At 39.4% G+C, this 144,179-nt stretch overlaps 1 protein-coding gene and 1 long non-coding RNA gene across 3 annotated transcripts; one reads left to right on the top strand and one right to left on the bottom strand.

Moving 5' to 3' along the window:
• Positions 1 to 326: 326 nt before the first annotated feature.
• On the bottom strand, positions 327 to 94,256 carry SLC9A2 (solute carrier family 9 member A2). Of its 2 annotated transcripts, none has more exons than XM_055241367.2 (12): positions 93,414 to 94,256; positions 55,827 to 56,290; positions 48,296 to 48,546; positions 29,088 to 29,305; positions 28,239 to 28,441; positions 18,036 to 18,125; positions 17,424 to 17,494; positions 10,396 to 10,557; positions 9,125 to 9,221; positions 6,945 to 7,076; positions 5,676 to 5,766; positions 327 to 3,533 (listed from the first exon to the last, which is right to left on the bottom strand). In XM_055241367.2, exons 1-12 carry the CDS (start codon positions 93,700 to 93,702, stop codon positions 3,163 to 3,165), a joined length of 2,439 nt encoding a protein of 812 aa, XP_055097342.1. In that variant the 5' UTR covers positions 93,703 to 94,256; the 3' UTR covers positions 327 to 3,162. The 2 variants fall into 2 exon arrangements, with proteins under 2 accessions (XP_055097342.1, XP_063472759.1); XM_063616689.1 differs by lacking the exon at positions 93,414 to 94,256 and adding an exon at positions 93,193 to 93,259.
• LOC134732359 (uncharacterized) lies at positions 56,218 to 81,208 on the top strand. Its single transcript, XR_010115427.1, has 4 exons — positions 56,218 to 56,293; positions 58,832 to 58,861; positions 62,255 to 62,429; positions 80,993 to 81,208. It is a non-coding gene; the product is annotated as an uncharacterized lncRNA (long non-coding RNA).
• Positions 94,257 to 144,179: the final 49,923 nt, after the last annotated feature.

The raw sequence follows: 144,179 nt of genomic DNA on the forward strand, positions 1-144,179 counted from the left end.
CTGAAGTGGTCTGCAAAGTCCCTATCTGCATATTTGACCTGCACACCCCCAGGGCAGCTGATCCCTGTCTGAGGGTGTCAGCTAGGCGCAGAGTGGATGATGCTGGGGGATTCTAAAGGAAGGTGTCATCTGTCAGGGACAAGGAGCCATGGTTATGCCACACAGCTGGTACCCAAAGGGGACTTCTGCTTTCCTTAGAAGGGGGTTGAAGAAAGGGTTGGTTAAAAAGTGAGATAAAAAGTAGCGGTGAGCCACACACTTTAACCTCGTGTGTTCTGAGCCACGAGGGTTATTTTTCAGATTGATGAGAGAATCAGCACATGGTGTTCAAGCCTCAGCGGATAATGCCAACAGCTGCTTTATCCGGACAAAGTGATCTCTTTAATCAAGTTTTTAAGAAGAAAGTACAGTGTGCACTTTGACAAAAATATTGCAGATTATGAAACGTGACTTTTAACATAAACACAATTTGGGCAGTACAATAAATGCAAAACGTGCTGAGACTTGTACTGTGTTTGTCTACAGTTTTTATATAAATCAATACCCTCACCGCCCAGGTAAAACACTACACCCCACCATAAAGCTGAGCAAAAGCTGAAAGAAATCTCTTCACAGACATTTTGTGAGCATATACACAAAACACATGCTTTTAAAAGTATCAGACTTTGAAGCCAATTTCTAGTTTGCTCGTTGACGTAACTGTTCCCAACAGTCTCCCCTTAGCATTATGTATTAAAGTAATAAACCCCGACTTTTCACTTACAGGTAGTTCAAATCAAATTTTGTTACAACCAACACCAAAGACCTATCAAAAATCCACAGTCACATTGGAACTTTGGTTAGATCAAGTGTTGTTTGGACGAAGGAAAGCCTTTACAAAGGGCTAGGGCTCTCTCTACTACTGAAATTTAGATTGTGAAAATATTTAGTCAATACTCTCCTTCATAATGACTAGTGACTAGAATTTAAGAATTACAAAAAGAAGAAAGTATAGAGAAAAAGCCAAATAAAGTCAAATTTATTTTTATTGCCTTTGTCATTCAACAAACAAAAAATTTAAACTGATAATAATTAAGATTTAAGTTTTCCTTTATACATAGTCATCCAAATTCTATAAGGATGAATTACTGAAAGCTGAATGTGGTCTACCTGCTTAACAAGAAGTAATATAAACATTTTCATGTTTTCTCCTTCAGTTCCAGAAAGTTAAACTCTTTATAATGGTTATAAACATAGGAAACCTGGAAAAATTAGGAAATTTATTCTTTAAGGTCACTTTCAATTTCTATGTTTCTTTTCAGATTTCATACCGTAGCTTTTCTGAAAACTGATTTTTGGCATTCTCAAAAATTACATCATATTTCTTGAAACATGTTATCATAAAATTTTATGTCAGTTTTAATTTGTGTTAAGCAGAATAAATATTTTATATAAATATTTTCATTTAAAATAGAGATTTTGGCACAGAGTCCTAAGGCTGTAGTTTTCAAATTGCATTCTATGCTACTTTCCCTAGATCAAGGAATTGTGCTCCTATGAACTTGTACCTTGTGTATCTAACCTTTGCTCTGTCTCATGCTCAACAACCCAGCAGTATTCTAAGACTTTAGAACGTGAGAAAAAAGTGTAGATTGACTTCTCCTTGCTGGTGGAGGTGGAAAAGGGGTGGAGAACCACTGCTGAGGATTTTTGTCTTAATATTTTCATGTTCTCCTCCTGATAATACTGTAGGCACTTGCATCCTTTGGGGTATCTTCAGCGGGAAATCAAAGGACTGTGAGTGGCTTCATTTAATCTCTACACTCAGAAATGCAGAGGCGTGTTCCAGTCAAGTTTTAAAGAATTATTTAGAAAAAAAAAGGCCAATAAAATCTACAGTCAAGAGATAGAGAATCAAATATTAATCTTGAATGCTTAGGTTCCTCTTCTTTTCTTTCTGCTGTACTTTTAAAAAGTAATGAGTAGAATTCAATTTTATATGAAAATTCTGAGTTAGTATATTATCGAATGGGAAGAGGTAACAAATTACAGACTAGTGCAAAACAGTAGGACTCCCACATTCTCCAAAGTGCTTCCTGAATAAAATTCAAAACTTGATATCTCATCAACTTGTGAAACGTTAGAATACTGTGTCTACAAACTTTCTTCTTTGTCTGCTTGGAGCCTCTAACCTGGAGGCTCAAAATTCAAACAACACTACAGAAAAATTCTACTGAAGCAGATGATCATAGATCAGCTTAGATCACCTGCCTCCTCCTCCTAGTATTGCACAACATAAAACCCACCAGCAAGTTGTAACCAGGTGCTGCCCTGTGGCCCCACTTGCCACATGGACCCTCATGGGTGGGAACTTCATCAAAAGCTGCTCCCAAATCTGTCAACACAATAAGCTGGTGGATGCCTGGGCATCCTTTCTCTCTGCACCATTTAAACAAGAAGAAGAAATAGAATTTAGATGTCACCCCCAAACACACGGTAGACAGAGGAACAAGTTAAAAACCAGTAGACTCTCAGTACATAGGAGTCCTGGGGCCTCCAATCTGTGCTCTGGGAGTCAGGCCATTCCTTCTGCATGACGTTCCGATTGTTTGCCCGGTTTGAGTCATAAGGTGTCTGCTTCCAGCTGTGCTCTTCACTTACCGCCTGCTCCATCAGGTCAGGACAGGGAAAAGCTTCCACCCTGAGCTTAGGAGTCACCCCTGAGCGCCATCCTTCACCCCTGGGAAAGAAAGCTGTTCTCGATAATTTTAGTGCCATTCACTTAACAACTGATTACAGATATACATATTTTTTCATAAATAAAATTTGAAGCATATATGTAATATATTAAAATCTTCACCAACAAGGGTGTGTTAAAAAATTCAAGTTCTGTCATTCATTCAAGTTCAATAAAGACACACATGACCATTTTTTTTTTCTTCAGGCCTGCAAATAATACGATTGCTCCCCATAAGTCACAAAAGGCATTTTGTGGGACTATTTTTTATTTGATTTTCCTTTTCTTCGGATTTGCCTCATTTATCCGTGGCATGAATCTATCGCCTCCAGAAGTATTTAGATGCACAGAGAGTTTTACACAGATTCCACTGTTGTGTCAGGTTTCAGAGTGACAAACCACAGCTGTCCTGGGTCAGACACTCAGATCTGCTTTCGCTGCTTCTCTTAAGGCTTCTCACTCCCAAATCGGGCTTTCCGGCTTCCAGATTCCGATGCCCTCCAGACCAGCCGTGGTGGCGGCTTGGGCAGGATGCCTTCAGTCAAACTGTCTTCCCTCTCTGAGCCAGACTGGTCTTTAGAGAGAAGGGGCTGCTGTAGTAAGCCTGGCGTCTGGGTGCCCTTTTCTCTGCTGTGGGGTGTTGGGGGGGTGCTGGGCATCTCTCGGCCAGAATCAACATCTACCTCGTTCTTCCATTCCATTTTATAGGACTGGGGGGATTTCTCGGATAACTGTTCTGGCAAGAAGCGCCTGGCTCTGGGCTGCAAATTGAGCACGGTGGTCCCGGCATCTGCGTCTGAGTCGCTGCTATTGCCATCTATCATGGAGTGAAAGACAAGGTGGGCAAGCATTTTAGAGAGAAGGCATTGCAAGTAACTTCACTACCTTAGTGAGTCAGGCAACTGATACGTCCTGGGGCTCTGGGGAGAGGGGAGGCTAGCGGGCTCATGCTAATTTTAGGTGAGTGGCCTTGTGCATCTTACATAACCCCCAAGAGCACCCATGCCCACAAGTATATATTCATGCTAACTTTGAAGAGCTTACTGTGTGCCAGGCACTGTCCCAAGCCCTTTCAAATGCATTAGCCCATTTTGTCTTCACAATCACCTACTTTACAGATGGGGTAACTAGGTTCAAGAGGTATGTGTAGGTGGTGGAGCTGGGTTTCCAACCGAGCCCCTCTGGCAGTAGCAGCTGTGCTCATCTGCCCCACAGGAATGATCCCAGGAGGGCTCAGCCTGGCATCTGGCACACACTAGGCAGTCTGATAATCACCTGCTATGGAGAAGATTCTTGCCTTGATCTGGAACCTCAAACATGGCTTTGCTGATTTCCTTTACATTTCCACAAAAGGTCGAAAACCCTTTGCAAACAAAGGGAGGGGACAGCTTTGGAACCAGATTCAGGTGCTAGAGTGCTATGGGTAGAGCAGTGAACGAAATGCTTGTCCAGGAGTTGAGATTCTTGGGAACTGAGAGCATGTTTGCTGGTGGGACCATGGGCCACTGTTCTAAGTATTCAGTGCTGCCTTGTCTTCCCCCTATTATTCTCAGCTCACCCTCCTTTATCACCAGCCATCATTTAGGCTTCCCTCTTCTCAGTTAATTAAACAAGCAAAAAAAAAAAAAAAAAAAAAAAAAAGAGGGGTAATGAATGATTGTTCCATCCCACATTTTTTTTTTTTTTTTTGAGACGGAGTCTCACTCTGTCACCCAGACTGGAGTGCAGTGGCGCGATCTCGGCTCACTGCAAGCTCCGCCTCCTGGGTTCACGCCATTCTCCTGCCTCAGCCTCTCCGAGTAGCTGGGACTACAGGCACCCGCCACCACGCCTGGCTAATTTTTTTGTATTTTTGGTAGAGACAGGGTTTCACCGTGGTCTCGATCTCCTGACCTCGTGATCCGCCCGCCTCGGCCTCCCAAAGTGCTGGGATTACAAGCGTGAGCCACCGCGCCCGGCCCCCATCCCACATTTTATTTTAGATTCTAGGGGTACACATGCAGATTTGTTACATGGGTATATTGCATGGTGCTGAGGTTTGGGCTTCTAATAATCCCATCACCCAAGTAATGAACATAGTACCAATAGGTAATTTTTCATTCAACCCTTGCCCCTTGCCCGGCTCCCTACCTCTCCCCTTTTGAAACCCATAGTGTTTATTGTTCCTGCCTTTGTGTCCTGTGTATCTAATGTTTAGCTCCCACTTGTAAGTGAAAATATATGGTATTTGGTTTTCTATTTCTGCATTAATTCCCTGAGACATCCTACATTTCAATAACATGAAATCCTAATATAGTTCTTCTGGGGTTCACAGACAATGGCTTCGGTGTCTACATAAAGATAACCATCACATTAAAAATATTAGACATTATAACAAAGCTTTATAGTTATAGCCAGAATAAATATATGGCTGCTTTCACGGAAATATATTAGAATTACTGTAAAAATTTAATTACTTAAACATTTGCAGACTTACAACTTTCTGTTTACCTGCCCTTGAACCCCATGATGACAATATTTTCTGGAAAATGACTGATTGGATTCTTTAGAATCTGCCCAGAATGCCATTCCAAAAGGTTGCAATGCAAATTAAAATTCACCCCGTTATTATTTTAGATTTGCAAACTCTTGAACTCATTCTGTTTTTTTAATTATTATTATACTTTAAGTTTTAGGGTACATGTGCACAATGTGCAGGTTCGTTACATATGTATACATGTGCCATGTTGGTGTGCCGCACCCATTAACTCGTCATTTACATTAGGTATATCTCCTAATGCTATCCCTCCCCTCTCCCCCCACCCCACGACAGGCCCTGGTGTGTGATGTTCCCCTTCCTGTGTCTAAGTGTTCTCATCTGAACTCATTCTTAATGAAGAAAAATAATAGGAAAATTTGTCTAGATTATAAACATTGGCAAATAAATTTAAAATTTTTCTGCTCCAACTATATTCATTACCTGCATTAGAAATAGTCCTCCTCTTTTGTAGCTTTTCTGGAAGCTTTGTATTTTTAGGTAAAGATAAATATCGGGAGGTTGAAGTGGAAGCCTGTAAAAAAAATATAAAATCTTACTTAAACTATACAAATGGCACTTATTGTACATTAAAGATTAAACATTGTACAGCAAAACTTCATGTTAAAAATCAGAATTTTAATTCCTGATTCCAAAATTACTTTGTGAGGGGCTGTAACTATTATAACTTGAAATAATTAAATCTCTTCCAAATAGAATGGAGATCCCTACAAAGGGAAATAGAAATAAGTGGGAAATAAATTAGAAACAAATATGAAAACCACTGGGTCTTCTCAAAGAAAAGCTACTGAAACATCTATGTATAAAAGTACTGCCAGAAAGACTTAGAACCTACATGTGTGGGGAAGAAGATATGTTTACAAATATATATATATGTAAGGTGTTTTCTTTTTACTTTAATAAATCTTAAAAATGATATCAGTAGAACAAAAAGTATTACTACAGCTAATTTACTGGCATTTCAAATACCACTCGCTAGTGTTTTAAATTAACTTTTAATTAACACTGCTACATTTTACACATAAAATAACTCCTTGTTCACATATAACCATTTTGATTTCTGACAACACAATATAGGATATTATTAAAAATAAGCCTCAATTCTTGCTATGTGAAAACAATATATCACAGTATTATTATTATTATTATTATTATTATTATTATTGAGAAGGAGTCTCGCTCTGTCATCCAGGCTGGAGTGCAATGGCCCAATCTCAGCTCACTGCAATCTCCACCTCCCAGGTTCAAGCGATTCTTCTGTCTCAGTCTCCCAAGAAGCTGGGATTACAAGTGCACACCACCATATCCGGCTTATTTTTTTTTATATTTTAGTAGAGACGGGTTTCACCGTGTTGCCCAGGCTGGTCTCGAACTCTTGAGCTCAGGCAATCCACCTGCCTTGGCTTTGGCTTCCCAAAGTGCTGGCATTACAGGCATGAGCCACCACGCCTGGCCCACAATATTGTTTTTAAATGGCTTTCCTTATCTATTGACAATTCCTTGAACCAACTGCAATGCTGGCCACACTACCTGTGAACACTCACTTCCCCCAGCCACCCTGACCTTCCTGCAGCTCCTCAGAGAACCCTCAACAGCCACTTGATCGGCAGAGCTGATGATACCATCAGCTGAGCAATGGAATGGCTAGGGGCTCCACCCCTGGAAGTCTCCCAGAGGCGCACACTCAATTACCCTGTGTTCTCGATTCAAGCTGCTGTCTTTCCTAATGCTTTCTCGCAAACTGTGTCGCCGGCGAATCAGAATCTCCTTGGCTTGTCTCTCACTTGTGTCGGCTGTCAGACTGTGTCTGTTGTAGGATAAAGTCTGAAATGAAAACATACAGAGGACATTAAAAAAACAAAAACAAAAACCTGATCATTTCCCCAGAAATTCCAAGACTTTACCACATTTCTTTGGATCTGCACCTCAGCTAAGCACTTATAACTTCTGTGCAGAGCAAAAAATTAAATTGAGAGTATAAAAGTTAACAGTCTTCAGATCCTCAAAGAATTTATATTTTCTTTTCATTTTGTGTATTTTTCTTTTTCCTATTTTTAGAGTTGGGGTCTTGATCTGTCACTCAGGCTGGAATGCAGTGGCACTCATAACTCACTGCAGCCTCCAACTCCTGGGCTCAAGCAACTCTCCCACCTCAGCCTTCCAAGTTGGTATTACAGGTATGTGCCACATAGTTCATCCTTTAATAAAAGTCAGATCATAAGGTTTGTTTTTCATTAAAAAGTGTGATTTTCATCAATGAGAAAAATGATTGATTTCATCAAGTGCCATGTCTACCTTGAAGTCTCTTGTAGGTAATTAGCCATCATGAATATCTGGAAATAAAATACAAGTCACCATCCTGCAGTCTCTTTTGAACAGGAATTACTGACATTAAAAACAAACCACTTTGAGCCACTTGGTGGTGCCATGCCCTTCTGATTAACTTCAGAATGTTCCCTTTTTTCAACTGAGTTGTCACATGAAGAGAGCTGGTGACACTCCCCACAATGATTACATCCCAGTGTTTGAAAAGTAAAATTTCTAAACTAGGGCTGTACATGGCATCCACTTTTAGTTTTATAGGCTATATAGAAATGTGCTTCCTAAAATAAATCATAAATAATAATTAAATTCATTTCTGATAGAATAAATATGTACTTCTTGGGAATATCCCTGTGTCCAGAAATATATTAGGTTCTATTGAGAGATGCAAACGTAACACAGAACAAGGCTTCATTCCTGCCTTGAGGAGTTTACCATCTCATTGAGCATCTAAGGCTAACAAAATTATGCAAAACCATGGAAATAAGTGCTGCAACTACATGGTACAGTATATGCTCCAAGTGCTATTCCATTTAACCACAAGGATGGGAATAATATGGTGGCTGTTGGGGGAGCCTTAAAACCTGGAGGCTTTGGACCAGCTGATGGGAAGGGGTGAGATGCTCCCAGGGGACAGCGAGAAGGCCACCTGGGCCAAAGAACAAAAACAGAACCTCTCACTCCCTGGGTGTTTCAGGGAGCAGATGGGTGAGGGAGATGTGGAAATATGGTTGGATAAAGTGGAACTTGGAAATAGAGTCCAAATTTTCAACGAATAGTTTAGCTTGGGAGCCACAAATATTGTTTTGTTTCATTTTAAATTAAAAGGTACTGTAGGAAAAAGGGTCAGGCAAGAGTCATGTGGATGGAATGGGGACACCTTATGGGGAGACCAGCTAAGAAGCTACTGAAACAGCCCCCACATGAGCAAGGAGGACTCCTGACAAGCTGTGTGGCCCATGTGCCACTTCACTTCGCTGTGCCTCAATTTCTTTATCTGTGAAATGGCGACAGCAGTAACACCTACCACTCGTTGGAGGATTAAATGAGTTAATGCATGCAACACACTAAAATGGGGCTTGGAAAATTGAGGACACTCTCTACTCCTTAGCTGTTTTGTTAGCAAATTACTAGACTAACGTGCTAACAATGGAAACAAAGTGAAAGAAGTGGCTCAGAAGAGAAGAAACTATAGCACTTTATAAATAACAAGTAGGGTGAGACCCATTTTAAGAGTCTAAGCTATAAAACTATTTCTTTAAAACAAACAGCAATCAATTCATTTCTTTAAAATTAGTCAACATGTGTATTTCTTTATATCCAAGCCCACAGCAGCAGAACTCCCTGGGGACCCCAAGGCTTCAGCCATGGTGTCCAGGAGGATAGTAGGACCCTGAAGAGGGGTGGAGAGAAACAGAAGGAGAGAAGATGCCCAGCATGGGACCTGCTGAGCCCAGTGTCATGGTGCAGCCTCCAATTACAGCACAAAACCAGAAGGCATCCTGTTAGCCAAAGGTAAGTAAATATTTTGCTACATAAATTATTCTTACTCGCTGACGGATTTGATAGAGATTTCTTGATAAGAGTTCTCGAATTTCATCAGTTTCACTGGATGTGACCTTTCTTATTTTTTCTTCATGACAATCACTGTGAAAGTTTAGAAAAAGAGTATTTTACCTTTCAACAAATATTAGAATCATTGATTTTCTTCCTTAGGGATATAAGTATTTAAGACGAGTCTTAATTTTTAAAAATAGCACTTAGGGATTATTCAATAACTTAAAATAATTCCAAATTCTGTAACTCTTATTTCAGTTTCAAAATCATTCATGGCAAGTTTAACAATTCACAAGTTTTCAGAGTCTATTCATGTCATTATGTTTTCAAGGAAGAAAAACTACAATGGCTTATAATGCTACCTCACTTTATTATTTCTAACACTCCATAAATAAAGTAAAATAGAATAGTTTTCTCCAACAGAAACCTAGTTGACTTCAATTTACCATTAAGTTTTCATATTTTAAAAACCTCATCGTAAGTATTTGCAAACACACCATTTATAACATGTATGTATATCCAGTCAATCCTCATTTGTGGGTTCCATAATCATGAACTCACCTCACCTACTTGCTAATATTGATTTATAAACCCAATATCAGAATTTCAGTATTTTTGCAGTTATTCACAGACATATGCAGAGTGACAAAAAATTTGAGTCACTTGACACACTTTTCCTGAAGATGTTGAACAAGGAGACATTTGCTTTCTTGCTTCCACTCTCACACTATAAATAATGTCCTTCTCACAGTCTATTTAGTGACATGATTTTTTTATATTTTTATGTTATTTATTGGTAATTCTGCTGCTTTAAATGGCCCCCAGGCATTGCTGAAGTGCTGCCTAGAGTTCCCAAGCACAAGAAGCCTGTGATGTGCCTTATGGAGAAAATGTGTTAAGTAAGCTTAATCATAGATGAGTTTATAGTGTTCTTGACCATGAATTCAATGTTAATGAATTAGTGATATATATTAAATAAGGTGTCTGTAAACATAAACATACATCAAATAGGTTACATATTGATTGGCTGATGAAAATTTTGTGACCAGAGGCTCAAAGGAACCTAACCTTGTACGTGCCCCTAGAAAAATGACTCAGTATTTGTTGCTGGGCATGGTGGCTCATGCCTGTATCCCAGCACTTTGGAAGGCCGAGGGGGGCGGATCAATTAATAATAATTTTTTAAAAATTATTATTACTAGTTTCAAAATACTATCAATGCATATTTAACAATACTAACTTTTATTTGCAAGACCATACTTACTTTAGAGATGCAAATGTAGGGACAGTACTTATCATCCCAGTCTCTGCCATCTCAATGGCATGTTTTATTTCAAGCTTTTTATATAAAGATACAATGCTTGACTTAGGTTGGTTTTCCCGAATCAAAAGCTTCCGCAGATATTTATCATCAAACTTCTTAAACCTGTAAATAAAGAAACTTTCAATAAATTAATACTGGATTGACTAAGAAAATAGTTGTTGTTTTTACCGATAAAATCATTTCCACCATTCCCAGCAAAATACTTAGTAGCAGCATTTAGCTAATCTGATCATTTTATATATTTAGTATGTGCCTACCGGTATATATGTTTATGTGTATGTATGTATATATGTGTATGTGTGTATATATGTATAGGTATATATATACATGTATACATATATGTCTATGTGTATATATGTATATATACATAGATACATATATATACATGTATCTACGTATATATACATAGATACATATATACATGTATATATGTATATATACATAGATACATATATACATGTATATAAACATATATACATGTATATATGTATCTATACATAGATACATATATACATGTATATATACATATATACATGTATATATGTATCTATGTATATGTATATATATACACATATGCATATATGTATACATGTATACATATACCTATACATATATACACACATACACATATATACATACATACACATACACATATATACCGGTAGGCACATACTAAATATATAAAATGACCAGATTAGCTAAATGCTGCTAATGTATATACACATACGCATATATGTATATATGACATATACTGCTACATTTTTGCATATGTCCCTGACACACATAAATCTAGTATTCATTAATTACAGATTAAATACATATGTTTCTCTCTTTACCATGTCTCTACTTCTGCTTTTAGCAAAATTGCTCAGAAATGTTATCACTGTTTGTTTTCCCCAATTCCTCTCCTCTGATTCTCTCTTGAACATTCACATTGCCTCAATACTCCATTAAAGCTACTCTTATCAAAGTGGTCTGTGAACTGCATGATATAATTGCAATGGGCATTTATGAATCCTCATCTTTCCTGCCCTCACTTGTTTAAGCTATTGTCTTTGTTTGGCTTCCAGGACACCACCCTGGGGTACCCCAACCTCTTTCTCACCCTCTCTCTCAGTTTTGTTTTCTTCTTTTAACCTCCTAATGTAGGACTGCTCTGGGCCTCAGTTCTTGGTCCTCTTTCATACTGCCACTCACTCCCACCACCATCTTGCCCAGTCTCCTAGCTTTTAATAGCATCTCTATGCCAATGACCCCCACATTTGTATGTACAGCTCCAACCTCTCGGCCAAACCCCAAATATGAGCTTTTGGCTACTTACTCAACATCTGCAGTTGGATATCTATGGGGCATCTTAAATTTAACATATTCAAACTGAAATGATATTCTGCCAGAGTCCTCCCATATCAGCGAACGATGACTCCACCAGGTCAAAAATTCTGGTGTCATCCTGGATTCTTCTACTTTTCTCATGTTCTATGTTATGGGCTGAATTGCGTCCCGCCGAAAATTCATATGTTAAAGTCTAATCCCCAGTAGCTCAGAGTGTGACCACATTTGAAGATCTAGTGTTTACAGAAGTGATTAAGTTGAGGCCATCAAAATGGGCCCAAATCCAAAATGACTGGTGTACTTATAAAATGAAGAGATTTGGGTTCCAACACATACAGAGAGAGGGAAGATGTGAAGAGGCAGGGAGAAAACAGCCATCTACAAGCCAAGCAGAGGGGCGTAGAACAGAACCTTCCCTCATGGCCCTCAGAAGAAATGAGCCCTGCTGACACTTTGCTGTCTAACTTCTAGCCCCCAGGATTATGAGACAACTCATTTCTGTTGAGCCACTCAATCTGTGGTACTTTGGTTATGGCAGCCCTAGCAGACTAGTACTCCAAATCTTTGCTCCATCAGCAATTTCTGTTGGCTCCACATCAAAATATATATAAAATCCAGCCATCTCCCACCACATCTAATGCTATCACCCAGGTCCAAGACATCATTCTCTCTCGGATTCTTGTAGTGAGCATCTAATTGGTGTTCCTGCTTCCACCATTGCATTCCTACAGAAGCCCAAGTGCTCCTGTTAAAATATGTCTAATGATGTAACTGTTCTGCATCTTCATTGGGTACAAGTACAATGCCCTGTGACTTCCTACACAATCTGGATCTGCCCCTCTTGGTACTGTGCTCCTCTTCCTTAGCTGCAGCCTCACTGGTGTCCTTCCTATCTTAAAGACTTACCAGCAGTGTTCCCATCTCTGAGTCTTTATACTTACTATTCCTTCTACTAGGAATCCTTTTCCCACAGATACCTGCAGGGCTTACTTTTTACAGTTCTTTTAAGTCTTTCCTTGACAATCATTTTCTCAAAAGTACCCTTCCTATCCATCCTGTTAGAATTGCACACAACTTTCCTCCCCCAGCAGTCCCCATCTCGCTGCCCAGATGTATTTTTCTCCATAGTAGTTATCACTTTCTAGCATGACATACAATTTACTTGTCTTACTTTCTGTCTCTTAGCACAGAATGTAAGGTCTACATGGGCAGAGATTTTTTTTTTCTGTGTCACCAGTACCTGGCACACTATAAGCACGTGTGGTAGAATGAGTCATTTGGTCCCAAGTCCTCCCTGTATCCACACCCTCTGCCATATTACTTGGCAATGGCCTTCCACCATGGCGTAGATTACTTGCTTTGCCCTGTTCCTTGCTAGAGTGCTCAGTAATGTTCCTTGCTTTGGTCAGTGGGCTATTAGCAGACACAATGAAAGAAACAGTGGCTTAACCTGGGTTTGCACATGGAGGCTTAAATCTTGTGCTTCAACAATCACTATTAGAAGGATATGCAGAGTGGCTCCTTAGTCTGAGGACAAAGGTGACTGTCACAGGGAGCAGAGTCACCTCACCCCAATCACACCAGATAGGTCTAGCCAGAATCAGCTGGCAGCCAGCCAACCCACTGGAGCACATGAACAAGCCTGGCCCCAACTGGCCAAGCCCAACCCCAATCAGCCTCTTGACTCATGCACTTTAATAGTAATGACGTGTTCTGAGCAGCTGAGTTTTGGGGATGGTTTGTTACACAACATTATTATGCCAATATGTAAGTGAAGCAGTATGCAATAAATATTTGTTGAGAAAGAAATAAGTGTACTACGTGATCACCATAAGCCCAAGGAGGTTTATAGACACAACTGTGCCGTGAAAGGAATCAATGTTAACCTACATTCTTGTTGATAGTTCTTTGTTCTAAATACTAGAGGGCTCTGAATAATTAAAGAAGAGCCATCCTGAATGTGCTTTATTTTTGGCTGGCCACTACACTAAAGACTGGGTCTACTTTTTCCTACTTTTTATTGGAGTTTTATGTTAGGCCCATTGGACCAGGACTCCTGACAGCAACACATCTTTTAAAACTTCTTTTATTATTATTGTTGTTTTAGCTTTTCACTAGAAAGAAGTAAAAGGAAGAACAAGCACCAGGAACAATGGCATCTGCTCTATTTCATGTAGGGATAGTGCATTCTCCTTGCTTCATTTCCACACCTTTCATTTCTCTGCTAAGCTACACGTAGGCATTCTATTTCACAATCATTAGACTGCTTGTGCCAAGACTGAGAAGGGTCCCTACTGTATCACCCTTCATTTCATTCTCAAAGGATCAAATGCCTCAAGAATTCTCTGGCAGAACCACTGGAAATCCACAGCATAAGGATTCCAGAGAAAAGGGAAAGATACCCAACATGCCTGAAACAATCGCTTCTTTTTGATGCTGATTTTTAGTAACATTAACAATCACTAAGGATGTGATCTCAGCAGAACACATTTTTTTTTTTTTTTTTTTTTTTTTTTTGAGACAGAGTCTTGCTCTGTTGCCCGGGCTGGAGTGCAGTGGCGCAATCTCGGCTCACTGCAACCTCCGCCTCCCGGGTTCACGCCGTTCTCCTGCCTCAGCCTCCCAAGTAGCTGGGACTACAGGTGCCCGCCTCTGCGCCCGGCTCATTTTTTGTATTTTTAGTAGAAACGGGGTTTCACCATGTTAGCCAAGATGATCTCGATCTCCTGACCTCGTGATCCACCCGCCTCGGCCTCCCAAAGTGCTGGGATTACATGCGTGAGCCACCGCGCCCAGCCACATTTTTAAGATGTCTTGTGTCAGCACCACAACCCCCGCACTCACTTCCCTGCCTTACCTATGATATACAGCATCTATGATGTCTATGACACTCTATATCATAGGTAGAGCAGGGAAGTAGGTGCAGGGGGATGTGGTGCTGAAACTTTGAAATTTTCCTGGAAAAAAAGTTGTGCATGGAAATATATCAATGCTTACAAAATTATTAAAAGAAGTGTATCCACTGCAGTGGCAAATGCTAGCCATGTAACATTACCTTTCAGGCACGGAGCAAGGTTGGCTCTCCCATCTTTAGGACTTACAGCCAATTAGTCTGGCAGCCTTTGCATGTGTGCCTGGGGCAGACTCATGGACCCCAGAGATAATGTCTCTGCCTGAAAGACAGACGTAGCCAGACTTTCTCTGACATTTCTTCTCCCGAGTTCCAGACCAAACCCAAGTGACCACAGCATATACCTCTTCTGACAGTGCCCCAGGACCAGGTGGCCTCATTACTCTGTGAGGCCAATATATATTCCCCCATTTGGGAGGCAGAGGAGCAGTAGATATCTTGAACCTAACACTCACTTTGGAAAGGGAACCAGCTGTTCTGGGTTACGCCTCTCATATGTCATTTCAGAAAAGTACTGAGGGGATGCTAGGGAAAGGGAGGAAAGCGATTGAGTTGAAAGGAACAAGGTAGGCAGAAAATAGGCATTGCTATGAAAACAGTGGAGAAGAGAGGCAAAAAGGTCTGTTCTACTGGCTTAGCACAGTCGAGGACTCCCCCATGCTAAGAAGGTCCAGAGTCATAGAGCAGATGTATAGTATCTCTGGTCTACCACCTGCCTCCAGAAAAGGGAATACTTCCCACGAGAAATAGCCATTTAAAAAATAGTTTTACAATGGAGAATATAATTTGCTTAATTTTATTACCTTGTGTTCCCGTGTAGCTAATTGGGCATGCTCTCCATACAAACAAAATCTTTCTCCTTTCATTATATAGTAAGGCTGAGTCCCAGGGCCCTGTCTACGTTAGTAAACAGTGCTGTAAAGCTTGTAAAGGTTGTTCTAGCACTGAAAGTCTTTGTCACTCATTATATTACCTAATGGTCTCTCTCTCACACACACATATATACACACACACAGGAGTCTGCTTGCTGTGTGACTGTTTTGTTGTGTCTATAATATTACAGAATTTCAGAGGCCTGAGTCCATGACTTATACTTCTTATGTAGCCCAATATTATGCCAGCATATATGAGCAAACAGGAAACACTAAAAAATTCCCTTGTGTTAAGTTGCAGACATTGGTAGGTTGGTCAATTTCATGTAAATTAGCAGTGGAGGGAAAAAAAAATCTGTTAGCAAGTTAGGAAAAATAAAACAAGAGGGATCTACCAAATGTAGTTTAAAACGTGTTCTTCTGTCTCCAGGGATTAGCTTAAATGCTGCCTTCAAAAGTCTTGCCTAGCCAGTGATGTGCTAATAAATGTTTAACAAATTGCTCTATTAAAAAAAAGGGCCTTGATTTGTAGCATTTGTCAGTTCCATGATATAAGCCCTGATTCAAGCAAGCACTCTGGACGGTGCCAAATGTGCAGTCAGGAAGAGAGGTACCTGATGAACTCCCACTAGCAAGTGGGGGCTGGCTCCTGTACGCCACTGCTCCTAGCTCTGCTGTCAGAGTTGAACCAAACTTCTTGACCCATAATGCTGTTTCTCGGTTTATATTAAAGCATGCATCTAATTCTGCCTGTCTAGTCTACCTTTTCCATTTCAACTTTAAGATCCTTGAAGACCAGTATTGAATTGTATTTATCCAACACAGAGTCTTTTACAGAATGGTAAACTCTCTCTGTGTGTGTGTGTGTGTGTGTGCCTGTATGTATGTGCATTTATATAAATGTATGTATTTTTTCAGATAATTTTAGCCTTTTATATATATTATATAATATATATAATTTTATATATAATATAAATGTATATATAATTTTATATATAATATATTTATATAACATATAAATATATTATATATTATATACAATATATAAATATATTATATATTATATACAATATATAAATATATATAATTTATATATAATATAATTTAAAATTATATTATATAATATATATTATATATAATATAAATAATATATATTAATATTTATTATTTATATTATATATGTTATATAATTTTTTATATATATATATATAAGTTATTTCTGCTCATCTGTTTACATCCCTAGATGGTCTGAATCTCTGCATTTGACAAAGTCTCCCACCGTGTGTGGCAAAATGGATAGTAATGGAAGCCTAGTTTTCAGCCAAATAGATCACATTCCTCAGCCCGCTTTGCAGAGAGAAATGGCCACATGACTGAGTCCAAGCCAATGATCAGAAGAATCATATGACAGCTTCTGATGGTTTTGGTTAGAAGGCAGCTGTTAATAGCAAATATGCTTTGTCTCCTCATCATCTTTCATCCTTCTTGCTGCCTCTAATGGCTAACATTGATGCAGCCATTGTGGTTCAAGAGGCAACTTTGGAAATGAAGGCTACTCTTAGTGGATCAACTAGACAGAGGGTCCTTGGACCCTGGGGAGGCTTGGAATAAACCTCATCTATTAAATCTAAAATTGCCTATCTCTGGCTATTTACAGAAGAGGGAAATAAGCTTTTACCTTGTTTAAGCTACTATTATTCCACATCTCTGTTATAGCTGAACTTTATCTTAGAGGACATACTATGATACAACACAGGAAAGATTTCCAATTAAAAAATAATACAAATCAGTAAGTCCTGCTTTCAGAGTGACCCTGGGCCACTTCATAACCCAATGGCATAAGACCTTCTTACTTGTCTCTCCAAAAGTTGTGACCCCAATGTCCACAAACATCTTCAATTCCAGTCTTCACATGGTCAAAAAACTGAAACAGAAAAAGCAGGCAAATTAATTAGTCTTTACCTGAAATCAATAATTTTCACTCTACTTATATCATTTCTAAACTCCAAAGACCTTCATGGCTTTTGCTTCTTATTTGTTTATTATTTATTACCAAAAGCAATTAAACAGTTCATTTTCAAAGAAATTGATGAAATGTTTGTCACGTCAATATTAGGTAAGTCTCCAATTATTTTGCTCACCTATAACAGTTTGTTAATAATTCTGAAAAGTATGGAATATGGTAATAATTTCGCAGTAGGAACATGTCCAGGCTGAAGGAAGTAAAAAGAGGGGACTTCTTGACTCTGTACTCATGCAGGAGTTTAGCAAGCTAACCTGGAGAAGTTACCGTGGGGCCATATCTATTCTATACTGCCCCAGCAAATACCTTCTTCAGGCCCTCCTCCCTCTCACCCTGCCATTCCCTTCTTCTTCAGGAAATGGACAACGTGGTACCAAGCTGTTTGACTGATTCAAATATTTTTCCTTTATCATTAAAATTATTGCACTCTCTTAACACCTACCCGACAATAGATTTCTTCACTGACAGCTTGTTGTTTCTTATTGGACCTCTTGACATCAAGAAACTCCACTAGTGGTCGAATAGTTATTCCCTGAACAGGAAACACAATTTAAGCATTTCATATATATTTATACAATTTATAAATTGTTTAATATAAAATTTTTAATGTGAATTTTTTATAAACTACATTTTGATATTCAAGGGTAACTTCTCCTAAGCTTTGATAAGCAATGACAAAAGATATTTGGCGACCAAGATTTAACACAGTAAATGTAACTTTTTGTTAATTTTTCCTTCTTTTCAAAGAGCTGGCATATTTTAAAAGGACCATGTCCTAACAAAAACAAAGACAAAATGGAAGAAGCAGAGAAAGTCATTACACAAAATAATAAAGTAGGCCAGGTGCAGTGGCTCATGTCTGTAATCCCAGCACTTTGGGAGGCTGAGGTGGACAGATCACTTGGGGCCAGGAGTTCAAGATCAGCCTGGGCAACATAGTGAAACTCCCTTTCTATCAAAATAATAATAATAGTAATAATAATAAAGTATTATCCAGTTCAGAGGAATCACCTACTTGTTGTATTATCCATAGAAAACTTATCAATGACTCCTTCATTTGTTCATGTATTAAAACAATTTTCACTAAGTTTCTACTGCACACGTATCAGGGTCTTGGGCGTTTGGAACCCAGTGATAAATAGTTAAGGACCCAGGCTCTAGGAGTGTGTAGTCTTATACAAAGTCAGATACCTCAGAAAACAGTTACAAAGTAAGCAGAAGAGGGATGACAGGGCTAGCACAGGAAGCAGGTCAAGGAAAGCCTGGGGCAGAGGAGACACTGGCGGGCAGTGGTGGAGATGCTAGAAGCATATCCCAGTGGAGATCACAGCACAGCAAAGCACCACAGTGAGAGGGGACTTGCGGCCAGTCTGGGCATGTTCATGAGTGAACTCGGGAAAGGTGGAGAACTATCAGCTCTTCAGTAAACTAGGAGGAGAAAAATTCCGTAATGTGACAAAGACATATGCCAGAAATCAATAGTGGACATATCACTTAAAAATGAAACATTACAAGCATTTTTATTAGGGCCAGAAACAACACAAGGATGCTCTATCTCTGTCTCTCTTCAGCTCTCTGTCTCTCTTCAGCACAGTTCTGCATGTCCCAGTCAACTGAGAAGAATAGACAGACAAAGAGCTAGATGTATAAGTACTGAAAATGAAGTGACAAAGTTTTTGTTGCTCCTGGATGATTGAGTTTTTGTCCTAAAAACCTGAAATAATATATTTTCATTTAAAAATAACAAGAAAATTCGGTACAGTGACTAACACAAATTCAAAATGCCCAATCCATCCCAGATGTTAATTTTTAAATGTAACAGAATAAACACCTACACAATAGCAAAGAAAAAAACATATAAAAAGTGTGTATATATATATATATATATAATACTAGTATATACTAGTATCTAATAAGTATATACTAGTATCTAATAATATGTTATATAAAACACTAGTATTCTATATAGATACTAAATATGCATAGATATACTCTCCATTATCTCTATATATGTATGAAACCCTATCATAAGTGCATAAAACCTTTACAAGGAGAACTATACAATTTAACTGAAGAAGATTAAGGATATTTTGAGATATCAGGAAATAAAACACAATTCCTAGACAGGATAACAATATTGTAATGACAGTTTTCTCTCAACTAACATGTATTGGCAATACAATTCCAGTGTCATATTCCTGAAGACTTTTAACATAACTTGAGAGGCTGATTTTAAATCAACCTAGAAAAGTAAATGTAACCAGAAGATTTTAGAAAAAGGAGACTGAAAGGGAACTTACAGACATGAAAACGAACTGTCAGTGAATATACTTAAAAGTAATGCAATACTGGCACAAAACAGGGCAGGTAAGGAGGGTGTGAGAGTCAAGATTCCCAAGTTTCTTGCTTGGTGGGCAGATGGCCACTACTTCCTGGCAGGAAGGATACATGGGTAGGAAGGGTAGTTAGGATTTCGGGGACAGAGGGTGACTATATAGGGGGATGTTCCCTGCCATGCATTTGACTTTCATCTCATCTCTCCTCATGTCTTTCAGACTTTAAGAATGCTTTTGATAATGCAAACTGACTGAGACACACACACACATCCATTTTTTTAAAGGAGGTGATTGGTTTTTTTCCATCAGTCTAGCTCTGGGCATTTTTCAGCTTAACTTTCATTTTAACTTTCTGAAGTGTGAACTGATTTTGACCAAATTTGGTATAAAACACATCTTGTGTTCTATTTGTATTTCAGTCTGCTGCTTTGAGATAACATAAAAGGTAATAGCAGTTTTCCAATCAACACATGTTCTGTAATTTCTAACTTATGTAAATGAAAACGGGTGTAAACATGTGGTTTGCAGAGATGGGAGATTTCACTAAGTTCCAGATTCCATGAAGCCAGTAGTTTAATAATAGCTCAAGAAAAAGTTGACAAAATCAATGTAAATTTTAAAACTCTATAATGTGTTCTAAAGACACAAGCTGCTGTTTCACATGCTCTTTTCCTATCAGTGTTCATTTAGTAAGTAATAAGTGAGTCACGAGTCTTTGTAAATACAGGACATAAAATAAAGATAGGACACAGGGCTTACCCCAGTCCATATGTTGATTCCTTCCACCCTACAGATGATCTAGAAGTGAATGCACTACCATAAATAAAACACAACTCATCAACTCCAGGAAGCAAGTGTGGCCTACCACCCCATCAACTCAAGTTTTTGAAAGCACTATATATTTATGTTTATAATCGTAAAGCTTATAACAATATGTGTTCGTATATACAGTCCCTTTTAATAGTCGCCCTTTTTCTCTTTGAATTGCCTGCAATAGTCATGTCATGCCCAATAAGAATTATTCGATGAAGGCTGCCTTACATCTCCTCCCTCCCTTCTTACTTTCCTTCCTTCTTCAATCCATCTATTTTGCAGGCAGAGTATGTGACATCTGTGTATGCCATATTAAGCCCCCAACATTGGATGTTATATTCTAGGAGCCTGGGTGTCTGGTTGGGAGGGAGAAAGAAACAACAGAGACCAAGAAAGCACCTTATTTTAACCACATTAGAAAATTTCTAATTTAGATCACCCAGGGAGTAACCCGATAAGGCTTAGAAAAATAAAATAGCTTGCTACCATCCATACAGGATTAAAAAAAAATAAAATCCTTAGTTTTTCATCAAACTACCAATAGAAATATTTGCTATTACAAGTTAAATTTTCACCCGTCCATTCACTTTGGCATACAAACTAAACACCACCTCTGAGGGTCAGGGCCTTCCTGGGAGAATCACGTAACAGCAGAAGCAGGGAGAGGAACGGGAAGAATGATTTGTTTTGCATCTTGTTCCATCACTACTTTCCTCCCACCCGGCATCCCCCAGCTCCCATTTATATCAGAGGGAAAAACAAACAAACAAAAATAATACAACTGCGATGTGAGTGTCATGAGCATTCTTTTCGTCTTTTTTTTTCCTTTTTTTTGAAGAAAGCGAGTTCTTGTTTTGTGTTTTTTTTTGGAATTACTATTTGCAAAATAAAAGGGATGGGGGGAGAGAGAAACTGCCTTATATTTCCTTGCTGATTTAGCAGGTAATTTCCAGAAAAACTTGCAGAAACGATTTTCATGTATTAAAAAATATCACTATTGCTGCTATGCTATCTTATAGAAGGTCTTTCTCACATCACACACTTGGTCACAGAGATCATAAATGCAGTTGTGCAAACAGTGTTTATCTTAGAATGGGATAGGTGGAGTGAGAAGCATTAAAGCGTCGCAGTAGCTGTTCACAGTCCCCATCCGTGTGTCTCTCTTTTAGCACTTTCCATGCCACACATTGATTTCCCCTTCTATGTCTGTCCGTCTCTCCCCTAAACTCCAGCTTTCTCTTTGCTGATCAGGGTTTCCCTCTCTCCTGTACCATCAGTCTCCCATCTTTGAAAATCAGAAACAAAAGCCATCCTATGACAGACATCCACCTCTGGCCACCATCTCCTTTCTCTAAGAAACCTCAACAGAGTTGCCCATATCTCCTGCCCTGCATTTCTCTCTTCCCCTCCCCTCTCGAATCCAGCCAGTCGGGGTTTTGTTCTCCTGACTGACCCAAAGTGCTCTTGTGCAGAGGCTACTCATCACGGCGTCACTACATCCAAGCCTGCGCTCTCTCCACTCACACTTTGTGTGACCTTGCAGCTGCATTTGTCACAGTTGCTAGAGGCCTCTCCCCTCCTTCCTGCATAACACCTTCTGATATTTGCCCTCCTTTAGTGTTCACCCTTTCTGGTCTCCTGGGCTGATTCCTCAACCTTTTCTTGATTTCTAAATATTACCATGTTTCAGGGTTCAGTTGTCAGATGCCTTCTTTTCTATATTCTTTCTATGCTTATGCCCTCAGTAATTTATTCCAGACTTACGTGTGTTAAAAACTGTATATTGAGGAATCCCAAATTTACATCTCCCACTCTGGCTTCTCCCCCAAATTCCTGACTCATATATATATATATATATATATATGTATATATATAAAACTGCCTATCCAACATCTCTGCTTTGATGTCTAATAGGCAAATATATATGTCCAAAATGGACACATCCAAAACTGAGCACATAATGTCCCATCCTTCAAACCTAATACCCTCCAGGTAGTCTCCACCAAATTAAATGTCACCTTCATTCACCTGGCTGCACAGTCAAAAACACATGGAACTGTCTTTTACTGCTCTTCCTCTCATACCCTAAACTTTTCACCTACACTGTTCCATCTTAAAAAGCCTGATCATCTTGCTCGTTTTATTGTAGGATTGTTGTAAAGTATTCTAAATTCTATGGAACCCCACCTAATAATGGCATATGTTAATTAAATATAAAGATGGTGTCCTTATTAAACAGTATATATGTAAAAATATGACCATTTATTTGACAAATGAAGGCACATTTGAGGGCCTTCACAAGGTCTATAAAATAGTGAACATCATCATTCCAGTTGGAGAGGCTAAATCAGCAAAGATTCATGTAATTGCTGGGAGAGGCTACCCCACCATGGGCCCTAAGCACACCCACATGTTCTTGCGGGGGATGCCAAGAATGTCAGGCCTTCATTACTTTTTCACCTGGGCCATTTCTTAGGGTTGCAAGCAATGAGCACTCTTGAGAAATGAAGTAAGATCACCCTTCTGAGAGAGCAATATATCCCCAAACTCAGTGTCCCCCTCCTGCAATACAGCCCATGACATGTACAGACATCCATCGCGGGTCCCTTGTGTCACCCCCATGGGACAAGGAGGTGTGGAAAACTGACACAAACCAACACAAGGCTGTGGCTACAGCTTTTGTTATGGACAATAAAGTCCTTTGTCTCTGACTCAGGAGTCTTCTGTAGCATTCAGGAAATAGTAACATGTGAACCCGTTAGCTTACAAGTATAATAAAACCCCACATACTTCACAGTTCTGCACAGTGACTTAACGTAAGTTACATCACTGTTGTGCAAAAGAGGCTGCTATCTCTTGAATTTTGGTTAACCTTCGCACTTGATGGACTTCTAGATAACCACTTAGTACGTTTACAGAATTCTTGAGATCTGCCCCTTTTTATTATAGGGATTAACTACATAATAATTATTGTATTCTAATCATTTTTCCTTCCAAAGAAAAGTATATTGAAAGAACTTACCCTTTTTCTTTCTTTTGTTACAAGTTTTCTTTCTTTTTTTTTTTTTTTTTTTTTTTTTTTTGCTTGTTTGTTTGTTTTGAAATGGAGTCTTGCTCTGTTGCCAGGCTGGAGTGCAGTGGCAAAATCTCGGCTCACTGCAACCTCTGACTCCCTGGTTCAAGCGATTCTCCTGCCTCAGCCTCCCGAGTAGCTGGGATTATAGGCACGTGCCACCATGCCCAGCTAATTTTTGTATTTTTAGTAGAGACAGGGTTTCACCATGTTGGCCAGGATGGTCTTGATCTCCTGACCTCGTGATCCACCCACCTTGGCCTCCCAAAGTGCTGGAATTACAGGCGCGAGCCACTGCACCTGGCCTCGTTATAATTTTTCTTAATGTACTATATTAAACATGGCAACTCGTGAGGCAAAAACCCTGTGTCAGGTGTCATACTCTATACACATATTTCCCCTGAGCTGCCTGGATCATTGTCTAGATTTTACAGCTAAGTAAACTGAGGCCCACAGAGGCTGCAAAAAGCAGGCCTAGAATATCAACCCACAATAGTCTTACTCTAAAACTGCACTTTATATAACTGTACTCCACCCTCCCCAATTTTGAATATAATTTACATATATGAGAAATGGCTTATATTTGATATAAATAACATTACCAGTCATATTGGGAAAAAACGAACTCATATGTCCAAGGAATCAGAATTGTTTCCTCATTCAATATTCCATGGCCGGGCAGGGTGGTGCTCACGCTTGTAATCCCAGCACTTTGGGAGGCCAAGGTGGGTGCATTAATTGAGGCCAGGAATTCAAGACCAGCCTGGCGAACATGGCGAAACCCCATCTCTACTAAAAATATATAAATTAGCTGGGTGTGATGGTGCATTTCTGTAATCCCAGTACTCAGGGAGGCTGAGGCAGGAGAATCGCTGGAACCCAGGAGACAGAGGTTGCAGTGAGCCAAGATCGTGCCACTGCACTCCAGCCTAGGTGACAGAGTGAGACTCTGTCTCAAAAAAAAAAAAAAAAAAAAAAAAAAAAAAATTCCCCAAACAGCACCATATTCTGATAACATGATAGTGAGCCTCATAAAGGGACTACATCGCTTGCTAAGAAGCAACATGATTCAAACAATGTGAAAATTCTCATGGTAAACTATGGTATCAAATAATGCATCATACATCATGTGAAATCTCATTTTTGAAGATAGTTATAACTCAGTAGTACCAGGTTGGAAGAGCTTATCATATAAAATATTGAAATAAGGGGAGAAAAACATATTTAAAGTTTAGTAATCGGTCCATCAACATAAAAGTCGTCTTTTGAAAAAGAATACATAATTCTTACTTTAAAGGCAACATTTTATGCATGGATTTATAATTAGTTAGTCCTGCTATATTTATATCTCATCAAGTATTTCCCTCCAGGCTTCCTTCACTGAATTCCTTAATTATTGATGTATTCTGGAAAAGAGTTCTTTTCTGAAGGGAGTATGTGTGTATTCGTGTGTGTGTGCATGCACGCTTGTGCACGTGCGTGTGTTCAAAGTCTCTTAAGAACCAGTAGGAGAATAGGAGGAAGAGGAAGTGGTCAGAGTCATGGAACCAAGCAATATGCATGCAGTCTCCAATCTGTGCACACAGAAGGGTAGGCAGAGAACAGGAAAAGGAAGATATCAACACAAGTGGAACCGCAGCAATTTCTCTTCTCTGTGGATATCCAAGTGAACTTGGCCAGACTCTCCTTAAACCTAATAAGAGGAAAGACTGACATCTCTACACCTGCAGGCTCTAAACAATGATCCCCAGATGTCTCCCTTAGTGGAGGATTAGCTTGATGTGTTCGCAATACCAAATTTGGCTAATACATCTCAACTGTGCTGTTTGTTGCTTCAGGCTTTCTCCTTTTCTATCACGGCCTTTTAACCACCTTCATCCCTCTCCTCCTATCTATCCTCCTCCTGTCCTCTTCACACTCAGGGAAAGCCATGCTCCTACATCACTGAGAACAGGTGACCCATCTCACATGAACTTCCCTGACTTCCTGCATCCCCTGCCCTCACAAGCTCTCTGACATTCCACACAACACAAGAGTTGGCAGTCATCCTTCGACTGATCCTCTGCCCTGCTTTGGCTCACTTCTCACACAAAGTCTCACTGAAGAGTCTTCCAAAATAAGAGGGCTGCATCTGCTTTTTCTCAGCTCTGCCACTACTTCCCAAGGACAAGTCATCACCATTTCTGGCCCATATTACTGAGCGAAAGCAGAAAGGTGTTGATAATAAAGACAGTAACAGAAGGTGGTCATCTTAACTCAAGAAAGGGTCTTCTTCAGGATTCCAGAGAACTCACTGTCCTCAGTGTTGGAAGGCATGAATGAATGAAGGATGAATTGTCTTTTGAAGAAATGACTAGAAGGAAGGAGGAAAATCATGATGCATTACAATACTGAGCACTCGCTACACACCAGGCTCTCTCCTGGACACCTTATTCAGGGTCAAAAGCAAATAGGTTTTGACTCTGCTCTACATTTTAATATCTGTGCAAATTTGGTAAACTTACTTAGCCTCAGTTTCAGTGCCCCACTTTCCTCATCCACAAAATAGGGATAATAAAACATGATTCCTAGAGTTATGTGCCATGGAATTGTTATGAGGGTTAAATGAATTAACATGTAAGATGCTTAGATTTGCATCAGGCACCTAGAAAGCATTCTGTGACTAACTGTTAAATAAATATGAATAAATTTTTAAAACACACACACATCTCCTGATCTTCCTCCTTTTTTACCGATCACTCGTTCTCAGTTCTTCTTGGCTGCTCCTTTCTTCCCACGATGTCTTAATGTGGGGCTGCCCTAAGGCTCAATCCTTACTCCTCTGTTGCAGCCTCTTCAATGTATATTTTCACTCCCTTCACAATCACATCCAGCTCATGGCTTCTAATACCAATTCTCTGCTAGTGGCCAGAGAGCCTCTTTCCTGAGCTCCAGACTCATAATATCTGCCTCATCCGTATCTCCACGGTAGGTCTAATGGACACCCCTAATGCAGCATGCCCATCATTGAGCTGACAGTCTCCCCACCCCCACCTCTGCCATGCACAGACTTCCCCTTCTCACTTGAGGGCAAGTCCATCCTTCTAGCTGCTCAGGCCAAAACCCCTGGAGTCGTGAGTGATGCCTCTTTCCCTCACAACATGTCTAATCCATCAGGGAATCCCATAGGTTGCTCCAACAGAATGTATTCTAGGATCTTACTACTTCTCACCAACTGAACTTCCACCAACCTGGTCCTCCCTGATGACTGCAAGGCTTCCATGCTGGATTCCCACATCCACCCTTTCCTCGCAACAGTCTATTCTCAACACAGTGGCCAGTATGATCCTTTTACAAAGGAAGTCTGAACATATCAGGGATCTGCATGACACTCTCTAATGGCTTCCATTTCACTTGAAGAAGAGCCAAGCTTCATACACTGGCCTGCATGGCCCTGCATGATGTAGGACTCCAGACCCTGCCTCGCCTCATTCTCCTACACTCCACACCACACTCTGTGCCACTCCAGCCACACTGGCCAAGAGCACACTGCCTTCAGAACACACTTGACCCCTCAGCCCATTTGCCTAGGATGTTCTTGGGCTTAGCTAATTCCTCCACCTCCTGCATGTCTTTGCTCAAATCTCATTTTTCTTGCCGTTCCCTTTCATGACCATTTGATGTTGGAATTGTAACGTTTCCCCCAAGACTTTACCCTTACCATGCTTGACTCCTTACTCTATCCTTATTGCATAACATTTTTCACCTTCTAACATGCTCTATGACTTACTTGTGTTTCTTGTTTAGTGCTACCAACCCCTCTGAAATGTAAGCTCTGCAGCAGGGACAGGGATCTTTTTATGTTCTGGTTCCTAGAGCACTGCCTGGCACTTAGCAGGAGTCCAGTAAATATTTGATAAATGAATATCTGCAAAATATAATCTTCTAAGAGTTGGCATCTTAACTTAAAGATATTGATTAACTTGCAAAGTAGGGATCTGGACACAGGTCCACCACACTTTCTGCCTCCCAATATTAAATGCACATTCATCCGTTCCTCATTTAGGGGAGTCACCACTAGGCAGTCAACTCATGTCCTATAGCTGTTGGAAGGTCATATGCACAACTAGCATTTAACAAGTGCATTCACTAAGTCAGAAAAATAATAAGCATTAGCAAGTGCAGTTCCTAAGTTTCCAGTCATAAGATTAGAGCACTTAGTTTCCTTAAATAATAATTTCTCTGTGTAGGCCAAGTGACCAAACTGGACTCTCTGAGGCCCCTCAATAATCTAGTGACATGAACCCATACAGGAAATATAATTTTCCCTAGTAATTAGCTACCAAAGTTTCAAGACACCTTTGCTACTTTGCATCCTGTAAACAGTATCCAATATTCTGAACGATATTTTATATCCTCCTGGTAAAGGGATCACTCTACTCACCAGAATGAAGACAGTAAAGAATATGACAACAATGGCAGCCGTAATAAACAATTTTTTCCGAGGAAACACAGCAGCAGGAAGGAGAAACACTAGTGCAAAACAGATGGCACCTCGAAGTCCTCCATAGGCAATGATGAACTGGTCCTTAAAGGTCAGGGGAATGGTCCGGAACCTATTAATGACCTGAGTCAGGACAAAAACACCTGCAAAGAAAGAAAACCCAAGAGGAAACAGACTGGGTGAGGCCAAAATATGAAAATACATAGACTCATTTTCTGTGCTTCTGCCACAGGGACAAAGGATTTAAGAATAGGCCCCAAATTCTTTCCCCTTTTTCTCTGTCTTGCTAGTAATACCAGGTTCTGGGCCTTTGATGTTGTTTCAGGACTGTGGGTGAAAATATGAAATCAGAGACCACAGGACAAACTAATCTGACTTATAACAAAGGCATGAAGATACTCAGAGAAGAAAAGAATATATCAGGAAGGGGCGGGAAGAGCAAGAGAGAGAGAAGATGAAGAGGCCGATGAGGAAGGAAAGGGGAAGAGGAAGAGGCAGAGGAATTTGAGAAGGAAGAGGAGGAAAAAGAGAAACAGGAGGACGAGGAGGAAGATAATAGGGAAGAGGAGGAAGGAAATGAGAAAAGGAGAAGAAAATGAGGAAGAGGAGGATATAGGAGAGAAAAAAGTAAAGGAGGAAAAGGAAGAAGAGGAGGAAGATGTAGGTAAGAAAGAAGAAATTAAGCAGACATAAAAGAAGCCACAACAGCAGAAAGGGAATGACAAAAGGAAAGCCCCATTCAATTAGTGAGTGTCACATATGACCAGTTAGCAAATAAGCACTCATTACCCAGGGCTCGCCAGATGAGGCAGAAGGCCAGGGTGAAGCAGACGAAGGCCCAGTTCCACTCGTGGTTCTTGCCCACGGTAGACACACCCATGAAGATGAAGATCAAGGTTTCGCTGACACTGCTCAGCATCTTCATGAAGTACTTGATGGTCGTGTAGGATTTCTGAGATACATTTTCTTCTACATACTTATTCATAGTCATTGCACAAGCAGTGATTCTGAAAGAGAAGATTCAGCTTCTATTGAAACCTAACAATGATCCTAATCAGAATGCAAGAGATAGCACTTAAGAGCTAAATTATGGCTCTACTCTAGCACTTAAGAGCTAAATTATGGCTCTACTCTCCTGCCCAAGACTACAACATCATCAAATGATTTTATAGGTGAATTTTTATAGGTGAATGTGATTTGCATGTAAACCTTGGAAATCCTACAATCTCCGGAGGTCTTCTTTAGCAACCCTGGCTGAACTACCCGGCTCTGCCCAGCGTTCTGGTCCCTCAATTCCCTTACCCCAGATTCACGCTTAAAGGTCTAAGGACATCGACACCGTCAGCTCTCCTTTCTGTATCTCAAATAAAACAAGTCCAAAATAAATTTGAAACTCATTATCTTTCTGTAAACTGATTTATTTTCCCACATATGCTCTGTTCCTCTATTATCGAAAAGGATTCTATTGTATAAAATCCTAAACTTGAAAATGGGCTTGCATTAGACTTCTCTCCCTATCACATCTTAGTAGGCCCCCGCCATATAATCGGTCAACAACTGTTTTCAATTCTTCATCCTGAAAATCTCTTCGACCCACTCACTTCTTTTTATCCTTAGTTCTGAGTCTCATATCTATGTATCTATTGTATCCACTTCTGGGAAATTCAAAAGGTTTTAACAGGCTCTGAGAATTCCTAAAGCAAAGAAACTCTTTTGCTTATTCTTCCAAGTATTTCCAAAACGTTGTCCTTTATTCCCACTCTCGTGATATCTACTGGAATATGGCATCTGTAGAAAAGGAAGGGCTCCAGGGTCAAGTTCACACTTCTGAAGCTCTTCACACACTTCCCTCAGTGGAGAATTCCAGTTTCACATCTGCCCTCTCTCCACCTGGGCGCACACTATGTGCCTCTGCTGTATGGAATTGCTCAGCCTGAACTTGTTCTTTACTGTCTTCTTGCCTTACTGCACACATGGGTTCCTCTCTGTCTAGGATGCTACCCCTCATCAACTCAGATGACACCCACAGAGGAGAATTTAGGATGAGCTTGGTGACAGCTCATGGTAGGTCCGGTCTAAGGAGACACAGTTACTATAAAGTACCAAAAGAATTTCATTACGAAGGTCCTGTAGAATGAAACAGGAGGATGGGATTAGAGGGAGCCACCCTGCCTTCCACTAAGTGGTAACCATGCCATAAACTGAATACTGGTCATGATCTGCAAAGTTTCCAGCATTCTCATAACTTCAGCACTACAATGACCCTAGCTCAGCTCCCTCTACTCCCATCATGTGGTCCTCGTCACTCAGAGAAGACTTCTGCTGTCTTAAGGAAATCCTCTCACTGTGAGCATAAGAATAGGTAGAAGAATGCAAACCTAAGCGTCCTCTAAAACCTAAACATGTCACCATGAACACGTCTCGTTGCAAGTAACACATCTGTTGTTCACATAGAAAACAAATGCAAGTATGTTATTTTTGCGCCCCTTATTAAAACAAAATGAAGACTCCATCAATCTAAGGACCACACACTGAGCCACCATGTCACTGTCCCCAGAATAAGTGTGTATTTCTTTTAGATTTCTATAAGTGAAGAATGCATAATTTATTGGTTTTCCAAAAGAAGGAATGGCCTTATTAAATGTGCTAATAAAATTCATCAGCTATAAAACAGCTATAAACACATGGCAAAGCCTTTGAATAGTTGAGGACTCATATAAAAACAGTCAATCTTCATAGCACCTTTACTTTGTGCCAGGTATGAATGGATTATGTCAGTTAAACCTTATAACAAGTTTATGAGCAAGTTCTATTATCATTCCTATGCTTATAAATGGGAGAACAAAGGCAGACAGAGGTTCAATTATGTAAGATTCCAATGCTAATAAATGGTGATGCCAAGGTGTGAATCTGGGCAGTCTGATTTAAAGACAGTACTGGGCCGGGCATGGTGGCTCACACCTGTCATTCCAGCACTTTGGGAGGCCAAGGCAGGAGGATTGCTTGGGCCCAGGAGTTTAAGTCCAGCTATGCAAAATGAGACCTCATCTCTACAAAAACAAAGCCAGCACTGTGGAAGACTTAATCCTCACCCTTTCCAAGTGCTCAGTGAGCCCTACGATCTCTGATGGAAGGAGGTCTTCCCTGTTCACCAAGCTGTGGCTTTTCCTTTCTCAAGCACAAGCCTGTTTGTATCCATCTCCTATGGCTGCTGTAAGAAATAACCACAGACTGAGTGGCTTCAAACAATGCAAATTTCCATCTTGCACTTCCAGAGGTCAGAAGTCCAAAATCACATTAGTGGGCTAACATCAAGGTGGTGACAAAGCTTTTTCCTTCTGGAGACTCTAGGGGAGAATCTGTCCCTTGCCTTCACTAGTTTCTAGAGGCCCCTTGCATTCCTTGGCTCATGCCACATCCCTCTGACCTCTGCTTCCCTAACCACATCTTCTCTGAGTCTGACTCTCCTACTCCCTCTCATAAGGGCTCTTATGATTATATCAAGGCCACCCAGATATTCCAATGGAATCTCCCCATCTCAGGATTTTCACCTAATCACATCCATAAAGTCTCTTTGACCATAGAAGGTAACATATTAGCAGGGTCTAGGGATTAGGATGGGGACATCTTTGAGGCCATTATTCAACCCTTCCAGGTTGCATTCTCCTCCCCTAAACTGTATCTTGAACCAAGTGCATGGCCCAGATGAGCATGGCCTCTGCTGCTTGCATGCAATTGGGTGATAGAAGCTAGCAGGAGCTCTGTCACGCTGACTTGACGTTAAATCCTGGAACCTCCTCCAGCAGGCAATAGGAACTGGGAGAACAGGCTAGAAAGTGGCATCTGTCTCAGTAAGCCAATATCGGGCATCTTGCCAGCACTGCCCCACATATAAATCACTGGTTACCCACATTTCTGAAAATCTTCATCTTTCATATTTTGGCTTAATTTTTCTTTAGACTTTAAAAAGTAAGATTTCTCCAATACAAAATAATGAGGACAATAGATTAGATTAAGAATCTGAATTATAACATGTTTTATATATATAAAGAAAGACATGTGTATAGAAACACATACTAATGAGCCTTTCAAAAATGTTGCTTTTTTAGGTACTTCATGTAGTGGAAAAAAAATGTTGCCAAGTAGAAAATTTGTAATAAATGTAATTTATAATGGACATATTTTTTTTTAAATTCTCTAATCCTATCCAAAAGATACTTCAAAAGGGTTTTATTATAAAGTACTTTAGCTTATAGACAAATATGGAAAGAAATGAACACCAAAGTACCCACTACCCAGCTTTCTCCAGTCACTTCTATTTTTAAAAACAAAATGTCAGCTGTATAGTGGAAACGTCCGTGATAGAGTTGATTCCTTATATTAACCCCATTCCCTTCTCTCCCTCTTGAGTTGATTTTTTTGAATCATTCAAAAATGTAACTTTAAAAGGCTGATGAATAGTGTTTTTCTAAATGTTCTAAACATTTCCCTCTGAAATTATGTTCATATCATTCACTGGGCAAAAAGTAAACCATACAGGCAAAGGTAATCTCCAGTTTATTACATGAGCAATTTAACAATTTCTATTTAGAAACAATTAAAATATAACTTTGGTGGCTGGGCACAGTGGCTCACGCCTGTATTCCCAGCACATTGGGAGGCCGAGGTGGGCAGATCACGAGGTCGGGAGATCGAGACCATCCTGGCTAACATGGTGAAACCCCGTCTCTACTAAAAATAAAAAAATTAGCCGGGTGTGGTGGCAGGCGCCTGTAGTCCCAGCTACTTGGGAGGCTGAGGCAGAAGAATGGCATGAACTCGGGAGGTGGTGCTCGCAGTGAGCCGAGATTATTGCACCACTGTACTCCAGCCTGGGCGACCGAGCAAGACTCCATCTCAAAAAAAAAAAAAATATATATATATATATATATAGCTTTGGTGTGGGAATAAAACATGAATTAATTTAACATGAATGTCCATGGGATCACTTTCCATTGCTTTGTATCCTTAATACGATACCAAGAGTGATGCTCACAGTAGCCAGACACCTTACTGTAACTCAGTGAAGTTTCCTACCAGCCTCAGTGGGACACCAAACAGGAAGAAAGAATGCCCTGGGTGGGTACCACAGGCCCTAGCATCTGGTAGTGTCCTGTTCAGGAAGTGCGTGCATGTCTGTGGCACTGAGGCACCTGAGGGGCTGGGGGAAACATTCCTAAAGTTCCCATTCTGGTCTGCCATGTACAACTTGAGTCACCTGGCCTCTCAAGGAAACGTCTGGGGGTGTTTTTATTGCAAAGAGATTTTTTTGTTTCAGTGTACTCTGACCTGAAGTCAAACCACCTCACCTTCAAACATATCAGAAGTAAACAAACTACAAATGAGCTAGTCTCCCTCCCACTAGAGAGGTACAGGCAAAACAGCCTCTTAGGGATAGAAAGAATGAAACCATCTCTGCCCACTCCACCAGGTCATCTTCTAGAGCTGATAGTCATCATCATCACAGTATATACATAAGAGTCTCCATTTCTCTAAAAGAATCACAAGAAACTTACAGAGCTGGCAAATGATGCAAGATAGTACCGGACTGTCCTTGGCCCTACTGGGTTTGAAGTATGTGGCTAGAAGAGTCCTTGGGTACAATGTCACATCACAGCATTATCACAGTGCCACCACACTAACAAGAGATGAGATTTCTTCCTCCATCACATGAACACATGAGGATTTCATGCCTGAAGTCCACAGCCTCACATCCTCATTCTGTGTCATCAGTATGACATTGTCCCCAACAAAATAATAGCCTAAATAGATTCTTAATATTATAGAAAATTCTGGTTAAGTTTCTTAATTCTAAAGCTTCAAAATAAAACTATTGGCCTTCAATATTCCTAGTACGTCCTTACTTTTATTAGCTCATGTCATTGAATTATCTTTTCCCCCCTTTTCATGCACGTCTCTCTCTCTGTCTCTTTTTTATTTTCCATACCTAGTTAATATGATTGTGAAGTGCAATTTAACATCAACCAACATTTTCTGAGCATCCATTCTGAGCCAAATTCTGTGCTGGGATCCAGGAAGATGAAAGCAAGTAAGACCCAATTTCTGCCTTCAAGAGTTCGCAGTCTAAGGGAAGAAACAGACACAAAGCGATCATCGGAACGCAACACTGTACGTGCTAGAATGAGGAAAAGGAAGATGCTATAGAAGTGCAGGAAAGCAAAGGGTGACTTCTGCTACAAAAGAGGACATTTGAACAATGTCTTCATGGATAAGCTCACCTATCAGGAAAAAGAGGAAGTGAGTAATTCAGGGAAAAGCAGCAGCCATATGCAAAGGTATAAAATAAATAAACAGGGTGGTGCATTCAGGAAACTGCCAAATGATTCTGTTAACTGGAGGAGGGGAAGATGAAAATATTAAGAGATGAGGAAGGATGAAAGAAGTTAAGGCTCAATGACACTGTTATACTTAACGCTTAGGAGTTTTAACTTTATAGGCTGGAGAGAAAAATGAGAAATTATAATTTCAATCACATAATTAATGTCTATCTCCCCAACCAAACTGGACGCTCCATGAGGAAAAAGAAAAGTGTTGCCAATGCTTGGCATAGTGTCTGGCATGTATTTTGCATCAATGACTACATGGATGAATCATTACAGGAATGGTGGTGCAGTATGAATATATTTTTCTCTATATCCATTGCCCATTTCGCATTCCAAAGCATGCCCAGATTTCGATAGGTCTTAGGCTCCATTCTGTAGGACAGTGTGGAGATGAGGCATGCACAAAATTCACAGATGCACCCTGCTATGTTATTATCTTGCCCCACTTTAACGTAAATGTGTGGTGATTATCACCAATTTAGAGATAGAGAAGGGAGAGCACTATAATTAGTGGTTTTCACCTACACCAGCAATTGAGGTTTTCTTTATCAGTATATCAATCAAAATACAGTGTAGGACAATTCAGGCCAGCTATAGACACTACCTCAAAAGAGTTTTTTTGTTGTTGTTTTGTTTTTTTTTTTTCCCTGAGGAGGGTGGGTGGAAATAGACTTTCCTTTCTACTTAAATGATTTGTCATTTGACTATTTTCTGAATAGAAAATTCTAACAGATACTTTTTTCTCTGTATTACTTCATGACTCCATTATTAACCTGCTTTCCACAGATATTTATTTCTTTTCTACCAGAATGTGTGCTTTGAGACTATGGACTAATGCTTAGCATGGTCTGTGCCTATAGTGGTACCAAGTACAAGTTCAATTAATGCTTGTTAAGTCTAGTTTAAGGAAGATCCAGAGTGCTTTATGTACAATCTGAACTGTGTAGAATTAACCAATTAAGCAAAATTCTTTTGCTCCCATTCCATATGATTTTAAAAAGTATGAATTCAATTGCAGGAAAGTATCACCCAAATAATATTTGTATATTCTCAGTTAAGGCTTTGCCAAATATGAAAGCATATTCCACTAATCAGTGCCAAGCATATGCAACAATGAAGACCAATTAAAAAGCTTTTTCTGTATTGATTAAAGCCAGGTCTTGTGGTGACTCAGGGTTATGTTGCATGCTCTCAGAATAAAGTACTCACTCAAGTGAGGTAAATTAAATTATTCCAGGGCATGAATGTACTATACAGTGAATTGCTTCTTCCAGAAAACCTGACAACCAAGAGAAACAGAGTTTGACATATGAGAAACTGCAAACAACAATTGTTTTTTAAAACAGGATCCAAGTATAAAAACTGAACAATCTTTTTTAAAAATATCAAAAATGAAATAAAGTACATTGAAACTCTCAAGTCCTGGATTAATCATGAAGCCTTGTCCATTTCATAAATTTCTGCAACTTTTTTCTCCTGTATAACTGCTTTCAATTCAATTCAACTAATGTTTACAGATCACTTATTGGCACCTCAAGCAACTCTGGTTACGTGGAGAGAGAACACGAAAGGATCACAACTCAATGTCAACAACGTCATGAAGCACAGGCATCAGGTGTCCCATGGAGTCTCCCCACTCTAGCTAGGGAGTGTTAAGAAAAGCCTCAGAGAGGCAGGAAGATTTGACCAACATTTTGATGATGGAATTAAGGTTTTCCGGGTGGAGGACTCTCGGTCTATGTGGGCTACAGGTGGGGCCTGGGTATGTGAAACCTGCATACAACAATCCTGCACCGGACACATACACGGAATACTTTGTGGTTCTACATGAGTCCTAGAAACATCAGCATGAGTTTCTGCTTTTTGGAAGTTCTTACAGCTACTAGTATGTATATTAGAGCAGTATGGACTGTGGACCACGTGTAAATGCTGCAAAACTACAAATGCCTGTGCCCCATCCAAGGCCTATATCAGAATCTCTGGCTGAGGCCTGGGATTCTGTCATGTAATGACATTTCCAGGTGATTCCTAAACGCATTAACATTTAAGGACAGGAAATGGGAGTATAGGCAGGGGGTTCCAAAGAGGAAGGAGAAATGAGAAAAAAGAGCTGAAATGTGAGTGATTTTATTTAAAATTGTGTTGGAGGGCGAGCATAAGGGTTAACATGGGATTTGAGGAGTAATGTGGATTTAACTACATTTGCCAACTATTCTTCCTTCCTGTCTCTCAATTTTTATGACTTGGATCTAGGTGCAGGTCTCTGTGTTCTCTTGCCTAGACTGGTTAGTGTGCAGGCATCTTCACACATTTTTTTTCCTGTCTGAGTCTCTACCTAGGCACCTTATCCCTGCTGACAGCAGCATTTCCTGATCCTCTTCCTTAATCAAGGATTCCTCAGCCCTGGGGCAGCCAGTCAGACTGGGGCCGTGACCTACAGCTTTCACCCAGAGTACCATGAAAAATTTATCAGTTGTAAGTGTCATGGTGTAAAAAAGTTTTGGAAGCACTCTGATTATGTATTTATCATAAAACAAAAATACAATTGTGTCACTTCTCCTTAAAGATTCCAAAGGCTCCCACCTGCCTATAGCACACAACAGGTCTGGCAAGACCAGGGACCCCTCCTTCTCACCAACCTAGAGTTCAGTTCACCTTGGAGCCTTCAATTACACCTCTGCCTCTACCCAGAATGTCCCTCTTTTCATCACTGAGGCTTCAACGCAAGCATCATCAACATTTCCATCCCAGTATACTTTAAAGGATTGAGCTTTCCTTGCTAACCTGTAGTCAACACAGATTGGGATGGCGGTCTCACTCAAAGTGAGTTTAAGTTCACTGCCTTCTTCTGGCAACAAACCCTACTTCTCATGTCACAGGGCTGGTCATGTGACACAGTCTGATCCCATGACAGTTCTCCAAACCCCAGGGCCAATCACAGTGCTTCCTCTGAAATGTTTTCTAACACGACCTGGCAGGGTAGATCTCACTTTGCTCTTCACTGACAGAGTTGCAGAGATATAAAGCTCGATTTGTCTGTGACCCTGGTTTCATGCTTTGGAGATGGCTAACCAACTAGAAGGAAGCCTTCTCATGAAGGGACACAAAGTTAACAGAGAGAAATGCTTAGGCAGACATAGGAGTCCCTTGTCCTATCACCCTAAGGCTAAATCCCACCTGTCCTCTCAAAAATGTATTTATTCGCATGAGCCAGGAAATCCCTCCTTTCTTGCAGGGAAAAGAAAGAGAGATCAGACTGTTACTGTGTCCATGTAGAAAGGGAAGACATAAGAGACTCCATTTTGAAAAAGACCTGTACTTTGAACGATTGCTTTGCTGAGATGTTGTTAATTTGTAGCTTTGCCCCAGCCACTTTGACCCAACTTGGAGCTCACAAAAACATGTGTTGTATAAAATCAAGGTTTAAGGGATCTAGGGCTGTGCAGGACGTGCCTTGTTAACAAAATGTTTACAAGCAGTATACTTGGTAAAAGTCATTGCCATTCTCTAGTCTCAATAAACCAGGGGCACAATGCACTGTGGAAAGCTGCCGGGACCTCTGCCCTTGGAAGCGGGCTATTGTCCAAGGTTTGTCCCCATGTGATAGCCTGAAATATGGCCTCGTGGGATGAGAAAGACCTGACTGTCCCCCAGCCTGACACCCGTAAAGGGTCTGTGCTGAGGTGGATTAGTAAAAGAGGAAAGCCTCTTGCAGTTGAGATAAAGGAAGGCCACTGTCTCCTGCCTGCCCCTGGGAACTGAATGTCTCGGTGTAAAACCCGATTGTACATTTGTTCAACTCTGAGATAGGAGAAAAGCTGCCCTATGGTGGGAGGCGAGACATGTTTGTAGTAATGCTGCTTTGTTATTCTTTACTCCGCTGAGATGTTTGGGTGGAGAGAAACATAAATCTGGCCTACGTGCACATCCAGGCATAGTACCTTCCCTTAAACTTAATTATGATATAGATTCTTTTGCTCACATGTTTGTTGCTGACCTTCTCCTTATTATCACCCTGCTGTCCTACTACATTCCTTTTTGCTGAAATAATGAAAATAATAATCAATGAAAACACGGAACTCAGAGGCCAGTGCCGGTGCAGGTCCTTGGTGTGCTGAGTGCCGGTACCCTGGGCCCACTGTTGTTTCTCTATACTTTGTCTCTGTGTCTTATTTCTTTTCTCAGTCTCTCATCCCACCTGACTAGAAATACCCACAGGTGTGGAGGGGCAGGCCACCCCTTCATTTCTGACTTAACCTGGTTTGAGTTTGGCTTCCTTCATTAACACAGAGCTTCTCTCTACTGTTTCAGCTGGGCACCTGACTACAAAGATGCCTGGTGACTCAAGTTACGTCAAATAACGGGGGATTAACTGTGAGGACACAAGTGGAAAGATAGAATCAGGGCTACTTGGCCAGGTCCCCTGGGAATACTGACAAAGTCAGACCTCATGTTTGATTGAGGTAAGGGAAATGGCAGCAGCAGGAGAGAGTACATAAGAGAAATGCTACAGTATCAAGAAGAGCTGCAGGCAGCCTCTGCTCGCCCTAGAAGCCAACACAGCAGGGCCTAGGGTTCATACCAGGCCAGTGTCCTCGCCTGTCCAGAGAATTGCTGAGAAGTAAGCTGAGGTTTGTTCAAGCAAGGAGAAAGAATAACGGGTTCTCCTTGGGACATGTATCATGTCAAGGAAGGGCCAACCTTGACTTCCATAGCTGTATTCCTGGCTCTAACCTCCTCATGAAGGGGCTGAAAAACTGATTTAATCCATGTGTCCAAGCGTGTCATCCTCAGAAGTACTAGCTGGGTGGTAAGTGTACATTTCATTTCAGTTTTACTGAAAAAATTTTTATTAAAAAAGAAAAAGTGGCCAGGCACGGTGGCTCATGCCTGTAATCCCAGCACTTTGGGAAGCCAGGGCAGGTGGATCACCCAAGGTCAGGAGTTCGAGACCAGTCTGACCAACACGGCAAAAACCCATCTCTACTAAAAATACAAAAAATTAGCCGGCGTGGCAGCGGGCGCCTGTATTCCCAGCTACTGGGGAAGCTGAGACAGGAGAATGGCATGAACCCAGGAGGCGGAGCTTGCAGTGAGCCGAGATCACGCCACTGCACTCCATCCAGCCTGGGCGACAGAGCGAGACTCTGTCTCAAAAACAAAATAATAAAAAATAAAAAAAAAATTATTTCTCAGCAAATATACATTTCTGACTTATTATCTTGTTTTGTATTTTGGCCTACACATCACCAGAAAGTAATATTATTTCCTACAATATTCTTGAAATATAGGCCAGAAAGGATATCATCATTTTTAAAAAATCATAAATGGTCAAGAAACCGTCCAAAAAGCAAAGTGATGGCAGCATTTTCAGTTGCACAAAAATATCTACTCTTCAAATAGATTTGGAAGAATCAGTTCTTAATTCAGGAGCGAATTGTTAAAGTTTTGTGTAATTTAAAGTTAGCAAGGAAATATCAAGTTTTTTCTTGTCTAAAAGATTCCAATATACCTCTAAAATCTACCGTTATCTGCACTGAAGGAGAAAAGCAATGGTATTATTCATCTTAATAACAAAAATAGCAACATCAATATCCTATCTTTTTAGCTAAATATTCTAAGAATGCAGTGAATTGATTTTCATAAGCCAGTCAAGTACAGCATTTATTGGATTTATTATGCATTGTACCAATTTTTCCTAGAAAATGAGCTTTTCTGCTTGTGTTTCACTTAAACTTATATTACTATCCCTTGAGTACCCAATATGTTAATTATTCCTTTAGTACCCTGACCACTTGATAAACACCAGAAGACACTAAGACACAGGTGACAAGTTGAGGGAAGACTGACTAGCTTCATAATGTATTCCTGATAATCTTCAAGAATGGAATACATAATCTTACTTAGGATGAGGTTTGTTTGTTTGATTTTTTTTTGCCTCCATCAAAAATCAGTATCTTTTGGCATTAGCTAGAATAAAGACCTATAGACCTTAATATAGAGGCTCAATTGATCTTCAGTCAGTTTGCAGAGTAAACACAGATAAAAACAGAGATGAAAATAATGTCTTTAATGTTGTCTTATCTCTAAGAAGATGAGGCAAGAAAATATAATGTTTTGAATACTGACTATTGTATAAGTTTACAAATTCAATTTGCAATATATATATATATATTATCTCAACCCAGGGAATCTGTTTTAAAGTACGCTGCTCATTCCTGCAGGAGCCACAACTTTCCCTCCCACTTTAGATTTTGAGGATATTTATATCAAAACCCCCAAATGTGGACCTAGGGAAACATTTTTCATTTTCACAAGGTGGCTTTAGTTTGACATCTTAATCATCACAAGCCACTTCAGAAGAACCTCCAACTTCCCTTCAGTCTCTCCTTCCTTATTTTCTTTCTAAACTTCCCCATTCTCAAAGAAATGTTCTTTATGAAGAACACAATTATCATCAGAGTGGTGAGAGCATTTTTCTTTTATTCCCCCCATTTTTTCATGACCTATTTTTTACCTTATCAAAAGGAACAAAACATATGTCACCAAGTCTTCAAATATCCAAGTAGAAAACACTAGTGGTGAGCACTACAGAACAAGTGTCTAATAGGAATCATCGGAGCTGTATATGTAATCTGCAGTTTCCTGCTATCCACAGTGAAAGACATGAAAAGAAACTGAAGGTAGTTTTCAGGGCATATTTATGTAACTCAACATGTCTAATACATTGTAATTTCAACATCAAATGAGTATAGAAATTACTAATGAAATACTCTAGAATCCGTTTTTTCCTACTCAGTCTTAAAAATCTGCTATGTATTTCTAAATTTATTATTATTATTATTTTGAGATGGACTCTCAATCTGTCTCCCAGGCTGGAGCACAGTGGTGCAATCTCAACTCACTGCAACCTCTGCCTCCTGGGTTCAAGCGATTCTCCTACCTCAGCCTCCTGAATAGCAGCTGGGATTACAGGCATCCACCACCATGCCAGGCTAATTTTTGTATTTTTTAGTAGAGACGGGATTTTGCTGTGTTTTCCAGGCTGGTCTCGAACTCCTGACCTCAAGTTATCCACTTGCCTTGGCCTCCCAAAGTGCTGGGATTACAAGCGTGAGCCACTGTGCCCAGCCTCTGCTGTGTATTTTAAACTTACAACACAACTCACTTCTACTTTCAAGTGCTCAGAAGCCACACATGGCTGGTGGCCACCTTACTGGACAGGACCGAGGAAAGAAGTGACAGCCACTATTTTTGTTCCTCCTTCAAAGAACCAAGCAAATGCTGGGGTTCATCTATTGAATCTACTAAACAGTTTAAACCATAAAAATAAATACAAATAATTTCATGAATTGTTTACATTTGTCTAGGTTAAGGTTTATAATTTCCACTTCCTTTCTGTCTTTACTAGTCTTACCCTACAGTTCAGGCAAAGTTATACAATAGAAAATAAAAGATAATCACAAGCTTTTTGTTGCTTTCTTTGTTTTTCCTTTTTCCTGAATATGTCCAAGAAATTAAGGGGTATATGCTTTGTTTTCGTATCACTTAATTTCTAGCATCATTTTACTACCTTTCCTCCTCCCACCCCAGGCTTATTTATGTTTGGGGTGGTCATACCAGATTTTAAAGTGGTCAGTCTTGGCCAGTCAGAGCTATCAGTGAAAGCATACACTACAATTAAAAGTAAAACTATTATTTGTCAAGGCAATGTAACTTACAATGACCCAGTGAGAAGAGAAGAAACAGGGAGCCAGAGATCTAAGGCTCTAGCGTTGATTCCCCGCTTCCTTCTCTGTAAACTCTCTTCCTGCTCTTCTTTACATTTCAGGACTTTGAGATGAGGGTCAGTTGGCATCATGTGTTTGAAAGCATTTTATAAACATGATGCGTCATATAATGTTTTATGAATGTCCTACAATGTCTTGTGTTTATTATTTTTATTCTTTGTAAACACAAGTAAACATGTTGAGCTGGTTATTCTGGCATGTAGGGCTATCGCTTAACACTCTTGGATGTTGAAGAGATGGTCTCCTAAATGCTACAAAGTGTGGGTAAACCAAAAGGAACTAGGATAGGCAAAAAAAAAAAAAAGGCATGCTTTCCTATTCTTTTCTCAAAGTGTTAAACAGATGACAATTATCAGCTCCTACAAAGAAAAACAGGAAGAGAGCATATGATCTTCACACCTTCACCAGTGACTACTTCAGTCCAGCAAGCTGGAGCTACTCCTGGATTTCATTCCTAAACCTATCATTCTGGAAATTCCCATGACAAATTTACTCATTTACGAATTTGCACTGGGATGTGCTGCGGTTTTTTTTTTTTTTTTTGGTGGGGGGAGGGGATATTGCACATAAACAAGACTGGCCTGGTAACTGGGGACGCAGGGTCAGGTCTCATTCTCCACTGAGTTATCTGACAGCCATGTTTTGTCCATCTGGGCCTCGATTTATTTATTCATAAGAATGAAACTAATCGCCATTTTCTACTTTCTTTGCAATAGTGCTGCTAGAATAATTAATGATAAATAGAAAATACTTAGAAAGCACCCTTAAGGAAAGATATACTAAGGAATTATTAATCCATCAAAGCAGAACTAAAAGATACTGGGCACGGCCGGGTGCGGTGGCTCACGCCTGTAATACCAGCACTTTGGGAGGCTGAGGTGGGCCGATCACGAGGTCAGGAGATCAAGACCATCTTGGCTAACATGGAGAAATCCCATCTCTACTAAAAATACAAAAAAAATATTAGCCAGGTACTCCCAGCTACTTGGGAGGCTGAGAGGCAGGAGAATGGCATGAACCCGGGAGGGGAGCTTGCAGTGAGCAGAGATTGTGCCACTGCACTCCAGCCTGGGTGACAGAGCGAGACTCTGTCTCAAAATAAATAAAAATAAAAATAAAAAAATAAAAAAATAAAAAAATAAAAAAATATTGGGCACTTACTCTCCTATCTGAAGGAGGAGTTAGCCATTTTCAAAATTTGCTGCTGTGGAGGCCAAGTACGCCCTTCTCCCTTCTGGTCAACGTGTGTTTCCAATGTCCCACTTATTAGAGCCCAGGGGACTGTGTAGTATAGAAGGGGAGGATCAGAAAGGACCTGAAGTCCAAAAGTGGATAACAAACTTTGGCTTAAGTTGATTTCTGTAATGGCCCTGAATTTTAGTGATCAATTTATCCAACCGTTAGTGTCCTTGGGTAAAGAAAGTAAAATGAGATCAAATACACCATTGTCCATAGGAATCATTGGTGCTTTGACTCTGAGCATTTTTCTGAATATAAAGTTCAAAACACATGAGTCAAGGCAAGAATTTCTAAAATCAATAACCATTAGTCACCTCTCATGCCCTGCTATAGTGCTTTGATACTCAAAAGTGTCCAATGCTGTTGGTATGTGAAGTTTCTGGTTTAAGGGGCTATGGAAACTTTCCCTTAACTATAGTTCTGGTGCTGTGGAAACTGAAACACACATATGTATGCACACACAGGCATATGCACACACACACACACACGTGCACACATTTCCCTATTGCCACAATTTATTCCAGTACAGAAATGAGTAGAAGAATATTAGAAAACAGGGAATTGCGTTTACCCTATTAGTGTTTGAGTCTAAAACCCTTCTGAATATATAGTAAAATGTAAGTGTAAATCATTCCTTAACATTAAATTAGGTTTTGGAGTATTAGGAAGGGCCACAAAGGGGAAAACAAATTTAAGAATGCTCAGAAGACATCTCTCCAAATATTTTGTAAGACAGTAGACTTCACCTCATTATTTAATTTACTTGTCAGTAAAAAGCCTATAAAACCACAGTCTTATGATAAAATTAAATAGCAGCAACAGTAGACTTTATGAACACCTGAGGTACATTGCTTCCAGCATCTTTCCAAAGAAATCAAGATATTGAAATCCTGTCCAGCACTTTCCTCTAAAAGCGTCCTTGCATTTTTAACCCAAACCAAAATCTTCTGTTACTGAGAAGATTGTTTCTTTTTGATTAGATTAATCTAGTAACTACCTGCTCATTAAGTAAGTGACATCCTTCTAGAACAGGCTGCCCAAGAGTCAACGAAGCTGATGTAGAGGGTTACAGGCTCTGAAAGGCAACACGAAGAGGACAGGAGAAGGAAGGATGGATGGAAGAAGGTGGAGGAGGGAGAGATGGAGGAAAGCAGGCAAAACTCAGGAAAGCCAAGTTTCACAACTGGGTTACAAGTCATTACAGATGCAGTTTAACTTGTCTCCCCGCCCAGCAGCTGCCTGTCCTCTCTGCCTAGTTTCATTTCTCAGGAGCTGCCCATTTCTTTTAAGAAAACAAGGGAAAGTCCTGAGCATTCTCAGTACGTCAGGTGCTTTCACTCCCATTAACCTTAAAATTGGTTTATAAATCGTAAAAGAGAGAGTGCAATTAGTACAAAGTATGATAGGAATTTCTAAACTCAGTACAATTTAAGCCCAGGAAAAATGACGAGTTCTGTAAAAGAGGTGTGTGTAGCTATGCATTTTTAATTGCATCATTATGCTGTATCCCCTGGACTAAAGTAAATACAGTAATTACAATGTGGAAGTGCACATAATGCACTTTAGAGAGGGGCGGGGCATGCACATCTGTGATCTACACCATAAGGAAGCAACACACGGTCAGGTTTTGAATGGCATACTGATTACCGCACATTAGAAAAGAGGGTATAACTTCGGAGAGCAAACATACCCCAATGTGAATGTGTACCTGCATTTGTCACAACAGAATAATGGGTGCACATGGTAATTTTGATGCAAAAATGTTTACATCACCGGTAATATCTTATTTAAGGACCCATTTATTATTTTGGTATACTATGAGCAATGACAATATTAGTTTACTTTTTTATTTTTTATTTTTTTGAGACCGAGTCTCAATCTGTTGTCTGGGCTGGAGTGCAGTGGTGTGATCTTGGCTCACTGCAACCTCCACCTCCCAGTTCAAGTGATTCTCCTGCTTCAGCCTCCTGAGTAGCTGGGATTACAGACACGCACCACCATGCCAGGCTAATTTTTGTATTTTTTTAGTAGAGACGGGGTTTCATCATGCTGGCCAGGCTGGTCTTGAACTCCTGACCTTGAGTGATCCACCCACCTCGTCCTCTCAAAGTGCTGGGATTACAGGCATGAGCCACTGCGCCTGGCCAATGACAATATTAGTTTAAATGTAATAAAGAAATTTCCTCTACACTAAGTTGTCAAGAAAATCTTCACCTTGAAGTTGGAAACAAGGGCCCAGAAACCACGGCAGAGAATTACCTGTGCTATTTATCAGGAATATGTGGCCCTATTTATCTCTTACTTCTGAATTCCGGCATAAGTAAACCTGTGATCCCATCTTCACAAGAGGTCAGTGACTTGTTATAGCATAGGCCTTCCCTTCCATCACCGACATTGGGGATGCCCCACGATTCCCACCCCATCCAATTCTTCAACATTCCCCCCATATGCTGGATCTTTAAGAACTCCAATTCCTGCCTGTGAACATCTGGCAAACTGACAAATTTACATAGCTCCTTTGTGGGTTCTAGAACGTTTACATATACTCAGACATGCAATGCAATTCAAGGTTCTCATACCCTGACTCTTGCTAGAACAACACTGCTGGAAACTAGATACTAAGTTCTGTCCCCACACTCTTTTTAGAGACCTTGTAACTAGCTGGTCATACATTTTCAATGACACTGGCCAAAGAACAGTGAGGAAACTGGAAGTCATACAAATGATATGAATAGCAACCAGGAAGACATGGAACATTTCATTACTGGGTCAAACTAGATTAATGCGTTGCTTTATTTAGGTTTCTCTGTGAAACAGAAAACCACCCAACCTGTAACTCAGGGCTTTCATGACCCCAGGTTCCACTCTCTTTGTGTAGGGGTCTTCGACTTCCTCCACCACAAACCTCATCTGCTTCTGATACAGACGTACTGATACATGGCAAAAGTCAAACTAGACCCCAATCAAACGATCATCTTAATCAGATTGGAAGAGAAAATTTCAGGAAGATCTAGGTTTATGCTTATAGCTGCAAAATTCTAAATATGTATGGCAGGTCCTAGCATTTTGCCTAGTGCATATGGAGCTGTAAATACGTATTTGTCAAAGTAAAAGAAAATGTAAAAGCATTCCATTACTAAGTATTTCTCACTGACCACATACAGGGTCTTACCGTAATAGAATAGAAACTTGTTTTTGGAAGCTACAGAAACATCCACACCCAATGAACAGCCTCCGCCTCCTTCAAAGTGATCCTCCAAATGCTACAACAGGATTCAAACTCCATCATTCATCAGCCTACTTGTCTAACTTCTCAAAAACTTCCTTCAGAACCAGTTAGTGCATGAGACACTAACCATATCTTTAGTAAATAAACAATTCCTGGCTTTATACATTTCCTGCTTTATAATCCTGCATCTTTGTTTAAAAAGCTAAACTGGCTGGGCGCGGTGGCTCATGCCTGTAATCCCAGCACTTTGGGAGGCCGAGGTGGGCGGATCGCGAGGTCAGGAGATGGAGACCATACTGGCTCACACGGTGAAACCCTGTCTCTACTAAAAATACAAAAAAAATTAGCTGGGCATGGTGGCGGGCGCCTATAGTCCCAGCTACTCAGGAGGCCGAGGCAGGAGAATGGCGTGAACCCAGGAGGCGGAGCTTGCAGTGAGCCGAGATTGCGCCACTGCATTCCAGCCTGGGCAACTGAGGAAGACTCCGTCTCAGAAAAAAAAAAAAAAAAAAAAAAAAATAGCTAAACTGAAATTGCGTGCTCACAACTCTCATTTGCTGATTTTGCTTTGAATGACTAAACTGTTATCCCAAATCAAATCTACCATTCAAAATATTTCTATGACTAAAGTTATGCCAATGAATATCCATAAGCCATTCCAGAACTCCAAGAGCAGCCTGGGATGCAACTTTGTTGGAATAAGCTTATAGGTTCCCACGTGGACAACCCTGATTGGGCATCAAACTCATACAATATTTGGTGCCTGACCAAGATCCACCCCAACAGTTTACTGTCATATTTCATGAGACCCAGAAGAATGTTTAAGCAGCTTACTATCTGAGCAATAGATTATGGTAGCATAAGTTTTGCTGATATATATTTCCATTTCTCTGTTACAAAATGTAAGAAAAATCTTTTTTTTTTTTTTTTTTTAAGATGGAGTCTCGCTCTGTCACCCAGGCTGGAGTGAAGTGGCACAATCTCGGCTCACTGCAAGCTCTGCCTCCCGGGTTCACGACATCCTCCTGCCTCAGTCTTCTGAGTAGCTGGGACTACAGGTGCCCACCACCACGCCCGGCTAATTTTTTGTATTTTTAGTAGAGACGTGGTTTCATCATGTTAGCCAGGATGGTCTCGATCTCCTAACCTTGTGATTCACCCGCCTTGGCCTCCCAAAGTGCTGGGATTACAGGCGTGAGCCACCGTGCCCAGCCGAAAAATCTATTTTTAATTGTTCTTAAAAGAATAAGAAAATCTAGTGTTTCATATAACTTATTCAACTTTAATATCTTGGCTGAGAAGGCATGCATTCAATGAAATGTCATCATCGAGCACTTTTAACAAAGAAGTACTTACGCCATGATGCCCGAGAGGTGAAACATTTCGGCTGTGATGTAGGACAAATAACTGTACAGGAAAACAAAGAGTGGCTCGATCACTCGGATATTATGGGTGAATCGAGTAGTAAATGCTGCTATAAAGCCCAGGAAGATGCCAATCAGCACCCCACCGATTCCCACAACAAAGAAGTTGGCGATTCCCGCAAACACATCAATGGTCTCAATGGTTTTCATCTGGCAAAACGACTTGAACAAGTTGTACAGGACCTGCAGGAAAAAGAAAACACCTTGTCAAAACCTTTTCCCGTTTCCCCATTATCACTCTGGGTACAAACACATCTACGTGGCCTTCTAATAAGGACATTTCTTCTGTGTACCCAAGTAGGAAAGTGACAATCATTGTGTATTTGTTTGTCTCATATTTTAATACCGTAGCTTTAAACTAACCAAAAAACCTTTCAATAAAAGTGAGTTGTCAGGGAATTTATTTCTAAAAGTAAGGGAGAGGCAATTTCAAAGTTATTGCATAACTTATTCCAAAAACATTATTTTTTCCAGATATCATCTGAAAGATTATTTTAAAATATTTGTTTGCTATCCAGCACACCCAGCTCATGTTACCATTGCTTGGTAAGCAATACAACAGCAAGAAAGCTTATCAGTGCTGCTGTGAACACATTTACCTTATAAGGTCCTGTTGTGGAGCCACATGACAGAAGGGACCCACGCATCAGGACAGATACCCAAGATGAGTCAGTCATCCTCCTGGTCACCAGTTCCTCACTCCACACTCCACCTCCTCTCCCTGCCCACACATACATATCTGGTGTAACTGAGACACACCCAAAGGAATTTTCTTCAACCAAAGGGGCAGCAAACGCATATGTGTTTGTGTGCGTGTGTGTGTGCATCTGCTGAAACTTCATACATACTTTGTATATGAAACACTAGGTTTTCTTATTCTTTAAGAACAATTAAAAATAGATTTATCTTACATTTTGTTACAAAGAAATGGGAATGTACATCAGCAAAACTTCATGCTGTAATGAGACTGCTCTGTTGCTCTTTTTTTTTTTTTTTTTTTTTTGAGTCTCACTCTGTCACTCAGGCTGGAGTGCAGTGGTGTGATCTTGATCTCAGCTTACTTCAACCTCTGCCTCCCGGGTTCTCCTGCCCCAGCTTCCCAAGTAGCTGAGATTACAGGCAGGCGCCACCACACCCGGCTAATTTTTGTATTTTTAGTAGAGATGGGGTCTCATCATGTTGGCCAGGCTGGTCTTGAACTCCTGACCTCAAGAGATCCACCCACCTCGGCCTCCCAAAGTGCTAGGATTACAGGCATGAGCCACCACGCCCAGCCTGTTGTTTAGTTCTTTACAGAGTCTTGGTTTAATGAAGCCTTCAAGAATGTCAGGCACTTCATGTCTGGTGGACAATATGCTTTCAACTTGTGTCTGGGGCCACTCAGCGAACTGAAATGGAAAGTCATGGCTGCAGCCCCACCACTTTCTTTTCACAAAATAAGCAAGTCAAATACCAGCCAAGCAGGTGGCCTGCTTCTTTTTCACTGTGATATTTACAACTCTGGGAGCACCTGGAATCTCCAGGAAAACCGACTGATAAGGATGTTAGGGAGAAAGGCTATGCTACACCCTCATTTGGGTTCTGAGAAACTCAAAACTGATCCCATTTGTTCAAGGTCAAATGACACAAAATGTCAGAGGCACTATTAGCATCCAAGTCTCCTGACCTCCTGATTAAGTTGTTCAAGGTTCAATCATGGGAGAGTGAAGTCATATTGCCTGGTAAGCAGTGTGCGGCCTGGCAAATGCCATCTCACTTTTTCTACTTCACTTTATGGTCATAGCCTACCACGATATGGGTTTAATATGTTATTCTTTCCTCCTTTCTACTTGATTATAAGCTTCTTGTGATCAATCAACACCTTATTACAATTTACATCTTCCAAGTTGCCTAGCAGATGACAATAAATGTCTGTTGGCTTTGAAAAATAGTGGATTATTCCCTAGGAAACAGTGAACTTTTCCTTTTCCCTAATTGTTGGTGTAACACTCGAGATCATTTGCCATCCTACCACCAAGAAATGACTTCAGAGAAGAACAAAAGAGACTCATTCTCCTGAAAACTTAAATATTTTAAAGGCATCATTGTTTGCCAGACAGAGAAGAAAATGGCTCCATGTAGTACCCACTTCCACTTTGAACCTGCTGTCAGCATCGGTTTTCATCAGCATCAACACTCCACAGTTACTTCCTGAGACAGGATCACGGATGTTCTATATATACCCCTTGCCTCCAAACAGTCAAAGGCAAAAGGGACGGTCACCAGTGTCCCAGAGGAGAGGCGAGTTTCCCAGCCATCTGCTGCTGCATGGACAGCCTCTCTCCAGGGCCACTCAGGCACCACAGTTCTGTCTCCCGCCTCCAGCCTGCACCTGGGAGGGTCATCTCTTCTTTGCTCTAACCCCACTGCAGCCACTACAAGACCTACTTCCTTCAAAGTCTGCCACTCCATTTTCACATCAGGAAGGCCTCATAGTCTCAAAACACCTGGTACACTTTTTTTTAAAACTGTTTTCTAACACACTTCAGATTGCAAAGGATTTCATCACTGTTCCATAAAACACACCACGTTTATTCACTCCTGCTCCTGGTTTTCTTTCCTTGTCCTTTCTCTTGCCGGCAAACCACCCCAAACCTAGGGAACCTTTACCTATCTTCGGAGACACAGCTGAAACTGCTGTTGCCCCCAGGAGCCCTCCTGGTCCCCTCCAGCCTTTGTAAATACCCGGCCCTCTGACCTCCTGCACCACAGGTGATCTCCCAGAACATTCAGCATCTTGTACTGTTGGTGCTGAGTTTTGAGTGAGTGCCTCATGTCCCCAACAAAACTAGAAATTCCTTTAGCACAGAGCTAAGTTTCCTTTTCCTTTTCCTCCCTCTCATCTCTACACCCTACTCCATCCAGTGCACTGAAGAGTTCTCTGAGGTAAGCCCAGGTACTCCTTCCACAGATTAACGAGCATCTGCAGCTGGGTCACACATTCCAAATCCTTACAAAACTATTTTCCTGGCAACTTAATGGATCAAATCTATCAAAGGTACAGCCTGTCTTAAATCCCCCCTTAGACTCTGCAGAGTTAAGATGGGTCACAGGCACTGTACTCTCAGCACATTGGGCCAAAACTCCATTTTGATCCTTCTCCTGCCTGAGATGCCACGGCAGTGTCAGAGCTAATATCTCAGGTAGAAGCGTTACCTTAACAACCAGAAAGCTTTCCACAACCTCCCACCTGTTTTACAATGAACCTGATACCTAGTTAGTGATCAGCACGAGATAAAATTCTTCTGGTTACAACTGGCCGAAACCACATACTTAGTTCATTCCAGTTAAATCCTTTAATTGTATTATGAGGGAATCTATGCCTAAAAGTGTTTTAGAATTTTAATTTATATAGGTATATGTGTTATGTGTATATATTATGTATGTGGGCTACAAATGACTCTAGTGAGTCAGTGCAAAGTTGATCTCTCCTTAACACTTGTATTCTTAGATTAAAATGTCAGTGATACCTATGTACTAAATTCTATCATGGGCTAATTTGACAGCTTTGAAATCTTTCAAATAATCAAAGCTATACTGCTTAATGATATTTTTAAATTGCAAACATATATATATTAACATTAGGAGTTATGAACTTTGAACTTTGATTTTAAAAGCACACTAATTCTGTGAAGTCATGTAAAGCAAGGGTACAAATTATACAAATACTGTTGTCTATCAGAATGGCTCTGTTTCAGAAAAAACAAGTTCAGGTAATTTCTTCCTTATGAAACATACAGGATAATCATTTTGCATATGAAATTTTAGAACTATTCTGCTGTTTGCAAAATCAAAATTAAGACCCAAGTGGTCACTGCTTACCCTCCATCTTCCTAAAGTTACTTTCCACTCCACAGCACACAGTGACTGGGCTTCTGGGGTCCATTACTGGCTTCTTTCTACAGAGCCAGCTCTCCTTACCCAAGCCTGGTTATGAGCAGATGGAGAAAACTCTTTAAGTCTTCTTGGAAAATTTATTAGAATATTCAGCAGCTGTATTAACATGTTCTAGAAATAACCTGAACAATCTTTGCCTAATAGGGAAATTTTGGGAAGTTTTCATACAACATTTATTCTAAGGGAAAACACAACAGTCCTATTTAAAAATCACACCTTTATTTTTTTCAATTGTCATGTCTCTAGTTACTTCTAATCTACTACAGCCCTGTACAATAGCATGAAGTGTTTGATCTGCATTTCTCTTGCTTTGAGACATTTTCATGCTAAGTTTTCTTCGCTTCAGCTTTTCTAGCTCAATGTTAAATTTATCATAATTTGGGAAAGGAGTTAATGGCACTAACCTACCATGTTACCCATCTTCGAGATTATATACTGTGACAATGAATTTTCTCCAATTAACCCCTATTCTTCTATCTGCAACTCCTAGTGACTCATCGTTTTTGCCGTAAGCATCATGGTCCGTATTTTTAATACCTTTCCAAAGTCCATGAGTTCCTTAAACTAACGCCATTCTTCTATCTGCAACTCCTAATGACTCATTGTTTTTGCCATAGGCATCATGGTCCGTATTTTTAATACCTTTCCAAAGTCCGTGAGTTCCTTAAACTAACCCCTATTCTTCTATCTGCAATTCCTAGTGACTCATAGTTTTTGCCGTATGCATCATGGCCCATATTTTTAATATCTTTCCAAAGTCCGTTGAGTTCCTTAAACCTCTCCTAGGGATAAGCCTGAATGAATGAATCAAAGAATCTTCCACAAAACATCTCCACCTCTAATCTTTGAAGTTACCTGACTAGGAGATAAAATTAGAATTTTTGACACCATTGTTCTAATTATTCTTAACACATGCTCAATTCAGTACAGTACTCAGACAATTCAGTAAGAGAAACGTCTAGTAGTTTATTCTTTGGCAAACCTGTGGGCATGCCCTCATATCTTGTGGATCTGGCTTTGAGGGTCCATGGACTCTCAGCCAGGGCAAGTAAGTTACCAAGGGAGGTTCTTAGATGTGAAACCATGACAGTGGTTCTGACTGACAGGCTCTGGCCATTCCTTGGTAAGAGCTTCTACCTCAAAGCACCAGCCAGGGCCTTTCTCTGTCTGTGCCCTCCTTCTGAGTGGAGTGACAAGCTCTCACTTTGGCTGCCTGCCTTCCCTGGGTCAGCCCTCCCTTTCTTTCCATAAAACCACAGTTGTGCCTCCGTGCCTCCTGAGAGGAAGCACAGGGTGTGTGTCTGGATGGCTTGCTACCTTTGCATACTCTAAACAGTGACTTAGCCAGACCCTATCCTGAGATCTGATTCGGGACAAACTCAAAGAATGGACCACTGAAGCTGGAAACCATCATTCTCAGCAAACTATCGCAAGGACAAAAAACCAAACACCGCATGTTCTCACTCATAGGTGGGAATTGAACAATGAGAACACATGGACACAAGAAGGGGAACATCACACACCGGGGCCACTGAGATGTCTGAATAAAAATTTGATCAGAGGTGGGAAAGTAGTGTGGAGGCTTGGTGTGTTATTCTGAAACTAATTTGACTCTACTGAGCTGCCCTAGAAGGACTGTAACAGGCGCTCTTATTTCTTTGTAAAGTTCCCTTTGCACTAAATAGACTTACTCCAGGAATTCCCATTCAAATGTCTGCAGTCTCCCTCAATAGGGTAAAATTTACATCTCGAGCATAAGTCAGAATGGAAAACTTCATGCCTTCTGCCTCTGGAAATTAGAATGAGTTATAAAATGTCTCTACTATTATGGCAGTTTCCCAGTTAAAATTTAATATCGGTAAGTTAATGACTACTCAGTTCATGAATAATGGAATATATGAAGTGGATTTTGTTACTTAAGTGAGGTAACTTAGCTGTCTTAAAATATCTATACTACAAATTGTGATCGATAAATTATCTTCTATATAATAATGTTAACATGAAGTTAATGGATGTCCTTAGAGATGATATTTTATTCATTCTGAGGATTTGCTTTTGCAGTAGAATATAGGCTAACAGAGAATAAATCAGTTTCTATGTAGACTTTTATTTTATTATTATTATTATTGAGGTGGAGCCTCACTCTGTTGCTCAGGCTGGAATGCAGTGGCGTGATCTCGGCTCACTGCAACCTCTGCCTCACTGGCCCAAGCGATCCTCTCACTTCAGCCTCCCAAGTAGCTGGGATAACAGGTGCTCATCACCATGCCCAGCTAATTTTTTTTTTTTTTTTTGTATTTTTAGTAGAGACAGGGTTTCACCATGCTGGCCAGGCTTGTCTCAAACTCCTGACCTTCAAGTGATCCACCTGCCTCAGCCTCCCAAAGTGCTGGGATTACAGGCATGAGCCTCTGCACCCGGCCTACTATGTAGACTTTTAAACGAGTCAGGAATGGCATTTTAATGATAAGAGCAAATGGAGAGGGAATTAAAAATTAATTCCTTTAAACACAATCTTTTTCTGCCTCACTTTTCTTATCTGAATAATGGCAGGAATGCCTGTTTCATAATTTGTCATAGAGACCTGAGCACGAAGTGAGCATTCACAAGTTAGTGGCTATCATTACTGTCACCTTTACTACTACCGAGCTGTGGCTAACAGAAAATAGCATCATTAGTGCTCCCTAACTGATTTATCAATCGAGCATCACTTGAGTGTCTTTAACTGGTGGACACAGAGCTCTTTGAAGGTGTGTGGGTAAAAGGAGAGGCTTTCTCATCCCTTCTCTCAACCCTTGCCTGTGTTCAGAAGGCAGGGTAGAAGTAAATTCTGCTAACCTTAAGATCATAACAGCCCCTGACTCCAATTGTATGTAATCTAAGAGAGAATTACAAATAATTTGTGTCTTCTGAATAAATACTCATTTATGAGAAGGTGATGAGGGCCAGAAATGTGCTGGTTGAATAGTAACAGAAAGTGAGCAGTGAGCGTGTGACAAAAACTTTCCGTAAAATCATTAACATGATAACTAAAGCATCCCCAGATAGAGAATGGCACTTAGCAGGTATTATCATTTCACCTGTGTTATATACATTGGATACTGACAGTATTACTTCTCACAAAGAACTCTGGGATCTGAAGTCTTTTAAGTTATGACCGAAGACCATCATTTTTGAAAATGCCAAAATGATAAATCAGTTGCAAAGGCCAAAATCATATGTTCCTCTGGCATGAACAGGGCCTTGTCAGCACAGACCAGCTACATATTTTGCGGGGCCCCGTGCAAAACGAAAATGAGGAGACAGTTTTATGATAATAAATAAATTATAAATTATGAGTTTAAAAGTATTAAGAATTATAAGACAGTGACGTCAGAGCATTAAACCAAGTGAAGGGCCCGGGGCAACTGCTCAGGAAACCACCCTGTGTGCAGTGTCTCGCCCCTGCCAGTTGTGGTGCAGAGAGCCACTGCAGGTGGCTGGGCAGCCCCCACCTGTTGGAGTCATGCAGCGTGAATGTGACTCACCACTGTTACTGCATCATTCAGCAGGGACTCTCCAAAGACCAGGATGTAGAGCTGCTCATTGACGTGAATGTTCTCAAAGACAGCAAGCACAGCCACAGGATCCACAGCTGAGATTAAACTACCAAAGAGCAGGTTCTGGAGCAAAGTGATGTCACTGAGGCCGAATGCTTCTATCTGGCAGATACCAAACAAAGACACACCAATGCCAATGGAATTCCAAAGTGTCCCTACCACAGCATACCAGAAAATGGTGCCAATGTTCTCAAAGAATGGGCGAGTGGGCATGAAATAGCCGGCATCCAGCACGATGGGTGGGAGGAGGTACAAGAAAAACACATCAGTCCTCATTGCTGGGGGAGACTTCTCATCAACACCAAAAATAATCCCGCCTAGTAGAAGTCCAACCATTATAAGAAGGCAGCTCTCAGGCACTATTGTGGGCAACTTGTGATACAGATGGAAGCCTGGTAAGGAAAAAATAAAAACACAAAACTTGGGTTATGGAGGAATTTTGGAGACAGGAAATTGATTCCCTTTGATAGAACCAGTGGGTCCTATTTCACCATCTCCCAAGTCAGTATCACTGTCTTTACAATGGCTTCCCAGATTACAATGCAAACCAGAGGTTTCCCTTAAAACTATTCATGAAGCACATGTAGACAAAAAATTAACGTTACATTAAAATTGGAGTGCTATAGGTACACATTATCTACATTGTACAGATTTTATTTTTTCTAAACCCCCATTGACATTTTCTTCAATACTGGAACTGTGGAAATGGAATAACGCAATTTTATTATTATTATTTTTTTTTGAGATGGAGTCTTGCTCTGTCACCCGGGCTGGAGTGCAGTGGTGCAATCTCGGCTCACTGCAACCTCTGCCTCCCGGGTTCAAGCAATTATCCTTGCCTCAGCCTCCTGAGTAGCTGGGATTATAGGCACGCACCACCATGCCTCGCTAAGTTTTGTATTTTTAATAGAGACGGGGTTTTGCCATGTTGGCCAGGCTGGTCTCGAACTTCTGACCTCAGGTGATCTGCCCACCTCGGCCTCTCAAAGTTCTGGGATTACAGGCATGAGTAACTGCGCCCAGTGCAATTTTATATTTGAAACAATTCAGTGATTTCTAAAACATTTTCAGATGTAACATCTCATTTCATCCTCATAAAAACCCTAATGTGTAGGCAAGGCAGTTATTTTCATGCTTTGTAAAAATTTAAGCAGGAATTGAAGCTGAAAGAGATCCAGGGTCTTATTACCAAGGTGGTTGGGTCACAGCCCGTTTTTAGATTACTACTCTCATCTGTGGCATTCAGAAACCTTGGCAATTTATTTATTTTTAATGTCTGATTCTTGCATTTGGAACACTGAATAGTTTTAATATTCGAGACGTTTGCTCCTTCAGAGACAACCCAATCAATTCGTCAGGATACCTCAAGTGAGAGATATAAACGTGCCATGATCTCTAATCTCAAATAGTTCCCAATCAAGCTCCCAAAATGTATTTATGACTTACTCTAATACAAGGCAAAGTGTGGTCAAGCCCCAGCCAAGTGCTATGGAAACAGAGGAAGAGGAAGTCTGCTTAGGAAGACCCAGAGTAGGGCAATATCCGGGCAGGGCTTAAAAGACAGGCATTAAACAGAGCCATAAAGGGGCTTCTCTAGTAAATTGAAAAATGGGGGGAAATATCCACCTCTTAATTCGTGGTAGAGCCCATTGTGGCTTTAAAACAGAGAACATGTTAGGAGGAGGCCTGTAGGGAAAGAGGAGAGGGATGTGGGTTGGGCCAGCACATGGAGGCAACGTGGAAAGTGACTTAACACATGAAGGTCACTGAACAGAGCTTAAGTTTGGAGAGCACTTATTTGCAAGACAACAGCAGTCATCCTTCAGGCATTCCATACATCTTAGAACTAAAGCAGAATATGAGAATGCTACACTTTGGCAGTCACCCCTCTAAAACTCAGGTGTTGCCAATGTGATAGCCTTAAGAGGTGGATGGAGACTTTAAGGGGTGATTAGGCCATGAGGGGTCCTTCCTCACTGGTGGGATGAAGGCCCTTACAACAGAGGCTTCTCACAGCGTTGCTGGTTGGTTTGCTCTTCTGCTCTCACATGCCCTCTGCCTTCTGCCATGTGAGGCTGCAACAAGAAGGCACTCACCAGACACCAAATGCCAGTGCCCTGAGCTTAGACTACCCAGCCTCTGGAACTGTGAAAACATAAATGTTCTTTATAAATTATGCAGTTGTGATCTTCTGTTACATAGCAACAGGAACAGAGTAGGACAGAAATTTGTCTGAATTATAGAAATATAATACAGTCATGCACCACATTCAATGTTTCAGTGAACAATTGACCACATATGTGATGGTGGTTCCATAAAATTATCATGGAGCTGAAAAATTCCTGTTGCCTAGTGACAACTTTATGACCCTGACCCTGTGGAGACTTAGGCTGATGTGTATGTTTATGTCTTGTTTTTAACAAAAAAGTTTAAATATCAACAAACTATTTTTTAATTTACAAAGCTTATAGAATAAGGGTATAGGCCAGGCGTGGTGACTCACACCTGTAATCCCAGCACTTTGGGAGGCCGAGGCAGGTGGATCATCTGAGGTCAGGAGTTTGAGACCAGCTTGGCTAACATGGTGAAACCCCATCTCTAGTAAAAATACAAAAATTAGCCAGGTGTGGTGGCAGGTGCCTGTAATCCCAGCTATTTGGGAGGCTGAGGCAGGAGAATCGATTGAATCCAGGAGACGGAAGTTGAACTCAAAAAAAAAAAAAATAGAATAAAGGTATAAAGAAAGAAAACATTTTTGTGTTGCTGTACTGTACAATGTGTTTGTGTTTCAAGCTAAGTGTTATTACAAAAAAAGCCATTTTTAAATAAATTTAGCATAGACTAATGTACAGTGTTTATGAAGTCTACAGTAGTGTACAGTAATGTCTAGGCCTTCACATTCACTCACCACTCACTCCCTGACTCACCCAGAGCAATCTCCAGTCCTGCAAACTCCATTTATGGTAAGTGCCTTATACAGGTGTACCACTTTTAATCCTTTATACTACATTTTTATGATGCCTTTTCTATGTCTAGATATGTTTAAATACATAAATAATTGTTGTTGTGTTATAAATACCTACAGTATTCAGCACAGTAACATGCTGCACAGGTTTGTAGACTAGGAGCAATAGGCTGGTAGACAACATCATATAGCCTAGGTGTGTGGTAAGCTGTACCACCTAGATTTGTGTAAGCACACCCTGTGATGTTCATACAGTGACAAAATCGCCTAAAGATGCAATTCGCAGAATGTATCCCCTTGGCTAAGTGATAAGTGACCATTAAAGTGATAGAATAAGTCCTTAGATACTTACAGTCACAGAGGTTTTAGTAAGTACATCCTTAAGAGCTTACAAACAGGACTAAAACCATAGCACTAAACATTTTGTGAGCCAAAGCAATATAACTGTTAAAAATTTGAAAAGGTTTAAAGAACTGTTAAATAATAAAGTGATCTTCTGTATGTTGAACATTCAAATCTAGCTTTATTTTAATATTTATACTACAGAAGGCTCCAATAATTTGTGGAGACTAAATGCACTCAATGGGTGCAGCTGCTCTTTGTCTATGACTTCTGGCAAGCCCGCTGACCTCACTGATAAATGAGGAAATAAAAAATTCCCTGAAAACCATGCCTCTGTTCCCCCAAGCTGACTCCTGCTTCTATGTGCACCTGCTACTGTGTGATAAGAGTCAGCCAATAGCAGCATCTCCAGTCCCCTAATATCCAAATGCAATCACTTCCTTTCCTTAACGCGGTAGCAATCTGGAGGTTTCTGCCATGGGCCTGTAGCGTGCCATCAGAGGATTGCCCCCTTACTTGAAACCCAGCCCTCCCGCTCTCTGCCTGTGATTGTGGAAAGGTTCCTAACAGGCCCAGGCCCCACCTACTCATCTGTGAAACAGACACAAATGCACCTGCTGGGTAAAGAACTGTACCTATAACCAGGCAGTCAACTGCACAGTACTTACCACTGTGCCTCTAACATCACAAATGCCTCCAAATTTTAGTTGCCTTCCCCTCCTATATTTAAGAAGGCAAGAGAAAACAGTTTTAAAGAAATGCACAGAAGCCATAGGATCCATGGAGACAAACAGGAAAATGGATGAGGACTAGTTTTGGAGGCTCCTATTTCCTCTTTCACTGACCCAGCAGCCTCAGAGACCCATGCTTTCACATGGGGTGCTGCTCTTCTTGCTGTATCAAAAGGATGTTCTCATTCCTAAGGTTGGAGAATGGAAAGCCGGGGAAAAGAGAGAAAGGAAGGAACAGAAACTACTGAAAAGCATCACAGAGGCCAGCGCGCCTGCCATGCTCAGGCAATGAGACTGATCCTGACCAGAAACTGGGGCAAGCAGAAACAACCAAGAAGCAGCAAATAAAACACGGCAAAACAAACGCAGGATGCAGTTAGAATGAAGACTGACCAGAACAGCCGGCCAAAGGAGGCGTGAAGGAAGTGAGGCAGAGGAAAATCCAGGGGTAACAAAATCAGAAAGAAACAGCAACAAACCCAGGGATGCTTGTTGAAAAAAATAAGACGGTTTCATGTTTTCAAATCTGCACTCCTTTCTTTTATAAGTACTCGGGTCATTCAGAATTGACCTGAATGACCCTTTCTTAAAGTAGGACAGCAGTTACTGAGTCTGCCAAATTGTTTCACTGGCAAGAAGAGATTAAATGAAGGGCGGTCACACAAGATCTTAGTTCAGTGCTTTTTGGTGAACATAAGCAGAGAAACTGTGTTGTGTAACATGCTCTCTGATGGCATAAAAGATTTTCTGGGCAGGTGTCTGTGCTTTTGTGAACTACCAAAGTAAAACTCATCAGCTGAGTAATTAGTGACAACAAACAAAAGAAGGCTTCTTAAATTTCATTGTTTGCAAAATAAAATAAATCAAAAATTACAAATGTACATGCATTTATGGCTTTTCCTCCCCCAAGTATTCCTTAAAGAACTGAACTCGAATAGAGAAAAGTTGCTTTCTTCGAATCATTATCTGATATTATCAAGAATACCTGGTATTATCAAGAAATATATCAGTTATTGGGAAAAAATGTATCAGTCATTGACAAATGTATCAGTTATTGGGAAAAAAAAAAGCAAAGGAATTTTTGGATGACTTTTACAAGGCTGTCCACAAGCTAGTGCAAGTACAACCTACTGTGTAGTCCAGTGGTTGGCCAAGACTTTTCTGTAAAGGACCAGGTAGTAATATTTTCAGCATGTTGGCACAGAAGATAAGACAACGGCACAAATCATTATAACACAAGATGGAAAGTGATAAATGCTATTAAAAAGGAGATGAGAAGTGGGGATGCGCAGGTTCATTCAGAAGCAGAGACTCCACAAGACTTCACGGAGGAGGTGGCATTAAGATTGGTGGATGTGGATTTTCCTATTCCAAGGAGAAGGAAGCCAAGCACAGGTTTGAGGAAAGGCTGGGCGCCATGGGAAAGAGGTGCATGACTGGCCTGGTTACGAGGTGCTTGGGCTGCACGGGCGCGGAGGGGAGGGCTGAGCCAACAGGAAGAAGCCATATCTCTGAAGAGCTGCCTGTGTTCTCTGAGCATGTGGGAGCTAGTGAAGAAACCTCAGAACTGCCCTGTCTTCTGCCCATGGAGTGACAGGGAGAAGTCCCGCCCAAGAAACAAAAGAACCAGAGATTGGATTTGGAAAAAAGCAGATCAAGGCTGCCCAATAAGTTAAACCAAACAGATGTGATTAACCACTACTGAAAATAAGTATGTTTTCTTTAGTCAACATTTTCTTTTAAAATGTTGACTAACACATTTAGGAACAGCCCAACTTTCAAATGGGCCCATGCTTGATCCCCTAGAGTCTGGAAGAAGCCAGCCAGAACAAGGAGAGGCGAATGACAGAATGTGACTATTTAGCAATAAAAAAGAACTCCTACATATAACAACAACAACCACAAAAACCCATATCTTTTGCAGATAGCACATAATATTATTAGAAAATTCAAGCAAAGCTTTATACATCAAGAACATTGAGGCATTATATATGATTGAGAAAAAGAGGAAGCCATAAAAATTATCAACCTCATTCAATCATTTTTGTCATTCATTATGCATTTATTGAGACCTCAGGTGCTGGGGTGTAGCAATGTGTTAACCTCTGCTACACCTCTGCACTGGAGGTCTGCACTGCAAAACCTCTGCACTGGAGAGCTGCAGGCTAGTCTGGGAAACAGCAAATAAGTCAGTCAGCCAATAAAGACACAGCAGCACGCAGTGATGAGCACTGCAGACAAAAACAGAGAGCAGTGAGAGAATCCTTTTGACTGATGAGAGAATCCTCTTGATGGATATTTTGAATCAATGTGCTTAGGGAAGCCTCATTGGTAAGTGACACCTGAACAAAGCCCTGAATGAAGTGAAGCCCTGAATAGTGAAAGAACTTTCCAGAGCAGGGAAGAAAAGAATAAGGGGACAAGGCCTGAGTTGGGAGCACCTTGAGCAAAGAGGCTACTCTGGCTGGAGCTCGGAGAATGAAGCAGAACAAGGTAAGAAATGAGGACAGAGGGACAGAAAAATGCTAGAGCCTGCAGAGCCTGTGGCCCTGGGACAGACGTTGGTTATTTCCTGAGAGGATTTTGAGCAAAGGAATGTCACGACCAGGTCCCCACTGTTGAAAAACACTGCTGCCTTTAAAAACCAGAAGCAGGCAGGCCAGTGAGGAGTCTTTATCAGCAATCCGGGAGAGGGCTGAGAGTGGCTTCCAACCATTAAAGTGGTGGTGAGTATGACAGGAGGGGGATGGGGGGTGTATTGTAACAGGTGCTCCAACAGAGTGTTCTGCTGGCCTGGTTGAAGGATGTCAGACAGACGATCAGGGATGAATCCATAGTTTGGGGTTCAAACAAGTGGGTAGAATGGGGTTATTTACTGAGATGGAAAGCAATAGGAAGGCAGAAAATTTTAGAAGAGAACCTCAAGATGGTAAACGCCAATCAGAAATCCTTTAAAAATACCACAGAGCTTAACAAATTGATAGCATGATTTAGCTAGAAGAAATGGCAGACAATTTCCAGGGAGCACTAGAGAAGAGCCATCACTTCTCAGAGTATGATGCCACACTCCCCCACACCACTGCTAAACACACCACCATATGTTCTTATTAACCCCATAATGGATGTCATGGATGAAATAGTAAATCCACACAATGATGTACAGAGGTACATGAATGTCGTATAAAGTAAGGAGTTGTACAACAATAAGGAAAGAAAGCATAATTTAACCAGTGTTATAGGAACAGGCAGATATAAATAGCAAACACATACCTACAGGTTTCGTTTTACTTCCACAACTGCGGAAAATTCCATGAAGGTCAAAGAGTTTAACATTAAACAAAAATAATCTACAAAAACAGCAAATAATTCTTTTGTATTATTTTTTATTTTACTTTAATTTCTGAGATACATGTGCAGAAGGTGCAGGTTTGTTACATAGGTATATATGCGTCATGGTGGTTTGCTGCACCCATCAACCCATCATCTAGGATTTAAGCCCTACTTAGGTATTTGTCTTAATGCTCTCCTTCCTCTTGTCCCCCACCCCCCTGACAGGCCCCAATGTGTAATGTTCCCCTCCTTGTATCCATATGTTCTCATTGTTCAACACCCACTTATGAACAATAACATGCAGCGTTTGGTTTTCTGTTCCTATGTTAGTTTGCTGAGAATGATGGTTTCCAGCTTCATCCACGTCCCTGCAAAGGACATGAACTCATTCTTTTTTATGGCTGCATAGTATTCCATGGTGTATATGTGCCACATTTTCTTTATCCAATCTATCATTGATGGACATTTAGGTTGGTTAGGAGTCTTTGCTATTGTGAATAGGTGAATAGCGCTGCATGCAAGAAACACACATGTGCATGTGTCTTTATAGTACAATGATTTATAATCCTTTGGGTATATACCCAGTAATGGGATTGCTGAGTCAAACAGTAATTCTGGTTCTAGATCCTTGAGGAATCACCACACTGTCTTCCACAATGGTTGAACTAATTTATACTCCCACTGACAGTGTAAAAGCTTTCCTATTTCTCCACATCCTCTCCAGCATCTTTTGTTTCCTAACTTTTTAATGATCACCATTCTAACTGGTGTGAGATGGTATCTCGTGGTTTTGATTTGCATTTCTCTAATGACCAGTGATGATGAGCTTTTTTTCATGTTTGTTGGCCGCATAAATGTCTTCTTTTGAGAAGCATCTGTTCTTTGCCCACTTTTTGATGGGGTTGTTTGTTTTTTTCTTGTAAATTTGTCTAAGTTCCTTATAGATTCTGGATAATAGACCTTTATCAGATAGATAGATTGCAAGAATTTTCTCCCATTCTGTAGGTTGCTTGTTCACTCTGATGATAGTTTCTTTTGCTGTGTGGAAGCTCTTTAGTTTAATTAGATTCCATTTGTCAATTTTGGCTTTTGTTGCAATTGCTTTTGGTGTTTTAGTCATGAAGTTTTTGCCCATGCCTGTGTCCTGAATGGCATTGCCCAGGTTTTCTTCTAGAGTTTTTATGGTTTTAGGTTTTACACTTAAGCCTTTAATCCATCTTGAGTTAATTTTTGTATAAGGTGTAAGAAAGGGGTCCAGTTTCAGTTTTCTGCATATGGCTAGCCAGTTTTCCCAGCACCATTTATTAAATGGGGAATCCTTTCCCCATTACTTGTTTTTGTCAGGGTTGTTGAAGATCAGATGGTTGTGGATGTGCAGTGTTATTTCTGAGGCCTCTGTTCTGTTCCATTGGTTTATATACCTGTTTTGGTATCAGTACCATGCTGTTTTGGTTACTGTAGCCTTGTAGTATAGTCTGAAGTCAGGTAGTGTAATGCCTCTGGCTTTGTTCTTTTTGCTTAGGATTGTCTTGGCTATACAGCTCTTTTTTTGTTTCCATATGAAATTTAAAGTAGTTTTTTCCAGTTCTCTGAAGAAAGTCAATGGTAGCTTGATGGGGAGAGCATTGAATCTATAAATTACTTTGGGCAGTATAGACATTTTCATGATATTGATTCTTCCTATACATGAGCATGGAATGTTTTTCCATTTATTTGTGTCTTCTCTTATTTCCTTGAGCAGTGGTTTGTAGTTCTCTTGAAGAGGTCCTTCATGTCCTTTGTAAGTTGTACTCCTATTTTATTTTCTTTGTAGCAATTGTGAATGGGAGTTCACTCATGATTTGGCTCTCTATTATTGGTGTATAGGAATGCTTGTGATTTTTGGACATTAATTTTGTATCCTGAGACTTGGCTGAAGTTGCTTATTAGGAGTTTTTGGGCTGAGAGGATGGGATTTTCAAAATATACAATCATGTCAGCTGCAAACAGAGACAATTTGAGTTCCTCTTTTCCTACTTGAATACCCTTTATTTCTTTCTCTTGCCTGATTGCCCTTGTGAGAACTTCCAATTCTATGTTGAATGGGAGTGGTGAGAGAGGGCATCCTTGTCTTGTGCCAGCTTTCAAAGGGAATGCTTCTAGCTTTTGACCATTCAGTATGATATTGGCTATGGGTTTGTCATAAATAGCTCTTATTATTTTGAAATATGTTCCATCAATAACTAGTATATTGAGTGTTTTTAGTGTGAAGGCATGTTGAATTTTATTGAAGGCCTTTTCTGCATCTAGTTAGATAATCATGTGGTTTTTGTCATTGGTTCTGTTTAAATGATGGATTATGTTTATTGATTTGCATATGTTGAACCAGCCTTGCATCCCAGGGATGCAGCCAACTTGACTGTGGTGGATAAGCTTTTTGATGTGCTGCTGGATTCGGTTTGCAAGTATTTTATTGAGGATTTCTGCATCCATGTTCATCAGGGATATTGACCTGAAAATTTCTTTTTTTGTTGTGTCTCTGCCAGGTTTTGGTATCAGAGTGATGCTAGCCTCATAAAATGAGTTACAGAGGAGTCCCTCCTTTTCTATTGTTTGGAATAGTTTCAGAAGGAATGGTACCACCTCCTCTTTGTACCTCTGATAGAGTTCGGCTGTGAATCCAACTGGTCCTGGGCTTTTTTTGTTGGTAGGCTATTAATTACTGCTTCAATTTCAGAACTTGTTTTTGGTCTGCTTAGGGGTTTGACTTCTTCCTGGTTTAGTCTTGGGAGAGTGTATGTGAACAGGAATTTATCCATTTCTTCTAGTTTTTCTAGTTTATTTGCATAAAGGTGTTTATAGTATTCTCTGATGGTATTTTGTATTTCTGTGGGATCAGTGGTGATATTCCCTTTATTATTTTTTATTGTGTCTATTTGATTCTTCTCTTTTCTTCTTTATTAGTCTGGCTAGCAGCCTATCTATTTTGTTAATCTTTTCAAAAAACCTGTTCCTGGATTCACTGATTTTTTTTGAAGGGTTTTTGGTGTCCCTATCTCCTTCAGTTCTGCTCTGATATTAGTTATTTCTTGTCTTCTGCTGGCTTTTGAATTTATTTTCTCTTGCTTCTCTGGTTATTTTAACTGTGATGTTACATGCCGATTTTAGATATTTATTTTTCTGATGTGGGCATTTAGTGCTATAAATTTCCCTCTTAACACTGCCTTAGCTGTGTCCCAGAGATTCTGGTACCTTGTGTCTTTATTCTCATTGGTTTCAAAGAACTTATTTATTTCTGCCTTAATTTACTTACCCAGTAGTCATTCAGGAGCAAGTTGTTCAGTTTTTTACCCAGTAGTCATTTGGGAGCAAGTTGTTCAGTTTCCATGTAGTTCTGTGGTTTTGAGTGAGTTTCTTAATCTTGAGTTATAATTTGATTGCAGTGTGGTCTGAGAGATGGATTGTTATGATTTCCATTCTTTTGCATTTGCTGAGGAGTGTTCTACTTCCAATTATGTGGTCAATTTTAGAATAAGTGCCATGTGGTGCTGAGAAGAATGTACATTCTATTGATTTGGGGTGGAGAGTTCTATAAATATCTATTAGGTCTGCTTGGTCCAGAGCTGAGTTCAAGTTCTGACTATCCTTGTTAATTTTCTGTCTTGTTGATCTGTCTAATATTGACAATAGAGTATTAAAGTTTTCTACTATTATTGTATGGGAGTCTAAGTCTCTTTGTAGGTCTCTAAGAACTTGCTTTATGAGTCTGGGTACTCCTGTATTGGGTGTGTATATATATATATATATATAATAATTAGCTCTTCTTGTTGCATTGATCCCTTTACCATTATACCATTATGTAATGCTCTTCTTTGTCTTTTTTGATCTCTGTTGGTTTAAAGTCTGTTTTACCAGAGACTAGGATTGCAACCCCTGCTTTTTTTTTGCTTTCCATTTGCTTTGTAAATATTCCTCCATCCCTTTATTTTGAGCCTATGTGTGTCTTTGCACGTGAGATGGGTCTCCTGAATACAGCACACTGATGGGTCTTGGCTCTTTATCCAGTTTTCCAGTCTGTGTCTTTTAATTGGGGCATTTAGCCCATTTACATTTAAGTTTAAGCTTGTTATGTGTGAATTTGATCCTATCATCATGATGCTAGTTGTTTATTTTGCACATTAGTTGATGCAGTTTTTTTACAGCATCATTGGTGCTTTTATTTTGGTATGTTTTTGCAGTGGCTGGTACTGGTTTTTCCTTTCCATATTTAGTGCTTCCTTCAGTAGCTCTTGTAAGGCAGGCCTGGTGGTGACAAAATCTCTCAGCATTTGCTTGTCTATAAAGGATTTTATTTCTCCTTCACTTATGAAGCTTAGTTTGGCTGGATATGAAATTCTGAGTTGGAAAATTCTTTTCTTTAAGAATGTTAAATATCGGTCCCCACTCTCTTCTGGCTTGTAGAGTTTTTGCAGGGAGATCTGCTGTTAGTTTGATGGTAACCTGACCTTTCTCTCTGGCTGCTCTTAACATTTTTTCTTTCATTTCAACCTTGGTGAATCTGATGATTATGTATCTTGTGGTTGCTCTTCTTGAGGAGTATCTTTGTGGTGTTCTCTGTATTTCCTGAATTTGAATGCTGGCCTGTCTTGCTAGGTTGGGGAAGTTCTCCTGAATAATATCCTGAACGGTGTTTTCCATCTTGGTTCCATTCTCCCTGTCACTTTCAGGCACACCAATCAATCATAGGTTTGGTCTTTTCACATAGTCCCATATTTCTTGGAGGCTTTGTTCACTCCTTTTCATTCCTTTTTCTCCAATCTTGTCTTTAGGCTTTATTTCATTAAGTTGATCTTCAATCTCTGATATCCTTTCTTCTGCTTGATTGATTCAGCTATTGATACTTGTGTATACTTCATGAAGTTCTCATGCTGTGATTTTCAGCTCCATCAGGTCATTTATGTTCTTCTCTAAACTGGTTATTCTAGTTAGCAGTTCCTGTAACCTTTTATCAGGGTTCTTAGCTTCCTTGCATTAGGTTAGAACATGCTCCTTTAGCTCAGAGGAGTTTGTTACTACCCACCTTCTGAAGCCTACTTCTGTCAGTTTGTCAAACTCATCCCCCATCGAGTTTTGTGCCCTTGCTGGAGAGGAGTTGTTATCATTTGAAGGAGAAGAGACATTCTGGTTTTTGGAATTTTCAGCACTTTTGCACTGTTTTTTTGTCACCTTCGTGGATTTATCTACCTTTGATCTTTGATGCCGATAGCCTTTGGATGGGGTTTTTCTGTGGGCATCCTTTTTGTTGATGTTGACGTTATTGTTTTCTGTTTGTTAGTTTTCCTTCTAACAGTCAGGTCCCTCTGCTGCAGGTCTGCTGGAGTTTGCTGGAGGTCCACTCCAGACCCTGTTTGCCTGGGCATTACCAGCAGAGGCTGCAGAACAGCAAAGATTGGTGCCTGCTCCTTCCTCTGGAAGCTTTGTCCCAGAGAGGCATCCACCCAATGTCAGCCAGAGCTCCCCTGTATGAGGTGTCTGTCAACCCCTGCTGAGAGGTGTCTCCCAGTCAGGAGCCATGGGGGTCAGGGACTCACTTGAGGAGGCAGTCTGTCCCTTCCCAGAGCTTGAGCACTGTGCTGGGAGATCTACTGCTCCCTTCAGTGCTGGCAGGCAGGAAGGTTTAAGTCTGCTGAAGCTGTGCCCACAGCTACCCCTTCATCCAGGTGCTCTGTCCCAGGGAGTTGGGAGTTTTATCTATAAGCCCTTGATGGGGGCTGCTGCCTTTCTTTCAGAGATGCCCTGCCCAGTGAGGAGGAATCTAGGAAGGCAGCCTGGCCTCAGGCACTTTGCCACACTGCCACGAGTTCTGCAGTCAGAGTTTAACACTGTAAGAGGAAAACTACCTACTCAACCCTCAGTAATGGCAGGCACCCCTTCCTGCACCAAGCTCGAGTATCCCAGGTCAACTTCAGACTCCTGTGCTTGCAGCAAGAATTTCAAGCCAGTGGATCTTAGCTTGCTGGTCTCTGTAGGAGTGGGATCCGCTGAGCTAGACCACTTGGCTTCCTAGCTTCAGCCCTCTTTCCAGGGGAATGAACAGTTCTCTCTTGCTGGCATTCCAGGTGCCACTGGGGCGGGGGGGAACCTCCTGCAGCTAGCTCAGTGTCTGCCCAAACAGCCACCTAATTTTGTGCTTGAAACCCATGGCCCTGGTGGTGTAGGCACCCAAGGGAATCTCCTGGTCTGTGGGTTGCAAAAACCAAGGGAAAAGTGTAGTATCTGGGCCAGAACGCACAGTCCCTCACGGCGTCTCTTGGCTAGGGGAGGGAGTTCCCTGACACCTTGCGCTTCCTGGGTGAGGTGATACCCCATCCTGCTTCTGCTTGCCTTCCATGGGCTGCACCTACTGTCTAACCAGTCCCAATGAGATGACCCAGGTACCTCAGTTGTAAATGCAGATATCACCCGCCTTCTGCATTGGTCGTGCTGGGAGATGTTCCTATTCGGCCATCTTCAACAGAAAGTAATTCTTTGCTGTAATCATCTCTCTTACTAAGTTAGAAGTGATATCATCAGTGACAAAAGTAATGGCCATTAAGTTAGGAGACAGGTATACCTGAATTCATCTTTTTAAATGTCTGTGCAAAAAAAAAAAAAAAAGTAAGAAAATGAAAGTTTAAAAAGATTCACCGGGTCAAAACTCCCATGCTGATCATTAGTGGGATCACACCTATGAATAATCACTGCACTCCAGCCTGGAAACATAGTAAAAGCTCCATCTCTTTAACAAAAATAAAAGTGAAAAATGAAAAAAAACAGAAAAAAACAGATTGCTGTTTTTGGGAAGATGGAGTAGATGCATTTTTCTCTATTCCACTCTACACCTAAAGAGCCTGGATATTATATGTAAAGCAAATATAACTCTGAAAGATAGCAGAAGAAATGCTGGCTGGAGATCCCCAGACCATGGCATTCGGTTCTCTGGGTCTTCTTTTTGTCTCTCATATCTCAGACTTGGAGATGAAGAAGCCGGCAGCCCAGAAACGCCAATGGGCACAGGCAACAAAAGCCCCAACAATAGCCGGCTTTATCTAGACAAGAAAATAGGGAAGAGTCAACCTCGCAAGGCACAGAAGTTGTACGTAATAACTGCTCTTCTCCAGCCAAACACCACAGAAGAAACGGTGGCCCCAACTGCAACAAAGTCTGAATAGGCTGTTTAGATATCATCCTCACCAGAGTGTAAGGAACACCCTGGCTTTTCTATTGGGGTGGTGTCAGAGAAGGAAAAGGGCAGAAGAGGGACTTGCTTCTCTGCTGGGTGGTAATGAGCACTCCCCTCCCTATAGAGCCAGCAAAGACAACGTAAAGAACACAGAGAACATGGATGTCACCATCGTCCAGCCACAAGGCAACCCACTTTTGACCCCTGACTGACAAAAAGACAGAAACCACAGATTATCAGTTTGAGAATGAAACTGTATCACTACAGACCCTGTAGAAATCAAAAAGTTCATAAGGGAATATTTGAACAACCATATATACACATGACATCTTAGCTGAAATGGACCAATTCCTCAAAAAACACCAATCACAACAAATCAACCAATATGAAAGAAATAATTGAATAGCCCTACTACTAGCAAAAACAGTTAAAATTTGAAGTTGTAATTTTAAAACTCTTCCCCCAAAAAATCTCCAGGTCCATATAGTTTCTCTAGTGAATTCTACAAAATAAAAGCAATTCTATACAACTTCTTCCAAAAAATAGAAGAGGAGGGAACACTTCTCAATTCATTTTATGAAGCTAATATTGCCCTGACAGATACCAAACCAGACAAGGGCAGTACCAAAAAGAAAACAAAAGACCAATATCCTTTAGCAAGGAGTATTGACACAAAAATATCAGCAAATAATTCAGCAATGTATAGAAAGAATTGTGCACCAGGACCAAGTGAAGTTTATTCCAGGGATGCAAGGCTGGTTCAATATTCAAAAATTCACCAGTGTAATCCATCATATCAACAGGCTAAAGAAAAAAAACCACATGATTATATCAATTGATACAGAAAAAGTATGTGACAAAGTTCAACATCTATCATGATTAAAATTCTCAGCAAATTAGGAATAGAAATGAACTTCCTCAGCTTGTCAAAGATCATCTTCAAAAAGCCCTGGTGGTTCTAAATGCCAATTTTAACCACACAGAAATGTAGACAGCTCATCTTTAAAACTCCAAGGAGGTGCTGGAGACAGCATGTTGAAGAAATGATTGCACAGCCTGTAAATCATTAGGTGGAAATCATGTACATCATGGGAAAATCATTACAAGGATTCTTCCTTCCTAAAAGTTGATAAATAACTTACGTTACTACTTATCTTTTCATTCATTAACTCACAAGTATTTATTTATTATTATTATTATTATACTTTAAGTTCTAGGGTACATGTGCATAACGTGCAGGTTTGTTACATAGGTATACATGTGCCATGTTGGTTTACTGCACCCACCAATTCATCATTTACATTAGGTATTTCTCCTAATGCTATCCCTCCCCCAGCCCCCCACCCCCTGACAGGCCCTGGTGTGTGATGTTCCCCACCCTGTGTCCAAGTATTCTCATTGTTCAATTCCCACCTATGAGTGAGAATATGCAGTGTTTGGTTTTCTGTCCTAACTTACGAGTATTTCTAAGCACTCACCATCATGAAATGTATCAGGCACTAAGGACACAGCAATATCCCAGACAGACATGACTTCTGTCCTCATGGAGTTTACAGTTTACAGGGAAGAAGGATGTCGAGCAGGTGATTACACACAGCATGCTTGTTATGGGGCAGGAAGTGTAAGTTTCAACACAATTACATGGCAGGGTCTCTGATCTTGTCTTCCCTGTGGGGGAGGGGCTTTTTAAGGAAATCATCTTTCGCCTGAGAAGTGAACTGGAGTTGGAATTCTCAAAACCAAGAAGGGTCTGAGGGTCTTCTCAAGCAGAACAGCACATGCAAAACTCACTAGAGTGGGGACAAAGGTGGCCCACAAGAGACACTGCATGAAATCCAAAAAGAGGGAAAGGGTGATGTGTTCTGGGAGCTGTCATCCACAATTTGGATTTACCATAAGGCCATGGGAAGTAACACCCAATATGGAGAGCAGGTGAGGAAAGAGCTATGCTTTTCATTTGAGACGTTTACAGAGCGTTTGGGCAGGACTGTGCCTGAGCTCTGTGTGGCTCTCTCTCCTTCGTGACCCTGCTGACGCCCCTGACAAAGTGCCCACCATCCTGAGTTCACAAATCCATTTGAGAGTCTGTCGTACCCACTAGAGCACACGGTCACAGGGCTGGCACAAGTTTTATTCACTGTGGCACTCCTATTGTCTCATACAGTATGTAGTAAGTTGTGTCAGCAAGAACTATATATTTGGTCTCTGCTCCCAGTTCCTGGCACAGAGCTCCTAAAACCCTTGTAATGTCCTGAGCAATAAGGGCAACAGGAGCATCCATTATAATATTCAGTCTTAGTGTCTGGTTCTAGAGACTTAAGAGCTTACAAGACTTTCAGAATCCCTGGAGTGATAAGTGTCTTTTGTATGCTAATGAGATGACTGGTGGCTGGGGGCCCCTAGATAGCTTCAAGATGGGGGCTGGTTGCCAGAAAGACCAAGGCAGGATTAGAGGCTTGGGACTTCCAACTCCACCACCCAAATTCTGGGGAGTGGAGAAGGGCAGGAGGTTGAGTTCCATCACCTATCTAATGGACCCTCCATGAAGACTCTAAGTGATGAGATTGGGAGTTTCTTTGTTGGTGGGTACGTGGTGGAGCTGGGAGGGTGCTGCATGCTGAGAGGAAATAGAAGCTCGGCACCCTCCCTATGCCTGCCCTGTGCACCTCTTCACCTGGATGCTCATCTGTATCCTTCATAACAACCAGCAAACCAGTGTTGCCCTCCGTTCTGTGAGCTATTATAGCAAATGATCGAAACTGAGCAGGTCATGGGACTCCTCAGTTTACAGCTAGCTGGTCAAAAGTATGTGAGGGCCCAGGACTTTTGATGGTCATCTGAATCATGGGCAGTTTTGTGGGACCAAGCCCTTAACTGTGGATTCTGTCCCGACTCTAGGTAGTTAGGGTCAGAATAGAATTGAATTTTAGGATACCAGGCTGCTATCTGGAGAGTTGGAGAATTGGTTGTTGGTGTCAGGGAAAAACCTACACATTTGGTGTGAGAAGTGCTGAGAGACAGCAGAGAAACACAAGTTTCTTCCTAGTATGGTAACAAAGAAAAAGTCTCTTAACCTGTCCTCTGAACTGGTTAGTTTCCTTAGGGATTATACACCAAGCCTCAGGAGACAGATGCAGTGAAAATGCAGCAGATGTGTGTGTTGTAACTGGAGACTCCAATGCCAGAAAGTTACAGAGTTTATATCTCACTTTTTGTCTCACGTGCCTCACAATCCTAGTTCCAACCTTTCTGTTTTCTCTGATCTTTAATTATTTTATTTCCCAAGAAAATGAACAGCCACTGGTCTATATTTGATTGCACTGGAGGTTTATGCTTTTATTACTACCGGTCATTTCTATGTTTGTCTCAATTTCATTAAAGTTGTAAGAGCTATATTGTTCCTCTTTAAAATGTTCACTTTTCCAGACATAGAAGAACAAATACTGTATGATTCTACTTACGTAAGGTACCTAGAATGGACCAACTCACAGAGACAGAAAGCAGAATGGAGTTTACCAGGGGCTCAAGGGAGGAGGTGATGGGGAGTAAGTGTTTAATGGACACAAATTTTCAGTTTGTGAAGATGAAAATGTCGTGAAGATTGATGGAGGTAATGGTTGCAAAACACTGAGAATGTACTCAATGCCACTGAATTGTACACTTACAAATATTGCCATGACTGCATACGCACTGCTAAACCAACTGAGAGAAAAGATAACGCTGCCAAATGGATCTCTGCTGGTAGGCACGGTCACCATGCAGTGTTCTGAAATTCTGGCTGATCCCCTGATACAGAGTCTGAACTAGTCCTTCAAAAGGCAACTCTACAAATGTTGATATAAAATGTGCAAAGCCTGGGCTGTTCAAAAATAAGAAGCAAAACAACAGAAATTTTTGGCAGCTCAAAAGGTAAAACAAGCAATTTTTTACAAAAACACTCATAGCAAAATGTCAAAGAATAGGAAAATGGTTGAGTGAATGATACCCTATTAACACGATATAATAATCTACCACAGCATGCATGTTTATTATGTCAGTTTTTCTGCGGGTTTCTATTTTTTTTAGACAGGGTTTCATTCTGTCACCCAGGCTGGCGTTCAGTAGTGCAATCATAACTCAAGAAATCCTCTCACCTCAGCCTCCTGAGTATCTAGGACTACAGGTGCACACCAGCACACCTGGCTGATTTATTAATTTTTCGTATAGACAAGGTCCCACTATGTTGACCACGCTGGTCTCAAACTCCTGCTCTCAAGGGATCCTCCCACCGCAGCCTCCCAAAGTGTTGGGATTATGGGCATGAGCCATCACTCCTGGATTTATTTGAAATAATGTTCAGTGAAAAAAGAGCACAGAATAGTTTTAAAAGTTTTTATTTTCTTTTAAGACTGTTAAATTCATTGATTTTACTCACAGATATGTTTTCTCAAACTCCTGGCCTCAAGCAATTCTCCTGCCTTGGCCTCCCAAAGTGTTGGGATTACAGGCATAAGCCACTGCACCTAGACTCACAAACACATTTTAAAGACAGTGCCTCTCCACACTTGATCAAAAGGCTGAGAAGCAGTGGACAGTGCCTCTCTTTAGTGAGCATAAGGAACACTTCCATTCAAGATATCAATAATTGCCAGGACCACAACTGATGTACCCATAGAGTTTACCTTTCATAGACGATGAACTCATTGTGTGACTTAACACAGTGCCTCCTGAGTGCAATCCCAGCTCAGCTTCCCTTGGCTTGTACTTCCTATTCAAGGTGGGAAACATGAGCCCCTTTCCCTTAGATATTCCAGTGTGTCCTTCCCACATTTGTCAATGGTCAGAGTATGTTGGCCATTTCTATTTATTTGTCTTTTTGTAACATGATTACTTTCTGAGAATAATACTCATTTTGATCAGTGTTAACTTGACTATAAAATATATTCCAATGATCCTGAGTGCCTAAGTGTCCCACATAATCAGCTCAGCCCTTTTAAATATACCCAGGTATAAATACAAGAAGCAAAATGTCATGTAACATGAAAAAGTCTGAAGCAGAGTTTGCAAGCTTGCAGGCCACGAGCCACCATGGCCTGCACACCTATTTTGTTCGGCCTATCTAGTGGGTTCAAAGATTGAGCTCATATTGAGAAACTGAGAGGATCCACATGTCAATTCTTCTGTCCAAGTTATCTTGGAAAATCAGCAAAACTGGGCTTTTGTCACCCATCTTATGCCAATTTCTGCAAAGTGGCCATTAGTTGGAGCTTGGGCAGGGCAATAGCTGGCTGTCCAGCTTGCTCCCCGTAACCCCTCCCATCTCTCAGGGCATGAAGAGGCACCAACAAGGCCCACACTGACAGCTACATGTCTATCTTTTTAGACTCCTTCCTTCTAGTCTCAACCACAGCAATGAGAAGACAACTTAGGCAGAGATTCCATGAATTAAGTAACAGATTTCCCATCCTTTAAGCAGATGAGTGAGGGACCATCTCCTCAGGGGCCAGGGGTGCCTCCCTATCCCAGCTGGGGGCACTGCAGTTGGTTTTATCAATGGGGTGAGATCTCTGGCAGGTCCAGTACAGCACACAGAGTTGGTGAAGTTCACTTCTGCAGGTAGGTGGCTCTGCCGCGCTGGGAGTCTCTTTTTCACTGGAGGCAGCTGAATCCTATTCTGATACCCAAGCCAGGGTTGGACACAGGATTTGACTCATGCCCTGGCCACCTCACTGCCTGCATTATATTCTTTCTTTAACCCACACCACACCCACTGGACAGCTCGGAAATGATCACCGGCTCAGTTGTGCTGGCACTGCAACTCTACCCCAGGAAATAATAACGATGGCACTGGCCAGTTTTCAAAGTATTTCAGCATGTATTCTATCTGGGTGTGAAACGTGTGTCTCCCCAAGCTGAGAAAAGGACTCTACAGATGGCAGGGGAATTTCTAATACAGCCAGATGGGAAACAAGATCCTCGCTATTAAATACTGAGAGCTGCCCTTGGACACGCGGAATATTCTTATTTAGAAAACTCTGGGAATCCAGTTTCCTTTGAGGAACGGCAGGTGAAGCAGTCACAGAGCTTGCTCTCAGTCTGTTAGGACTGCAGGTATAGGTCTTACAGCTATGAAACAGATTCAATGGATCTTCTGTGATTCCACACATCTTTAACTTTTTCATCTCCTCAAGGCTCTAAGCCCTCCACTTTTTCTTTTTCTTTTTCTTTTCTTCCTTTCTTCCAGCCCTCCCATTTTAGAAACACAATCTGATGAAGGGGTTTGACCAAGAAAGGATTCAATTTGAAGAGATCATTCTGAAGGTAAAACTTGCCAGTGCCTAGGCAGTGTTTAGGAGGAGTTACAGAGTCCAAGGGGTTGACAAGTTCTAGTGACTATTTCTGAACAGATCCTTTGCACAGCTTAGTTAAGCTGGGGGAAGTGCCACTAGGGTGTGCCAGTGGTGATAAAGACTCTGATATACTATAACCTAGAGTCAGAACTTTCCATGCCAGCCAACAGTTGAAAGCAATTTTTATTCTACTGCCCCAGGCTAGATGTTAAATCTTAGGATTTATCATTCTCTCAACTCATGTGTTAGTAAACCATTTATGCCAATTTTGGCTTTGCTGTTTGCACACTGCTATCATTAAGCCATATAAGGTTTTCCAGGGACTCTACTCCACCCACCTAACCACCTTGTGTGGGAACCGTATTTTCTGTTTTCTGGTTTCTATTCCTTCAAGAGCTTTCCTTCTAAGCAAATTTACCACTTGCTCAAAATACATAGATCAAAGTATAGTAAAGAACCCACAATTGCCAGTAATTGCTACCTGATTTCATTTTTCAATTAAGTGGTTGCTAACACTTAACTGCAGTCACCAGTTATTTACATGGCAGGGAAATATTTGCACACTGCTGGCTCCGGCTAAACTAAGAAACTATCCCATTTGGTAAAAGACTGTATTTTCCAAACTTGCTAGAATACTATCCCTTTCATTCCCTTTCCCTCCTCCCTGACTTCTGTTACCAAGTTGGTGGTCTTTGTACATCCAGCTGTCTTCCCATTTGCTTATGGTTGCAAAAATCAAAGGGTTTTCAATGAGTATGTCTTGGGATGTGTATTTTAAAGATTCATGGAGATTCCTACAGTTCCATATAGTTCTACAGTCATCATAATTATTACGTTCCATTAAAATAATGGTCATACCTACTAACACATTCAGTGGGAAAACAGAGGACTAGAGCCTTGCCAATTATACTCACTTGTTCCAAGATTTAGGAACAGTAACAGTTCCCTGGTTTTAGTGGCTTCAAAACAGAAAATTGAAACAAGACCAAATAAAAAGAAAAAGATCAAAAAAAAAAAAAAAAAAACAAGGAAAAAAACCATGCAGATGGAGCCAATCATTAAGTAAACAGATGAGCTATCTTATCAACCAAATCCCTTTAGCAAAACCATCACCTCTGATGTGTGGTGCTTAGCATGTGAGCACATGAATGAATGAATATCAGTTGTAACACAAAACAAAACAAAATAAGATACAGACTCTTGTGAGGTTCAAAGCAGATTACAAATTACATTGTGAAATGATTGAAAATATAAAACAGTGTTACTTGGTTTTAACTATATACATTGTAAGTGACATTTGTAAAAAGACGCCCATGTCCTTGGAACCTCTCTTGAGGAGGGATGAACAGTGAGTGAACAGCCAACTCACACATAAATAATTACATGTCAGAGAGTGATAGACAGCTCAGAAGAAAGCAAACCCGGGCAACAGGATACAGAGAAACTGGGGCCAGGGCTATTGCACACAGGCATGCACGTATTCTTATTTCCCTTTAAAGCTCCTCGAGCCGGAGTCAGCGTCTTCCATACTCATCCAGAAACTGCACGAGCGAACACACAAAGAATGCTGCCATTCTCCTAAGTAAGCAGACCAGGCGTGTTGACATGAACAATGTATCCTTCCCAACCCTGAACACCAAGACTTTCAATCAGATAGAAAAGAAGAAGCTGCAACTTTTCAGTATGGTTTCTCCTCACCATTCCAGTGTTCCGTAAGAGAAAATGTACAGTCAGCCAATGCATGCTTCTGCCTTAGAACACTAGTGATGAAAAGCTCGGGTTGACATTTCTAAAATAGCAATAATTACTTTAGGCAGCACTTTGCTTTAAGATTCTTTCCAATCTAGATTCTGAAAGAAACACTATTGTACAAAAAGCACAAAAAGCCTAGGAAAGCAACTGCTGAACAACGTGCTTACCACAAGTGTGTGAGCTGATGCATCTGTGGACCTTGATGACACAGAGGAGACCCAGAAGCTCTGGGCTTTCCAGGAAGTGTCCAGAGGAGGGTCAATGAGAGAGCCTACTCTTATAGGGAGTCTCAGCTGACTGTGAGCCCTGCATGCCTAGTCTTTCACCTAGCCCTCCACCAATTATGCCTGGCTGCTCATCTTTCATTTTCCAAGACAAGAACCTGGAATAAAAAAAAAAAAAAGCTGTGCATTGCCTTTCTTTTTCATTGCAAACTAACTTAGCAAAAGCAGAAAAAAAAGATTTTTTTAAGTTTATGTAACATATTTCAGAGGCTGACATATGTGTATAATTTAGAAAGAAACCTATTTATTCATAACAGCAATGGCAGAAGATCAGGACATCTAACAACTTGCTATGGAGCAAATGGACAAAACAGATTTTCATGGTATAATACTATTACACATTGGAGAAGAAAGAAAGAAATCTGTTCTCCTTCAAGGCTATCCACATTTCCAAGGTCTATAAAGTAGCAACTGTTGCAAATGTGTTAGCTCTATCCTCACAACAACCTAACGAAGAAGCTACTACTATGAGCTCATTTTACTGATGAAATAACAGAGGTTAGAGAAGTTAATTGACTCACCCAAATCCACAGCTAGTAAGTAGTAGGGCTGGGATTTTGGACAGCAGAGCTTAAGTTACCACTAAAGTATATCCAATAATAGTATATGCACTATAGTACAGTGATCAAATCATTTACCATCCAAATGAGGATATTTGAGAGTGAAATGACACAATAACAATATATGTGACAGGTCATTTTTAACAAATGTAAACCAGAAATATCATGGACAACCAAGGAGTGTGGTAACTTTAATTACATCATTAAAGTGTGGTGAAAAAAAAGTTTCTCCAAATGTTATTGAGTTACTCATTTACTCAGTAATTACTTATTGAGTTTGTACTATGTACCAAGCCCTTTTCCAGACAATGAGTCAAACACAAAGTCCTTTCCCTCATTGAGCACACATTCTAATGAATATCATTTATGTGTACATGTGTTACTATATGTGCCTGTTTGCATGTGTAAGACGTGTGTATGTGTGTGCAACAATGAAACATATTTAACATCTTTTCTCCTGTAAATCTGTTGTAGTTGAATTTATTAAAATCTACATGACAGCTTAAGTTATATGGGTTGAACCTTTTCTTAACCTATGAATACTTAACGTGTTAAATATATATCTCAAAAGCATTACAATTCTGTATTCTATGTGTCATGGATGATGGAAAAGACCAGGCCAAGATTCTGAAGTTCTAGACTCATGGTCCAGCTCTGGTACTGAGTTCCGCTACCTTACCTTTTCCTTAGCTCTTTGTGTCCTACCCAGTTTAGAGTTGTTGTCAGGTTATACTAATCCTAACTTTTGGGTTGCAATGTACTTTCTCCATGTATTACTTCGATTCGTCCTCACAGAATCACATGAAGGAAGCCAGGTGCTATTATTATTGCGTGATTTTACAATGGCGATCTGAGACTGTCATAATGAGGCCTACGGGTCAAGTGTGAGCCTCAAATGCAGGCCTCTGGCTCCAGGTTAAGAGTAGGTAAAGTGTGCTGGAGACCACACCGGAAGTATGGTACTTTAATATTCTTTCCTGTGAGAGACAGGGGGCCGGGTGAGACACATCCAAGTGATGAAGAACTAGCTGTGGCCCCACCTCTGCCACTGGATAGCTGACACCTTGGACAAATTACCTAAGCTCCCTAAACTCTTATCCTCATCTATTTCTTAAAACTAGGAATAATAATGGTGCCTACTTTCCAGAATTACCATGAGGATTAAATAAGACAATGAATGTAAAGCGCTTGGCTCAAATACCTGGCAAAGAATAATGTTCTGTCCTTGTTAGCTATTATTATTTTATTAAAGAAACTGTAATAGAGGAATTACCAAGTTTCACCATCTCCACCCTTCTGTGCTACAAGAAAATGCACCACTGGTTGCATTACCCTGCTCAGGTTTCCTGGCCAGTGAGTCTCCAGGAAACAGGCCCAGGAATTGGGAAAAGCAACCAGAGGCAGAGTCACAGAAATACGGCTATGGAGTTGTTTCACTGCCCTGTGATTTTCTAAACAACTTTCTATGGATAGCAAAACCTTTATACTTCTTTACAGTGTTTCCCAGACAGAGCAGGCAGGTATAATCTGATTCATTTTTAGGTGAAATTTCTAAATGTATTGTGAGTTTGATTTTTCTTTTCTGTCTTTCCCATGTGAGCCTTTGTATGCCAACACAAACCATAACATGAAACTCACCTGGAAAGTATGCTTGTCACAGTCATAACAGAGATCTTTTGGTGGAATTCCCTGCCCTACCCACCGGAATTATTAGAGAAGAAGAGGAATACAAGTTGTCTTCAAACAAGAGATGAATTTGACAAATCAAGATGAGAAAGCCCATGTACAGTGATGAACAATGCACAGGACTGTTGCAGGAAGCGCATCAATTATGACTCATACATTTAAAAGATGTAATTGTGAGAGAATAACCTATAATTGTGCATGTATCATTAAAATGACAATATGCCCATATATTGTCTGTAATATAATATTTAATTATATATTATAATTAATATAATATTAATATATTTTAATATAATATATTATATTATATATAAGTTATAATATATTTATATTAATATTAATATAACATTATATTAATATTTTATTAATATTATATTTGTTATAAATGATGTCCTCCCCTGCAGACAATCTCATATTATCCTTATGGAAATATTAAACAGATAGGGCAGATATACATATATATATATATATATCCCCACTTTCATTAGTTAAATGGAAGAACTAAGTAGATGAATACTTGTCAGGGTCATAAGACCAAGTTAATGGCAGAAGTGGAATTACAACAGGGTCTTCTTCCTACTTCTAATCTAGGGCTATCTTTCCCAAAACCTAGGTCAAACACTTCCACCAACTGCTAAGGTATTCCTCTTCTACACAAGCATGAAAATATGCAAAATAAAACAGAAGCAGTACAGTCATACCCCCACATCCTTCAGATTGAAAACTAGGAAAGTACACACTATTTTTACCTTACATTAAAGAGAAGCCATTATGATAACATAACCATGAGAATTAAACCTTCTGTAGAAAGTATGTCCTTACAACGTGCTGTGTAAAATGTCACAGAGATATCCAACAATATGGACACAAATGGTGTCTCCTCATACTACTACATAATATATTAATATCTACCCGAGTTCAAAATTAAGGAAAAGGTCTAGGAGGCAAAAAATAAGAAGAAAATCAAAATGAGATATGTCAGTAGGATTTGAAGTCACAGTGAACCAGGGGAATTCCTGACATAGATGTGTGACCTATGTGCTAGGATGTGGCATTTTAACACCTACATGAGGATGAGAAATTTGACTTCAGACCACTAAAGAAAGGGCTCCTGAAGAAATTCCTGAATTTCCAAGAGCTAAATTGTCCTAAATAAATAAATACTAGGAAAAAAAAAAGAAAAGATGCTTTTAGCCAAGAAAAAAAGGAAGGAAAAGAAATATGTCAACTCCTTATGGCTTTGAACCAGGGGAAATTTGCCCATGAAGTCTAAAATTCCAGGTCTGTACCACATACAGGTATTAAGTCTGTATCTATAGTACTTGAATCACATAGTAAAGCCAAGCTAAGAAATGAATAGTAAAAACAAATCATTAAAACCCTAGGTCCCAGCAAGAAGTACACTCCAAACCATTTTGTAAGAACATTTTACAACTTAAGGAAAACAGACGTTTGCTAAATAAACATCACCTGCTGAATTTAAGCTCATAATTAGAACTACAATCTACATAAGGAAATAAATATTGAAAAGAGAAAGTCAGTAAATGGATAAATATAAGAATTAGCACCCCAAGTATTATAAATAACAGAACAATCCAAAAGAGACTATTAAAATGAATATAGTTTAAAGGAATAAAGGAATAAAAGAAGAATAAAACCAATAATTACTAAAATTACATAATGCAACAGCATGAACAAAACACAGATAGACTTGAAAAAGGGCCCAAACAGCTTAAATGAAAATATAATTAAAACTAAAAATCCAATGAGTAGGTTAACCACAGATTAGAAATGCACTGAGAGTAAAATATGGTAAGCTGGAAAAAAAGAGAAGATAAAATCACCAAGAAATACCACAGCAATGAAGAGACAAAAAACATGAAACAGCTGTTAAGAAGCATGGAAGTATAACAAGATCTGAGCAAGAAAAATAAAGTAAATCTATACTTAGACACGTTAAGAAAATGGCAGAATATCAAAAACAATTTAAAAAACTTAAATAAAACCAGAGACATGAGTCAAATTAATATCAAAAGGCAGTGTAACAACATAATTCTGCTTACCAACAAAAGAGGACATAAAGTATTGAAGTAATATATTCCGAGTGATAAATAACACCAAACCCTACACTCGGTTATATTATCATTTAAGAGTATAATAAAAATAAAGATGTTTCCATACAAGACTAAAGCCTTCCCTGAAGTATCCACTAAAGAATATACATCAGTAAAAACAAAAACAAACAAAAAAGAATCCGGAAGGCAGAAAGAGATAAAAAGTAACAATGAAGAAAAACTGGAAAACATGTTTACAAATCTATGTAACTACTTCTTACACAAAGTAAAAACTAATTTGGAGGAAGTTAAAATACAGTCCAAATATGAATTATGACAAAATATTATAATTCTGAAACACACAGTTAGAATTTTTTTAAGTTCAAGTATTAGGAAGAAGATAATAAAAATAGCAAATATTTTTATGTTCTAGGAACAAATTTGATGCCATTATGTTCCATGAAATTATTTTAAAACTTTACATATATTAGCTAATTTACTTTACACAACAGCCTATGACATTGCTACATTTATTGTCCCCACTTTACCGCCAGGACTACTGAGCCCTGAGAGTTTAAGTTATATACTCAAAATCACACAACCACAAAATATGTAGGAAAATGTATCTGAGATGTGAGCCATGGTACTCTGGTTGACTCCTGTTAAATCAGATAATCACACTAAACTGTATAGTAACCTTAAAAAGAATAGAAATAGAATATATAATTATGTATAAAAAACAAATAAGAAAGAGAAATCAACCAAGCCAAAATATGACAAGAAAGAAAGATTAGGATACCAAATGAAAGCATGGTAAACAGAGAGCAAAATAAGTCAAACTATATCATTATTCACAATAAGTGTAATTACATTTCTCTTTTTAAGCTACGGTGTTTTAAAATGTGAAATTAAAGATGCAAAATCCAGATCTATGTGGTTTAATGAGGCCTAGCCAAATGAAAATAACATAACTCATTTGATAGTATAGGTATAAAAATATACATCTGGAAAATGTAGATATAGAAAACAGATATGGAAAAAAAGTACATGTGCAAAATCAAGTTTTCTTTTAAATGGTAATAGTTTTATATGAAAAAATACACTTTGAGCCACAAGTACTGGAAATAAGGAAGTTAAAAACAATAAATAAAGGAAGAACTCACTCTGGAGATGTAATAATATTGAATGAGTATGTAATAACATAGCATCAAAACAAAGCAAAAATTGAAACAATTACAAATGGTAATCGACATCACAATTTTAGAAGTGATTTTAATGTACCCCAGGAACTGATAAAGTAACCAAAAAACTGGTAATGCTATTGAAGATTTTAACACTGTAATTAGAAATCTGATCTAGTCTCTGTGTGTCTGTATATGTATACATCTAAGTATATAAAATCCTGTACACAATAAATAGAGAATACACATTGTTTTTTCAAGCATAAATGGAAAATATAGTTTTAAAATGTCCATAAAATAAGCCATAAAGTATATCACAATCAACACTAAAAATCAGCATTATACCTATCTAGCCAAAATGCATTAAAATGTCAATAAAATAAAAAACAACTGGGCATAGTTGTGCATGCCTATAGTTACAGCTACTTGGGAGGCTTAGGGGGGAGAATCATTTGAGCTAAGGAGTTTGAGAGCGGCCATTGCAACATAGTGAGAACCTATCTCTAAAATCGACAATGACGACAAAAACCCCAAATCTCCATAAGCTTATTAACTGAGAAGTAAAATTCTAACTAATTATTGAGTCAGAATAAAATATCACAAGGGGGTTTAAAAATACTGAGAGCTGAGTGACAGCGGAAACCCCGCATATCAAAACTATGCAATACAACTAAAGTAGGAAAAAGGGGGTATATTTCTAGCCTTAAATACATATATTGCTGTTCTTCCAAAATTTACCCATTTGGATCATAAGAATTCATTTTTAAGAAGAGTTTCATTGACTAATTCTATTTTAGCTCATGAAGCATTCCTTTGGCTCCATGAAGATCAAACTGATTTTATGGACTCTGAGCATCCTGAGATGAGATCCATCAAAAGCAGTCATCATTCCAGTTTTATCACTGATATGTTGTGTTAAGTAATCTTTTCAGAACACCCATGGTTTCCTACTTAACAGCAGTAAAGATATCATGCAATTTATTCAGAAACTGATATGTTATTTGCATAATTTCCCTTAAATCTTTTGTCTTTACCATTCTCTATTGTTATTATTTGTATTAAAGATGAATTTACATAAACTTTGAGTATTATGAATATGTTTGGTTTGTGACAGAGTCTTAAGTATACAATATAACATAGATTTGAATTTAATGAAAACAAGCAAATACCCATATTTTGGATAAATTGACTAGGGGAATTGGCTTATTAGGAGTTTCAATAAGTAAGTAAGCTACTGAAGTAATTTTGTTCATTTTAATAAGACTGATGTCACTTTAGCATAAGTGCATGTCAATTTTGGAGCTCAGGGATTCATAAAAATACCTAGCAGAGAAACTATTGAAAATAATATTAATTATATTTTTAAATATTGGTGTTTCTTACTCTTGTAAGGTGGAAATTAACAATATTAATAGAACATAAGTAAACTAAACAATTAATGGGTTAAGTTTTCAATTCAAGGGTTAATTAAATAAATAAATCCAAAGGAAGCTGAAGTAAGTAAATCATAAATGTAAGAGCAGAAGCAGATGACTTAGAAGCTAACCAAAAGCTAATTCTTTGATAAAGTATCAAATAGACAAACTCCTGCATACCTGATGAAGGTGAAAAAAAGAAAAACATAACAATATTAGAAACAGAAAGGAGAACATAAATGCATATAAAGTGGAGATCTTTTAAGTCATAAAATAACTTCCAATAAGTTTTTAAAAACTCAAAATAATAATTTTATAAGAAATACAAATTACCATAATTGACCCCAGAAGACACAGATAAACCAAATAAAACTATAAACATTAAAGCCATGGACTCACTGGTTAAAATCTATCCATATACCAAAACCATCAATTCACTTGCTTTTACAGGTGGGTTTTTATACCATCCAAGGAACAGTTTGTTTTTTTTTTGTTGTTTCTAAGAGAGCGGGTCTCCATGTGTCTTTGCCCACCCCCACTGGAGTGCAGTGGCATCATCACAGATCATTGTAACTTTGAACTCCTGAGCTCAAGTGATCCTCCTGCCTAGCTCCTGAGTCACTGGGACTAAAGGCACAGGCCACCAAACCTGGCTTTGTTGTTGTTGTTAACGTTTTGAAGAGATTGGGCCTCACTATGTTGCCCAGGCTGGTCTCAAACTTCTGGCCTCAAGTGATCCTCCCACCTCAGCCCCACAAAGTGCTGACATTACAGTTGTGAGCTACAATACCCGGCCAGAAAAAATGGTTTTATGCAAATAGTTCATTGTATACTTCTTAGGGCTTCAATCTAGGTGAAATAATTCTGTAAGAAATAAAGCTGAACATGGTTATCATTGTTAAAGTGGGTATAATGTAACATTTTCATTTGGTGATAAAAATATCTATTATTTCTCTGATGGCCAGTGGTGATGAATATTTTTTCATGTGTCTGTTGTCTGCATAAATGTCTTCTTTTGAGAAGTGTCTGTTCATATCCTTCACCCGCTTTTTGATGGGGTTGTTTGTTTTTTTCTTGTAAATTTGTTTGAGTTCTTTGTAGATCCTGGATATTAGCCCTTTGTCAGATAAGTAGATTGCAAAAATTTTCTCCCATTCTGTAGGTTGCCTGTTCACTCTGATAGTAGTTTCTTTTGCTGTGCAGAAGCTCTTTAGTTTAATTAGATCCCATTGGTCAATTTTGGCTTTTGTTGCCATTGCTTTTGGTGTTTTAGACATGAAGTCCTTGCCCATGCCTATGTCCTGAATGGTATTGCCTACGTTTTCTTCTAGGGTTTTTATGGTTTTAGGTCTAACATTTAAGGCTTTAATCCATCTTGAATTAATTTTTGTATAAGGTGTAAGGAAGGGATCCAGTTTCAGCTTTCTACATATGGCTAGCCAGTTTTCCCAGCACCATTTATTAAATAGGGAATCCTTTCCCCATTTTTTGTTTTTGTCAGGTTTGTCAAAGATCAGATAGTTGTAGATGTGTGGTATTATTCCTGAGGGCTCTGTTCTGTTCCATTGGTCTATATCTCTGTTTTGGTACCAGTACCATGCTGTTTTGGTTACTGTAGCCTTGTAGCACATTTTGAAGTCAGGTAGCATGATGCCTCCAGCTTTGTTCTTCTGACTTAGGATTGACTTTGCAATGTGGGCTCTTTTTTGGTTCCATATGAACTTTAAAGTAGCCATCAGAGAAATGCAAATCAAAACCACAATGAGATATCATCTCACACCAGTTAGAATGGCGATCATTAAAAAGTCAGGAAACAACAGGTGCTGGAGGGGATGTGGAGAAATAGGAACACTTTTACACTATTGGTGGGGCTGTAAACTAGTTCAACCATTGTGGAAGTCAGTGTGGCGATTCCTCAGGGATCTAGAACTAGAAACGCCATTTGACCCAGCCATCCCATTACTGGGCATATACCCAGAGGAATATAAATCATGCTGCTATAAAGACACATGCACACATATGTTTATTGCGGCGCTATCCACAATAGCAAAGATTTGGAACCAACCCAAATGTCCAACAATGATAGACTGGATTAAGAAAATGTGGCACATATACACCATGGAATACTATGTAGCCATAAAAAATGATGAGTTCATGTCCTTTATAGGGACATGGATGAAGCTGGAAACCATCATTCTCAGCAAACTATCGCAAGGACAAAAAACCAAACACCGCATGTTCTCACTCATAGGTAGGAATTGAACAATGAGAACACTTGGACACAGGAAGGGGAACATCACACACAAACACGGGGGCCTGTTGTGGGGTGGGGGGAGAGGGGAGGGATAGCATTAGGAGATATACCTAAGGTAAATGATGAGTTAATGGGTGCAGCACACCAACATGGCACATGTATACATATGTAACAAACCTGCACGTTGTGCACATGTACCCTAGAACTTAAGTATAATAAAAAAATTTTAAAAATCTATTATTTTAAAGGGTACTAAAACACTTCAGAGGTAAAGTGTAATGGCGAAATTCTAGAAGACACCCAAATTGGTTTTTAGAGAGAAGATGAGAAAGCTGTTAAAGTCATCCTTCAGACAGAGAACAGAAAATGTGTCTGGGAAAAGATCGAGGCTTTGAGAAGGAAAGGAATCAGTGCTCTTCTTTTAGGAACCAATACCTGCCACCAGAAACTCCTGAATTTAGAAGTGTATTCAAAGTGAGATGTGGTTCAGATAGCAGGTGAAGACCCTGAGCTCCATCCATTGACCAACCAGTTGATGAATATGCCTCAGGAAAACCACAGGACAAAGAAAAACAAAGTGCAAGGATAAGTTTTTTTCAGAGATCAAAGTCTCTGTAATTCAGACAGACATGAAACTCTTCGGTTTCATATTTCAATTTCAGGATAGCCTGGATCCCAGGGGAGATGTCTTCATGAGCCAAACTGCTTTCTATCTTTCCCCTTAAAATTATGAGAATATAATTTATTTAATTTCATGACAGCAGGATGGAGGGAGGTGGAAAATTCTGCATCTTACTCCAACTTAGGGGCAGAGAAAATAAAAAGAGCAGAGTGACCAGTGACACTTGAAAGGAGACGGAAATAGGCCAGCCCCACAAGACCTTAAGATATGGGAATGTATGTTAGGGGGAGCCCAGGACAAAGAAGGAGGCTCTGTTACTTTAGACAGCAAGGTACTCAGTGCTTTGTCCTTAAACCTTGAGAAGAAATACAGTCCATGTCCAAGTTCACCTAAATTAGCAAAAACCCCAGTGGACCACTTCACAGGCAAAGAAATCAGAGGAGGCAATCTTAAAACACATCAGAAAATTTTATCTCAATTCTTTGGCTACGCGTTATTCCAGGTTGTAGAACCCCATCTCTCTATGCAAGATTTATCAAGCAAAGTGTGTATTTATAACTATAAAAATAATCAACTGTTGCTCAAGATATAAATATTCAAAGTAAAAGAATAATGTGAATTCACATGTGCGAGGACCTAAGTAAGAAACAAATGAGGAAACATTTCTTGCCAAAACTTTTAAAGCTTTTCTGAAGTATACTAAATTTGCTGTGCTTAAAAAAAAATATTTTGACCTACTTTATAAACACATAGTCATCATCATCTTTATCATCATCACCGTCATTATCATCATTGTTTTGGTAAATTTTATAATTATGAAACTACTTTTTCTGGACCAAGTAATTAGGATGTTGATTTTCCCTGATAATCAAGTGTAACAATTAAGAGCTAAGCTGAATCATTCAATGCTTTGCCAAAAATGGATTTTCTCACTTTGATTGTAATATTTCTAAGATTATATTAGCTTATAATATATAATGTAATATATATTATATTAGCTTATAATATATAATGTAATATATATTATATTAGAAAACTATTCTGAATTCACCATCAGCCATTATTTAAACCCCTACAAATGTTATTCGGATCCTGCACTTTGGATAACTTGTCAATTTAACCATGTTTAGATTAATCACTAGCAATGTTTCTCCATGTTCTCTGAGGCAGGTAAGGTTCTCTAAGGCACACAACTGGCATAAAAGTGCCCCAAATAGAAACCATGGCATTTTGCAGGCGTTAGCATTTGCATTACCCCACAGTATCACATCCACCTGCACAGCTCAATTCCTCTTCATTCCCAAATATGAGCAACTTAAGTCACATAACCCACCACAAAACAGCTTTTTCAGAACAAAAGTTGAAAGAGAAATGACTAGATGACTGTTTAATGCGGTACAAAAGTGTCCCACAGCACCAGAACGGTCTTGCTTAAAACCAAACAGAAAGTTCAGGACCCCGGGAGCAAGAGGAGGGGCGTGGATTTCTGGGCATTTCCTGGCTCCTCTAGGAACACAGGGGAAGCTGCAGGACGAGGCTGGGCTCTATGCAGGAGAATCTAGAGAAAATACCCCAGGCCCCAGCATTTTGGACTCTAAAACTCCACTTTCTGTCCCGAGAAATATACCCTTCACTCTACCCACGGCAGTCTCCGTTTGGCTGTTCAGACCACTCTCTGGGTGGAAATTATCATCTCTGTGACACTCAAAGGCAGAAAGGAAAGATAAAGTAGTAGCCAGAGACGTTCCAAATTTGGGGGAGGACAGGAGGTGCAATACGTGATGATTTCCACAGCCAAGCACAATGCAGGGAAGAGCAGAAACTGGCAACTAGAACAGAGGGGGCCCAGGGAATATAAACATATCTGGGCTAAAAAGATGCTAGTGGAGAGACAAATACACTTGTTATGCAAGCAAGCATGAATGCCTTTAACAAAATACCACACAATGAAAGTGAGATGGTCCAATAAAATGAATGGAACAGGACAGCAAGAGAGTAAGTGCAGGAAGGTAGCCCACAGAATAAGAACAGTTGTGGAAGGCTGAGGGCAAAACAGAAGTAAAGAGAGACAGGAGGCAGCCCAGGACAGTGAACAGTGGAAAAGGTTCTGTAGTGCCAGAAACTGTACAGTTAACTACTGCTACTCTGATTACACTGCTGTCCTCACTGCTACTAATGATGACAGTATGGATGGAGTGATGGAGTGCTTACAGTGTGCCCAGCTTTATTCTAAAGATGTTACCCATTCATTCTCATTTAATCCTCACAAAAGAACAAGCCTTCTGGAAATGCACAAAGATGAGAAATGAGACAGACCTGGCTGTAATTCTGGCTCACCACCCACCACCAAGTTAATCTCCCTATTTCTTCATTTTCTCCTATATGAAACCAGGAAATCAACACCTACCCGGCATGGTGACTGTAAAAATTAGAGATAATACCCTTAAGTGCCTCATAGCGGCTGTTATTACTGTAATTAATCTGATTAAAACAATCAGGAATGATGAACAAAGGAAAGAGTTGGAATAGAAATGGCAACAGAGAAGCAGTAATGGAAACAGGCACAGAAGCAGCCCTCCAGTGATGGAGCCTTGAGGCTCAGAGAGAGTGACAGGGAACAGGTCATTCATTCTGGCTTGTCACTTTGTGTGCTTCTGGGTGCAAATTCACTCAGAGTTTCCACCTCAACTAGTGGGAGTATTAATAACACCACTCCCTACAGGGCGGGCTTGTGGCATCTGAGTTTATTATTAGAGGCAATGAATTTACAAACATGTGCGTATCTGGTTGGTAGATGGGGAAGCCCATCTCCTTATACCATTTCTCGGTGGAATTAAGACACTCGACTAGTAGCACCACGTCAAAGCCAGTCAATTACAGACTTCAGAGTCATTAAATAATATGTGTCTCTCTTAGTCACCACTAATAGAATCTGATTAATCTTATCTGGCATGAAGATTTGCTTCCGGTTTACCTACCACAACTTCCACCCTCCTGTAAACCATCACTTCTACCTGCTTTGCACTCCTCTCCCAATTTATGCCTTTGTTCATTCCTCTCTGGAATGTTGCTCCCTTTTCTCTCTAACTGACCAGATCCTGGTCATCCTGGAAAATCCAGTTTAAATGTTTGCTCTGCACAGGAAGTGTTCTCTGCTTCCCTGCAATGGCATACTATCATTTCTGAGTTTGTCACCCTACTCAGCACTGTCCTAGGCAATAATCACATAGTGTGTACGCCTCTCTCCACTCATCAATAAGCTCCCTGAGGATGGCAGACAATGCATCTTTTCATTCTTTATGGAAATCTGCCTCATCTCACAGGGTAAAGATGTAAAACACATGTAATGCATACATTCTTTGGACCTAACAACTTATTCGAATCATTATAACAGTAGTTAATATATTTCAGGATTTTTATAAAGTCTTTAAAATATAAAGTAAAAATAATATAAAGCACCATGCTCATAACATAAAAGTTTCTGGGGCATGGGTAATGAAGATGAGAAAATATATTCTGAGGTTTCTGCTTTCAAAATGAGAGTTAAAGGTAGTGCGAAAGTGGGTAATTTTTTTTTTTTTTTTTTTTTTTCCTGAGACAAGGTATCTCTCTGTGGCCCAGGCTGGAGTGCACTGGTGCCATTCATGGCTCACTGCAACTGCAACCTCCTAAGTTTAAGAGATCCTCCTCCCTCAGGCTCCCGCCTCAGCCTCCAAGTAACTGGGAATACATACGTGCACCACAACACCAGGCTACTTTATTTATTTATTTATTTATTTATTTATTTATTTATTTATTTTTGAGACAGAGTCTCGCTTTGTCACCCAGGCTGGAGTACAGTGGCGATCTCGGCTCAATGCAACCTCCGCCTCCTGGGTTCAAGCAATTCCCTCCCTCAGCCTCCTGAGTAGCTGGGATTACAGGCGCCCACCACCACGCCCGGCTAATTTTTTTGTATTTTTAGTAGAGATGGGGTTTCACCATGTTGACCAGTGATCCTCTTGATCCACCCGCCTCAGCCTCCCAAAGTGCTGGGATTACAGGCGTGAGTCACTGCGCCCAGCCGATTTTTTATTTTTGTACTGTTTGGTCTTGCTATGTTGCCCATGATGATCTCGACCTCCTGGCTTCAAGGAATCCTCACGTCTGGGCCTCCCAATGTGCTGGGATTACAGGCTGGGCCATTGTCCTGGGCCCAGAGTTAACTATTTTAAAATATGCATCTCACCTCACTGGCCTCAGCTACCCCTGAAGCAAAAGCTTCCTGGAGAGTGACAGCCTCAACCCAATAGAGGGAGGAGAAAGGGCGTTTCTATTGCAGCTGCAAGCACTCAGGTGTCCCCGGTCCCCTTCCATGCACCTCATTATTCAGCAGGGTCTGTGTCACTGCCAAGGCGCCTCTCTCCTGTAGCATCCAGGGTTTTAACCACATTATGAATAGCCCCGCGGTTCGTCTGCACCTCTCTCCCTGCAGGTGAGACTGGTACACTTCAATAAACAGATCTCACTCAACTTAAGCAGAGAGCTGACAAACTTGGCGTTCCGTGCGGCAGAAGTAAGCAGCAATCGTTAAGTTTGTAGAACTTACATTGGGGGCCATTTCAAGGCCAATGTTTGCTTAAGAACCAAAACTCGAAGCTGCTCTTCCAAGGGTCCTTTTCAACCAGAAGAAGCTGCTCCATCTGTCGCCCCTGCCCTGATTCGAGATGAGGCAGTCACTATCTAGAGGTCAGCTGGCTGACCCAGTCACCCTCCAGGTGTCCCCCCGAGATCGCCCCCTCCCATTCCCCACGAGTCCAGCTCGCTCACCAATCTTGGCCAGGGAGGCCAGCAGAATCCAAAGGGTGATCTCGAAGGGGATCTGCACGTGGGGGTAATCCAGAGTAAACACAGGCAGCCGGCTCTCCTCGAACAGCGTCGTTCCGGGAGCCACCACGCTCGCAGGGCTGGGCGGGCTAGAACTGGTGCCCATGGCCCTCGGCGCGTTCAACAAGGTCTCTGCCAGGGCGCCCACGGGCCCCGCCACCTGCAGGAGCAGCAGCAACAGCATTTGAGGCGGTGGCGCCCGCAGGCTCCTCCAATTGCTCAGTGGTTCCATGGGTGCCGCCGGCTGCCGCCGAGGGGACCGGCGGTTGGCCCTCGGAACGCTCAACGCATCGCGCGCGGGCTGCGCAGCCCGCTCCGCCCTGCCGCGTGCAGAGCAGGGCAGCGAGAGCCACCCGCCGCTGCTGCGGGACCGGGTCTCTGCAATCAGAGGGCTAGGTCCTCGCTGCGAGCAGGCGCACTGCCTGGCGAGGCACGTGCAGGGCGACGAGAGGCCACTGCGCGGACCCTCAGCAGCCCTCAGCCGCCCTCCTCCGCCGGCCGCCGGCTCATGCCCGTGCGCTGCTCTCCAGCCGCAGCTGCAGGCCCTGCCCAGGGCGGCCCGCGGGCGGGGGCGGGGCGGGCGCGGCGCCCAAGCCGCGGGGCAGGAGGACAAGGGGACCTGGCCGGCACACCGCGCACCTGCTCGAGCCCGCGGGGAACGCGGGGCCCCAGTGACCGCGGGGGCGATGGCTGCCCTCCGTTCGCGCAGGCACCGCGCGCCAAGACCCGCCACCCCCAGAGCCGGCGAACTGTGGGTGGAAACGCCGCATCGGGCGCATGGTGGCCGGAGCTGTCTCCGCCCCGGAGGCAGCGTCGGACGTCCATCCAGTGAAGGGACCGGCGCGACCCACGCGTCGCGCCCTTCCCTCCTCCCCCGCCCCCGCAGGCTCCTGCAAGGGGACGCCCCGGTGCGCTGGGCGCGCGGGGAGGCGCCACAGGCTCGCGGTCCGGAGGAGAAGCCCGGGCGGGTAGAGGAGTGCTGTCACCGCAGCCCGGCGCTGTGGAGGCCAAGACAAGGCAGGGGGTTCCCTGGACGTACAGAAAGTTTAGGAAAGCTAAATTTTGTTTCCTTTCCGAGAGTTATCAACTCGCGCACAAGGTGCTCTGCACAGGGAAACTCCCTGCGCGGAACTCAGTGTTCCCACGCCCCCACGGAATCAGAATCCTGTTCTCTCCTCTGCCACATTGTGCTCCTTTCACCCGTTTGCCACACTGTCGCTGCCACTTTTCTTCTCCCTCCCCCAGCTCACGTAAAACCAAAACATCTTTCTCCGCTTTTAGGCTTAGAGGTGTACATGTCCAAGAGCATAAGAAATATAATTATTTCATGGAAAACCAGTGATTTGCCTCGCTCAGATTGACTTGCTCCGCTAATTACAGGACAGGCTGTGGTCAGGAAAAGAAAGGAAGCGTGATTCTCCTTCTGGATCTAGAAGGGCTTTCTCATGCAGAGAGCCAACCTTTCCTGTCCTTCAGAGCTCAGCCTTCTTCACTGGTTGCGATCTCACTGTTTGAGCATCTTTATCGCCAGAAACCGAAATGAGCACAAAAGGGACTAGTTGCCATTCAATTAACTGAAAGTTTTCCCTTTGATATTTATGAAATAAAATCCTCTTTTCTTAATCTTTGATGTGTCAAAACACGTGGCTTCTACTATTAAACAAACACCAGGCAGTTGGACCTTCAAAGCAGTTTTTTTTTTTTTTTTTTCAAAGTTCTAACACAGAAAATCAGTGAGATGTCAGCAGAGGGTACAAGAAAAATAAATCCTCCACCTGCATAGAAGAAAATAAGGAACAGTCCTCTTTGGGCCTTCGAAGTAATGGAGGGACAGGTCCAGGCTAAAAAGAGAGAAGAATTCTGAGAGATGTTACAGAGCACTACTTCATTTGATATTTCACAAAGCATCAGTTTTTCAAAAGTGCTACAGAATTGAAACTGAAGATATTATCTTAAGAAGAATCACTGGGCAGCCAAAACTCAGCCTCCCCTTCTCCTTTCACTGGAAACTTTCATTAAAGGTATGTGCTTAACATACCCCTGTGAAAAGGCAGCAAATAAGAGCTTTTTAAATTTTTCGAGTATCTATCTCTACATGGGAAGCTCAATACAAGGCACTTTACTTGCATTTTTTTGTTAATCATACAAAGCCAAAGAGGCAGATATTTTTTACCCATTTTATAAGTGAAGAAATATAGTGTGAAATGTATAAAAATAAACAAATAGACTTAATCAAGTTTACATATTAAGTAAGTGTCTGGAAGGAATTCACATCCAGGACTACCCCATGACTAGTTGCCCATAAACAGCAGGCTATATTTTCAGCTACTTTAAAATAAGCAGTGGAGAATATTTCAGGGATTGTTCAAAAAAGTTATAGCAGGATAAAGTTTCAGTAAGTGAATCAGGCAGTTCTACAAACTTAGTGACATAGTAATAGGGAGAGGGCACATTTAGACGATAATTTCTAGGAGTTTGTCATACAACACTTTTAAGAATGATTGTGCATCATGAACAAGAAAATGAATGACAAATCTGTTTCCGGGCCCTCACTGCCCATAAACCCTATGTGGTATCACTTTAACTTTATACATCTATGCTACTGCAGTTAAAGGCTATCCATTTTTTTTTACATTTGAAAAAAAAAGTCATTTTATTTATTCTTGTAAATGAGAGGTGAAGAAATTAGTTTAAAAAGACATTCTTTTCATATTTCCCTTAAAGCAAATTTTAAAAGAGTTAAATTATGTCCCTATGCTGAAAGCAACTTGGCCTGGCTATTTCTTCAAAGTGCCCTCTGACTAGGAGCTCAGCTGTGAAAGTGATAACACCACCCACGGAATGACTGAAGCAAGCAGCGAAACGTGTGTACACATTTTAAATCCTTTAGTGGTTTATTAGCGACCTTTGGACGTCTTACCTGGTAGCTGAATTTCTGGACTAATTGGGGGGTCTTCTTTTATGCCCTTTGATCTCCCATAACTTTTCAGCACTTAATCATTTTGCTTTTCTCCCACTGAAAAGCTCTGTGAAGGTATTGGTCTGTTTAACTCATTCTTTTACCCGGAGACAGTGAGTACCCGCTAAATGTGTATTGGATGAATAAATGTATGATTGACAGTGAAATCAACAGCTCTCACACACTACGGATCTGAGCTGCAGGCCTTTCTCACAGTTAGATAAGTTGCAGGATGGACATGAATTCTCCTAGTTTCACGTGAAACGTTTTCCTCCAGTGATCCCTGGTTCACATTTTGGCATCTCTCATGTCTTTTTTCCCCCTTTTACCCAAATGATGTGCGAATTTAATCACATTACAAGATTTCTAAATATTTTTAGAAATTGTAGTTACCTGATTTGAGATTGACTTTCACATAGCATAGAAATATTTACTAGGAATTTATGAATCTTCTAAGGCAAATGCATACTTTTGTCTGCACTTTGCTCAAGAGTGGTCCATTAGAATATTACTGTATTTAATGGAGTACTTTAATAGGAATAACTCTCCTGAATTATACAGCCATCAAGCAAGACAGTAGATCTGGCATCACTAGGAATCACAAAGGATTTTGGAATACTTTCTGGTACAAGGGAAAGAAACTAGTAAGATAAGGCTGAGTTAGCTTAAGAGGACATGCACCTTAAAATATAAAACTGTGAGCTGTGCAGGGGAGATTAGGATCCTGACCTAACCCAGGACTGATCTTAAATCCCCCGCTCCTGCACTGGAAACTTCAGGAGGAACTGAAGTTTAACTTTGTGTCTCTTGCCATACAGAGCTTAGAGCTTACTGAAGAGTTGTAGAATGTTGAAACCTCAGGAACTTCTGTATGAAGGAGCAGGCAGAGGTCTCTGCATGCCAGCAAACATATTCTTCACAACTCCAAAAGGTTTAATGTGCTATCTGCCTTTTTCAGATGTAGAGTGGAGGCTGACAGAGAGGAAGGGAACTGTTCATTAGTGGCAGTAGCTCTTCTGCACCACAGTGCGGCGCCAGAGGTTAGCACCTCCCTTAGAAGCTAGTATGCAGGAGCAATGTATGCTCAATCAAGAGACAGAGACCAGGCAACGGCTCCATCCTCAGATACCAGTGTAATAGTCACAATAGTTACTAATAATAGTTAGATACTAATATGTCATACTATTCTTTGCACATTTTTATAATATTCGCATTTTATATTCCCCTTTCTTTAAAATCTACGTTGCACAACCACCAGCCATTAGTTGTGTAATATGTCAATTGAGAATCTTTGCCTATAAAAAGTTGACACTCATAATATTGTTGATTTGGTTATTTTATTATTATATTTGAAAGTTCTCAATGTTTAAACTACTTTCTTTTTTTAAGAGACTTAATTCTCAGCAAAAAATCTAAGGACTTCTTCCTACAGAGCAGTCATGCAGTGGTGTGAACATTTTACCGATACCCACAGAATTAATGCTTTTCTCTCTTTCTTTTTGGCCAAATATATTTGTTTCAGCAGAGAAATGCTTTGCTTTATGAAAAGGTACTTTCTGCAAATTCAAGCTTTTAAATAATCGTGGTACTTTTTTGTTGTTGTTTGGTTTTGTAGAGATGGAGTCTCACTGTGTTGCCCAGGCTGGCCTCAAACTCCTAATAATTCCTGGACTCAAGTGATCCTCCCTTCTCAGCCTCCTAAGTAGCTGGGACTACAGGCACACCACCACACCCAGCTAACAGTGGTACTTTTAATATTGAATCCTCCTAATATATTTAAGCTAAGAGTCAGTTTTCAGATGTCCAACCAGCAAGTTTTCCAGGGCTTTGGTTTTCCTCGATAAAATAAGGGACTTGGGGACAAGTAACTTTCTGTTTCTTTATAAAAGGTTTTAAAAATTTAAAATATTAATCTAAAACATCTGGGTAGAATGGACACACACCTACATCCTGGCTCATCCTGCTCCAGATACCGTGTTGTCACATGTGGGAAGAGAGACTCACTGTCCTTTCAACTCTGTCGCATATCATCTGAACTCTGGCATGCAATGCAGTCAGAAAGCAAAAATTGAACTGATCTTGCAGGGAGAAAAACTGAAGTCTGTCTTGGGTACTGATGCTTATATACTCTACTTCTTAGGGGAAAGAGAGATACGAAAATATGGATGGTTTTAGAGGGACAGTAAGTGACTTTTACAGTTCCCATAGGAACTTCTAAATAGAATCCTGTTGTTACATATAAGGCACACTCACTCATCAATTCAACAAATATTTGTAGAGTATATATAGTTGCTAGGTACCTGCAACTAAGCCTCTTTGTACCTTTGGGGACCCAATAAATGAGAGTGCTTCAAGGGATCATAGCAAAGATGTTTCTAGAAATAGGAGTGGAAAATAAGGGATACCTTTGCAAATGTATATTTTGTTTACTATTCTACAATTTACTTAACTGCTAACATACTGGAAATAGAAATCTGATCATTTCCAATCTTGGAAATAGAGAAAACAGAGTCAAAAATGCCTATCTTCAAAGAATGCCAGTCTTTACTCAAGCACCTTTCTCCACTTCCCACTGCTCTATGAACTTTAGTAATTTCCTAAAGCTTTTTGAGTTTCCATTCATCCAACCAAAGTTCACTCTAAAAAACATGTTTGTGTAGATCTTAACTAACAAGAGTTTACCTCAGAAAATCTCATCAGCTGCTTCCAATCTGAATGAGGTCCAGATTGTTCACAGAGGACTGTTTCTGTGGTTTCTTAGTAATTTCTTTATGGGGAAGAAAATCTAGTGAGTATACCTCTGAATCTCCATACTCCCTGTAGTCCCTGAGCTCATATTGTTCTACTATCAGCCTTAAAACTTGAAAACATCTAAAAGGGACAACATTAGCTTAAAACTTAGTGGGTATTACATTATGCCTTACCTATCTTTACTTATGTTTTTCATCCATCCATTCATCTATTCATCCATCGATTCATTTCTTTATTTGTACAACCAAAAATTAAGTATTTTTTAGCTTTCTGAAAATCAACTATGTGCAAAGCATTCATTCCTGCAGGAGATACAGAGATGGATCACATGAATCTTGCCCTCAAGAACTATAGAACATGACAGAAGAAATATAGTAATACTGTTGGGGCTAAAGTAAGTTTCTCTTTACCCTCAGTAGTTTTGCTGAAAAACCAACTCACAGTAAGGCAGATTAATAAGAGAAGAGGCTTTACAAATTTATTACTGCCATGAGCATGGGGAGAATCACAGAGTGTTTTGCCAATATCCCAATGGGGTACTGATGCTGTTATATTTCCTAGGGGAAAGGGAGATAGGAAAGTGTGGATAATTTTAGGAGGATAGTAAATTATTTTTACAGGAATTTGATGGGCTTGAAGAGCATGCGATGATCTGGGGCAACGTCTGTTGAGCCCATAGAGCAGAAAATTGTTTGTAACAAAAGTCTGTCCGGGTAAGTTGACAGACTTCAGTCTTTCTTCCTCCAAGATAAGTTCAGTTAATAAAAACTCAGAGAAGGGACTGGAGGTAATTGTTTTTTCTCTTTGGTAAGTCCAGACTTTAGACAGATAAGGGAACTTCACAGAACAACTTTATCCTGCACTTAGGGGGAGATGGTGGGTAACAGGAAGACCAGAGAGACCTTGGGGCCTCTTCTTCAGTTCAGCATGAACAAAGTACTATACTTTGAGGTATCAGTTTTTGAGCTCCAACATTAGCAGTGGCTAATATTTGCTGAGTACACACAATGAGACAGGCTCTTTTTCAAACACTGTATCCACCATCTCATTAAATATTTATAATACCCTAAAATTGGGGTATCTATTTCACAAATAAGAAAGCTAAAGACAGAAAAATTATGTAACTTGCCCAAGGTGACACAGCTAGTCAAGACTTGAATATAGGTAATTTGACCCCAGAAGTTACACTCTTAAACACTATGCTACAGAATAATGATGGTAAATACAATGATGGTAATAAGGATGGTGATGATGGTGATGGCGATGATGGTGATCATGATGATGATGGTGGTGGTGATGATGATGATAGCGATGATAATTATGATGTTACCATGAATTTAGAGATTCTAGTATTCTTTTACTTACTAGTAAACAACAATCCTATGTGGTCAATATTATGTGCCCTAGTTTAGGAAATAAGAAATGTAGGACTCAGAAAAGTGGAGAAAGTTGATCAAAAGCTATTCAGTCTAAGTGAAAAAATTGATACTAAAACACGAGTCTCTTTCTCGTCTTCTATACCATGCATACATAGCTACAAGAGTGCTTAGAATGTGAGAAGCAACAAGATAAATAAATATCAAAGGTTTTGGGAATTAGGGAAGGAACAGAGGCCTTAGCACATAGGGTCCTGGAGGCCCTGGCAAGGACATCAGTATTTACACTAAGATGGGAAATCTTTGGAAGGTCTGGGCAGAATCAAGTGAGATTATCTGACTTTTATTTTAACAGGTTTCTTCAGTTCTTTCATTGAGAATAGACTTTATGGGAGCAAAGAGGAAAGCAGAGACAAAGGTAGAAGGCTTCTAGAATAATCCAGGCAAGGGATGATGCTACTTCGACTCAATTTGGTGACAGTAGGAGTTATAAGAAGTGGTCAGATTCTAGAGATGTTTGAATTCTGAATATATATTTGAAGGTAGGTCTCAGATTATTACTAAAAGATCAGATTTGGAGGGTGAGAGAAAGAGAGGAAACTTTTAAGTTAACAGTAGGCCATTTTGCTCTGAGGACTAGAAGAATGGAGTTGCTTTTAACAGAGACAGGGAAGGTTGTGGAAGAGGTAGGTGAGGGAGATATTTGTCAGGAATTTTGGAGATGGTAAATTTACGGTACCTGTCACACCTCTAAGTGGAAATGTGAAAAGCAATTGAATATTCAGGTTTGGAGTTTAGGAGAGAGGATCAGAATGGATACATAAATCTCTGGATCATCAACCAATCAATTGGCATATTATTAATAGTTATGAAAATACTGTGCTATTACAGAGAAACTCAGCCCCTAAATGAAGGAGCTGAAATTCAAGCCCCAAACCCTAGTGACTGAAATGAATATAAATCTCTCACTCAGTTGAAGTCCAATTCACAATAGCAAAAAACAATTGATTTCTAGGAGGGGTTCTGCTCCACAAGGTCATTCAGGAATCTAGGCTAACAGAGGCTTGCCAATTGGCATCTTTACTCTGCTGGTATGGAGGACAAAGAAATGACGCACATAGGAAATTTTGGGGAGTACAGATCACTTCTGTTCATACACCATTGGCAAGAAGTAGACTAGTGGTCACATTTAGATGTGAGAAGAACTTGGAAATATAGTATCTGGCTGAGCAGTATTTTTTTTCCCAAGCAACCATTCTACACCAGGTAAGGGAAGTACTGGTCTTTAGCAGTTAGCTGGCCACCTGTTCCACAGCTAGCACTGAGATCATCTATGAAGTGAGTGTAGGAGGGAAAATGAAGAGGCCCAAGGACTGAACCATAGGGCATACCCACATTTGGAGGCCAAGGAGCTGATTAAGAACCCATGAAGAGACTGAGACATTAAGAAAATAAGAAGAAACTCATGAGTGCTACATCCAGGGAGCCAAACAAAAAGAGTATTCTATAGAAGAGAGTGAAAAACAGTATTAAATGCCACTGATGGGTTAAGTAAGATGAGGACTAACACATGGACTTTGATTGAAAATCACGGAAGTTTGGGGACCTTGAGAAGAAAAACTTTTGTGGAGCAGTAGGTGTAAAATCCTGACAGGAGTGGATTCAAGAAAGCTATGCAGGAGAGAAGTTGGAAATAGTGAGGATCAACATCTAGTTCAAGGAATTTTACTTGTGGAAGGAAACAAATAGACTTCTAGCTGGATGGAAACACACAGCTAAAGAAAGAAAATTTTTGGCTGGGCGCAGTGGCTCACACCTGTAATCCCAGCACTTTGGGACGCCAAGACAGCTGGATCACCTGAGGTCAGGAATTTGAGACCAGCCTGGCCAACATGACGAAACCTCATTTCTACTAAAATACAAAAATTAGCTGGGCTTGGTGGCACATGCCTGTGATTCCAGCTACTCGGGAAGCTGAGGCAGGAGGATCACATAAACCTGGGAGGCGGAGGTTGCAGTGAGCCGAGATTGCACCACTGCACTCCAGCCTGGGTGACAAAGCAACACCTGTCTCAAAGGAAAAAGAGAAAATGTTTAAAAATTGGAGAAATAACAGCATATTTGCATAGTGGTGAAAATAAATTAATGAAAATACAAAAATGGATGACTTAGAAGAGAAAAAAGGAAATAACTGAAGCACTGTTCCATTAAGATGAGAGGGATAGTATCTAGATGCTGGTTGAGGGATTGGGCTTGGCTAAGGACAAGTTATCCACAGCAACAGGAAAAGGAGGGCACACCTACAAGGTGGTGGGCAGATGTGAAAAGGAGAGCTTGGTAAAGTTCTGGTGTCATTGCTGTAATACTCCATTAACAGTGAGAATGAAGAAAGAGACATTGGAATTTTGAGGAGAAAGATGAAAATATAAAATGTTTATTAAAGAAAATAGAAGAGAAAATGTAGGAAAATAAATTCTAGATTCCTAACAGAATTAAGGACCCACTTGAGGTTAATAACCATGTATTTAAAATGGGACCAGTTATCTCAATTGTGTGTTTTCTGCATCCTGTATTCACTTGCACAGGTGTAAACATGGAGTGAGCAGAGATCAGACTTAACCTACATTGCAGTTTATCAGGCATATAGGAAGGGGCGAGTGCTTCTGCAAAGGAGTGGTATATGGTGGAACATGGAATTTATGCCAGGTATGAAGGAAGAGCAGACATGGTTGAGATAGGAGGTGGGGATCCCTTGGTAGGATCAATGGCTTTCAGCTGCCTCGGTGGAGGCAATTAATAATGTAGTCAGAGTATTAGGAAGAATGAACTGGAAAAAAAGGAGGATTCAAGAGTAGAATGTTTTAACTTTGAACATATATATATATATATATATATATTTGTTTATTTTAATGTGTACTTTGGATTTTGAGAAAAGGGCTGCAAAAGTTAGCCATTGATTCATTTATTCAACAAATCTTTCAACTGATTTTTTTAGACTCATAATAGACACTCATAATTAACTACTGAAGTTAATTTTCTTACAGATTGCCATAAAACGTACATGGAAGCTCAAGCCTCAAGTCAAACTCTGAAGAAAGTTCTGACTCTAGAAGCAAATCTACAGCCTGTAAGATACTGATCTTGTAAGCTCAAATCTATCAACTGAAGATGTGGATCACAAGTGGTTTTTTCACAGGGCCACAGTCTGGGATTTCTTCTGATTTCCATGCCTAAGTAAAATATGCTATTTGTATTAAAAAGTAACAACCCTAGTTCTAGATCCCTGAGGAATCACCACACTGACTTCCACAATGGTTGAACTAGTTTACAGTCCCACCAACAGTGTAAAAGTGTTCCTATTTCTCCACATCCTCTCCAGCACCTGTTGTTTCCTGACTTTTTAATGATGGCCATTCTAACTGGTGTGAGATGGTATCTCACGGTGGTTTTGATTTGCATTTCTCTGATGGCCAGTGATGATGAGCATTTTTTCATGTGTTTTTTGGCTGCATAAATGTCTTCTTTTGAGAAGTGTCTGTTCATGTCCTTTGCCCACTTTTTGATGCGGTTATTTGTTTTTTTCTTGTAAATTTGTTTGAGTTCACTGTAGATTCTGGATATTAGCCCTTTGTCAGATGAGTAGGTTGCAAAAATTTTCTCCCATTCTGTAGGTTGCCTGTTCACTCTGATGGTAGTTTCTTTTGCTGCACAGAAGCTCTTTAGTTTAATTAGATCACATTTGTCAATTTTGGCTTTTGTTGCCATTGCTTTTGGTGTTTTAGACATGAAGTCCTTGCCCACGCCTATGTTCTGAATGGTATTGCCTAGGTTTTCTTGTAGGATTTTAATAGTTTTAGGTCTAACATTTAAGTCTTTATTCCATCTTGAATTAATTTTTGTATAAGGTGTAAGGAAGGGATCCAGTTTCAGCTTTCTACCATTTGACCCAGCCATCCCATTACTGCGTATATACCCAAAGGACCATAAATCATGCTGCTATAAAGACACATGCATACGTATGTTTATTGCGGCACTATTCACAATAGCAAAGAGTTGGAACCAGCCCAAATGTCCAACAACGATAGACTGGATTAAGAAAATGTGGCACATATACACCATGGAATACTATGCAGCCATAAAAAATGATGAGTTCATGTCCTTTGTAGGGACATGGATGAAACTGGAAAACATCATTCTCAGTAAACTATCACAAGGACAAAAACCCAAACACCGCATGTTCTCACTCATAGGTGGGAATTGAACAATGAGAACTCATGGACACAGGAAGGGGAACATCACGCTCCAGGGACTGTTGTGGGGTAGGGGGAGGGAGGAGGGACAGCATTAGGAGATATACCTAATGCTAAATGACGAGTTAATGGGTGCAGCAAAACAACATGGCACATGTATACATATGTAACAAACCTGCACATTGTGCACATGTACCCTAAAACCTAAAGTATAATAATAAAATAAAAAAAAACAACCCTAATCTAAGCATATACATTTAAAGATCTATAAAAATTTAGAGCAAGATTTAAATATCATAAACTGGTGAATTCAGTAATGTATTTCCAAATAATTTCCAGTGCTTAATCTGAGCTAGAATTCACTTGGTTAAAAAAATACATCACCCTGATATGGTTTGGATCTATGTCCCCACTCAAATCTCATGTCGAATTCTAATCCCCAGTGTCGGAGGTGGGTCCTGGTGGGAGGTGATTGGATCATGGAGGCGAAGTTTTCATGAATGATTTAGCACCATCCCCCTTTAGTACTGTAGAGTGAGTGAGTTGTCATGAGATCTGGTTGTTTAAAAGTGTGTAGCACCTCCTCTCTCGTCCTCCTGCTCGTGCCATGTAAGATGCCTGCTCCCGTATTGCCTTCTGCAGTCAGTAAAAGCTCCCCGAGGCCTCCCCAGAAGCAGATGCTACACCATGATTCTTATACTGAGTATAAATTACCCAGTGTCCGTATTTATAGCAGTGCAAGAACAGACTAATACACACCTTGATCTTGGTCTAAAAACCTATATCCTTCTGGGTCACAGATACTGCTTAGAGATAGTTTTGTCAGTTCTGGAATTCTGAGGAATACCTTAAGCAGAAAAATCCTTGCCGAGATGGTTTCATATGGCCCTCCATTTGTTTCTTGCAAGATAATCCATGAGTCTCCCCGCTGTGTTCCTTCGTGACAGGGGCCAGTAACTGTCCCCGTCTGTTTATACTTGTGCCTTCCCATTATACTCAAGCTCCACGGCTGAGTCATGGGGTTTGGTAGAAGAGTAGCACTTGGCAAATGCTCAGTGTTTGAATGAGTGAAAAACATCAGTGAATGGCATCCATTGGCTTTCTGGTCATTTCCTATTTCATTCTCAAAGTGTTCTTTTTCATTCTCTTTGCCATTCTGTCAAATGTCTGTTCTTTGCAGTTTTTCCTAAGCTCTCCTTTCATCTTTTATACATGCTTTCCTCATTCTTGAAAAGTATCCAGATAAAGAAAAGGAACTTGAATCACCTGATATGTATGAACTAGCTTAGAGCTGTCTTTTTCTACTCAGGAGTCCTGGGAGCTTCCTCACAAATTGTAACTTTGTCTCACTCATGGCTTTCTCTTTAGATGGAAGTGACTGTGTTGTATACCAAAGACAGTTAATCCCTGTGGTTTCTTTCTGAAGTTAGGGAAACAGGCTTCTTCAAGCAATTGATGATTTTTCTGGAATATCCCCATTTTCTTTTTGCATATAATAAGTAGAATAATAAAATTTTTCTGCATCACATACAGTGGGTTTTCCAAAGCAGCACTTCTTGGTGTGTTATTAAATTTGCCCAGGATCCAAATCTATGGTTAGGCAAATGATCAAAGCCACTCCAGCAAGGCTGAATTTGAGCATAGATGCAGGCAGGGTCACCACAGTCTTAATCTTCTGAATATGCCACTGTTGGTCCCAGAACCACTGGCTCAACAGAGCGCCACTCCATTTACACCCCAGCAGGAAAGTTCCCCTCCCTCTCTTCCCATCCCTAGGAAGGGTGACATGGAAGCTGAAATATAGGGAATCAATTGACTGAATTAAAAGGAAAGGAAAGGGTACATGTATGTGAAAACCTCAATGAACAGTATAAAAGCAAGTACACACAACTGTTTAGGTGAAGACCAATGTCTTTACTCTTCCTTATGTTACCCTTTACCACAGAGTAATTGCAAAGCTTCCTTCATAAAATAAGACATTTTTCATTCAAAATGTAACCTCCCCCATCTTTCTAGAATGAAACTTTAATTGCAATCAACTCCATGTTGGCTGCCTGATTTCCAGGGCTGTGCATTGTCATTCTCAGTGACCAGGATTGTCCCTCTAGTATGACAGGTCCTCATTAAGTGTTTCCAGATGAGTTATACCATTTTATTTTACATCATAAATATATTAAAATTAGATCTCAAATATATTCTGGCAATGGGATATACAAAATGGATGAACCTGATAAATATGAAATCGGGATCAGAGGAAACCAGGACAAAGACATTTTCTACGCTCTTACCTGTTCTACGTGTTCTCTTTTGAAAGAAAAAGTGGAAGTTAATGCACAACAATTCTATACACTGCTTCTAATTCGTTAAATCTACTATTTACATTTTCAATTTTTTGATGTTTAGAAAATAGTACATAATTCCTGTTTATGCCATGGTCCCATGTAGAGAACATTTTGCATATTCTGGGCTTAGAGATTTGAGATAATTCAGGTATGCTCTTTGCAAAGATACCTGACTTAGCTTCCACACAAATTATGTTTCAAATATTAGGAAAGTTTTACTCCTTAAGACTAATTGTAAATGCGTATTTTCTGATATGCATTTAATATATTCCATGCTCTTCTGGAATATAGATTAAACTTTATGAAAAGTATTATAGTAGTTTTGAAGAGAAAACCATTAACTTAGGCCAAAGAACTGATATGGGATATATTTTCCTGTATTAAAAATAATGTTAACAATAATTATAATGCTCTCCTACTGCAAAAGTATGTGTTCAGTAAAATGGACAGACTATAAACATTCAAAAACAGATTCATTTATGAAGACAGTATGGCATCATCAAGACAAACAACCAAATATGCAAAATCAATGGCCCTAGAAATGAAATTTCATGTTACAGTGAGACTCACTGAGAATTCCATTGAAGAGTAAAATTGTCTTTCTATAAATATCCTCTTTTCCGGAATAATTGACCAAATATTAGACTTGATTGTTTATCAGTGCATATTATATTTACCATTCTTTGACAATTAAATATAAATTTTATACTTATCACATTGTTATCTTGAATTATTCTTTGACTTTATATTTGAATATCTTCTTTTTCCTCCTGGAATTTAGTAGAGGAAAAAAAATGAATGAATGTTACAAACGAATGAATAGTAAACAAAATAGAGTAGTTATCATGAATAACTTACAATATGGTCACATTTCTATAGCTTCTCAGGCTTTAATTCCTTGATTTTTTTCATTTATGAAATCAGAGTAATAAGGCCTACTTTAGACAGCGCTGTCAGGATTGACTGTGGAAATATATGTATAAGCACCTAGCACAGGTTTGCACAGAGTGCACACTGAATGAATATTAACTAACCACCCTATATGGCACCAGGTATTCCCTGCCAGACCCAAGAATTTCTGTATCACATAATACGATGCATAATGGCCAACAATATTGGTCAATAACACTTGCGTCCTTTATAAATCTCAGGAAATCATAAAAATATATATTTAGACTAGGCCTCAGTTTTCTTACACAAAGGGTGGACTCACAGTAATGTAACTTCTTCACAAGTGTAATTAGGAATGGATTGAAGGGACTTAAATTGTTGTATTAGTCCGTTTCCACACTGCTATAAAGATACTACCTGAAACTGGGTACTTTATAAACAAAATAGGTTTAATTGACTCACAGTTCCATAGACTTAACAGGAAGCATGGCTAGGAGGCCTCAGGAAACTTACAATCATGGCAGAAGGTGGAGGGGATGCAAGCAGGTCTTCCATGGTGGAGAGAGGGAGAAAGAGAGAGAGAGAGAGAGAGAGAGCAGGGGAAACTGCCAGACACTTAACAAGCAATCACATCTTGTGAGAACTCACTCATTACCATGAAAACAGCATGGGGAAAACCACCGCTATGATCCAATCACCTCCCACCAGGTCCCTCCCCCAATATATGGGGATTACAATTCAAGATGAAATTTGGGTGGGGACACAGAGCCAAACCATATCAATTGTCAGTGATTCAAAAGTAACTTATGATCTTACTTTTATTTTTATAACTTCTTGTAGGTACTTATGAAAACAACCAAAAGGATATTTAAAAATGGATGAGGAGGGGTAATTTTCCAGAATACCAGTCTATACTGTGCACTCAACTCACTATTTTCCTTTGCTTTTTTTTTTTTAAATGGAGTCTCTCTCTGTCACCCAGGCTGGAGTGCAGTGGCGCGATTTCAGTTCACTGCAACCTTTGCCTCCTGGGTTCAAGCGATTAGCCTACCTCAGCCTTCTTAGTAGCTGGGATTACAGGCATGCACCACCACACCCAGCTAATTTTTGTATTTTTAGTAGAGACGGGGTTTCACCAGGTTGGTCAGGCTGGTCTGGAACTCCTGACCTCGTGATCCACCCACCTCAGCCTCGCAAAGTGCTAGGATTATAGGCGGTAGCCACCGCACTCAGTCTCCTTTGCTTTAAAAAAAAATTGCTTTCTTCAGTTTCAATATTCAGAAGAAACACTATATTCCTTTGGATCTTTAAGTATGATGAACATCACGAATGGCTAAATCATATCAGATATGAAAATAAGAAACTAATTTCAATTCCACTGGACTTAATTTCACATCTACTCAGGTTTAAATTCAGGCCTATCTAGGTTTTAAGTTTTAGATTAAATTCACTCAGATTCATTTCCAACTACTGAAAAACTTTGGCAAAGTTGCCAAGCTCAGAAGTTAGTAGGTCAATGCGCCAAGAATTCCCTGCAGTCCTTGAAGTTAAAGGTTAGCAGAAAAGAGTTGCAACAGCACTTTATTAGGAACACACACACTATAACCATCAAAGAGGCTGCCTGTGAGAAGTTTCACTGGGCTTGAGGCACTGTTTTCCCAGATGTTCATGTTTAGTAGTTACATCACAAGTGTAAACCAGGTGATCCAAGCTCATGAACTGGAGCCAAATGAATCACTGAATGGAAAGCATTCAGAAGCATTTTTAGTAGTACTTACACGGGAGGTGACAGCCTCCATACTGCCAGCAAGAAAAGACAACATCCACATCCTAGTTATAACTAATGGTATCTTCAACTCCTATCCTTTCTTATGCTAAACTGGATATCTGACTGGAAAAAGAAAGAGCTGGGTCTTCAGGATTATACAAGCACATGAAAAAAGTGCACACACACATACACACACACTCCCAATCTTCTCCATTGCAATATCTGCATTTACATCTGTAGAGAATGAGGTCCTTAAGAATGCACTGAGGGCCGGGCGCGGTGGCTCACGCTTGTAATCCCAGCGCTTTGGGAGGCTGAGGCGGGTGGATCACGAGGTCAGGAGATCGAGACCACGGTGAAACCCTGTCTCTACTAAAAATACAAAAAATTAGCCGGGTGTGGTGGCAGGCGCCTGTAGTCCCAGCTACTTGGAGAGGCTGAGGCAGGAGAATGGCGTGAACCCGGGAGGCGGAGCTTGCAGTGAGCCGAGATCGCGCCACTGCACTCCAGCCTGGGCCACAGAGCGAGACTCCGTCTCAAAAAAAAAAAAAAAAAAAAAAAGAATGCACTGACTTGCCAGGCACAGTGGCTCACACCTGTAATTCCAGCACTTTGGGAGGCCGAGGCAGGTGGATCACCTGAGGTCAGGAGTTCAAGACCAGCTGGCCAACATGGTGAAACCCCGTCTCTACTAAAAATGCAAATATTAGCTGGGCATGGTGGCTCATGCCGCTAATCCCAGCTACTTGGGAGGCTGAGGCAGGGGAATCACTGGAACTCGGGAGGCAGAGGTTGCAGTGGGCCAAGATTGTCACTGCACTCTAGCCTGGGCAACAGAGAGAGACTCTGCCTCAAAAAAAAAAAAAAAAGGCACTGATTTGCTCAAAGGTCAGTGCCAACCCTAAGTAAAGAATTTTGCCTTCTGAGTCTCAGCTTGGTCTCTTCCCATTTGGCTAAATGACAACTGGTACTTTGATCATTCAAACAGGTTAGTGTGCCTTAAATATTTATTTTCAGGTATCTACCCGAGATTGATTGGGAAGTTTTTTATACGAATGTACAGCCTCAATAAAAGATGCTATGTGAAGGGCCAGGCACAGTGGTTCAAACATGTAATCCCAGCACTTTAGGAAGCTGAGGCAGGCGGATCACCTGAGCTGAGGAGTTCGAGACAAGCCTGGCCAACATGGTGAAACCCCATCTCTACCAGAAACACAAAAAAATAGCTGGGCGTGGTGGCAGGCACCTGTAATCCCAGCTACTTAGGAGGCTGAGGCAAAAGAATCGCTTGAACCTGGGAGGTGAAGGTTGCAGTGAGCCGAGATTACACCATTGCACTCCAGCCTGGGCAACAAGAGTGAAACTCCGCCTCAAAAAAAAAAAAAAATACTATGTGAATAAAACAGAATTTCAGATATAAAGAGATTACACACTATTGGACTGTCATCATAAAATATTATGTTTACATCAGTGTAAATGAGATTTAGGAGGAAAGGGTCAGATAAGGACAGAAGAGACATGAAAATTATTTTTCTGGTCCCAAAGAATGCAGGAACAGCCTCCTGACCTATGGAAAACAAAGAATTGGCCATTTTCCACGGAAAATACAAGCTCACTCAGAAGGTAAAATGAAATCTAGCTAAACCCAAGAAACTTTGTTTTGCAACACACACACACACACACACACACACACACAGTCACAGACACACGCACACCCTAGCTCAGGCATGGCCTGGATTCTCAGCAAGGGAGCCAGGCAGGGCCTTTACTGACACTGGCACCTGCTGCCTTGCATGCCCTATTTTCTAAAGACGCCACAACCCTGCCTGCCGCTGGTAGAGAAAACAGCTGCAGACAGAAGGCTACAGTGACTAAGCACAAAAGCAAGTGAAACAGAGTCCCACGCAGTAAGGCCTGCAACAAAGGTCGTTGGCTGTGATAAGAATCTCCAGAGTTGTTGATAAAGAAGAAACAAAATCAGAAAAGAAATCTCAGCACAGCATTTTTCCCCTGTTCTGTATTTACTCATACAGTGATGTTCTTACTATTTTTCCAACTTCAGTTACTTGTGTACTGACAAGTGAAAAAAGGATTCCATCTGATGTTAATATATACCTAGCTCTATCCATCTTTTTATCTTAGATTTTGATATAGGTATTTGCACTCCCATAATTCTTCCCCATCTAAACAAGGACGCATGCTTCCTTTTCTTTATAATCCAATCCAAATCTGACTCCAGGGTTTTACTGTATTTTCACCTTGTCTGAAAACTCTCCCTGATTATTCTCTTCTTCATATCATTACACCATTAGCTTTGGTTCTGAAGAGAAGATATTACAAGATTTATGCTTACAATGATGACAAGGAAAACTTGGAGTTAGACTACAAGGGAAAAATGAAAATGTCCCTTTACCTGAAAATAGTAGCTAGGTTGTGTTCACAAGAACAAATTATTTGACTATATTTAAATCATTTTTAACAACTGATGGGGCTCACTCCCTGACTGAGTCATGGTTAGATTGTGAAGACAGTCAAAACATATAAAATATTCTGGCTGTCTTGCCATGTGTCCATCCAACAGAAAGTACTTGCTTTTGACTTTTGAAAAACATGATTGCAGTGCAATCCAGTCCTTACTATTAAAGAACCAGTTCTTAAAACCTGTTGCATAATTCACTGACATCAAACAAAGCCGTGGAACCAGTTCCTCTATTGGGCTGTAACAAGAAGACAAGAGCCCACTTCTTTAAATCTTTTTATTAGATTATGTAATTGTCTCAGTAAGTAGACCTACATTCATCTACTTATATCTGGGTTCCACCTGGTACACTAAATCCCATTGAAACAACTCATGATTTACTATTTGCAAGATGCTTTGTCATAATGTATAAATCTAATGACATACACATGTCTTGCACCCACATCTCCATGTTTTTCTGTCTTGAGATGTATTTACATTCTGGGAAGTGGGAAACTGCTTCCTCAGGCATAGTTGTACTTTCATCCAAAGGGCTATGCCAGGCAGGATGCCCATGTAGAGATGTGTTTCCTTCTTAGATGTAGTAACATATGAAATCTTAATATATACAAAATTTTCAAACATTGTGGAAATATCGTGGTGAATTAGCAGATCATTATATAAATATGTCCTAGCTATTTGGATATGAGGAATAAGAAAAACCAATATATGCACTATTTCCATTGAAGTCACATCAAAACAAACATAAGAATGTCAACAAGACATTCAGCAATTAAACATGAAATGCTAAGGGAAAATTGGTTTTTCTTTCATTAACATTGACCAAGGAATTGATCGATTTTGAAAAGCATGAAAGATAACTAAATTCTGAATTTTTCAATCAATTCTGAGAAAATGTTACAATTGCAGAATAAGGAGCTGGTTTTGAGCAGAAAATAGAATCCAGTATCCTCATCTCTCTTCTTTTATTGTTCTTCTCACTCCACACGTGGGGAAACACTTACCTGAATCAGGCCAAATGTCTGCTTTCTCTGCACATACACCCAAACACCGCTGGCAAGTAGCACAGCCATTGAGATTCAGAACATGATAAATTCATGATATCCCACCATTCCTGGGTGCTCAATGCTGCCAAAAAAAAACAAACAAAAACAAACAAAAAAACAAAACAACAACAACAACAACAAAATCAGGTTTTCTTAGTTTCTTCTCTCAATTTTGGGGGGGATTTTCTAACTTTATCTAGTTTCCTTAAACATAATACTTCACCTCTTCTTTGACACTACTCTACCCTCTATTTTCCAAAAAAGAGAAACTATCAACAAGAATTTTCTCCCATACACCAGATTAACTATTTATTTTGTTCCATACTGATATTTTTCTCTTTCTCTTCAGCTACAATAAAAGGGGTACCTCATTTCCTGTCCAAACAGGAGAGGAATTTTGCTCTTCCACATAAGCTCCAAATCTCCCTCTCTCGGATAGTGTTAAAAACCACACTACACTAATTACTCCCTTACTCTTTGCTGTTCAATTTCTTCCTCCATACAGGCATCCATACTTCCTCCAAAGCATTCCTAGTATGGCTTCGACTGTACCTTCTTAGGCTCCATGGCAGGATCCCTTCATCTGTCCCACCTTTAATTGTCGAGCTATTAGTTGATGTTCCTCACCATTGTGACCTCTTCTTGTATTCTCTGTGAGTGTTCTGCTTTCTCCCTTGACATTCAGATCCGATCATGCTTGGGATGTACAGATCTACCACTAGCCCTAAACTCTCCACTGAACTTCAGATTCATATTTATGGCTAACTTCAAGACAGTGCCTCCTGGATATGTAACAGGTAACTCAATATGTTTAGAATATAAAATTGAATTTGTATCTTACACCATACACACAAATCAACTGAAAATGGATTAATGACCTAAGGAATAAGGCCTGAAACTATAAAACTCCTAGAAGAAATCACAGGAAAAAAAGGTTCACAGCATTGGTCCTGGAAATAATTTCATGGATGTGATGCCAAAAGCATAGGCAACCAAAGTAAGAATAGACAAGTGAAACCACATCTTATGAAAAAGCTTCTGCACAGTAAAGGAAACAATCAATAGAATAAAAAGGCAACCTACAGAATGGGAGAAAGTATTTGCAAACCTTGTATCAGATAAGGGGTTAATTTTCAAAATATTCTGTATAAAGAAATGCATGCAACTCAATAGCAAAATAAACAATAACTTGATTTAAAAAATAAGCTCAACACTTAACTAGACATTTCTCTAGTGAAGACATACAAATTGTCAACAACTTTATGAAAAGATGCTTAAGGTCACTAATGACCAGAGAAATGCTAATCAAAACCACAATGAGAACTCACTTCGAAGTTGTTAGCCTGTTATTTAAAAAAAAAAAAAAAGACAGAAAGTGTTGGTGAGGATGTGGAGAAATTGAAATCCTTGTATGCTGTTGGTGAGAATGAAAAATGGTGCAGCCACTGTGGGAAAAAAGTATGAAGAATCCTCAAAAAGTTAAAAATTCAACTACCATATGATCCAGCAATATTGCTTTTGGGTATTTATCCAAAGGAATTGAAATCAGGATTCCGAAGAGATATTAGCACTCTGATACACATTATAGCACTGTTCACAATGTTCAAGATGTGGAAACAACTTAAATGTTCATTGATGAATGAACAGATAAAGAAAATGTGGTGTATACCTATGACATGGTTTGGCTGTGTTCCCACCCACCCCATCCAAGTCTCATCTTGAATTGTAATCCCCATATGTCAAGGGAGGGACCTGATGGGAGGTGATTGGATCATGGGGGTGGTTTCCCCCATGCTGTTCTGGTTGTTTGATAAGTCTCTGGCACTCCTCCTTTCTCTCTCTCTCTCTCTCTGTCACCTATCACCATGTAAGACTTGCCTTGCTTCCCCTTTGTCTTCTGCCATGATTGTAAGTTTCCTGAGGCCTCCCCAGCCATGAGGAACTGTGAGTCAATTAAACTTCTTGTCCTTATAAATTGCTCAGTCCCAGGTAGTGTCTTTATAGCAGTGTGAAAGCAGACTAATACAACCTATAATAGAATATTATTTAACCTTAAAAAATGAAATCCTGAAATATGCAGCAACTTGAATAAATCCTAAAGATATTATGCTAAGTAAAATAAGCCTGTCACAGAAGAGCAAGTATTGCATGATTTTACTTGCATAAGGCATCTAAAATAGTCAAACAGAATCCAAGAGTAGAATGGTGCTTGCTAGGAGGTAGGGGTAGGGGGAAACGGGGAGCTGCTCATCAATGTGGCATAAAGTCTCAATTATGCAAGGTGAACCCTTCTAGAGGTCTACTGTACCACATCGTTTCTATAGTTAACAATACTGTATTGTACACTTAGAAAATTGTTAAGAGGGTAGGGTTCATGTTAAGTGGTCTTGCCAGAATAAAATAATTTTTTTCAAAAAAGAAACAAATGCATTATGTGTCTCTTCCTAAATCCAGTGTGACCCTTGCCTCAAACCCTCATTTTATTAAATACAAGACCATCTATTTGGCTGCTTAAGAAACTTTGGCATTATACTTGGTTTCTCTCTCTTCTCCACATACCACATCAAGTCAAACTCCAAGTCTTCTTACTATGACTTCCAAATAACACTGGAGTCCATTCACATCTCTTCATCCTATTTGCTCCACCAGCACCTCAAGCCTAGGATACCTCAATAGCCTCTCTGCCGCCTCTTTCTCTAATTCTGTGATCCATTGCGTGGCCACAATAATCTTTCCACTCAAACTCTATGCTACATCTAACTGCTTTAACTTCTAAGCCATCATGCCCTCTATAACTCTTGCGCATGCTAACACACCTCTTCTCTACTTTGCCTTTTCAATTCATATTTATTTGCTTTTTTAACTCATAGCTTAGATGTCATTTTCTTTGTAAAACCTTGCTTTGTACCATGAGTCTAGGTAATGAGCTCCTATAGCATTTTTCTTTGTAAAACCTTGCTTTGCACTGTGAGTCAGCCTTTCTAATTGGCTCCTGTAGCATCCCGCTGAAATGAAAGTTTATACTTAGTTGTCTGGATCCACTTCTGAATTACAGAAAATCTGGTTATCTTGATCACTGCTGTTGTGCTAGAACCTAGTACAACACCTGGAATATAAGAAATATTCTAAATAATTGTTGAATTAATTAATTAATAAATTAGTAAATCGTTTTAGGATGAGTTGAAGACTAAACGGAAGTAAGAAATTAGGTTTAGAGAATTAAGATCTAAATTATTCACCATGTCTATTTTGTGTCATAAATTCTTGAAAAAATGCACTTGTAAATATGACTTTTACATGTCTGTGATAGACTTCATTAATTACTGCCCATTCTTCATTTCTTTCTGTATCTATGCCATTTTTCAAGTAAGTTAGCAAAGCTCTCTCACCATGGGCAGCATATATTTCTCTACCTCTTAACCCTGGTTTCAACCACGAGGTATGGTTGAGGCAATAGACTGATGTGAAAGTAACACTGTGTCATTCTGAGTCTAGGACTTAAGGGGCCTTTCATGTTTCTGCTAGCTCTCTTGTGCCTCAGCCACGCCATGAGAAGTCTATGTCTGTGGTAACCTGCTGCCCCCAGGAGGAGAGTGAAAACATGGAGCAGAGCTACACCAGCCAAGATGCTTTGGCTGAGCCCAACCAAGTCATACTCTTGGTGGCTAAACGCTTATTGTTTTAAGCCACTGAAGATTGGGGTAGTTTGTTATACAGAAAGCTTGTGTCAATCAATGCCCAACATGTAGGTCTGTCACTTTAATCATTTGGGCCTAGCTAGAAAATGGTTATGACATTTACTTACCATTTTTCTTTAGGAGATAATGACATTTTGAAAAAAAATTTTGCAATACACATATCTGGCTAAAGACTTGAATCCAAAATACATAACTCAGAGAAAACAATAATAAAAACACAAAAACCCAATTAAAAATGGCCACACTATTAGACTTGGATAAATTTTTCCCAAAAGAAGGTATACAAATAGCCAACAACACATGAAAAGATGCTCAATATCATTAACCATCAGGAAATGCCAATTAAAACCTCAATGAGATACTGTTTTACATACAGTAGTGTGACTCTTACAGAAACATCTGACAAAGCTAAATGTTCATAAGTGAAGCAACTGGAACTCTCATCTATTGCTGGTAGGAGGATAACAATGTCCAACCACATTGGAGAAGTCCTTTGCAATTTCTTATAAAGTTAAACTTACTCCATGACCCAGAGATTTCACTCCTAGGTATTACTCAAGAGAAGGAAAGACTCTATGTCCACAAAAAGGCTTAGAGAAAAATGTCACGGTAGCCTCATTCATAATTGTCTCAAACTGGAGACAACTCAAATGTCCATCAACAGGAGAGTGGATCAATGAATTGTGGTGTGTTCATTCATACACACTGAGTCAAAGTAAAATACTTCTCAGTGAAAAGAAACAATCTGCTGACACACACTCGAATTTGGATAAACTTCAGAAACATAACAGAAAAGTCTTATGATTGAATTCATATGAAGGTCAGTATAGCCAGAACACCTCTATGTGACAGAAATTAAAATACTGTTTTTCTCTTGGGAGAAGGTTGCAGAATTGACTAGAAAGGAGCATGAGAGGTTTTTCTGGGGTTTGGGAAATGCTCACTATTTGCTTGTGGGTGGTGATTAAATGAGTGTATACAATTGACAAAACTAATCTGTCTACTCAAAATCTTAACATCTATGCATTTTATTTTAGGTAAATTATATATCAATAAAAGATTGCTTTGGCCAAAAGGAGGGATGCATATATAGAGACAGATAGATGAGAGAGAGAAAGACAGAGAGAAAGAGAGAGAGAGAGAGAGAGAGAGAGAGAGACAGAGGGAAAACCTATACACAACTTAATAACAAACAGGAATAGTCCCTTATATAGCATACATAAGGAATTTGCGCAATGAATGCTACAAATGTTCCTGAGGTAGACACAGTGAAATCTTCCAAAGACCTGGGACTACCTTATGAAGAATACTGAAGTGCACGTAGAACACAAGAGGCTACAACTGTGACCTAACAAGACGTTGCTCCACGTGGTCCGCTGTAGTTGGGAGCCCCTGGAGGCTGACAAGGCGCTCCCCTGGCTAATGGCACAATCGCAGCACTCATGGGACTCCAGGTTTCCTTGAACTGGATGGCTCCCCCCTGGGCTCTACACCTGGCAGAACAGCAGACCATGGGGAGCGCCATCTACTTACTCAGCATAGGTATTGGTATTTGGTACAGTCCAAATATAAATGAAGCAAATACTTTGCTTTTTGCTAGCTGGTTACTAAATTGAAATGAAAGTATTTTTACTTAGGCTCAAGTCTTTATTTTTTCTTTCTTTCTTTTTCTTTTTTGAGACAGAGTCTCACTCTGTCGCCCTGGCTGGAGTGCAGTGGTGCAATCTCGGCTCACTGCAACCTCTGCCACCTGGGTTCAAGCAATTCTCCTGCTTCAGCCTCCCAAGTAGCTGGGATTACGGGTGCCTGCCACCGCGCCCAGCTAATTTTTGTATTTTTAGTAGAGATGGGGTTTCACCATCTTGGCCAGGCTGGTCTTGAACTCCTGACCTCGTGATCCACCTACCCACCTCGGCCTCCCAAGTGCTGGGATTACAGGCGTGAGCCACTGCCCCCCCGCCATCTTTATTTTTTCTAATCTTGGAAGCCAGAGATCAACAAATGTTAGTTCTCATAACCCTGTCCTGTATTTGAAATCTTGAACACCATTTGTGTATTGTGTGTGTCCCTCCCAATTTATGTCACGGTGTAACATTTTTTGTTAAAAAATGCCCAGTCTTACTGAGAGCTGATATGACTGTTCTCTAGTTGCATTCACTCTAATGATTCTTTTAAAGTTTAGATTCACTTTGCTTATTACCATAGATGAATTCCTGGGAATTTGATAAACCAATTATCAAATCATCTTCATGCACTGGAAGGATTCACTATTCAAAGGTTTTGCAATTTAAAGGAATATTATGATGAACTTCTGTATAATCGTGGCGGCATTTGTGGTTGCAAGGAGAAGGAATGCATTGATTATCTTAAAGAGAAACTGAATGCATTGGAAAAGTATCCGGGGCTCAGAGCACACCAGCTTATGTTCCAAACTAGACCAGGGCCACAGAGCTCGGGAGCACTGTGCTGCAAGGACCACAGACAACATCACACTGTAGCCTCCACACACTCACGCAGCAGCCATCACACACTTACACAGCAGCTGCCACTGCAGCAACTGTGGCTCCAACTTGCACCATCGCCCTTGGGTCACTCTCTAAAGAATCAGTGTCCACAAGAGGGTCATATTTCCCACATTGTATCCACTGTCTTGCTGGACTCTATCTACCTCCTACCTACTGACACACAATGGAGCCATCCTCAAAAGATGATCCCATAGCAGTGGGAAGTGTGAGAGGGAGCTGAGCAAGGGGGATGAATGCCGGGAGCTGAAAATTGACAGATATCAACTACAACTGCATTCATAATTGATGAATTCCAAATTGATATAAGATGGAGAAGACCGGGCGTGGTGGCTCGCACCTGTAATCCCAGCACTTTGGGAGGCTGAGGCAGAGAGATCACTTGAGGTTTGGAGTTCGAGACCAGCCTGGCCAGCATGAACCCCATCTCTGCCAAAAATATAAAAAATTAGCCAGGTGTGGTGGAGCATGCCTGTCATCCCAGCTACTTGGGAGGCTGAGGCAGGAGACTCACCTGAACTGGGAGGAGGAGGTTGCAGTGAGCCGAGATCGTGCCACTGCACTCTAGCCTGAGCAACAAAGAGAAACACTATCTGGAGAAAAAAAAAAAAAAGATGGAGATATTGTTTCTTTTACCTATAAAACTGGAAAAAGTTAAAACCTTCAGTTACTAACCATGTTGTTACTAAGGATGCTGGACAGCATTCTCTTATTCTGTGGCTAGACAGAAAATTGATCTAATTTATTTAGGGGCAATTTGGCAATTTCTATTAAACATAAAACTGGGGAATCTATTTGAGCCCAGGATTGACTTTCTAGGACTCCATGTACAGCTATACCAATACACATGTGCAAAATAGATTTGCAGGGATGATCTGGGCTTCATTGTTGATAAAACAAAAGGTGAGAAACAAAGTAAGTGTGTTCATCAATAGGGACATTGTCAAGTAAGTTATGGCCAGGATTTATGTTCTGTGAGGAATGTTCAAATATTTTGTTTTGTTTAGTAAATTCTATAAAATTCTTGAACGTCGTATCAGGGAATAATTTTGAATTTGAATGTATAGGGAATCAATTTTATTACAGATGCAAAATTTTGGGATTCAGATTTTTAAAACTGTCTTTGGAATACGTATTGAGTTGGATGTGAGGAAAGAGAAAATTAAGTCCTAAATCTTGATTTTGTATTTAAGTAACTACATTGAGAAAATGCAAAGTTTAACTGCTTCATACTAAAATTAACAGAATAAGTTATTAGATGATTTAAGTAGCTATATTTTTCTTCCTAATATTAACAATTAACCATGATAGGAGCAATTCATCTACAAAGAGGAAGGAAATTAAATGGCTTTGATAATACATTTTCTAAGTATCTACATGTAGTTTTAAAATGTTTTACTAAATAGTTTAGTTAGATAAACAGTCATCTAATATTAACGTCTAATATTAGAGAATTAGATAATTAATATTGGTAAATATAAATAATATTAACTAATTATTAAACAGTTAAATCATTTACAAATATTCATGAGCTTCGAGATATTGATTATTATACAGCCAGATCAAATACATTCAAAGTAAAAACGCAAAAGTTTATGCAATGTCATTTTTGTCCTTTTTTTAATCAGTAATTAATGCTTTAAAATGCATTTGGAATATCTTGCTAGGTTCTCACAATCCATTATATTGGTTAGAAGCTCTATTTTAAGATATTAACTATATATATAATTTAAGATATTAAACTATGTCAGTGCCCCATCATTTATATGGCACCAAAAAAAAGTAAACAAGCTAAAACACTAGTGTTCCACAAATTGTTTGTAGGTAAGCAGTAATGACCTGACAAAATAGTCAATTTCCATGCACTTTTAAATAGAACTTCCACCAGCCCTCAACTCTCCCAAAAGTGCTTTCTCATCAAATGTTTTAATTTTTGAGTGTGGGTGAATTTTTTTTTTACCCTAGGTACTTGAACTCACTAAGCTGTAGCTCTGATCTGGGCTGGTCCCTGCATGGTGTTGTATATGTTAAACAGGGATATGTGTGTGCACAGATGCAGGGATCTGCATTTTGATACGAGGCTTTCATCCACGGTTGCTAGATTTAGCAAATATAATTACAAGTGCCCACTGAAATTTGAATCATAGATAAACCATGAATAATTGTTTAGTGTAAGTATGTCTCCTTCGTTTGTCTGAAATTCAAATTTAACTGGGCTCCTCCTCAAGAGGAGCAATTTCAAAAGCCTTATGAAACTTCGCATCATGATATTGTTAAGGACGTTGTTTATTGTACCACATGTTTCTCCTTTCACAAAGAACCCAAGCATGTTTTTCTTTTTTCTGGTCTAATACCAGGAAGAGTTGGTTGTCTTCTGTGAAATTTATTTGTTTTTATCTTAGTGAAGGAATTCTTGACCAGGCTACTCTGCAGTGTGGCTTTTAGTATATGTGGTCCTTGCGTGTGTAAGCGTGCACATAGGTACCATGGTTATGCATATTCTTAACCTCTTTACTGGCTCCATTTTATGGCCCCATCTTTGGTTTCCTTCCTTCTACTTTATTATTGTTATCTTCTTGGGTTTTGTATCATTTTTAGCACTCTTCAAAAGTTTTGGGGACAGGGTGTGTAAAGAAAAATAAACAGACTAAACCTGGAGTCTTATAAAAATAGTTGGATAATTTGATATGGAACTCTTTGTTTTGAATTGCATCTAACATGGTCTGATGGCTAAAGGTTCATTTATTGCTATTTGGAGGCCTACAACACAGGCCCACTGTGAAAGTGGTCACAGGACCAAAGCCCCAAAGATGGCAATGAAGTGAGGATCCAGTGTGTTTTTATTCTTCATTCAGAGGAGATGATATTTTAATGATTTAACTGGCATGTTATATACTCTTTTCTTTCTTACTACCTCTAAAATCATAATTGTTTTGTTCAGGTAACATTTGTATCAATATGACATTTCTATTCAAATACATACCTCACCTCCTATTTTTTTTCTTTAAACTCTCTAAGTTATCAGTTGTATGCCAATAAGCAGTTTTATACCTTCTGATTAGATGCGGAAGTAGGTTCACAGTCCATATGAGATGTTGTATGTATAGTCCCATCTGAAGGTTGAGTTAATTAGGCAGAAAGTTAACTGATTCAGTCGGTGCAAAGGTTGAAACTGGAACACCCAGTTTAGTGCTAGATTCTCAAAGTTAACTCTTAGCTGGCTGGTCCACTATATTATCAGTGCTTATTATTTGGTAGAAATATTCCTGTTTTTACTTCTTTCATAGGATTCAGTATTCTTGCACTTAATTTCTTAAGTAGTTACCAAAGTCTGCCTCTTTTATTTTCTCTTCCCCCGAAATTTTACACCAAGTACTAGGAGTATGAGAGGAGAGAGGGAACTGGAGAGATGGGTACCAGCTCAAAGGCTCCATGTATCAGTATGCAAACAATAAGTATGAATAAAAATAAAAAGCAGGAACAGTTTTAAAAAACCTATCCTAAAGCACCATGACTTTTTCTTTTAAAATGGAGTGCAGTTTTTTAGATATCTTAATTAGAATACCTTGAGTAATTTATTTAAAAATGTCAATTTACATTGGCCAGGTACAGTGGCTCACACCTGTAACTCCAGCACTTTGGGAGGCCCAGGCGGGAGGATTGCTTGAGACCAGTAATTGAAGACCAGCCTGAGCAACATGGCAAAACTCAGGCTGTACAAAAAATGAAAATCAATGCACAGTATGAAACATTTAAGTTTTTAATGATGACAAACTAGTAAAATTATTTAAAAGAGCAAATTGAAGCTTGGGCCCCTGGCATATGACCATGGAGAGAAAGAATCATACAAGCTGTCAAGAAAAGTGCTGAGCTGGCCTACTCGCTGGGACAGACCAATGGTGCTGTTGCTCTCTCCATATGCTGTGAACACACTCGTATTTCATACCATTTTCTCTTCAGTTCCGAGACTGGACACAGCTCATATTTCAACCTCAACTTGACTGTCCTTGAAATAACTCCTTTCTTTCAGGAGTTTCTCTCTGCACTTCCTGGTTTCATCAACAGAGGTCACTGTGGCACTACTACTACTAACAGCCTATCCAGCTAGCAAAACAATAAAGAAAAATTCATTCATTCAGGCAATAACCATTTACTGAATGTTATCAGACACTACTGCCAGGCATTGGGGATAAGAAAGTGTATAAAGGAGGCAGTCTAGGCATCACTGAAAAGGAGTATAAAACGAGGGGAGAGTTAAACATGCTAAAACAATAAATATGGATCAGATTGTTGGCAAAAAGTATCTAAATATCTATTTAGATTTGGCATGCTGATATGCACAAATAGAATTTAGCAGCATTTATGTGAAGTGTCAAACATGAACTATTTTTCTCCCCTAAATCTGATTAACTTGCATCATTTGAATCTATTCTATATCTCTAGATATTTTGCAGGCATTTCTTCTAACAAACAAATATACAAGAACATCCTCATGAATCTTTTCCTTTGAGAAATAAACTAATATATGTTATCATTCATCTTTCATCATTGGAACTACCTGCAGCAGGTAGTAGTCAAACCCTATACATTATCTTCCCCTAGAGCAGTGAGTGTTTCTCAACCTAGCTTAGGAGGTCTTTTAAAAATCCCCATGCCTAGGCTTTATCCCAGGCCGATTACATCAGAGCCCTGAAGGAAGTGGGGGTACAGGCAGCCATCACTATCTTCTAAAGCTCCCACAAGAGTCCAGTATGAAGCTAAGATACAGAGCCATTGCTCTAGCATGTCTTCAGCTGTGGTCATCAACTTAGGTTCCAAAACTGATATTTTATGAATGATTGTTTTTAAGTCTACTTCATGGAAACTGCCTGACAAATAAAAGGTCATTTAGTTCTTTAAAAAAATTGCATGGACTGAAAGTGGGGCTGCTACTGCAGTTGGATTTGAGGAACTGGTGTGGTTGCAGGAGCTTGTACCCTTTTGAAGGCTGCCAACAATTATCTGTGGGTCATGTGAAATGAGTTTTATGTCAACAGAGTTGAAGCTGTTTTCTCTGAGTGGTTAACTACTTTTGCCTGGTTAAATAAGCAAACAAAAGTGAAATAGGGAAAAGAGCAGAGTTTGATTAGCTTTGTGTTCACCTGAGATAAGTGGCCTCCCTTTCTCTTACGTTTAGTCTAGAACAGAAACTACCTCTCCGGCCTCCCCAGCCCTGGATTGTAATTGATAGCAGGTGCTGATTGATACGGGGATATTAATATCCACCGTATTCATCGGTCCTCATCACAACAAGTATAGGTCCATGATTTGAGTTTTACAGCTTCCTTCTTAAATGAAATGGCTACTCTTTTAATTGACATGAGCTTTAAGCTAGGTAAACACTAGCTGCATGATGAGAATTGGTATAATTAAAAATATTCTTATAAAAACTTAGTTTATTGAAATCTGGTGATTATTTTTAATGCCCCAAAATTGCTAAATTAGTTTACTACATTATGGACAAAGTATGTAAAAAAGATAATTTACTTAAAAGAAAATAAAAATGGATAAGCAAGATGAAAATTGTTCAATTTCATTTATAGTGAAAGGTTGCAAATGAAAGCAAAAATAAATGTTATTTCCTCTACTAAATTATTTTAAAAAGTATAGGCTGGGCGCGGTGGCTCACGCTTGTAATCCCAGCACTTTGGGAAGCCAAGGCGGGCGGATCACGAGGTCAGGAGATGGAGACCACGGTGAAACCCCGTCTCTACTAAAAATACAAAAAATTAGCCGGGCGTGGTGGCGGGCGCCTGTAGTCCCAGCTACTCGGAGAGGCTGAGGCAGGAGAATGGCGTGAACCCGGGAGGCAGAGCTTGCAGTGAGCCGAGATTGTGCCACTGCACTCCAGCCTGGGTGACAGAGCGAGACTCCGTCTCAAAAAAAAAAAAAAAAAAAAAAAGTATATTATGGTGTCTAATGTTGGGAAATATAAAAATGAAACTAGTAAATCTACCCATTGCTGAGAAGCACATAAACTGGCAGATAATGTTTGAAAAATAATTTGACAACAGTTATAAGAGCTTTAAAAAATTCAAACTCTAAGTAATAGCAACCTAGCACTATTAATATAATACTCAGTGTTGGTAATACTAATATTGTGGGCTAAAAGAGGAAAATATATTTTAAAAAATTATAGGACCATTTGTAAGTCAAGAAAAATTCCAAGGTGTAATATCCTTTTTCAAAATCAAAATCAGAAAATAGAACAAGGACATAGATTTATTTGAATATACATTATTTTCAAAATACTTTTGAATTCAATTATTTGGAATATAATTGAATCTAAATGTCTAACAATACATTATGCAATTATATCTACATATAAGGTACTATTCAGGTATGTTGAATATGCCAAAAATATTAGTTTAATAATTTAAAATTATCAGTGAAGCAACAGAGAAAAAGAGAAAATGTTTACGCCATACATGTGATCAAGAATGAGTTCATTCGAAGCTCAGGAACACAACGATGAGTTCCTTAAGATCTCAGGAAAGATAAAAAAAGTCAAGCAACCTGCAATCTTTGCTATAATAGAGGTTTATCTAATTATTGTGTAACTTAAGGTGGAGAGACAATATTGGGTATTTAGTCAGCTTTTGAAGTGAAGGAAGAAGTACCTGAAACAAAATTTGGGAGGACAGTATCAGCAGGCAGATATTTGTGTACAGTTGGTTAACCAGCTATAGAAAGCAGACCAATCAAAAAGAGAAATACACACTTGCAGAAGGCATGCTGGGGAAGTGAAAATAAAATATTTTGTTGATAAAATCATACACTCTTATCCAGCAATTCATCCATTTATTCAATCTATCAGTCAGGATCTACTCAGCAGCTACTTTGATTACACACTTCTGGGTGTGCAATTTAGTGGTGAATAAGATCCTGTCTCTGTACTCAAGGGGCTCAAAATCCAAAGCATAAGACAGAACAGGAGTTATGTGTTGAATTGACATAAGTGCTATGCAGAGAATTCATATGGGGTGGTGATGCTCCAAACATTCATTATTGGATGTCATGAAAATAGTAACCTATGAAGTAGAAATTCTGTGTTGGGACCCTTTAAATTAGTTTGGTGAGGGAGTAACAATCATGACATCAACATCGAAACCAAAAATGCACTCCTGAAATAAATTTTCCAACAGAAGAATGAGGACTAGCAGGAGGAGGAAATCACAACTTTACCAAAGAAGCGGAAACCATAGTTTTTCACTCATCAGACTTTGTTCTCCTCCAATTTTTGTCCTTAAAGATTCTGCCTGGACTTTGAGATTTAGCATAAAATCCACCTTCCCTATTCAAGATAAGGCATTTCATTTAATGAAGAAATATGTGCTTGGTACCTACTATGTGTTAAGCACATTGTTAGGGCCTGGGGACACAGATGATTCTTGCTCTCTGTCCTCAAAGAGCATTGACTCTAGAGGAGGTGGCCAAAAACTATGTGATCAAAGCTGACAGTCTTGTACTTCTAAACCAAATTGGGCAATCAAGGTCAGCTTCCTGAGAGAGGTGTGATTTAAGTAAGGTTTTGAGGGGTGAATAAGAGTTCAAAAGTTAAAAGAAAGATGTGTGGAGAAGTAAAAAAAAAAAATTCAAAAGGAAAAGCACAATGATAACGAAGATCTCATTATTTATTATGCTGTTATACTGGATGTCATGCATTTTACATACATTAATCAAATCTTAACATCAAATCTTAGCCTTATGAAGTAGGTGTGACTCCTGTCATCATCATCTCTATTTTGTAGTGAACCGAGGCACAAAAACGGTTCAAAATGTGGCTCTGGAGGCTAATTTTTATCACTGGAAACTAACAAGAATATTTGACCTCTCCTGGTGTTGGGCTCCTCTCTCAAACTACAGCTCATGCTATTGGCTGTGCTGTGTTGTGTTATTTTCTGTTCATGGATGTATTTTATCTCTCAACTGTACTGGAAATTTCCAGAGAGCCCCACACTGTGCTTCTTCTACCATGCACGCTGCTTTACAGATGTGCTGAGGCTTTGTGTTACCAGCCACTTCAAGAGGAAAAGTCTGGTTTTAGCAAATCAGCAATTAAAAAAAACAAAAACAGAAAACACAACCCTTTGCAAGACATAATCCTGGTCTCTTTCAAATGTTAGAGATGAGTCTGAACACACTTATTTTTTCTTAATTGTTTCTTCATGTGTGCAACATACATAAAAGTCTCAAGAATATTCTTAAAATCTTTTAGGTGATTTATTGCTAGTAGCAAGTTGCCTATATTTAATCCATAATTTGTTGGGCAATGTATTGCTTTTATCTTCCCAAAACTATCTCTTCCAATCTGCGATAGGTCTTTTGAGTATTTTAAGAAGGGAAAGCCAGGCGGATTTTGCTCTTACCCACGAGTTTGCAATGTCTCTGGAGTGAGGTGCCAGCACTTGATGATCTCCATGGCACCACCTGGTTCTACCGGTCGGTCTCTGTGGTTTTACCTCTAGGGAATTTTCAACTTTCCAGATATACAGATTCTAACCTATTTATTCTACCTCCTATGAAACCTTCTATAACACTTTAATCATACCATTGCTTTTTTAGATCTGCCTTTTTTTGTGTGAAGTGTGATAATCAAATCCACATGACAGTTTCAGATGGATCATTTTCTTCAGGGTATAAAGCTTATTCTGGGAGCATTGAAGGCTCAGCAAATGAGAATTTGTTTCCCATGTGATTAGCACCTGCCCAAAGGACATAAATCATAACCAGGGATTGAATTAGACACCAAGGAAACAAGCACAACAGGGCTTAGCTCCTCGGGGAGGAAGCAGGGCAGGCAAGGAGAGAAAGAGAGGCTGTGTCACGCAGCGCAGGTCCAGCCCAGAAAAAGAGCCTTTACACCAGAATTGGTTACAGAGTCCTGCAGTCTAAATGAAACACTCTGGTTTACCCATGATCAAACACTTGACGTAGTTCTCAAAAATGTGGATTCCTGGGCTCCAGCACAGATCAACTAGATCACTTGAAGGAGGAAGGTGGAAGGGTGTATAGACATCTGAGCTTTTAAATTCCCCAGGTGATCCTTTTTAATTTTTTTTTAATTTTTATTTGTTGTGGTTACATAGTGTATTATTTGTGGGTTACATGAGATATTTTGATACAGATATGCAATGTGTCATAATCATATCAAGGTTAATGGAGTAGCTATCACCTCCAGCACTTATCCTTTGTGTTACAAACAATCCAGTTATACTTACTTATTTATTTATTTATTTATTTATTTATTTATTTATTTTGAAACAGAATCTCATTCTGTCACCCAGGTTGGAGTGCAGTGGTGTGATCTCGGCTCACTGCAGCCTCCGCCTCCCAGGTTCAAGTCATACTCCTGCTTCAGCCTCCTGAATAGCTAGGATTACAGGCAGGTGCCACTACACCCAGCTAATTTTTGCATTTCTAGTAGAAATGGGATTTTGCCACATTGGCCAGGCTGGTCTCGAACTCCTGGACTCAAGTGATCTGCCTGCCTTGGCCTCCCAAAGTATTGGGATTACAGGCATGAGCCACTGCGCCCGGCCCTTTTAAGCTTTTTTAAATGTACAATTTAATTGTTATTGATTGAAGTCACCCTGTTGTGCTATCAAATACTCGATCTTACTCATTCTTTCTACTGTTTTTGTATCCATTAACCATCCCTACTTCTCCCTCTCCCTCACTATCCTTCCCAGACTCTGGTAACCATCATTCCACTCTCTCCCTAGGTGAGTGTGATTCTTCTACCCACAATGAAGTTTGAGAATCATTAAGATAAAATGTTAGTGTAACCAGTAAGTATTATTTTAAGTGTGATTACCCTTAATCCTGAGAAAATATTTCATATGTCCAAATGTCCAGAAAAAAACTTTTTAAATCTTTCTACTTGTCCAATTGCTTCAATTGAAATCCTCGAAAAAAAAGCAATTTAAAATCACGTGGCAAATCTAAGATGGCGTAGTCTCATATTTCTTTCAACTTTGGTTAAAGATACATTCTAGACTGTTGAGAGAATGCTTTCTAGTGTTTAGTTTGGACTTAAAGTAACCACTTTGGGTTAGTACAAGTTCACCCAAAATACTAGTTTAGACCAATTTTTGTTTTAGTTTGAATTTGTACGCTAATCTGTGCAAACGCATTTCCTTTTAGGAAGGCTGTCCTTAGTATGAGAGGGGAGTCCCTCTTTCCCCAAAAAACCCTTTTAAGCCACTTTCCTGCCTGAAATTCACTTTTCTCAAACTTGGCTCAGATGCTGGTGTTCTGAGAAATCTAACATGCCAAAATGGAACGTGCTTGTTCTGAATTTTCCTAAGAACATATTTTGATAAGCGGAGGTTGGTGTTGAGGCCTGGAGGTGGGCAGGGGCAAGAAGAAGAACAACAGGCCAGATCTTTCGATGACCTTGGCCACTTCATTATTTCCCCAGGACCAGCTCTATGTTTTACCACTGCATTTCCCCAAACGAAAGAGAATAGCCATTTGAAGATAATGGCTGGGCACTCCCAAAATCATAGCTGCTGGAGCTAAAGAAATCACTCACTCAAAACCTAGCTGTTTGTCTAAAAGGAACAGAGGCAAAGTTGCTGCAATGTACCCAGATAATAGATCAAACCAAGGAAAAATGATTAGTCTATAAAAGGCTTTTGGCCCTGACTGTATTTGCTATAGAGAAAAGAAAGGAGTTCTATTTCAGCTACCCTGTACCTCCTCCCTGAGCTAATTAAGGGTCACTCCGGGATCTTCAGAGTTTTCTTTGGTGGCTTCAGAGGAGAAAGATAGGAGGTGGCTTTGAACAAACAGGAACCTCACCCAGAAAGTCAATCTCATATTTCAACCTCAGTTCTTTTGCCAGCTAAAGCACCCGCATAGAGCTGGGAGTGGTCCATTGTGCCAGGGAATTCACCCTTAGGGAAAGACAAAACCTCAACAAGCAAAGACTAACAAAAGAATCTCAGAAACAAGGAGTCACACTGGCTTTCAGGGAGAAACACGCTCTGACTCCTCATTCCTTATCACTGAAGATAATAAGACCAAACATCAGGAGCTGGATCCAAAGGTGGACGGGTACAGTGTGTACTTAGGGATAAAACTTGGCCTTCCCCAGTTGTAGCCAGGGGTCATCTGTAGTCTCAAAAACTTCTGATGACTCCCAAAGCCTTCCCTGCCTCTCTCCTAGCTTCCCTGTCTCTTTCCAACCTCACAGTGCTCATCCATCTGGCAACTCTTTTCATGGTCTTTGGGTGTCACCTAGTGATTCTGTCCTGCCACCCCCAGGCCTGAAGGCATCTTCGAGGAGGTTTGAAGAAAAGCCAAATGGAAAGTCAAACAGGCAGAAAGCTTAGTAAAGAGATTAGTTCACATTAAATAATGTGTGTTTTGCAGGGCTGCCTTGTGCATGGAAAAGCATTGTGGAGGTTTACTTTGGTTTTTAAAAGTTAATAATAAATGTATTATTATTATTATTATCTAGCAAATTTTAACAATCACCTTTAAAAGGGCCTTTGGCTAATGTTCTGTCTACTTTACAAACAGGAAAACTTCTCTTAACACCTCAAACCGATATTTTAATATACATATGTTTAAGTTAAAACCTCCATAATTAAAAAAAAACTCTTAAAATTTTGATGAATCAAACTTATAATTATTCAGAAATTTGAATTATCTTAAGCTTTCCATTGATATTTTTAATTTTACTAAGATGTCTACTTAAAAATCATGAGTCTTTCAATTGCTTAAAAATATACTTCAAATTGGAATTATGAGGCCAATCTGTTGTTTCTATCAAGTTAAAATTTTGAGTGATACATGTATATGTAAACTATCAATCATGCACAGATTTCTTATTTCAAGGATATTAATACCATACATTTGATTCTCTCAAATATTTTCTATGTTTAGTTTTAAGTCTTTCTGCCATTGAAAGATATTTGCCCATTAAGTAAACAATTATTGCATTCTACACCACTTGATGATTATTGTCCTGTGCAGTTTGAGGGGACAGCTTCTCAACTTGAGAAGTGTCTCAATAACCAGAGATTTCAGGCAGGACATGACTGATGTTTGGTTTGAGTCAAATGGGCCATATTGCACCTGTTTGTATTGGCTAAGTCAATTACTCCAATACTCATAGGTCACCAGGTAGTCCAATCTCAGAATTAATTATACAATGACTAATTACATGGGAAAGACCTCCAGAAGTTATTCAATAACCCAGAGGGTTAATTAGATTTTGCATTTCTTTGGCTCTCGAAATACATTTTTTTTTTCCATTTAACTCTAAAGAACTGTGGATCTGATATAACCCTCTACTCTGTTTCAAATATGTCCTCTCTCTCACTGATATTAAATTATATCTGCTTAAATGTTGACTCTCCTCTTATGGCTTTATCTGAGTACTGGATCACAGTTTTCACAGTCCTTCTGCTAACATTAAGATTACATTGAGAATATGCTGCAAGGCCACCTAGACAGCTATCTGGGCCTGATTCATCCAAACATACGTAGGCAATAAGCTAGAGAAGTCCATTGCTATAAGCTGAGCAAGTTCTCCATGCTAGTTTAACTGGTCATTTCAGCCCTCATTTTTTCCCTGATATCCTTGCCATTGTTATTTTCCACAAGTCTTGTTATTGCCAGAAATGAATGCAGGGGACCATGTTAATCCGAAGCTCAAGAAACAGAAGAGCCACTTGTGAGGCTTCCCAGGGAGGATTTGCCACATTCTGAAGGGCCTGGTATATAATAGCAAGTGTTCTTTGGGAACAAGAATTTGCTGCCTGTACAACTCTACAGAGAAGTAGAGTTTGGAAGATGCCCGACAATAAGGCAGAACTGGAAGGTAACATGAGTTCCAAGTACTGGAACTATAAAATGAAAGTGAACACTGTCAATCAACCAACCAACAAAATTCCTAGCAAAAAATAAATAAAAATAAAACACTGGACATAATAGGAAGTGTCATATTATTTAAAAAAAAAAACAAAATTCAACTGTTACGTACGGGAGAAAATGACCCATTTTGACTAGAAGAATTAGGGACCAGCTTCATGAAAGAGATAGAAAAGTTACAGTAAACTTTGAGGTATAGATTAAATTTAGGTTGCTATAGCTAAGGGAAAGGTCACAACTTGAGCTCTGTGATGACAAATATATCCCACTGTTATGCCTCCTTCTGTATAAAATGCATATATATATTTATCTATATCATATATATTTATATATATCATATATATCATATATTTATATATCATATATATCATATATTTATATATATATAAAATATATCATATATGTATATAAATATATACAGCCCTTCAGTGATCTGTGGGGCAGTATCAGGCAGTTTAACATTTATGTGATTAAAGTCACAGAAGAACAAGAAGAGAAAAAAAAACGCAGAAGAATATTTGAAGGAGTAGGTAAGATTTTCTTCAATTTGGGTAAAAACATCAAGATACAAATCCAAGAATCTCAGTGAAACTCAAGCAGGATAAAACAACAAAGAGAAAGACACGTGAACACACCATAGTAAACTGCTGAAAATTAATGGTAAATATAAATTCTTAACAGGAGGCAGAAAAAAAGACATTAAGTAGAGAGGAACAGCGTAAAATTATAGCTGAATTCTCATCAGAAACAATGGCAATCAGAAAACAGTTTAATTTTGTTTTCAAAGTGCTGAAAGAAAAGATGGCCAACCAAAAATTCTATGTCCAGTGAATGTATGAAATAATAGCACAAAAGATAGGAGAAGGGGTAAAATGAATTGTAGTGTTAAAACATACTGGTGTGTGTGTGTGTGTGTGTGTGTATGTGTGTGTGTTTATGTGTGTGTTTGTGTAATATTATATCAAGTCGAATTCCGAATTATGTTAGATTAACATTCAAGTAGAATTGAAGTTAATTCAAGAAGACTAAGATAAGGATACATACCATGATTCTCAGTGTAATCCCTTAAAAATAGGGACATCCAGTAGAAGAGATAATATGCAGTGCTCAAACGTGCTGAAATGTATGCAGCCCTAAAGAAGGCAAAAAGGGAAAAACCAAAAACAACATATCCATGAGACCAATAAAACATACACTTAAACTCATCCGTAATTACATCAACAGTATATCAACTATACCCTTCCATTAAAAGCCAGAGATAATCACACAGGGCAAAAAGGAAAGAACCAACTATATGATATTCATGATTAATTTAAATATAAACACACAGAAAGTTTAAAAGTACAAGGATAAGTAAAAAGATATATGATGCCATCAGTAAGCATAAGAAAGTTGCTTTAGCTATATTAATGTTAGAGAAAGTAGACTTCAAGGCAAAGAATATTAAAAGAGATAACAATGGATATTTTATAATGATAAAAGGGTCAATTCTTCAAGAAAACATAATAATCTGAAATGTGTATGTATTTAATAACAGACCTACAAAATAAATGAATAAAATTGACAGAAATAAATAAATAGAAAAATCTCTAATCATAATTTAAAATGTTAACATCCTTCAGTAATTGATAGAACAAGAAGACAAAAAAAGATATAAAAAATTTGAACAACAATATCCAACATGGCCTAATTGATATTTATAGAAGGAAACACCCAATAAATGCAAAATATGCATTATTTTCAAGTGAACATGGACATTGCACCAAGATTGATCATCTGATAAACCATTAAAAGAGCCTCAATAAATTGAAATATTTAGAGTATGTTCTATGAAGTTAACAAAGTTAAATAGAAATTAATAACAAAATATCTAGAAAATCTCTAAATATTTCAAAATAAAGTAACACATTCCTTAAAAAGATATAGTTCAAAGGAAAAATAACAAAGAAAACAGACAACATTTTGAACTGCATGATACTGGAAAATCTGTGGGATGTGGGTAAAACAGTCCTTAGAGGAAAATTAGGTGCTTGTATTAGAAAAGAAGACTAAAAGGTCTAAGCTTTCATCTTAAGTTCTCAAATAGAAGCACAACTTAACCTTAAATTAAGGAAGGAAATAGTGGGAATAAAAGAAGAAATTAACTAAAAGAGAAAACATTCCAACAATAGGCAAAGTAAACAAAGAAAAAATTGGTTTTTTGAAGAGATTAATACAATTGAGAAACCCTTAGCAAGAATAATCAAGAAAAGAAAATGAAAATGGAAGTGACATCATCAGTGTAGCAGAACAGGAAACTCCTAACTTTCCCTCCACCCACAGATGCACCAAATACAAATCTATTCATGAATCAGTTCCCTCCAAGAGAAAGTCAGAGACCAATTCAGAGACTCCTACCCACTAGGCAATTGAGAAAACATCCATATCAAATAGGTAGGAAAAGCCAAGGAAAACTTGGGTATGGACCCCACCCAGGCACTGCAGCATACAATTGGAAAAAGAATCCCGGTGGGGAAGAGGGTCTAGACCTCACGTGTAGGACCCTAACCCTATGCCATGGGTTGACTCTTAATTCACTAATTAAATTACTAGAGCATAGATTAGACAAAAGCGTTGTCTCTTTAAACCATAAGAAAAAAGTGGTGGTTTTATACAGATGTACAAACACTTCCAGTGAGTTTATCCCTCTGGGAGTATGCAGAGAAGGTGCTTAAAGAAACACAGCTCTCTGTTTCTTTCTCCAAGGGGCTTAGAGAACACTCATCCAGTGTTTTTTGTTTGTTTTTGTTTTTTTTTCTGGCATAACTCACTTTTTTTTAAAATTATACTTTAAGTTCTAGGGTACATGTGCACAACGTGCAGGTTTGTTACATATGTATATATGTGCCATGTTGGTGTGCTGCACCCATTAACTCATCATTTACATTAGGTCAGGACATAGGCATGGGCAAGGACTTCATGACTCAAACAATGAAAGCAATGGCAACAAAAGCCAAAATTGACAAATGGGATCTAATTAAACTCAAGAGCTTCTGCACAGCAAAAGAAACTACCATCAGAATGAACAGGCAACCTACAGAATGGGAGAAAATTTTTGCAATCTACTCATCTGACACATGGCTAATATCCAGAATCTAAAAAGAACTTAAACAAATTTACAAGAAAAAAAACAAACAACCCCATCAAAAAGTGGGCAAAGGATATGAACAGACACTTCTCAAAAGAAGACATTTATGCAGACAACAGACACATGAAAAAATGCTCATCATCACTGGCCATCAGAGAAATGCAAATCAAAACCACAATGAGATACCACTTCACACCAGTTAGAATGGCGATCATTAAAAAGTCAGGAAACAACAGGTGCTGGAGAGGATGTGGAGAAATAGGAGCACTTTTACACTGTTGGTGGGAGTGTAAACTAGTTCAACCATTGTGAAAGACAGTGTTGTGATTCCTCAAGGATCTGAAACTAGAAATACCATTTGATCTAGCCATCCCATTACTGGGTATATACCCAAAGGATTATAAATCATGCTACTATAAAGACATATGAACACATATGTTTATTGCAGTGCTATTCACAATAGCAAAGACTTGGAATCAACCCGAATGTCCATCAATGATAGACTGGATTAAGGAAATGTGGCATATATACACCATGGAATACTATGCAGCCACAAAATGTATGAGTTAATGTCCTCTGTAGGGACATGGATGAAGCTGGAAACCATCATTCTGAGCAAACTATCGCAAGGACAGAAAACCTAACACCACATGTTCTCACTCATAGGTGGGAAATGAACAATGAGAACACTTGGACGCAGGGTGGGGAACATCACACACTGGGCCCTGTTGTGTGGTGGGGGGAGGGGAGAGGGATAGCATTAGGAGAAATGCCAGTGTTTTGAAACTAGGCTACTAACTTGCATTGGAGGGTTAAAGAGACAGTTAATTATTAAACCACCACCAGTCTAGGAGGAGTTTGCACTCACACCATACATCCTAACTCTTACAATGCCTATCCAAAGGACTGAATCCTAAGTCTCCTAGCTCTAGGAGGAAAAGGGAGTGACATACACATGTCTCTGCACCTCCAAGGACTTCATCCCTCTGGAGCAGTACAGAGAAAGGGCTTAAAAAACGCAACTACCATTTTAATGCCAGAAGTTTAGGACACATATTAAGAGTCCCAGTATTTAAAGCTACCTGCCACCTCCCAAAGGACTCCATTTTTAATATGGTAGCTTTGGGAACAAAAGGGACTAGGCATGTGTGAGTCTCCCTTGATCACTGAGCAAAGAGGTTGCCTTAAACAGGTGTCCAAACACTTCCGGGAACTACATCCCCTTGGAAAGCTGCCAAAAAGGAATAAGAACATGCAGCTCTCACTTTCTCTCCAAAAGGGGCTTGAGACACACACACCCCCAGTGGCTATTTGATAGCCTGGTTTCTAATTAACTTGCATGAGGGAGCTAATGGGTCAAAAAACAATAGCCCTTCATTAGCCAGAGCCAGAGCTTGGCACTTCATTAGACCTACCCAAGCTTGTCCCAGAGACAAATCCAGGACTATCCATTCTTTCTGGAAAGAACTGGGTCATGCACCAAGCACCACAACTTTCGTAACTACCACCTAAGGGACTCTCTTCTTAACCTAGCTCTGAAAGTCAAAGGGATTTGCAATCCTGAGTGACCCATGGCCATAGAAAACAATGAGGCAGACACATAACAGGCCTGCAGCCAGCAGCTACTCCTCCAGAATCGGAAGGTGCAGCCTGAATATGAGTATAGGGATTTGCCAAGATCCTCTCTTCAGCTTAGTGCAGAGAGAGTGGAAGACAACACCTGCATGTAGCACCACGATGAAGATAGCAAGAACTAGAACATACCTCAAACACCCCAAACTTTCTAGCTGCATCGAAGGAGCCAGGCTCCTATCACACTAATATTGGTGTACTGCCAAGACATGGCACATTCTAAGTTCCAGGGGCACCTTAAAATCCCTGGTAAGACAAATTGGTGAAAACCTTCTCCCACACAAGGCCAGTGTGGGAGAGCTATAGAGAAAGTTGTCTTACCTAATGTGCAGAAACCAGCGTAGAGGATAAAAGAAAATGAAGAAACAGGAAAATATATTCCAAATAAAGAACAAATACCCTGACTTGATCATTACACATTTTATGCGTGTAAAAAAGTCACATGTACCCTCAGAAATATGTAAAATATTATATGTCAATTTAAAGGAAAGAACAAAATAAATCTGCAGAAACCCGAATGACGTGAAGTTTTGTGATTTACCCACCAGTGAATTCAATATGATAGTCATCAACGTGCTCATAGAGGTCAAGACAGCAATACAAGAACCAGCTGAGAACTTCAACAAAGAGATGGAAAGTATTTTAAAAAATGCCAAATGTAAATCACAGATCTGAAGAATGCTAGTACTGAATTGAAAAATCTGCTAGAGTAATTCAACCAGAGAATAGATGAGGCAGAGAAAAGGATCAGTGGACTTGAAAACAGATCACTAGAAAGCATTTAATCTGAGAAGCAAAAATAATTTTAAAAGTAAAGATAGCTTAAGAGACTTAAGGGACACTGTCAGCAGAAAAACTTATGCATTACTGGTATGCTGAAGGAGGAAAAAATAAAGAAAGGAGCAGAAAACACATTAAAAAAATGGCAGAAAACTTTCTAAATTTGGGGAGGAAATTAGAAAGCCATATCCAGAAAGTACAGGAGATACCAAATAGAATAAATCCAAAGACACTTAGAACATGACGCATCATAGTCAAATTGTCAAAAGTTAGAGACAGAGTGTTGAAAGCAGCAAGACAAAAGTGACTCATCCCAAATACAGGAATCCCCGCATGACTATCAATGGACTTCTCAGCAGAAACCTTGCAAGTCAGAAGGGAGTAGAATGATATATTCAAAACCCTGAAAAAATTGCCAACCCAGAATATTAAACTCACCAATTCTCTCTTTCAAAAATGCAGGGGTAATAAAGGCTTTCTTAGACAGAAAAAAGGTGAGAGAATTTATTACCACTATACCTGCATTACAAAAAATGCTAAAAGTTCTTTAAGCTGAAGGAAGAGGACACTGATTAGTATCATAAAAACATATGAAAGTATAAAACTCACTGGTAAAAGTAAGTACACTGTCAAATTCAAACAGTCTAATAGTGTAATGGCAGTGGATAAAAGATATATTTATAGTATAAAGGTCAAAGGCAAAACTATTAAAAACAATGAAAGCTACAATAATTTCCTAAGAGATCTTTATCATAAAAATATATAAAGTGTGACATTAAAAACAAAACATGGGAAGGGGAAGAGTAAAAGTGGAGAGTTTGTATATGTGATCAAAATTAAGCTATTATCAGCTTAAATTTACCTGTTATAAATATAAGATTTTTTTAAGCCTAAGAGCAACCACAAAACAATAGCCTGTAACAGATACATGAAAGATGAAAAGAAAAAAATCATACCCTTATAGAAAGCCATAAAACCACAAGGAAGAAAGTAAGACAAGAAAGGAACAAAGAATCTACAAAACAACCAGAAAACAATTAACAAAATGGCAGCAGCAAATTCTTACTTGTCAATAACCTTAATTCTAAATGAATTTAATTCTTCAATTAAATGATGTAGAGTGACTGAATAGATTTAAACAACAACAACACCCAACTATATTCTGCCTATCAGAGACTCATCTTACCTATAAGGACACACATAGACTGAAAATAAAGGGATGGAGAAAGAAATTCCATACAAATGGAAACCAAAAGAGAGGAAGAGTAACTATTTTTATATCAGATAAAATAGACTTTGAGTAAAAAAAGAAAAAACTTTGAAAAAAAGAGGCAAAGGTCATTTTATAATGATGGAGTCAGTTTAGCAGAGGGATAAACCAACTGTAAATACATATGCACTTAATATGAGGGCAACTAAAAAAACAAATATTAATAGATCTAAAGAGAAAGATAGATGACAATAATATAGTAGTAGAAGACTTCAACATCTTGTTTTCCTCAATGGACAGATAGTCCAGACAGAAAAGCAACAAAGAAATGTTGAAGTTAAACTACACTCTAGATCAAATTGGCCTGACATTTGCTGAACTTTTCATCCAACAGCTGCAGAATACATATTCTTCCCAACAGCACACAGAACATTCTCCAGGATTGACCCATATGTTAGGTCACAAAACAAATCTTGACAAATTTTAAAAAACCAAAATTCTGTTAAGTATTTTTTGTGTTGACAATGGAATAAAACTAAAAATAAATAACAAGAGGAACTTTGAAAACTCTACATATGCACAGAAATAAAATAGCATGCTCCTTAGTGATCAATGGGTAAATGAAGAAATTAAGAAGCAAATTTTAAAATGTCTTGAAACAAATAAAAATAAAAACACAATATATCCAAACCTATGAGATAAAGCAACAGCAGTACTAAGAAGGAATTTTATAGCAATAAATGCTTACATCAAAAAAGTGGAACAACTGCAGGCCGGGCATGGTGGCTCACACCTGTAATCCTAACACTTTGGGAGGCCAAGACAAGCAGATCATTTGAGGTCAGGAGTTCAAGACCAGCCTGGCCCACATGGTGAAACCCCGAATCAACAAAAATTGGCCAGGTGTGGTGATGTGCACCTACAGTCCCAGCTACTTGGGACGCTGAGGCAGGAGAATCTCTTGAAACTGGGAGGCAGAGGTTGCAATGAGCTGACATCGTGCTACTGCACTCCAGCCTGGGCAACACAGTAAGACGTCGTCTCAAAACAAAAGTAGGACAACTTCAAATAAACAATATAAAAATGGAGCTCAAGGCACTAGAAAAGCAGGAAGAAAAAACAGAATAAAAATTAATTAATAGAAGGAAATAAAGATCAGAACAGAAATAAATGTAATTGAGACTAAAAAATAGAAAATATTAACAAAGGTTGGTTTTGACAAGATAGACAAAAATAAAAATACCATTAGCTAGATTAAAAAAAAAGGGAAAATAAATAAAATAACAAAATCAGATTAAAATAAAATAAATTTAAATAATTAAAATAAAATAATTTTAATCAGATTAAAATAAAATAATTTATAAAAATAATAAAAACAAAGGTTGGTTTTTGACAAGATAAACAAAAATAAAAATACCATTAACTAGATAAAGAAAATAAAGGGAAAATAAATAATAAAATCAGATTAAAATAAAATATTTTTAATCAGATTAAAATTTAAACAATTAAAATAATTTTAATCAGATTAAAATAAAACAATATATAAAAATAAAATAATAAAATAAATAAAATCAGAGATGAAAAAGGAAACATTACAACTGATTCCACAAAAATACAAAGGATCATGAGAGTCTATTATGAACAGCTATATGTCCAAAAATCAGAAATCTTGGAAGAAATGGACAAGTTCCTGCATACATACAACCTACTAAGACTGAACCATGAAGAAATAGAAAACTTAAACAGATGAATAATGAGTAAGGTTATTGAATCAGTAATGAAATATTTCCCAACAAAGAGAAGTCCAAGACTGGATGCCTTCACTGTTGAATTATACCAAACTTTTAAAAAGAACTAATACTGATTCTTCTGTAATAATTTCAGACAATTAAAGAGGATTCTTTAAAACTCATTCTACGAGGCCAGTATTACGCTGATACCAAAATTAGACAAAAACACAATAAAAAGGGAAAATTACAGACGAATATCCCTAATAAACATGCCTGCAAAAATCCTCAACAAAATACTAGGAAACCAAATTCAATAGAACATCAGAAAGATTATACACCATGATTAAGTGGGATTTATCCCAGAGATGTAAGGATTGTTCAACAAATACAATTCAATAAACATGATACATCATATAAACAGAATTAAGGACAAAAATCATATAATCATCTTAATAAATGCAGAGAAAGCATTTGATAAAATTCAATATTCTTTCATGATAGAAGCTCTCAACAAAGTAAGTATCAAAGCAATATATCTCAAAACAATAATGGCCATATATGACAGACCTACAGCTAACATGACAATATTTTCATACTAAATGAGAAAAAGTTGAAAAACTTTCCACTAATATCTAAAACAAGATAGGAATGTCCACTTTTACCACTTTTATTTAATGTCATCCTGGAAGTCTACTGCATAATCTTATACGTAGCAAAACCTAATGACTCCACTAAAAAAACTTAGAACTGATCAATGAATTCAGTAAAGACACAGGATATAAAATCAATATGCAAAACCAGTGGCACTTCTCTATGCCGATAGCTAACAATCTGAAAAAGAAATCCCATTTATGATAGCTAAAAAATAATAAAATCCTGGAAATAAATTTTACCAAATAGGTTAAAGACCTCTGCAATGAAAACTAAAAAACACTTCTAAAAATTGTCAAAACGAGCAAAAAATGCAAAGATATCCCATGTTCATGGATTGGAAGAATATTTTTATAATATCCATAGTGATCTACTGATTCAATGCAATTGTTATAAAAATACCAAAGACATTCTTCACAGAAACAGAGAAAAAAACCTTAAGATTTATATGGAACCACAAAAGACTCCAAATGACCAAAGCAATTTTGAGCAGAAAGAGCAAAGTGGGAAATATCACTCTACCTGACTTCAAAATATACTACAAAGCTATAGTAACAAAACAGCATAGTATGGGCATAAAAACATACACAGAGACCAATGGAACAGAATAGATAACCCAGAAATAAATTTACATATTTATAGCCAACTGATTTCAACAAAGGCATCAGGAACAGTCTGATGCCTTTAATTGGGGAAAGGACAGTCTCTTCAATAAATGATGCTGGGAATAAATGGTGCTCTTCAATAAATGGTGCTAGGAAAACAGCACCTTTCCCCTTTAATTGGGGAAAGGACAGTCTCTTCAATAAATGGTGCTGGGAAAACCGGATATACACATAAAGAAGAATAAAACTAGATACAAATGTCCAGTATGTATATGAAAAAATAAAGAGCTTCACTAATCATCAGAGAAATGTGAATCAAAACCACAATGAGATATAAAAATAACAAATGCTGGCAATGATGTAGAGAAAAAGGAACTCATACACTATTGGTGGGAATGTAAATTAGTACTGCCATTATGAAAAGAAATGATAAATATTTGAGATGATGGATTTGCTACTGAACCTGACCTGATCCCTTTACACCACACATATCAAAACATCCCTATATATCCCATGAATATGTACAATTATTATTTGTCAGTTAAAAATAAAATTTAAAATACCTAAAAATAGAAATACCAGGTAATTTAGCAATCTGCTACTTGGAATATATCCAAAGGAAAGGAAATCAGTATGTCAAAGCATTATCTCCATTCTCATGTTTATTGCAACACTATTCACCATAGTCAAGATACAGAATCAACTTAAGTGTTCATCAATGGATAAATAGATAAAGAAAATGTGGTATAGGTACATAATAGAATACTATTTAGCCATAAAAAAGAAATACTATTATTTGGGGCAACATAAATGAGCCTGGAAGACATTATGTTAAGTGAACATAGGCACAGAAAGACAAATACTACCTGTTTTCACTCATATGTGGGAGCTAAAACTGTAAATCACACACAAGTAGAGATAAAATAATGGTTACCAGATACTGGGAAGTGTAGTGGGGAGGGGAAAATAAGGAGAGGTTAGTTAATGGGTACAAGATTACAGTTAGATAGGAGAAACAAGCTCAGTTTTCTATAGCACAAAGTGACTGTAGTTAACCATAATTGTTGTATATTTCAAAATAGTGAAAAGAGGATTTTGAATGTTCTCAACACAAAGAAATGCTAAATGTTTGAGTTGATGGATATGCTAATTACCCTAATTTGATTATTACACATTGTATACAAATATCCATAAATATGTACAATTATTACATTTCAATTAAAATTGAAATGAAAGAAGAAACACACAATTATTACATACTAGAGATTGTAAAGGACATAAAAGTACAATAAGATGATATTATGAACAGCCTCATGCCAATAAATTTGCCAACTTAGACAAAATAGAAAAAGGTATTGAAATACTCAAATCACTAAAAGTGATTTCAGAAGAAATAGTCAAACGGCTTAATATCTGTTAGAGAAACTGAGTTTATTGTTTAAAAACCTTACCACAAATAAACTGTAAGTTTAGATGGTTTTACACACAAGTCCTATCAAATATTTAATGAGGAGATAACACCAAACCTATATGAACTCTTTCAAAAGATACAGGAGAAAATACATCACATCTCATTTTATGAAGCCAGTATAAGCTTGATATAGAAACATGTTAAGGGCATTACCAAGCAGAGAAAATGATAGACCAATATTATTCATGAACAAAGATACATCAATCTTCAACAAAAATATTAGCGATAGGATCCATGAATATATTAAAAACTACTACATGATGATCAAGTTGGGTTTATCTCAGGAATGAAAGGGTAGTTCAACATTTTAAAATTAATAAAAAAGTTAATTTGTTTACTACATTAACAAAATAAAAAGAAAAATGATTTGATTACTTTATTAGATGCTGATAAAGCATTTGATCTAATATACAATCCATTAGTGTAAAAATTCTTAAATTAGAAATAGAAGAGAACTTACTCTGATAACAGGTGTCTATTAATCCTCCTCCACAGTT

The sequence above is a fragment of the Symphalangus syndactylus genome, chromosome 14 (assembly GCF_028878055.3).
Source record: "Symphalangus syndactylus isolate Jambi chromosome 14, NHGRI_mSymSyn1-v2.1_pri, whole genome shotgun sequence".
Lineage (NCBI taxonomy): Eukaryota > Metazoa > Chordata > Mammalia > Primates > Hylobatidae > Symphalangus > Symphalangus syndactylus.

What these genes read in the sequence shown, in the direction of transcription:
- SLC9A2 (XM_055241367.2), bottom strand. Translation starts at nt 93,702, where the DNA reads ATGGAACCACTGAGCAATTGGAGGAGCCTGCGGGCGCCACCGCCTCAA. An exon ending in TGAATGATGCAGTAACAGTG is followed by an intron (nt 48,547 to 55,826) that starts GTGAGTCACATT and finishes TTTTTCCTGCAG; the next exon opens with GTCCTGTACAACTTGTTCAA. An exon ending in CCTCATCTGGCGAGCCCTGG is followed by an intron (nt 28,442 to 29,087) that starts GTAATGAGTGCT and finishes CTTTCTTTGCAG; the next exon opens with GTGTTTTTGTCCTGACTCAG.